The sequence below is a fragment of the Tachysurus vachellii genome, chromosome 18 (genome assembly GCF_030014155.1).
Source record: "Tachysurus vachellii isolate PV-2020 chromosome 18, HZAU_Pvac_v1, whole genome shotgun sequence".
Lineage (NCBI taxonomy): Eukaryota > Metazoa > Chordata > Actinopteri > Siluriformes > Bagridae > Tachysurus > Tachysurus vachellii.
Window position 1 is genome coordinate 8,041,616 of NC_083477.1, and position 134,301 is coordinate 8,175,916.

Genomic DNA, 134,301 nt, shown 5'->3' on the forward strand with positions numbered 1-134,301 from the left:
TTCCCTGGTGCTGATGGAGCTGCAGGCCCCAAGGTAAGATATAAAATATTATTTCTTGGTAAATTTTAGCTGGACAATTCAGACAATTATTGACAGTGTATTCTTCTGTGAAATGGAACTCATCAATCACATTATCGATTATTATAGGGTGGCCCTGGAGAGCGTGGAGGCCCTGGAGTTGTTGGACCTAAGGGTGCCAGTGGTGAGCCTGGCCGCAACGGTGAGCCTGGTATGCCTGGATCAAAGGTAGGAAACAGTTTCTTGAGTTTTTTCTTATATCTTAAAACTAGAAAGATTAGAATGGATACTACCATGGTGATTGCTGGAAAAATTAATTGTTTTCTTCAGGAAGCTGTCCTATATAGTAACATTAATTTTGCCTAGTAAAAAAGGAACATAGCAAATGCTTGATAATTGACACGTGCAACTGCAGCTATTTTAAAAACAGTGTCCATTCTATTAATTCGAATTAATCTCAAGTTAAATCCCCTTAAATTCAAAAACAAAATGTATTTCTTTATCTCTTCCTGACCTTTAAATCTACTTTCTAGGGTATGACTGGTAGCCCTGGCAGCCCTGGACCTGACGGAAAGATGGGATCTGCTGTAAGTAACTACTACTCCATTTTTCATTACCCAGCAGCCATCACTGACAGCAAATATGCATCATTTCACTTCAATTTTATCTACACTACCCACAATTTAATTTAGTTTTAATAACTTATACATCCGTAACTGTACTAATGGTAATATTCCACTGAAATAGCAAAATCATTAATGTAGCTTTTGCTGTACTTGAGTAATAGTTCATGTTTTACATTCAACTTTATAGATGACATAGTAAGTATAGTCTGTTAAATTCTAGTGCTAGAAGCCAAATACACATTTACATTTCAAATACATATACACATATTGTATCTCTCATATATCTGTTTTATTTCTGGCAGGGTCCAGCTGGACAAGATGGACGCCCTGGACCCCCAGGCCCTGTTGGAGGCAGAGGTCAGCCTGGTGTGATGGGATTCCCTGGACCTAAGGGTTCTGCTGTATGTATTTCAACATTTCATCCTATCACCTTAACTGGGATTAATATTATAGCTTAAACAATTTGGTAACTTTTTTTAACTTCTGCAGGGTGAGGCTGGCAAGCCCGGTGAGAGAGGTGTGGCGGGTGCTATCGGTGCCCCTGTAAGTGTCAATGTCTGTTCTTTGCAACATAATAACATTTTAAGAAAAAAAAGCCATTACATTTTATGGCTGTTTTCTCACTCTTATCTTAAATCCTATCTTAAAAGAAAGATCTTATCTTATGTGGTCATGTATGTATATGTAGGGTGCTTCCGGTAAGGACGGTGATGTTGGTGCTCCTGGTGCCCCTGGCCCTGCTGTGAGTATTTATTCATAAATCCCAATATATATCAATTAGCACATGCTCTTAAATCCTCTGGTCTAGTTCAATTTCAAAAACACTTTTGTAAAAACATTTGTTTTTTTTTTTTTGTTTTTTTGCTTTTTTGTCTGTAGGGACCTGCTGGTGAGAGAGGTGAGCAGGGACCTAGTGGTTCACCTGGATTCCAGGTGAGTGCTTACTTCCCTTTACAGAACACATAGTCTCCAAAAGTATAGTGATTCTTACAGTATCATTACTTTGATTTTTGTTTTTCCTTTAACAGGGTCTGCCTGGACCTCAGGGTGCTACTGGTGAGCCTGGAAAGCCCGGTGAGCAGGTAAGACGTTCATTTATATTTACAGCTTTTGCCAGCATTGTCCAGAGTGTCTTAGAAATGTGTTTTTTTAGTCTCCACCAGAAAACATCCTCATGCTAACAGGTCAGGATCATAAAGTACCATTAAGCTAAAGCCTTTTTAGACTAGAAAAAAGTTAAGACAGTGAATTATTATAGCAATTAATGACTATTTGTTGAGAGTTTATACACTGACCTGAATCTTGCCAAAAATCCAAAATTACTGCTTCTTTTAAATTCCTAGTAAACATATTCAGCCTGCATATTGTGTCAACAGTAGATTCTGAATTGATTTTGTTTCTCAAGCGTATAATGAGTTATCCATTATTGCAACCAGCACTGGAGAATTGGAAATAAATAGTAAGCCAGAAACTTCAAAATTGATTTTTGTGATACAAGTATAATCCTTTTTATTACAGGGAGTGCCTGGTGAAGCTGGTGCCCCTGGAATTTCTGGAGCTAGAGTAAGTATTCAGTACTGTAGAAGATATTAACTAATACACAGACCAGACCTAATGACACTCAAAACTTCAGTCCTCAGAATGATTCACATTCTCACACTCTTTTTTCTGCTCAGGGTGATAGAGGATTCCCCGGTGAGCGTGGAGCCCCTGGTCTTGCTGGTCCTGCTGGCCCACGTGGTTCTCCTGGTTCAGCTGGTAACGATGGTGCCAAGGTGAGAGCTAAGTATCCAAATTGATTGTCACGTGAATGAAATGCAATCTCTGGTTAAATGTTAAGTACAGCAATGAGCTGATACAGAGCAGAGAGTTTGTTTAAGCTCATTACTAGTGTTGACCATTTTCTTTCTGTATCTCTTTCTTTAGGGAGAGCCTGGTGCACCTGGTGCTCCTGGTGCTCAAGGTGCTCCTGGTCTTCAGGGTATGCCTGGTGACCGTGGTGCTGCTGGTCTGCCAGGCCTTAAGGGAGACAGAGTAAGTACCACCATGTTTCATGGAGATTTTAGCTTTGACTGGATTAAATGTAAATGTATTACAATAAATGTATTACAATCAATTTCCTCAAGTAATGTTTTGCAATGCAATGGTTTTGTTACTGTCCTTATTATTTTCAGTGTGTAAAAAATCACACTGATTATTACACAAAATTAGTAAACTAATTTTATCGTACTATAAAAGCAACATACGGACTATATCAAGCCATGTTGTCCACTAAATTATATACGAGTATCTAAGATAAGATTTGGTTGCAAACGCTAAATCTTTATGGAGTCTGAGAGGAAATAAAGAAAGCCAAACCTGTCAAAAATGAGCCTGAAACTGAAAACTACAACAAAATATATGGTAATAAAGAAATCAGAGTTGTGATCCCCAAGAAGGTGAGCATATCACATCTGATTAGACATGTTTGGAAGGTATTGGCAAAACATGGCCAAGCCATCTAGCAGCGTTAAAACAGGCATGGGGGCATACTATTCACTATAAAACAGTCCTTGCTCGCAATTGATGCACTGTTGAAAACATTCTACACAGTAAAACTGATAATGGTGTGAGTCGGTAGATTGTATAAAATGTGTGTCTGATTTTTAAACATTTTTGTCTGTACATAATCAATTACAATGTGCAATGTGCAATTACAATATTGCAACAGACAAACACTGATGTCACATTGCCTTTTTACACAGGGTGACCAAGGTGCCAAGGGTACTGATGGTGCCCCTGGTAAGGATGGCATTCGTGGTTTGACTGGACCCATTGGACCTCCTGGACCAGCTGGTGCTCAGGGTGACAAGGTAAGTCCCTTCACTGTCTCTCTTCTGCTATCCATTATTACTCACCACCAAATATCCTGACATATTTGAGGCTAACAGAGTTTTGTCTACCTTTACCAAGGGAGAGCCTGGTGCTGCTGGTCCTCTTGGACCTACTGGTGTCCGTGGACCTCCTGTGAGTAATTTTTTTCTTTTTTTGGATAACATATGCAATATCAGTTCCTTTCAAAAATATACAAATCTTTTTGTAATAATTTGGTTATTATTAATTATGCTATTTCACATCATGAACATGTTTATGGCTAGTGTTTACTGCTAGTGTTTGCCTATTATCTTAGTTCCCATTAGTGACTAGTGTCCACTTCTAGGGAGAGCGTGGTGAGACTGGTGCTCCTGGACCTGCCGGATTTGCTGGACCACCTGTGAGTATATGTAAATTTCAAATCAATCAGACTAATTTATTATTTAGCATAGATGCCTGGACATACCTTATCATTGGCCCAGTTATACCTAATAAATCCATTTTAGACTAATCATGTTGAGCTCTAAGACTCAAATCATTTATTTATGTATGTGCTACTTTTGAACTGGTTGCACTTAAGATGTCTATGTTTCTCATGTAGGGTACTGATGGTCAGGCTGGTGCTAAGGGAGAGTCTGGAGACACTGGTGCCAAGGGAGATGCTGGTGCTCCTGGACCTGCTGGAGCTACAGGTGCACCTGGACCTCAGGTGCAAGCAACATTCAAAGCACATCATAATCTTGTTTGATAACCTTATAAAGCTTTTTTTTTTTTATATAAAAATGTAAAGTTTTCACCCTGTATGTAATACAGCAAACACAATATTTCTCCCTTACAGGGTCCAGTTGGTGCTACTGGTGCTAAAGGTGCCCGTGGTCCTGCTGGTCCTCCTGTAAGTATCACTTTCTTAATTGATACTAAGGCTTCAGTATTTACTTAATTATTGTTTAAAGATCAGAATTTTTGATTATCCAAATTAATCTCTGTTTATTTTGATAAGGGAGCTACTGGTTTCCCTGGTGCTGCTGGAAGACTTGGACCTCCCGGCCCTGCTGTAAGTTCTTTAGTATAGCTATAAAGCAAAATACTCTAATCATCTCTCCAATGTAGCTTCAGTGCAATATCTTGACTACACCTTCAACTGCCATTTCCTTTCCAGGGTAATGCTGGACCACCTGGACCTCCTGGAGTCCCCGGAAAGGAAGGTGCAAAGGGTCTTCGTGGTGAGACTGGACCTTCTGGTCGCACTGGTGAGGTTGGTGCCCCTGGTGCTCCTGGTGCACCTGGTGAGAAAGGACCTCCCGGAGCTGAGGGTCCCACTGTAAGTCTCTCTTACTGTCTCTAAAATACCCTTAGTCTTACAAGATAAATAAGGGACTGTTTTATGTCTAGTGCAGTATTTTTGGTATTTATGTTGTATGTATGTTGTTTAAGAAATAAATTATCTTTAACTAAGCACAGACATTATCAGGTACCAGATTCTCTTCAGCATTGTTTTTACTTAACAGGGCTCTGCTGGTATTCCTGGACCTCAAGGTCTTGCTGGGCAGCGTGGTATTGTTGGTTTCCCTGGACAGAAAGGAGAGCGTGGTTTCTCTGGTCTCCCAGGACCATCAGTGAGTATTCCGATTGTACTCTTAAAACATACCAGAGCACACACAGAAAAATCAGTTTACCCTATCTTATTGTCTATACTAAAAATCCACCATCAGAGTGGATAGGTTCATCAGAGTACTCAGTATGTTGTGGAATTGCAAAGACATTGATACAGCACTTGCTCTTGTCTGGTTCTAGGGAGAGCCTGGTAAGCAGGGACCTGGTGGCCCCTCTGGTGAGCGTGGACCCCCTGGACCCATGGGACCCCCAGGATTGGCTGGACCTCCAGGCGAACCTGGTCGTGAGGTGGGCACCCCTAATTCATGCAGGCATATTATGAATGGGCTAACACCATCTTGACTTTAGTTAGGAATGTGTGTTGATGTTTGTTTCCATCTATAGACCGTGCATAATTAAATGTCCAATATTTCATTATTAGGGAACTCCTGGTAATGAGGGTTCTCCTGGTCGTGATGGCGCTGCTGGTCCCAAGGTGAAGTGCACTATCATTTAGTACCATAACTGTAATACAGTCCTGTTACCACAAAATGATAAGAACATAGATTTTTCCAGACTGTCATTTGCCTTTGTTGCGCAACTTTATCTTTCATAGGGTGACCGTGGTGAGACTGGTGCTGCTGGTGCTCCTGGTGCTCCCGGACCCCCTGGAGCTCCTGGACCTATTGGCCCTGCTGGAAAGACTGGTGATCGTGGAGAGTCTGTAAGTGTTTATAACAACTAATGTCAAGTAAAGATACCTAGTGTGTCACTTGAATCAGTACACAGTGAATCAGTGTCTGACTTCACTCAGCATCATTTGTCAATTTACTCCATTAGGGTCCTGCTGGTCCCGCTGGTGCTGCTGGCCCTTCTGGCCCCCGTGGCCCTGCTGTAAGTTTGTATTTTAGCCATTCTGTTGTTAACACACAGATATCTGAATAACTATGGCTCAGTAGCACAGTTCATAATACTTCAAGGCTTATATATCTCTTTGTGCAGGGACCCGCTGGAGCTCGTGGAGACAAAGGTGAGACTGGAGAGGCTGGAGAAAGAGGCATGAAGGGACACAGAGGATTCACTGGAATGCAGGGACCACCTGGACCTCCCGTAAGTGATGACCCATTTGCGTGATGGAAGATCCAGTACTTTTAATAAATATACCTTCAACGGTGCATAATATCAAAAATGTGAAAATTCAGTGGCTCTGCACAGAAACTGTGTTTTATTTTGGTTTAATTAATGGTTTATTTTTTTACCATAGGGACCACCTGGAGAGTCTGGACCAGCTGGATCTTCTGGCCCTGCTGGACCTAGAGTGAGTTTTTTTTACTTTGCATATGTAGTAGACTGACATTTTATTATACAGATTTTTCCTCATTTTATGACTTCATATAATAATAGGGCCCTGTTGGAGCCTCTGGTACCTCTGGTAAGGATGGCATGAGTGGACTTCCTGGACCCATTGGACCTCCTGGACCCCGTGGTCGCACTGGTGAAATTGGACCAGCTGTGAGCAGCCATTTCTTTTTAACTTTATTTTGAAGTTTTCAGCCAGCATAGAAGATAGCAATTTTACAACATTCTTTCCACCATCCTTTGATTTAGGGACCTCCTGGACCTCCCGGACCCCCTGGACCTCCTGGACCATCCGGTGGTGGATTCGACATTGGCTTCATTGCTGCACCCCAGGAGAAAGCCCCTGATCCTTTCCGTCACTACCGCGCTGATGATGCCAATGTGATGCGTGACCGTGACATGGAGGTTGACACCACCCTCAAGTCCCTGAGCCAGCAGATTGAGAATATCCGCAGCCCCGATGGCACCAAGAAGAACCCTGCCCGCACCTGCCGTGACCTGAAGATGTGCCACCCCGACTGGAAGAGCGGTATGCATAGCTTAGCATTTCTTTTCCAAATAGTGACAGAAATTGTCTTCATTTTTTTTTTCATTTCATCTAATATTGGGTCTGTAGAAAGACTTTCACAGACTTGGTATAATGAAAACAGGCCACAGAGGAATTCAATCAGAAAAAGTATATGTGTAATGAAACACATACTCCTGCTGTTCTTATTTTATTTAACTTGGCATGTCATTTTGTAACCTCTATTCTATAAAATAGGTGAGTACTGGATTGACCCTGACCAGGGCTGCAACCAGGATGCCATCAAGGTTTACTGCAACATGGAGACTGGTGAGACCTGCGTCTACCCATCAGAGGCTGACATTCCCAAGAAGAGCTGGTACACAAGCAAGAACATCAAGGAGAAGAAACATGTCTGGTTTGGAGAGGCTATGACTGATGGCTTCCAGGTGAGAATTCTCTTAATGTGTACATTATTTTTAAAAGTCTTATACAGTACATAGTAATATACAGCAAGTTCTCTAACTTATTTTATCTCTCTTCTTTCCCCTTCAGTTTGAGTATGGCAGTGAGGGCTCCAAGCCTGAGGATGTTAACATCCAACTTACCTTCCTGCGCCTTATGTCCACGGAGGCCTCCCAGAACATTACATATCACTGCAAGAACAGCATTGCCTACATGGACCAGGCCACAGGCAACCTTAAGAAGGCTCTGCTGCTCCAGGGCTCCAATGAGATTGAGATCAGAGCAGAAGGCAACAGCCGCTTCACATACAGCGTCACTGAAGATGGCTGCACGGTAAGTCATTTTCAAAGTCTATATCCATTGCATGACCACATTATTATTTATAACGTGTTCCTGTATATGTCTGGGCTGGATTCACAAAAATATTAGATTTAAATATAAAACCCCAGATTGACAATCCACTTGGAGTACACACAATTAGTATATCATTATGCCACTTTTAAAAATGCATTATATGTATATGAGACCCAGATTAAGTCTAATCTTTATTAAGCCAGACTGAACTGAAAAAAGTAAAAAAAATATATATGTATATGTATATATATACTATTGTTTTCATGGTCCATCACATCACAATGCTTATACGTTTCTGTTCATGTCCTACAGTCGCACACTGGTGCATGGGGCAAGACAGTCATCGACTACAAAACAACGAAAACATCTCGGCTGCCCATTATTGACATCGCTCCTATGGACGTTGGTGCACCTGATCAGGAATTTGGCATTGAAGTTGGCCCAGTCTGCTTCTTGTAAAAAAGAAATCTGGACTTGAAATTGTTTGTGTGTTGTGTGTGTGTTTTTTCTAGCAGTCATCTCTCTAAAAATCTTTTCTATGCATTAAAAAAACCCTAGACTTCGATTTGGCTGTCCGAATGGTCCACTTGCTTAGAACTACGCTTCAGAAGACAGTGGTTATGTGTTATCAAGCTTTTTTTCGGGACCACTATTTTACCACCACCAACACCAAGGACACTTTAGAAGACCGATTTGTTTCACTGGCCACAAGAAAATAATATATACTTGTAAAGTGTAAAATCCCCCTGGAAAAAGGAAAAAACATACAGGTGACTTTTTTACCACTGCAGAAGGACAATGAAAAAGAGAAAACAAATGCTTTGTACCATGTTCAGGTGTTGAATAAATCTGTAAAATGACATTTAAGTGTCTTTGTGTTCTACCCATCAGAATAAGTGATCAACAGGTACAACCATCATTGTTCACAGACAGAAAAGATTTAATATGAGACAGGGGTTCAACTTCGTTTTGATATCTTATGTCTACCTCAGAAAAGAAACCTATATCATTACCCAGTGTTGACTAACACCAGGTTAGGATTTTACACAGAAGTATGCTTAACAAAAGAAAGAAGCAGCTGAAAAAGGTGCTATTTCATGAGGTCCTGTTAGTATGGTGTGTTAGAGCAGTTTCTAAAGTAATGTATTATTTCACTCTTGCTCACAGGACCTTTGGTGCTAAAAATCACATTCTCTTGTTGTCCAGTTATAACACATGCATCTCTTGCTAAAGGACTTTGCTTCGAATTCTGTAACAGAGCCTTTGTTAGGGAAATATAATTAAGCTTTGATGCACATAGTCTTTTCAAGTGTAGAAATAAGCAGGTGGAGTCTTATTTTTCCCAAACACCTTTTGACACTTTTTGGTTGTTGTCCTGATTTCTTTACAATACATCCCCATGTTTACTTTCAGTGCTTCCATTCTACCACTTTTTTTGTCAGGATTTGTTGTTTTTTTAGTTTTTGTTTTGTTTTGTTTTGTTTTTATCTAGGGCTTTTCAAAGATGGCAAGAGATATAGGGATCCCCAAAACCAGTGAGAGAAGCATACACACAATAGGGGGTTAAAACAAGATGATCTGTACCTATTTTGTATATGTATAATAATTTGAGATGTTTTTAATTATTTTGAGTGCTGAAATAAAGCATGTTAAGTGGTCGATCTAATTTTTGTCAGAAGTGGTCTTGACTCATCCCCAAGTGCCCAAATGGACTTTAATGAAGCAAAGCTTGCACCTGTTACAGTTCTTTTGACTGGAAGGAAAGATTAAAGAGAAATAACAGAAACAGAATTGTCTTACAATTGTACCTTTTTTAAAACTCTTAAATTGTGTGGTTCTAATCAAACAGATGCCCAATCAGTCACTGAATTTTGACCAGTTAAGTAGTAGTAATAAGCAGTTAAGTTGTAATGTCTAGCACAGTCTCATGTTCCTCTGTAGAGGTTCACCGCATTACCTGCTTTGAGTCTGGGCTTCTTCTTCTTCTTCTTCTTCTTCTTCTTCTTCTTCTTCTGTTTTGCATAAAACCTGATATAATCCAAATAAATGGGATCAACCGATTCTCCGTTGTCAATCCCATGTGTGGAATCTTCGATATAAATCCATGGAGACAGTTCTTCAAGCTCAAATTATATCCCCACAAAAGAAATAACCGCGTCCTTCCAGCGGAGATAACCCTTATAATCCACCTCGGTTTCCACATTTACCTGCAGCTCATAGTCCTGGTACTGAAGTGATCTGTGCACCAATGTGTACTGGAAGCTTGGTGAAGGAAGCTTGTGTCCTGCTTGATACAAGGAAGCCATTGTATGTCTAGGTATGTGCAGGATTCCGTAGTGGGGGTTCTAGCTGAAATTTGAGCCGTTCTCCTGCTTTGATTTTAGTTTGTATGCTGTAGATTTGCACTATAATATTTCATTTACATTGCCATAAATATATTCAACATCTAGGACATTATTCCAGCCAATATACAGCTGTGCTTATCTCCACAAGACATCCATTTTGTTAGGGCTATATGTGTTTAAGCACACTGTGCTTCTAGTCTTATGGCCTCTGTTTAAGCTGCATGCAGCACTGATGCTCCCAGTGGCTCCTTATTTCCAATCTAAGTGCAATAAATAAGGCACCACAGAAAGGATTTTACACTCTACATACTGTAGTTCTCTAATTGTGTGTTATGGAAGGTGTTTGTAATTTATCCTCGGAATATCGTCGCTTTTTAAAAAAATCTTCAAAAAGAAAAAAAAACGGGTTAGATTGTTGTTAATGAATTCGAATTAAATGTCTTTTCATTTTGTATAATCACCATTTCAACTTTACCTCAGATTTTCCCAACTTCCCAACATTAGGAGCAAAATCAGTTAGTTTCTATGGAGCAATGGATTAATTGAAAAGGTATTACTTGGCAAAGTAGGAAAAGTGAAATATAAGTGTAGTTAATTACAACACTGTATCTACTCGTGAACTTAAATTATAACATTGTCTGTTTAAAAATGTTCGTAAAATAAAACAGAACAAAAAAATAAATAAACAGCTGGTACATTTGCCAAGTGCCTAGTTAACAGATTAACATATTTGGCGAAATGAATGTTTTCATTCATGAATATACTATTAACTTTAGTTTCATTATTGAAAATGACGAAATGTAAATGTAGTATAAAATTCCAAATTAGTTTTTGCTGATTGTCCCACAGGGGGCACGGTGGCTTAGTGGTTAGCACGTTTGCCTCACACTCCAGGGTTGGGGGTTCGATTCCCGCCTTGTGTGTGTGTGTGTGTGTGTGTGTGTGTGTGTGTGTGTGTGTGTGTGTGTGTGTGTGTAGTTTGCATGTTCTCCCCCCCCGTTTCCTCCCCCGGTCCAAAGACATGCACGGTAGGTTGATTGGCACCTCTGGAAAAATTGTCCTGTGTGTGTGTGTGCCCTGCGATGGGTTGGCACTCCATCCTGGGTGTATCCTGCCTTGGTGCCCGATGACGCCTGAGATAGGCATAGGCTCCCGGTTACCCGAGGTAGTTCGGATAAGCGGTAGAAAATGAACGAATGATTTTCCCACATGCCATATTTTCAGGCATTTTTAGACAGACAACGTGCGACATCTAGTGGTGCTAAAGGGTCAGCAATTAAATATATTATTATTGTTCTTCTTCTTGTTGTCTGAATGTGTGACATATTGTTTCAGAGAAAACACTGACTTTTAATTCTTATTTATTCGTAGTAATATAAGGCTACAGTGGGCTCTGGTTTAATAAAATGGAAAGCTGAAGATTGAACCAGGCAGTGTATTTTCCAGTCTTACCGTTAATCAGGGAGCTTATGCCCGCTATAGCCTTGAATGTCTGTTCTTAGCTGACAGGAATGGAACCTGATAGGGTCTTCTGCTGTTGAAGCTTACCCACCTCAAAGTTTGTCATGTTGTGTAATGATTTTTCTGCTCCTTGTGGTTGTAAAGAGTGGTTATTTGTGTTACCGTTGACTTCCTGTCTGATCAAACTAATCTGGCAGTTCTCTCTTGACCTCTCCTCTCATCACCAAAGAATTGTTGTCTACAGATCTTCTTTTCATTGTTTTTTCCCCACACTTTTCTGTGTAACATCTATAGACTGTTGTGCAAACTTTCCAAAATATTTAAACCAGCCAACCAGGCTCCAACAGCCATGCCATAGAACTGAGGTCACATTTTCCTCCTTTTGACATTTGATGTGAACATTAACTGAAGTTCTTGACCTGTAACTGCATGATTTTATGAAATGTAAAGCTACAACATGAATGGTTAAATAGATCAGAATCTATAAATTGTGCCATGGAGAAAGTGGCTGCTTATTTATTTTTAAATTAAAAATAAAATTAAAGTATTTGTTTTCAAAGGTTTTCCACCAGCTGCTTCCAACTGCAAATGAGATTACTTGGATCCAAATATCAGGAAAAATGCACCCCAACCTGGTTAGACCCTAACCAGGTGAAGCTAATTATGGGTTTACAAGACAAGAAACAATGAACACAGAATGGGGCAGAGTAAACAAATCATAAACAAGAACAGAAGCACATGTGAAATTAAACTCCAGGGAGGTCTAGAATCCAGATCTTTTTTACCACACTGAAACCATTTGTCTTCTCTGGCTTGGATACAAGGAAAGTGAGAAAGTGGTTTACCGAGGACACATTGGAAGGGAGATTTTGATCATGTTATATATATATTCAGTCCAGAGGAGATTTGCTGTATGCTGTATGCAGATGACACCACCGTGGTCGGCCAGATCAACAACAACGATGAATCGGCCTACAGGGAAGAGATCCGAAATCTGTCAGCATGGTGTGCCAACAACAACCTGACCCTCATGCCACAAAGACCAAAGACCTCATTGTGGACTTTCGGAAATCCAACAGCAGGAGACATCTACCAGTCAACATCAACAGAACTGAGTTAGAGCAAGTCTCCAGCTTTAAGTTCCTGGGAGTTCACATCTCTGAGGATCTGTCCTGGCACTTCAGCTCTGGTTAAAAAAGCACAACAACGCCTGTACTTCTTGAGAAGTCTCAAGAAATCTCATCTGTACCCGGGGATTTTAATGAGTTTCTACCGCTGCACCATCGAAAGCGTCCTGACCAACTCCATCACCGTATGGTATGGAGGCTCCACTGTGTGTGAGCGTAAAGCCCTGCAAAGGGTGGTCAAAACGCATCAACGCATCACTGGCACCCAACTACCTGCCATTGAACACATTCACCACAGCAGATGTCTGTGCAGAGCTCACAACATTATCAAGGACTCTTCACATCCCAGTCATAAACTGTTTAACCTCCTTCCATCAAGAAGGAGATACAGGAGCTTACGCACCAGAACCAGCAGGTTCAGAGAAAGCTTTTTTCCATCCACCATCACACTACTGAACTCTAAACTACACCGCTAGATCACTACAAAACAAACACAAAACAAAACACTGTATAAAACCTCTGTACAATACATGTACATATTACATAGTTTATCTTTCTTTAACATGTGTCTGTGTGTGTGTGTGTGTGTGTGTGTGTGTGTATATATATATATATATATATATATATATATATATATATATATATATATATATTTATATTATTTCGTATATATATTTTTTATATATAGTAGACTGTATTTTCAGCTTGCTAACTCCTTAAATGCCATAATCCTGTAATCTTGTAACCTTTCACTCTGCACATTCCTCTCCAATGCCATAGCCCAAGAACCATTTCTGTAATTTTGTAATTCTTAATAATGTCCACAAATCTCTGCACTGTTATAGCCTTTATATTTATTCACTGTACGCCTTTATATTTATTTACTGTACTCCTGTATGTTCACACATCTCTGCACTGTTATAGCCTTTATATTTATTCACTGTATATGCTTTCATATATACTTGCTGTAAATATGCTAGATATTTATCTGCACTTTTGCACGACTGCTATATTTTGCACTTCTGGTAGATGCCAAACTGCATTTCGTTGCCGTGTACCTGTACAATGCAATGACAATAAAGTTGTATCTATCTATCTATCTGTAGACTACAGTGAAATGACCAAGTATATTGTTGAGGACTTTGTTGGCAGAGGTCTAGAAGACAGAAGTGGCATTGGCAAGCCCATACAGTATCACAAAATATTTATAATCTGCATAGATGTGTATAAGGCCATTGTTCATTCATTTTCTGCCTTGATACATGTACAATTGTATGTGCTTCTGAGATTGAGTTGAGATTTTTGACAGACTGTGGCAGATTAATCCATCTCTTTTCTCCACAAAGTAGAACTCTGCTTAGGCTGATCATGTGAAAGTTTTACTAGATGTAATCCTTCATTATTTTCGTCTCCTTGCATGTTAGGGAATATACCCAAGATTGTACCAAGATAGCACTGAGTAAAGCACAGAGATCAGGAAATCATGAAGAGGACTAGCCGGTGATGAGATGAGTGTCTGACAATAGCATTAACTCCTTTATCCTTAAACTTAATCTCCTTAATGATCTCCGAGTAGTAGCAAAATGGAAAGTGTTAATTTAGGCCAAGTGGTCAGCCATCCAGGTCTTATCCATGTAGTGGTGGCTTGCAGGATACTACAAAGATTTTCAGGACCAATCTATGACTCAATTTATGAATCCTATCAATCAGGTAGGTTTAAATCATTTTAAGGTGAAAGATTACATCTTACTTTACTCACCAATGAATTTTATGTTATGCATTGCTTTATCCATTTAGCCCCTATGGAAGTCAATTCTCTATTGTTTCCTAACAGCAAAGAGCACAAAAGAAGTAGTTCTAATTATCAGTTAGAAACAGGGCTGCGTTGGGACTAATATCCAAGAAATACTGTAGTATAAAGTCTTTATATTGTTTAGGCTTCACATAGTTCAGGATTCCTGTCTCCTCCTTTCTGGTAGATGCCAAGAAAGGAATATTCAGTGCCCTCAGCTGCTGTGAGATTCTTCTGACAGCCACAGTTAATAGTTGCAGGCTTTGCTTGCTGCTTGTTGCTGTTGGGTAGCAGCAATATCAAGTTGTCTGAAATTCTGTGCTGTTCTGATGTTCCTTCAACTGAATCTATTATAAAACCAAAAGACTCCGAGCATGCAATCTCATAAAGGATGTTGTAGTAGCAACTACTGTAAAAAAAAAAAATGGATGATTGGAAAGATAGATAGACAGACAGACAGACAGACAGACAGACAGACATGAAATGCATATGTACCAGACTTTCACTTTACAGTAATTTGAACATTACAAAGCATGAATTGGCTATATAGGCTAACTCCATTCTAACTTTTCATTTATCTCATCATATATCTAAGTTTTTAGAGGTAAACAAAATACTGAGTGAAAGAAATGTGTTTTTGAAATGTTTACCTAAATGTTGATTTATCTAAATGTTTGCCTAAGAGCAAACTGCTCAAGAGCGAGAAACTATGCCCACAATAATAGCACAAATGACAGATGATGTTTCTTCACTATTTATTTACATAGCATAAAAAAATAACCTTTACATTGTACTTTATTGATTACTATTTTGAATATTTTTAAAAATGTGACTGCTTTCTCTAAATGAGTTTGAATACATGTACAGTAGGCTATGAGAAAATGTGACTGCTTTCTCTAAATGAGTTTGATTACATGTACAGTAGGCTATGAGAAAATGTGACTGCTTTCTCTAAATGAGTTTGATTACATGTACAGTAGGCTATGAGAAAATGTGACTGCTTTCTGTAAATGAGTTTGATTACATGTAGGCTATGAGCAATTCTTTCTAACCTGTGGTGGGCAGATTTAGTATAAATAGCATATGCCAACAAAGGCAACTGTTTTGTACTTAGGGCAAATGGATTGCATAAGTGTGTATCCATCTGTTTGCTCACCAAAATGTGCATACAGTACAGTGATGAATTCTACGGTATGCATACAGATAGAGTCTGATTTAATCAGGTCATCAATTTGGACAGATATAATGTGATTGGTAAAGTGTTTACAAAATTTGAAACTTCTGTTTTATTCCCACCTTAGCACACACACTTGTCCCTTAAGGTACTGTATAGCAACCTATTAACCCAAGCCTACATCCATATCTGCAGGCCTGTTACCAGTGCAGGTTGAATCCATGCATGGGAAAAATCCGGGTCACCATGGTGGCAGTGAGAAGGAGGGGTTGCTATGGAAACTGTATCTGTGAGAGGAGGGGAGTGCAGCAGATTTAAGCTGCTTCTGCATGAACCACCTGCATTTATACATAATCGACTTCTAGGAATATAAGCAGAAATCTTTCTATTTAATGCTACTCATTATGTTACCTTTCACTTTGAGCTTATTTGTCTTTTGCATTGTAGCATGGTTTAAGTAGAGTACCACATTTAATTCTGACAGTTTATTTAAAGATATTGAATATGCACAATTTCTGGAGGATTGTATCTAACCTTTAAGTGCATCTGCTCTAATTCTGGATATTTTATCCATCATATCCCCAGACACCAAAATGATTACACATTAGTTTAACAGTATGAGCAAACAAAATTCATGCAGATGCCTTACTGTACACGCGTGATGTGTTTAGCTCTTTATGGTTTCCCAATTTTGCTGAAGTAAAAAAAAAAAGTATTAATTTAATGCAGTAGGTAACTGGTCATGGGGTTGGTGTTGTGCCAGTGACGTTCCACGAGACTCCACGTGTCATGTCCCTAATCCGCCACGTGGTGTCGCTCTTCTCAATGCGCTTTCCAGAGGAGCTCCACGTCATGACCAAATGGGTCAGTGTGTCTCCTACAGTGATGTAGTGTGGAGTGCTCCAGGGTTTTCATTCATCTTGTCGGATTAATTCACTCCTGACATTAAACCTCACGAACTGAAAACTAAAATTTGCTGTGTATTTTATTGGTAAAGGTTATTAACGCCACTCATCACTTTTTCTTTAATAAACAGTGAACTGATTCACATTGTGGTTCATAAAAAGAATTATTAAAAAATAATAAAATAAAAAAAAATACTTTTTTATGTACTTTAGTATGAATATTTCCTTTTGTGTATCTGCAGAAGATAAAGGCAGATAGGTGACTACATGTTTATCAGCAAAATCAAGCAAATTGTAAATAGCCCCTTGTGATACTCCCTTTCATTTAAAAAACATATAAAAATTAAATAAAAAAAAATCAAAACTTAATATCAAAAGACATATGTATTTTGAAACATTATACAATATTCTATTTTATAATAATACTTGCTTTATACTTGCTTTAGGGTTAATGTTTAATACACGCTTCATACTAAGATTTTCCAGTTCTATCTCTTTCAAGACTAAGACAAAGGATCAAACAATAAAAGGTTTTTCTCATGTTTATTATTTTACATGTTTCTGCACTGCCTGTTGTTCATCACTGAATGTCACTGGATAAATAATGTAATCCTAAAGAGAGTGAACAAACCATATTGTACATGTTTGTTTCTACCAAACTGAAAGTGTGTTTTGGACCTAATTTTAGAGCTAAACATCTCTTGTGCATTCATGAAAAGCTGATGAGTAGATAAACATATCTCTAAATACATATTTTATGTAAGTTCATTAAAGCCAGTATTAATGCATAAATTCTAGCAGATTTATCATAAACTGCATCCAAGGTTTCTAAATATTAGAATTGCTATTTTTTTTATTATAGGAAATGTGCAGAGAGTAGTACTGTATTTCCATGTCAGATATCTACAGCCAGCTTGATCCTAAGTTCTGGTTACTGTTTGTGGATGTCTGTGTGGGTTTCATCTGGGTTCTCTGGTTTCCTCCTTCCGTCCACAAACATGCTGGTAGGAGATTAGCTAAAATAAGGTGTGTGTGTGTGTGTGTGTGTGTGTGTGTGTGTGTGTGTGTGTGTGTGGGAGGGTGTGTGTTTGCATTGTGTGTGTTGTACCCTGTGATTGACTGATTTCTTTCTATTCCCAGAGTGTATTCTTTCCTCACACTCAGTGATCCTTGGATAAACTCCAAACCACTACAACCCTGTACAGCCCTAATTACTGAAGAATGAATGAATATATTTACAGAATGTTTGTTAATAATTAATAATTCTTTCAAAAGCGGTTCAAAACAATTTACATGCCTATGCTTTGGCATAATTATATGGCCACCTTTTATAATAATCTAATATTCTATATTTCCTAGCATTTTTTTTCTGCTTCTTTGATGCAATTTCTTCTAAACGAATTACAATACAGTAAGATATTTTCTTCTCACAAACCATGGGTATACAAACTTTTGCACGGACGTGTATATGCAGTATTCTCATGTTGAGCACAGTTTAACTGCGTGCTTCTTAAAACCCAAAGGAGGAAAATGTGATGGAAGCAGTGATGCCATGCGCGAGAGGAGGGGCGGGGCTGTGAGCTGAGCTGTGCGCGCGAGCCGGGGAGAGACAGCACGGCCGCGTCACTGCTGTTCGCTCGCGGGGAAACCGACAAGCTGAAAAGGGCTCGAGGACACAATGAACTCGCCAGCGGAAGGAGTTTAACGCACCGGATCTTTGATGAACACGAAATACAAGGTAAGTCCGTGTAGTTACGCTTGAATGTGTTTTTGAACTCCTTTCTGCTTTTGATTGAAAAACAGAACCGTTATTTTGGGCGACAGAAGATGCAGGAAGCGACGTAAGCGAGACAAAAGGCTACGAGCAGAACCGTATACTAATGCAGTAACTCGCATGTCAGCTCGTGCACAGCGTGCTTTTTCGGCATATTGTTCTATTTCTTCGTGTTATTTGGCCGCTAGGACTGCGGTTTGGGATGCAGCCTCAGTATTCAGCACTGAACGGGGCCTCGCCGTTCCACACGGTCTGCCGTCCTGTTTTGACAGCATCGATGTTCACCGACACACGCAATTGAATCGCCTACTATTCTCATAAGCTGTCGTTATTGCACCAACCATGAGATTTTTGCACCACATAAGAAACAGAAAGTGTAGCTACAATGCAGTGTTTTATAGAACCGAAGCCTACAACCTAAAGCCTTAGATCAAATTAGTGGCATCAATCACAGAAAGGGTTTATAACAAAGCCTACTGCACCATGCCAGGAAATAGCACCGCATACGGATTGCCCTAGGAAAGCTTATTGTCCATTTACATTTCCAGCATTTAGCAGACACCCTTATATCCAGAGCGGCTTACAATATCTCATTTTTGTACAACTGGGCAATTAAGGGCCTTGCTCGGGGGGCCCAACAGTGTCAGCTTGGTAGAGCTGGGATTGAACTCACAACCTTCGGATTGGTAGCCCAACACCTTAACCACTAGTCTACCCACATGCCCAAAGACTATGAACGCTTTAATCAAGATTACACTTTTACAACAGGGCCTGTATTGTATTTATTAACTACCTTCTGATTTCGATGTAAGTCCCAATTAATGTCATAATAATATTTGTAACTGGCATAGCTACATATGAGAGCAATTACAAAACCTCCTTCAAAAAAAGGATAGAAATGTACATAAAATATAGGCCTATGTGTAGCCTGTCATACTGTACATACTCACTGGTTAATAAAGCAGATTCATAGCAGATTCCAAAATCTATGCCTTCTTTAGGCTGATCGTACAAATTGAACTGATCAAGAGGGATGTGGTTGAATTTTTTTTTTATTTCACAGAAATGAAATTGACAGAAAATGTACAAATGCTAACCCCGCCCCTAGCCTTACCGTTATAGGGGGTAAATCAGCATGATCTATCTATCAGTTTTTTTGGTTATGTTTTGCTAATAAAACCTTTAATGGTTTTATGTAGAACTGTACAGCAGAGGATTTTCTACTAGAAAAGGTTCCAAGCTGAATCCCTTTAGGATACTTGACCCCTCCAAATTACCTTAGCCCTTAATATATATCTTTTCATATGACCATGTTGTATGAAAATTAAATTCACAAGTGGCACATCATATTGTTCATTGATTTATTACATATTTAATTAACACCATTTGTAGTCATTTTGGAAAGTCTATGTCTCGCTCGCCTGTTTCATAATACTGATGTGTCTCTATTTGCTGCTGCTTCTACCACTGATGGGGTTCCACCTCCAGGGGAAAAGGGAGGAGGCTATGCCGTTTCGACTTTTCTTTACCACCATTTGATTAACCATGATGAAGACTGAACCCCCATCTGCAGCCAGCGGCACAACAAGCACCACGCTCGGCGCTCGGAGCGCATCGCCACACAGGAATGCATACGAGGCAGGAATTCAGTCACTTAAACCAGTCAAAGACCCTGATGCTGCAAACGGTGAGGATGGCAAAGAGGGGAAGTCACGACCTATCGGACGGGGTCGCAGGTACGGCTCCAATGTCCATCGCATCAAGAACATGTTCATGCAGATGGGCTCCCCTGGGGACGAAGAAGATCCGTCAAAGATGAAAGACCAGGCAGTGCGCCTCTCCTTGCCAAGAGCCAGCAGTCTTAATGAGAATGTAGACCACAGCGCCCTTCTCAAGCTAGGTGGAACTGTTTCTGAACGTGTGAGTCGCTTTGATGGAAAGCCTGATGGAGGAGGTGCCCGTGGACCTTCGTCTGGCTTCTCTAAACTACAGGAGACACGCAAGATTTTCGAGCAGCGCACCATGCAGGAGAAGCAGGCTGCTACCAACCGCATCCTCCTGAAGAAGGAACGTGCCTCTGGCTTCCAGGACAGTCGTCTGGATGTTGTCGTACGATTCAATGGCAGCACAGAAGCCCTAGACAGACTGGACACAGAAGTTGGGCCTGTCGAGGCAGTGTCTCCCACTGTTAGTCAGCTGAGTGCTGTGTTTGAGAAGGCAGAATTGCGGAACAATCTCCATCGGCCGTCTTCATCTTCACTTACGCCCTCTCGCCCCAAAGTCATTCCAAAAAAGGTGCGAACATTCTCTCAATCAGGAAGCCAAGAAAATGAATTGCTGGCTAATGAACAAGAAGCAGCCCCTAGAAGTCCAAGGAGAACAGGATCCCAAGCTAACGCAACAAGCAACAAGCTATCAGCAGATGAGTCTCTTTTGTCTGCAGAGCCAAATGCAAAGCAGTCAAAAGAATTCCAAGACTCTACTGGAACTAGTACAGAGTCCATACCTGGGGAGCAGGATGCTGCTAGCCAGGAAGCAGGGAGCAGATTGGTGCATGCGGAGGTTCACGCTTCCCTTGAAAATGGGGAGGCTGAAAACAGTCACGAGGCTGTTGAGCAGAGAGATGAGTGCAGGCTGAACCAAGGAGACACCTCCGCTCAAAAGGAGGAGGCGGGAGAGGAAGAGACCCTAAAGGAGGATTATTCAGAAGCTGACCTGATAGACATCAGTGCCTACAGTGGTGTAGGTGAGGACTCTGGTGGGAGTCAGCTGGATGAGGACGAAGAGGCTGATGATGATGAGGCTTATGAACCGGAATCTAGCTGCACAGAGATCCCGGGACTGCCGAATGAGGATGAACCTCCAGCCAGCAGGAAGATCCGTTTCAGCAGTGGGCCGATTAAGGTAAGCACTTTATGAAGTGATGGACATCACAATTAATTGTAAAATAATCAATACAGCAGCTGTTTCCATTGAAATATGTCAGTAACAGAAAACTGGATGATATTTTGTCACGTCACTAGATTTTGCTGCTCAGAATATGCTGCTCAGAAACTGCAAGATGTCTTACCTTATGCAAGATTTTGACAAACCATAGTGCTCTGCTATTTGACAGATCATTTTGAGTATTCTTTGAGGATACACAGTCCATGTTGTTTTTTCTGTAGTGTTCACATTTCAGTTGAACAGAGTACTCCTGTGTAATAATGTTACACATATGTCATTAATACCATGTGTGGCTGACAGTTTTTAATTTAAAGATGGAATGGCAAAGGTTAACTACCAAGGACTGCTATTACTTTTACTATCACATAAATCACTTCAGTAATTGCATAGTTAATTTTAAGCACACATTGGCATGTCAAGCAGGTAGCCATTTCAGCAACGCACAATTCAACCAGTGACAGTCAAGCTGTTTGGCAGTATTTATAGTCTCCTACAGGTTTGCTGAGCAGTCCCAGCTTCATTTTGCATTTCTGTGTTCATCAGAATACATCTTTAACCAAAATGTTCAGCCACTTCCTGTAAGATCTATGTCTGATCTAGTGCCTTCATATGATCACATGCTAGCTTGCTTCTGCAGCCATCACGTGCCACACTCATGAAAATTGTTATGAACCTGGCATGTTTTTATTTAGTTCTCTCCTTTATAAGTCACTCCTTTCATATTCAGGAACACAGGATATGAAAGCAGCATATCAGATTCTGCTATAAAGGGAAGAAATATAAAGTATTTATATCAACTCTTTAATTGACTGGGACTGACTGGTTATGTTCAAGCTTCTCTTTATATCTGTCTGGTTAAAAGTGCCAGGTGATGTTCATGTTTACTCAGTCACTCGTCCTTTCAAGGGGTCATAAGCGTAATAGACCGACCCTTAAGATGGTGTTCTTGGTGCTCTTAAGGACAAGTGACAAGACTCGGGCACATTAAAAACAAAACTGAAACCGAAGTCTAGTGAAATGTGTAAGAAAATTTAGTCTTGTTTAAGAGAACTGGAATTGTCTTAAGAAATCTTTGTGTTTCTGCTCACATTGTGTATGGATTTCTGCTCTCAGTGATGTCACAGTGAAAAAGATGCTTACAAAAAAAGGTTTTGTCCATTTATTCATTCATTCATTCATTCATTCTCTTACACTCAATGGATTATTACCATGAATACTCCATAGCCAACAATCTGAAAAGAGTGTGTACAGTATGTGGTGCTTTGCAATGCCTGTCTCCCTGTATGTAGGCAGAATACACACATTGTGCCAAATTACTGACATAGAGAATATCACTGAAAGGGTGAATAAAAGCCTGTAGTACTTAAACACCCTACACTTATATTGGATGTTAAGCTTTACTAGTACTTCGAAGCATTTCATAAATAATGCCATAGTGACTTGTCTATACAGTATGAAGTAATTTTAAATTATACCCAAACTCTTCAGTGTGTACCATTTAAGCACCAACAATTTCCTTTGTGACTTCTTTTGCCATGCAGACTAATTATAGGCTGCAAGAACCTTCTTCACAGCAAAGGTTTTCTTATCCACGACATTAAGCACTGGAAGGTGAATAAAAGAATTGTGTCTAAAAAGCAGGAAAGGGCAATTTCTCCCAGCCTTAGCTGGTCATTAGATCTTCTTTTCATTTTGTCCTCTGTCATTTCATGTTTGGTTCTTTTCCCTCCTCTCATTGTTCATTGCGTATCTGTAAACTTTGCAGCCATGTACATTACACAGCAGCTGCTTACAGTAGTGATAGAAACAAATGGCATGCTCTGGAGTGAAACAATGAGACAAAATTATATCACTTTGCAATTTTGTATATGGAATTATTATTTACAGTTATTTTATTAGCAATCATCCGTGTAGGGTGTGTGTGTACATGTGTGTACATGTGTGTACATGCCCTGCTTTGTGGCTGGCCTTATTATTAAATACTTCCTGATTCCAGGCAGCTTTGGGCGGCCCCTCTTATCCTTTCAAACACAGGAAGAGGTCCAGCAGTTGCATGGAAGGAGGTGGCTGGCTTCATTGAGATTTTGTGCTAGTCAGAGAACAGTATGGTATTTTCATTGTTCTGTATACCTAATGCTTGTGTTCAGCTTTTAAACTTATACTTGCAGGCTTGGCATTCTTTAAAGTGAACGGACAATGGTGTTATGCATGAACAAGGACTATCAAGGCAATCAAAGAATGAGAATTGAAATTGATTGTCCGTGTCTGTGCAAAACATTCAATTCCAAAGGGCCAATATTGGATAACATAGTCGAAACACAGCAAGCTCCGATTGTCACACAGCTCATGGGAATGTTGATACTGTTACTGTTTTTAGGATATAAAGCAGCCATTAATTTGATTTACCACAGTTGCGCAACTCTATATCTATCAGAGAGACATTAACTCAGGTATTTAAAAAATGCACCGTGGACTTTAAATCTATACCAGTGGCTAAAAATAGTTTCCTTCAAAATTAAGAAATCCTAAGCCGGTATCAGAAATGTCTCAGGGATCAGTTCATTTCTGATTTAGCGCACAATTGATTGTGTATTTACAGCTGACTGCACTTAATGTTAATTATATACTAATTATTTAAAGATATTAAGATCATCTCATTTCTTGTTTAGTAGCTTGAAGCTAAAATGATTTCTGATTTTAAATAGTTGCATGGCTGTATTCCTGGCTCAAAGAAAGAATAACCATCTTACTCGCTTAACATGGAATAAACGTGTACCTCTGTGTTCTCAGCAGCATTTTTGTTTGTGTTTGAAGCCATGTGCCATAAATGTCTTCTGTAAAAAAAAATCTTTTGTCATTTCAGTAGTGATATAAATACAGACCACTTAATACTCGTTACAGAGCAATTTATTGAAGTAAACTACGAATTGAATGTTCATATTCAACTTCACTTTTTTGTGTATTTTTTAGACATTCTGGAGATTAAATAGCAGGCATTAAATTAAAGGGCACAGCATGGAATTATGTAGTGAAACAATGATGATAGAGCTCTTTTTCCTTCTGTTTAGTCAGTCTTAGTAACATGTTTTACAATTCTGAGATTACTTCATGATGTTTCTTGCTCAGCTTTCTCGGTCCTCCGTGAAGAGTCAGAATGAACATTGTTCAGCATTTAACATAATAATCTCCAGATGAATATTAAGCCGGTTTGTGGCCTTGTGAAATACCAACGCCCGCCATGGCGAAATTTGAGGAAGAACTCAGACACGTTTTGAGTGGAAGAAATGAAGAAATGAAGGCCTGAATCTTGCTCCGGTCTCTGTATTCTCTTAGTGGTGTCTCTTTTTGAAGGAGTCAAAATGGATTTTTCCAGAAAGGAAAAAAGTAAATCCACCAAAAAGTAAATGATGTTATCGTCTTTGCATCAAAACCAAAATACATTCATTTGCCTGCACACAGTTTCTGCATGTTACCTTAATTAGCTGATGCGTTTGCTTATCATGTCTGCAACACTATCCTTGCTGATTCAGCAGTTTAAATGGAGGTAGTTTGTTTCATATTAATAGCAGAGACTGGTTTTGTAACCAAGATTTGGTTTGTGCCCTTATTTATTGAACACCCTCAGAGAGTTTATAGAGCTGCCTGGTATGGTTTAATAAACCAAGGTACGCTAAAAGATGCAAATTGATTAGGTATCATGAAAATAAAGGTGAAAATTGCTTCTCTTGTTTATTCAAAAACACATAATTAGATTATTCTTTTAAAGAAACTTGTCATGTTCATGGCAGTTTTTCATTTATTTCCTTCATGTATGTTGGATGCAGATTGTCCTTCACAATGGTTGTTGAAGCTTTGTTTTTCCTCTATCATCATATTGTACTTTACATTTGGTCACAGATAATGCTGCTTCCCACAGACCGAGCAAATTGCTTTGCTCTGTTGTGAAAAGTGGGGATGTTGTCTGGCTTGATGGCTGATTTGAGTAGGAGAATAACTGGCATTTCTTCAAAACAGCAGAAAGAATTCTATAAATCAATTGCAGTAGTCAGTAATAAACAATATTATTCCCATCCTACAGTACTGTATGTTTAAACATAAAAAGTGTTTTTTTTTTAGGTTTGTATTTGGCTTTAATTGCAGATTAAACTAGATTTGTAAAGTTCGTCGCGACAAACTTTGATGTTGGCTTTGACGAGGCAAGTATTCGCAAAGGCCGGTGCTTTTTGGAGGCAAGTGGACATAAGGGTCAGTGTTACTTTTGGAGGCAAGTGGACAGAAAGATAGGGTGCCACAACATTTTTAGGCAAGTGGAGACGAGCATGTGACATCATCCGAATACTCCTGAGGAAGTTCCCCTCATTGGGCTGAGTGTTTTGATATGTCACATGTTCATGTTGTGCTAATTTTTGATTTCCACGTGACATGACGTGACGTCATGTGACGTCATCAGAATACACGTGAGGAAGTTCCCCTCATTGTTCTGAGTGTTTTGATATGTCACATGTCAATGTTGTAAAAAGTTTTTTGATTTTGCGTATATTGGGGGGCGGGGCTGCAGGACAATCGAAAGGCCAGTCGGTACACCAGTTTAAATGTTTGTTCAGAGTATCACCCTAAAGGAGCTGGCCGAGTTTGGTGTAGATAGTTCGAAAGCTTGCCGAGTTATAAACCTCCAAATTTTATAATTCAATTCAAGTTTATTTGTATAGCGCTTTTTACAATGGACATCGTCTCAAAGCAGCTTTACAGAACATAAACATAGGACAGAAGATAAACATAAGGAGTAATATAAAGAATTAATATAACTAGATTTGTAAAGTTCGTTGCGACAAACTTTGATGTTGGCTTTGACGAGGCAAATATTCGCAAAGGCCGGTGCTTTTTTGAGGCAAGTGGACATAAGGGTCAGTGTTACTTTTGGAGGCAAGTGGACAGAAAGATAGGGTGCCAAAACATTTGGAGGCAAGTGGAGACGAGCATGTGACGTCATCCGAATACTCCTGAGGAAGTTCCCCTCATTGGGCTGAGTCTTTTGATATATCACATGCCCATGTTGTGCAACTTTTTTTATTTTCACGTGACATCACGTGACGTCACGTGACGTCATCAGAATACCCGCGAGGCAGTTTCCCCTCATTGTTCTGAGTGTTTTGATATGTCACATGTCAATGTTGTAAAAAGTTTTTTGATTTTGCATATATTGTGGGCGGGGCTGCGGGCACAATCGAAAGGCCAGTCGGTACACCAATTTAAAAGTTTGTTCAGAGTATCACCCTAAAGGAGCTGGCAGAGTTTGGTGTAGATAGTTCGAAAGCTTGCAGAGTTATAAACCTCCAAAGTTTATAATGGGAGTCTATGGGAAAAAAGGCCACTTTGAGGCCCAGTACCGGAAGTACCGGTACTCGGATCGCTTAGAAAAGTAATAGCAACAAACATCAGACCAGGGTCTACAACATATCCGAATTTGGTGCATGTGGCTCGAAAGCCCTAGGCCGCATTAAATTTTATACATTTTTGTCTAAGCTTAAATAGGAAAACAGAATGTTGGCTTCTACAAAGCAACATAATAAAAATTCAAAATATCTATAGTTCACAGTGTGTATGTATGTATATGTGTTTATCCCCAATGAGCAAGTCTGAGGTGACTCAGGCAGCAGTGGCAAGGAAAAACTCCCTTAGATTGGTAAAGGAAGAAACCTTGAGAGGAACCAGACTCAAAGGGGAACCTCATCCTCATATGGGTGACACTAGATGGTGTGATTACAAATATACAGTCAGGCAAGTGTTGTATTGGTGTAGGATCACATGGAGTTCAGATCTCCTCTTAGCTTTGCTCTGTTATAATGGGAGTCTATGGGAATGGGAGAATGGGAGTCTATGGGAAAAAAGGCCACTTTGAGGCCCAGTACCGGAAGTACCGGTACTCGGATCGCTTAGAAAAGCAACAAATAATAGCAACAAACTTCAGACCAGGGTCTACAACCTATCCGAATTTGGTGCTTGTGGCTCGAAAGCCCTAGGCCGCATTAAATTTTATATATTTTTGTCTAAGCTTAAATAGGAAAACAGAATGTTTGCTTCTACAAAGCCAGCATAATAAAGCTGTGACTATTGATTGCATGGCTATTACATGTCTGCATTTTTCTTCCTGTTTTGTTGGGTTGGCTTTTTTGTTCAAGGACTCAGAATCGATCCAGTGTGCTTCAAAAAGTGCAGTTCCAAATAGGAGCAGCCATTTGTAGACAGAATGTCATCATGTGGCCAGCTGTAATTTGTCGTTATGTAAGAAACAATCCTTTGACCATTGCAGCTATACTGAGTCAAACAGTAATGAGTATAATAGGATTACTACAATTGGTCAATTCTCTAAGAGCATGTTGAACAGTACTGAAGTTTGAATGAGTGGAAGGCATTGTTGGAGTGCCAGAAGAAAAAAAACCCAATATTTATTATTCATTCACAGTGCCATAAAATCCACGTTGCCTTAAGATACAGTGAACAGCATTTACCTACATTGTTGCTACAGTGGGATTTTGGTTAATCTGACTATTTTAAACAGGAAGAACATTTCCACAAAAATGTCCTATAATTAGATTGACTTTTTATGACTTTCGTTTGCTTGTGGTGATTCCTGGATAGACACTGAATTATGTTAAGCTCCAACATAGTGTAACTTTGTGAAGGTTATTTTTATGATTCTCTAATAATCTGCATTAATCCATGACTCTTATATTTGAAATTGATAGAGAGTTAGAAAATCATTTTAAACAGCTGCATTAGGCCTTAATACTAACTTAGGCAGAATAAAATCCATTCAAGTGCATTTATGATGCATTTAGCTAATGTGTAGAAAAATTGAGTTCTAAAATAATGTGGAAAAAAATTTTTTAAAATACTGGTGGGTGAAGAGATGTACTCAGATATTGTGGGAGCTATTATTTTTTTCCACCAACGGATACCATTTCGAGTATTTTTGGATATTGCTCAGCCCTACCTATGTTCAGCCTACTTTTTTTCTCAAGAGTGATGGAGTAAAGACATAAAAGGAGGTCACAAAAGAAATAGACCTGCACTCTAAGCAGCAAAACTCAATAACCACCAAACTCTCACATCCTTCTTTTTTCTGCTTCTCGTAAGTCCTGTCTATAAATATCCTACACATTTTTTTTTGGTTCTCTTCCTTATGCCGAGTTCATTGAGGTATCATAAGCAACGCGTTTATTCTTAATTGAGTCTTTTGCAGGAAGTGGATACAGAAATACCATAATGTATCATGTACACATTGAATTATAGAGTAACACAGAGATAAAGCCAGTGTGTAATTAGTTATTAAGGCCATTTAAAATGCTTTCTAACACAAAGGTAGCAGAGTTTTGTTTGTGGATATACAATTGTTTAGCAGCACAGTGCACAATACAGTCAACTCCAGAATTATTGGTACCTTTCATTGAAGTGAGCACATGTCATATATCACATGCAGTAACAGCACATAGGCACTGTAATGTCTAACAAGGTTGTAGATGCTAGTCAAGGGATCGTTTTCCAGCCCGTCATGCAGAACATTTCAAGCTGTTTTTCCTGCACATGTGGATCATCGTCTTAAATTCAGTGACAGGGCCATCGTGAAACGACATGTTACAAGTCATTTTTAGAGTTTTCATTTGAGTTTATTTTGCACATATTTTGTTAGAAATATAATATATCAAGCAAACTTTAACTTTCTGACAGAGGCAGGACTAAAATACCATGAAATTAACAGAATTCATGACATCCATCTTCACAAGAGATCCTGGAACACTATCCTCAACATTACCCAAAAGCTTTAATGATCAGTCACATGGTTTAACAAAGGATGCCAGTTCTTCTTCTTCTTCTTCTTCTTCTTCTTCTTCTTCTTCTTCTTCTTCTTCTTCTTCTTCTTCTTATTATTATTATTATTATTATTATTATTATTATTATTATTATTATTATTATTATTATTATATTCACCCAGAGGACCATTACACTTATGGTAGACACTTATACTTTCAGCCTAAACAAAAAAAGTGTAAATTGTGAAGGTTAGAAAATACGCAAATGTAGAGTTAATTAAAAAACTTTACTATCTAAAACCATTCAATAAATATCTGGATAATGATGGTTTATGACCTTTGGTTGTCTGAGTACTATAAAAATCAAGTAATTGAATAGTTTTTTACTGTAGTGAGAACTATTCTTTATTTCTTTTTGTTGAAGGTCTTAGCCTTGGCAAGTTGGCAAGATGAGCTTGTTTTTGCAAGCAAATCCAAGGAAAAATAGTGTGGTATATAAACCTTAAGAGAGCTTTATAATATTATTTTGTGTTGGAAATGAAACACATGATAATATTGGAGTTACTCTACTCCCAAGGCCACTAACCGTGGACTTAAATGTATGAATCTGTCTGTGTGTGTCTCCTTGACAGTCCCCAGCTTCCCTCACAGTTATATAAGCACATAAAGAGAGTAGTGACGCACAAACCCACTCCAGTCAAAGCAAAGGCCAGTGTAGGATTTGCTATCGCATTGCCATTGGTTGCTGTACTGATGCATTTTGCATCATTTCTGAGAAGTGATAGAATTATTTATTTATTTTTTTCATTTGGTGGAGAAAAAAGCAACGACATAAACATTTTAACAGATTTGTGGTAGAATGAATCTGTTTTGCTGAAGTGCATCTCAAGGCTGTTTAATGAAATATAATAATAAAATTACAATACTGCCAAAAATGTTACCTGCGTTGCACTGCTTTAAATTGGTTGTTGACACAAATGTGGCGATCTGTGTTGTAGTTTGACTTCTTCGTGTGTACACACACTTCACAGGCTGAAGCTGGAAGTAGGCCATGTGACGTAAAACATCTTCCTGTTCCATATCCTTGTCTACAAAGACCTTTACTTTACATTAACAAACATGTCTTAGTACAAGTGAGTAGGAAGTGTGAAAGACTTTTCAGCAGTCACATCACCGTTTTAAACAAAATTTGAATAAATGACCGTTAGATGCAAATTGCACACTTTCTCCGCTGCTTTTTTAGTTTCATAACTCAAGGATGCTAACTTAATTTTTCATAAAAGCATTGTAGACCGGAAACAATAAACTCATTGATCTTTCTGAATGATCTTAATATATTTATGAGGTTTCAATATTGTATAAGTAAGTTATGAATAACAAAACAATAGGTAAACTAACAAAATGAAAGCTTGAAGAGAAAATACCTACTAACAAACTAACAAAATGTTCATCATAAACTGATCAGAATCTAATAACGTAAGCTAAAGCAAACAGCTTGATGCCAAGTGTAAGCTAAAGCCTCGAAGCTAGCTTAGTGATCTGATGAAATGAATCAGCAAATCTGAGGTAGACTATTAAAGCAATTGCAAAACTCTTACAAAATCTTTCACATGACCAAAAAATTAGGAAATTGCTTAAAAGAAGTTGACGTATATGGCGTATATGCGTAACTATTAAATACACAATAACACAAACTGTGAAAGATAATTCTTTGTTGTCTTGCTTTAAAAATGTCAGTGATTGATGATCCAAATCCTACAGTATGTGGAGTATTCTTTTTTTTCTTTATAGACAGCTTGAAAAGGGGACAGTCTGGAAATCACCAAGACCAACAGGGTGGGGCTTTTGACATGTCAGTTATATATGTTTTAAGCAGCTTAACCACTACGTTTCTTTTGTAACATATAGGAAGTGAAATATGATAAAGATGTAGTATACAGTATAAAAGGAACAGACTGTTTCTAGCTGTGATTGATGCTCTTTTTTATTTTTTTTTGAGATAGGAATGTCACTGTGGACCAGTGGCACTTAGAGAGGTCTTTGTGATCGAGTGTTAAGCAGAGACCATAGGACGAACACAAAGCCTCCATTTTATGAAGACCTTAATGAGGTTTTCGTTAATGATTTTAATCTTTTAATGTTTTTGGAGCATTTGTTGTAGAGGATGTTTGTGTCATTTTGTTCAGGTTTTTTCTCGGGCTTTAAAAAATACCACAACGGTGAGTATTTCCACTTCTGGTTATGGTGCGAAAAGGACGTTAGTGTTGTATTGAGTGTAGCAGAGAGGTCATGTTTGAGTGTCCAGCAGGCTCGTTCAGTCCCTTCCATCTCCTCCCCCTTCCTCTTTAGCAGTCTTCTGGTGGCCTGCGGCACACTGCACCCTCTGTTCTCATCTCATGTGCCTTTCTCTCACTCTCTCACTCTCTCTCTCTGACATTCCCTCTGTACTCTTACTCCTTCAGCTCTTTCACAAACAGCCTCTTGCATACGGCCTCCTCTTCCAGACATGCTCTCTATAATCTTCTCTCTCTAAATATATCTCCCTTCTCTGACATATTGCCCCGTTTCTCTCCACTTCCCGCCTCCATGCTGTCTCTCTTTCTCTTAACCGCACTTTCCCCTTAATTCTCCCTAAATCTTCCTTTTTGTTGTTACTCTTGTATCTTTTGCAGTTGTGTTATTTCTCTCATACATACAGCATATAGTGAAAATCTATCTACGTGGTCTAAGGGGAGGAAGAGGGAAAAATTGATGTGAGAAGTCAAGGCACCGGAGGATGTACGTATTATACACATCACCCGGAAAAGACACAAAGGATATACTGTAGGGCTTGTTTCTTTTTTTCCACCATTAGCTCTTTGTCTTCATCTCCCTTTACATTTTTTGTTTTACATAGACATTATATCAGCAGATTGAAGGCTCCACAGCTATAGCTGTCACCGGCTTAGTGATGTTACCTCCTGGCATTCATTCAGCTCCTGTATTAATAATTCATGGTCTTGATGATTATGGACGTGTTTCTTTACATGAACCGGTAATACATGCCCCGAGGTGTGGTTCTGTATTTTCTCAATTAATGAGTTATCTACAGCTTTATGTTAGAGCACAAAAGCAGATATATTGTTCTGGGAGAAGGATGGTGAACCAGAGTACATATAGATGTGTTGTTTATAATTCTTTTTATTATTATTATTATGTGTACTCTTGTACTTTACTATTTGCCATCTACCGTTATTATTGAATAGTAATATTGTATATTATATATAGTAATTTAGTAATATTATTATTACTGTTAAACAAAAAGAGTCAAGATACTGATCCACAATAAGAATGTGAACGAGAGATACTATGTAGAAATAAAGCAATAACCTGGCGTGTAGTTGATAAGAAAGATAATAAACAATGACATGGTGGCGCAGTGCAGCTCTGACGTAAAGCTGTGCTGATGATGCAAAGAATAAACCCTGATATGGTGTGCTGTTACAGCAAACTAATTAACCATTATAATAATGGCATAATGCAGCTCAACACCAAGCGTCCAATCACAGCACATCCTAGTGTTTTGTTGTCTCTATACCACACCTTCATAACATATATGGTGAGGCTTAATGTTATGCAACATCTGTGAACATCTGACTCGCTTGTGTCAGAAAACTTAATGGAACAGTGTAACATTAAACCTAACCCTAAACTAATACAACAACCCATATTTGCCTTTGTGTTGGGCTAAATCATTCGGCATAATCGTTAATTAATGTCCTGTAACAGCATGCAAGGTCAGGTTTAATACTTTACATCATTAGCTCGGTTTTGTGTCAGAGCTACACTGCACCACCATGCCATTGTTTAACATCTTTCTTATTCATTTAACATCTCATCTTTTTCATTTCCCTGCAAGTATACTGTATATAACCATGTACGTGACAAATAAAAATCTTGAACTTGCACATAATTATAAAACATGCAGTTGGAACTACTATCAGAGGGATGGTTACATGTACGCATGTGAAACCAGTCATTTATGTTATAGCAGCTATAAACAGTTGATCTCTCACCAACATACTGAACACTGCCTTACATTTGAACTGTTTTCTCTGTAAAGGAACAGCTTTGCAGTTTCAGTCTCCGTAGAGAAAGGTTCATTGCAGAAATAAACCAAAATAGCTTGCAATTTTTAAAAATGTCTGCCGATTATCTGCAGATTTGTTCCCAGATGCGCTGTGTGACATGCTCACATTGTGCATTCAGCCTTAGGTCCATTCAATTATTTAGAACACGTGTAAAGCTATCATAGAAACTAATTACACGTGTCTTCACTTTGAAATAGACCTGAGCTTCAATTTTACCAAATCGTTTGTTTTTCTGCAAGAATACGCAAACAAGTAGACTCTATTGCAAATTTTGAAAAAGTACGCAGCAAAATCAAGCATTTCTTTGACTGCAACAATCACCAAAAAATACTTTAATTCTTACAGGAGTGAAATTTCATTAGTTCTTACTATATAAGTACTTTATAAGTATAGTATGCACTCATACTATATAAATGCATATACAATATATGTAATTTGTTATGCAGTGAACACTACTGCTGTCTGTAACCGTGCTGTTAGAGAAAATGCCTTCTGACCAATCAGCATTCAGCAGCAGTATTAATGGTATAAGTGGTATTTAATTGTATGTGTTGTATTGTAAGATTTAAATCCAATTAGAACTAACTACTATATACTAAATTAAGCTAATTATAAACTAATTATAAAAGCTGTCTATTGGTTGTTATATATAAAAAGTAATGGTAGCGTTAGCAGAAGGTGGACTGTTGTGTGTATTCATCAAGTCTAACTTCAACTTTACTAGTGTGTAATAGCGGCTCTTACCCCTCTTACCCTCTTAACCCTTTATGCTCTCATCTTCTGGCCTTCCTTACCAGGAAATAAACAATTATATCATGTCTCTAGTAAAACATGATGATCGGCACAGATGCACATATTCATTCATTCATTCATTTTCTACCGCTTATCTGAACTACCTCGGGTCACGGGGAGCCTGTGCCTATCTCAGGCGTCATTGGGCATCAAGGCAGGATACACCCTGGACGGAGTGGCAACCCATCACAGGGCACACACACTCTCATTCACTCACGCAATCACACACTACGGACAATTTTCCAGAGATGCCAATCAACCTACCATGCATGTCTTTGGAGCGGAGGAGGAAACCGGAGTACCCGGAGGAAACCCCCGAGGCACGGGGAGAACATGCAAACTCCACACACACAAGGCGGAGGCGGGAATCGAACCCCCAACCCTGGAGGTGTGAGGCGAATGTGCTAACCACTAAGCCACCGTGCCCCAAACCCCCCCCCCCCCCCTCCACTTTCCCAAACTTGACATACTAAGGAAAGCTTAGTATCATCCTTCATTACATAATGAACTGTGTGCACAGTTAGATTGCATGCAGGAGGTAATTTTAAAAAATGAGTAACAATGACTCATAATAACAGCAAGAAAGAATGTTTAAATAATATTATCACACTAATGTGCTATTGTTTTCAAAGGCAGTGGCAGGTTTGTAGCATAGAGAGACTCCATGAAGATTAACCCAAAACTTGTCACGCGTAATTGTGCTTCAAGTATAATCACAATTAACAGCAGTAAGAGTCATCAAAAAACAGCATGAATGTAAAATAAGAAGTGAAGACATGAGTGTGCATTCTAACTGTGATGTAATGCAAACAAGCTGAAGCTTTAAGTCGGCTCTTTAAGGTAAATGTCTGGATTCGACTCTGAATCTGCCTTTTTTTGTTTTTAACAGAACAAATAGACTCTGGGGCACTCATATAAGAAATTCATCAGTAATCACGATTCCCTGTGTTAACCACATCCAGCAACTGTAATTGATTCCATTTTGCAGTGTAGCACCACTTGTAACAAGACTGTTAAGATTGTTCAGTGTGTTGTGTTTTCGTCCCTTTTCTCCATGCAACTGATGCTGCACGAGGATCCGACTGCAATGCTGCTGCTTAGAAGATGTAGTGTAGTGTATTTGGGAGGTGAATATCACAATGAATTAATGCAGATCTTCTACAAATAGGCAACAAACTGCAAGTTTATGTGGTTTGGAAAGAAACAGGCAGTGAATCATTTGGGTAGAGAAAGAGTGAGATCTTACCGGTGAACTGAACTGAGTGCTCTGTCTCTGGAAGTTCTAACACTAATGTAAAGAAAACCTTTTTGCATGCTCTTAAAATTCTGTTGTCATCAGAAGCAGAGATGTGTGGTGACTACTGAACAGGAAACCATGCCTACTGCCGAAAATGTTTTTGGAAATGATAAAAATATTCTCTTTAATTAGAGATGCCTTTCTGATCTGAAACTAGCTGAAAAAAATGTGCAAATAAATATAAATATTCATTAATAGACTTTCATAATTAAACTATGTGGGGGCTTTATAAATCTATCTGTAGGTAGAAACACACAAAACAGATAAGACGTGCTAATTTACTGTAGGCATTTGATAGACTTTATAGATGCCGTTTTTAAGTCACACCAATTTTGGAGGTGGTATCAAGCTTGCCTGTGTTTTTACACATGCAAACATTTGCTACATGAGGGCCTCGATTGCTCAAGTATTAGACCTCATAGATGCATGTTGTAGGTCTACTGTAGCTCATCTATTTCTTTACAGAATTTGTCAAACCGTTTAGCTTTAATGGAAAGATAACTGATTAAGATTGTGCATGGAAAAAGATTGTTGTACTAAAATAATTAAGCAGGAAGTGAACATTTAAAAAGCCAGCATTACTTCTGTGCCTGATAGAGCCATGCCTGAGATCAGGAGTAGCACATGGCCACACCTTGTGTGAGATTATTCCCAGAACCTGAATCTCAGGGATTAGTGTCACATCCAGACTGATTAGAGCATTACTACTTGCCTCCAATCCATCAGCGCTAATATGGGATTCGTGTATGAATATTATCTTGATTATGCTCCGGTTGTCCATTGACTTGATTAGTTTTGCAGATTTGAGGCACAGGTAAAGTGATTGGGGTGAATAGTTAAGTGACTCTTTTTGCATACAAGGATTTTAGGTTAATACGTTTTTAGCTTGACGTAACAAAATGTGAATGTGTTCAGAACAACCTCCAGCCTGGTGATTACAGAAACAACACGCTACTGATTTATTTATAGTGGGAATATCTGCACTTCGGTGTCCTTCATCTTGAAATGATGTGTGTTATGTTATGATGTGGCATGGTGTGTTTTTATGTGCAGTATTCTGTTATTATATTGATATTGAACTACTTTTCATTTATGGGTTGTATTTGTTAAATCATGTATTTCCAGATCCAGAAATAAACTATTTAAACATTGTTTTTTTAATGTAGTTTTGCTGTAACTCTTCAGCAAACTTTAACAGGTTGTGAGTACGTCTGTCACAGTTTTGCCAGAATTTTGCCTGATTACATTTATTTGAGGTAATCAGGGTTATGTGAGGTGTGCAGTATTTAAGTGTGTATCTGATCAGATTGTGAAGAATCTATCCTGATTATTACTGACTAGTAATAATGCAATGAAATGTTAAATAAGGACGGAATATAAAGTAATCAACAGTGGGGTAGAATTATGTGGTCTGGCACAAAGCAAAGGGTCAAAACTACTCCAAAGGTGATTATTTTCCTATTACTGCATGTCCTGAAGTATTTTATTCCTTAGAGAAATTTGCCTATGATTACACTTGAGCTTGTCACCTAACCGAATTCTCTTTCCTCAAGACCCTTTCTATGCTGGAAACGTAAACATTTTTAGCTCAATGCACTGATACAGACTGAAGTCTTCTTTCATAAGAAGAAAGAGAAATGTGCCCAGAGCCATTTTCTGTAAATTGCCTTGCAGCTGCACTACTATCCGACCATTCTGTTATAAAATATTATTTAACAGGTTCTGACCAATCATGTTCAAGAATTCCACAGCATTGTGGTTTAAAGCAATGCAAAGTAGGTCATGCGGTAATAATAGTAGCCACCTAAGCTACCATAACAGCAGCTATTTAGCAAAGCAAGTGTGGGAGTTCTTATCATGTCAGCTCCATGAGGAAATACTTCACACACAGTATAAAAGCTGTAATTTATTTGTAAGTCATGGTATTGGTTCTGTATTTCTTCCGGTAGCGCAGTGAAGTGCTCGAATAGTTTAGCTAAGCTCAAATAAAATGAAGTGCTTCAATTAAATCTGGTCATTTTGAAACCTTTTAGTTAAGAAAAATAAAGGAGCCGTAAATAAAATTAGTGTCAGAAAATAAAATAACTGAAAAGACTTTATGCTAATCAGTGCTATCACTCATGATAGAATCAAGCAGATTTAATCAAAAATAATCAACAGGGAAATGCCCTGTGAATCGTCCCCCTGGGCTGCTGGAGTTCAGAAATAAATAAAGTCTGCTGAAAGCCATCTGGCTACAACATCCAGAATAAAGACTAATGCTCGATTAGACTATCGCTTTATTAGGTTCTTCTGGAAACTCGTAATCAGTCACTCCACTTTTTGGCCATGCAACCTGTGCCATTCATCTCAAACCTGGAGAAGACAAGCACTGTGATTGCACCGAACCGTAAAACACTTCTGGGTCTCACTTGATCTCTCTTTTTCACACCATCTAACATCAGTGATGCAGTGAGTCAGAGAAGGAGGGCTACAGTGCTCTCTATTCCTTCCTCTTATTTAACATCATCAGGGCTCATGTCAGCTTATGCCATAGGTGCTTCTATGCTTTAATAATTGATGCTTAAAGCAGGAACACACTCTTTGTTGGCATACATAAAGACTCTTTTATTCTATTGTCATTCTGCACTTTACTGTTACTACAGGAAACTCACCTGCATGTTTAGTACACCACTTTCTATTCTGTAACGCTTCCACATGTCACAGCTTGTTAGGAAGTTGGGGCCATAGCACATGATGTGGTCAGCCGTGATTCAGTATCCGTGAAGCAAAACATTACTAGAACTAGAACCTTCTGAGCCACAACACAGAACCTTAACTGTTCCCTCATTGCCCAGTGGTACCCAGTATACGGTTCATGCCATATGTGCGCTCATGTGTGCAGAATATGGCAGTTAGCACTTTCAGTTCAGCTACACGGAGTGTCTCAGAGTGAGCATGTACTAATCTACACCATCACTCTCTGGGTAAACTCAGCTAGATGGTGGGTGGGAAACTACAACAACCAACTTAGGGAAAATAGGGGTTAGTCATGGACGTGAGGACTGATTCTGCAGTTGACTGTCTGCCATTATAAACAAATGTGAGAAATGCTGAATAAAGGCTTAAACTGTCCAAAAATTGTAACAGTCATTTTCATGTTTTCGTATCCAGAGTTATTTGTGTGACTCCGTAGTCTTTATATTTTTTAGCAAACCCAAAAGCCACGGAAAATAAAAACAGTCGATGCTTTTCCTTTTCAGATGTTCTGTCGGCTGTAGCGCCTGGTTCATGCATGCAGGTTATAAAAGTCATTTGCCTATCAGACAGTGTTATACAGCAGCCTTACAAAGTCTAATGAGAATCTTTAGAACGTTAATGACACAGTTTCAACGTTTTTACGCTCTATGGGAGTAGGAGTAAGAGTTGAGATACACCCCGGCCATGTGAGTATATGCTATATGTTAGACCAACATAGTGGTTTCACAATGTTTCCCCTGCTGATCACAATCCACAACTTCCTGTTGTTGTAGCTGGCTTCCTGTTTCTTCTTTGGTCTCTGCCTATATGCTTGTCAGAAAAAGCACGGCTACTTTCAGTTGCAGTGAAGATTTTTTGTATCTCTGGTTTGGATATTAAAAGATGTTTAAAATGTCTATAGATATAAAAACTATAAAAACCTTATTGGCCTTATTGTAGTAATGACCGCTGTACAGCTGTGTGTTCCAGCTTAGAGGTTGTAATGTATTTACAGTAAATCAGAGTCCTATTGGCAGTAATGGTAATGGTGATGGCATGTTCTTAAACTTAATTCTTTAAAAAAAAATCCTTAAATCATTTCACTTGTTCCTAGGGTTTATTCAGCAGAAATCACAGCCTGGGTAGATCAGATGAGCAAATGTTGTGTCTGGGCTATCTGTGGGTTTGTTTTTTTGTTGTTGCCTAGAGGACAAATGACTCAGTAAACTGTTCAGTGTAGCATTTTTTCCCCCCCTGTCCTAGGTTGCTAAAATTTAACAAGCCAGCTAGCTAAGCTAATGTTATTGATGAAACTTTTGGGTCTTTTTATATATATAATAATGTATTCAAATTTTTATTTTATAAATCACTGAGAATAAAACTGGGGTAACGGTGGCTTAGTGGTTAGCACGTTCACCTCGTTCACCTCAATCACGATTCCCATCTCCACCTTGAGTGTGTGGAGTTTGCATGTTCTCCCCGTGCCTCAGGGGTTTCCTCCGGGTACTCCGGTTTACTCCCCCGGTCCAAAGACATGCATGGTAGGTTGATTGGCATCTCTGGAAAATTGTCCGTAGAGACAATTGAGTGCAGTCCGCGTGAGTGAATGAGAGTGTGTGTGTGCCCTGCGATGGGTTGGCACTCCGTCCAGGGTGTATCCTGCCTTGATGCCCAATGACGCCTGGCACAGGCTCCCTGTGACCCGAGAATAGTACGGATATGCGGTAGAAAATGAATGAATGAATGAATGAATGAATGAATGAGAATAAAAATAAGAGTTAAAGTTCTGATAGGACTAGCAGTGTGTGTGAGGCAGCATACTAGCAGGTAACTAGCCAGCTAGCTAACTTAGTTGATGTTAGCGATATTCCACATTGCATGGAGATTTTCACATGAATATCTACCTATCCATGTGTAAACCAGGTTTGGGGCTGTTCTATTCAAACCGAAGTGGGTGGCAATTAAAACTGGCAAGTTATACATGATACATCAGCTAAATATACACTCAGCCCATCTGCATTTGACTGAAACCAAATGACAGGACTAGATAGGCTAGCAAATAAATGTACTTCTTGAAAAAACTGATCCTTCTCCCACCTTCTAGACTATCACTGTTCCCTGTCTTGTCCTGCAGTGCAGTCACATGCATGCATGTATTTTCTTTTGTTTCTAGAAATACAGGAGGCTTGCTGTTCTAGACTGGAGTCAATGGACAAAACCTGCAGTGCTAAGAATAGTTGTCGCAACCTCCTCCAATGCCCGGGGGCTCTCCTGTGAGCACTTTATGGTGTGTGTGTGTGTGTGTGTGTGTGTGTGTGTGTGTGTGTGTGTGTGTGTGTTGTCGCCTTTCTGCACATAAAGGCGATCTCCATAGCAACCAGACACAGGGTGTCAAAATAGGGCCTGGAGTGCCTGGTTTTCTCTGGTCAGGAGAGAGGCGTGAAAGCAGCTGCCTGTTCCAAAATTGGGAATAGCTGCAAGTGATGGAAAATACATACACACATGCGCATATTTGTGTGCATGCCCTTGTACTCATTCAAGTGGTTTTCTTGACTAGACACAGATTACGTTTAGACTACACACATCTGCTGGCTATTAGAATAAGATGTTGATTTTTTTGTGTTTCTGTGCAAGTGTGTGTGGACATGTACTCATTTATTAGTTGTGGACAAAATTAACACAAGGACAGGAGCATCTGTGTGGATCTTCCAAATCAAACAGTAGCTTTTATCTAAAAAAAAATGTTTCACTTTGGTTAGGGTTAGATTTAGGTGTAAGCTTAGCAGCAGTACTGTCAGTCTTGTTAATGAGAGACGAGAAACGCTCTGTGATTCAGATAACCACTCTTTACATCTGTGGTGAGCAGAAAAGCATCTCAGAAGACACAACACAGACAGCTTTACATGAATCTTGAAGAGAATGGTAGCCGGTCACGTCAGGTTTCACTCTTGTCAGACAAGGACAGGAACCTGAGGATAAAGAAGACACAGACTGTCCAAAACTGGACAGCTGAAGAGTGAAAAAAAGCCCAGACAACGTTTTTCCAGTCTTCAGGTGTACATGTGTTCCTGTTAAAATTGTCAGTGAATTTACTGTGGATGCAGCATTTACAGCTGTACTTAAGTGAACACCACGGTAGTGATGTGTGGGTTAGACAGTAGTTTAATAGAAATGTTTCATACTACTATTATTGTTATTCTCTTAATGCATAATGTGTTTTGTGTGTATTGCACTGTTCTGTCATTATCATCCTCCTCCATGTAAGATTTAGAAGTAGCAACTTATTGCTTTCTCAGTATGCTTGTGTCTGTTAGTGGGTGTGATTTTGTATGTTAGATCTAGGCTCTTTTGTTCTTGAGTGTACCTTGTACAGTGTAGTGTGTGGGTGTTTGGGTGCACATGGGTCTGTGTATGAAAGTCTGCTTGTCAACAGCAGGTTAAATGTTTTTAGCGTGCGTCTGTATGTGTGTGTAAGTGTGTGTTTTGGTTAGCTATGTATAGCTGAACTTCGTGTTTATGAAAAACAAACGTAGGCTATTATTCTAACGCATCATTGTCGTCCTCTGCATGCCGACGGGACCTCGGGAATGGCTGAGTCAAGCAGAACTGCAGAAATAACAGTAGCCAGACCAGCTGCTTTTCTACACACACACAAAGACTCAGGAAGCTGAGCTTGGCTGTGTGTGATGTTGATTATATGGTAGAATTTTTTAATTTTCAGCAGTTGTATGTTAGGCAAAGCTGCCACCCCACACACTTCTTGTCTCGTCTCGATGTCTCTTATCTGTTTTGTCCCTGTCTCCTCTCCAGTCTCTTGCTGTCTCATCTCATCCTATCTCATCTTATGTCATCTTCTCTGCCCTTCTTTCCACAGCTTTTCGTCTCGTCTCCTTGTCTCTGTACCTGTCAAATTTCATCTTGTCTCATCTTGAGGTTTCTTTTGTTTTCTCTTGTCTCATCATTAATAGCTCTCTTCTCTCCTCATCTCTCGTCTCATTCTCCCTCTGTTATTAGCCCATCCTTCCTCATTTCCTTTTTTCTGCTTGATTTTCCTTTCCTCTCCTCTTCTCACCTATCTTCTCCACCTGCCATGTTCCTTGAAGATATATTAAAGAGGTTGTGTAAGTGTGTCTCAGGCACATCTGGTGAGAGAGAGAGAGAGAGAGAGAGAGAGAGATACTCTAATACACTCACATTATTAAACACAGATCCCAAACACACGTTCCTCATCAAAATCTGTATAGCAGCTGGAATACAGCAAAATATGGGCTTGTGTTTTATCCAGTAAGATCATGTCCAGAAGCATGAAGTATGTAGCTGTATGTGTAGTTGGACTGACATGCATCATAGAATTTTCTTCATATCTAGTGTGTGAATTTGCGTCTGTGACAATTTGTCAGAAGACGAGCTGGAGATGTGTGTGTGTGTGTGTGTGTGTGAGAGAGAGAGAGAGAGAGAGAGAGAGAGGGAAAGCCTGGGGGTTGCCATGGAGATGGGTCCATGTGACCAGAGCAATGGCATTTATAGTGAGGGGCGATGGCTTTGCCTGCTGCTGTTCTCCACACACACACACACACACACACACATACACACACATAAATAGAGTGTTTTTGGAAGAACAAGAAATGGGTGAACGATGAACCAGACAAAAACAGAATTGAGTGATGGTGGTTTACTTTGGGTGGGATGCGTACTGAGGCGTGTGTTTCGATGATAACGGTGGATGAGTGATGTACATGATTTCAGAATGACAAAGCTACAAGTGAGCAGAGATGAGAGCACAAACAGCTGACAGTTAACATGGCCACATGAGAGCTTAAACAAAGAGGAAGAGAGCGCTTGAGTGAGAAGAGTATGCAAAGGAAGTAAAACATGAAGCAGCAAAATAAGGAAGCAAAATGATGAACAGGAACAGACTGATAATCTGATTAGAAGTGAAAGACACTGACATGCTTTCAGCATAACCTTTCATAAAGTGATTGGATGGATTCTGGATCCAAAACTCACTTACAGATTCATCATCGTTCAAAACTACAAATAAAAAGTTTGTTTTTATATATTAAAAGCAGTAGTGACATTAACTGGGCAAATATGAAGTGCTCAGCATAAAGAGATGCTTAGGAGTGAAGATGTGTTTTCATCTCATCATAAAATACCTGACATAGGGGTGATTTGTAGATACACAGTTAATAACTGATTACTGGGTAAGTGTAAGCTCCAGGGTTGTACGTGTGGTGTTAGCTGTAGTAGCTCAGTGGCTAATGCACTGGGCTGCTAATCAGTTCCTCCAGGATTTTTACAAAGTATATTTTTCAGATTTTTTTTTTTGCTACTTGAAAGCTACTTGAATTTGCAAAATTGCAAGCACAGGATTCCCCCTTTAAACTTCTACCAGTAAAGACATATTTAATTACTTTTAATGAGGGCAGTATTCATGTTTGACACACATGAACCAAGAAGGCTTTGGCTGAATGCGGGTGGTGAAGACGTCAAACAGTGCATCATGATAAAAAACTGTGGTAATTTAGCAAAACTGCAAGCTCCTTCATTTTTGCAATCAGAAAATCTTGAAACCCTCCAGGGACTAATTGAACGGCCATGAGTTTGGAGCCCAGTGCCATCAGATCTCCATGGTGGTCCTTTAGCAAAGCTTTTAAACCTCTAACTGTCTCAAATGGATGCTGTTTTGAATGAAAGTGTCAGCTAAATGAGGTGAATATAAATGTCATCAATACAGAAGTGCATCAATACAGAAAAGGCAAGAATTCCTGTGGAAAAGACAACTGAGGGTCCTACTGTATCGTACATTTAAAAAAAAAAAATAGGTAGCAAATCTTGATTTCGACCTCGACACAAAGTCATAAACTCATTGGCAAACTGTTTGGCTTTGAGCCACACCGTCACACTGCAAGTAAAAATATTATTAGTGTCAGTTTATTTTCTCTTGGTTCATTTCACCACAAGCTGAATACATAAGGAATGTTTATTTTGCTGAATTTTGTCCCTAATTCTGAAAAGATCATCTACTTACGGAAGATCTACGGTTAGCCAATATTTCCACAAACCTGCATGTTCCTGATTCAAAACAGATGATGGGTCATTTGTTCACACTGAATATCCAACTGATAAAGCTGAGTGTGTAGTGCAGCAGGGGGTGAGGGTCGGTCCCAATGAAGTGCGTTAGGTTTAGGCAAACATTAATTCAAATAAAAACATTTGTTTTTCCGAAGGTCAATGGAGGTAAAACTTATTTTCTTTCTCTGCTTGTTAGGTCTATGAATAAAGAAAATAATTCCCCTTCTTGTTTCCAGGCTATTCTTTGCAATATAAATATTAAGAACTACTAATCGTTTAGACAAGAAAGACACATATTGATTTTGATCTCAACACATTTTAGGAGTTGACTGAATGCTCGATGACTCTGAACAGGAATTAGAGCATGTCTTTGTGTAAATCACCACACTCGATGCTCAACGAGCAACATTCAAGCACCATCAGAGATGGATGAGGCGTTTAAACACAAACAGGCATTTTCCTATTAGTAAAAGAAGCCAGTTCTTCTGGCCAGTAGATGAACTCAATTCTCCTGACACCGACTCTTAATTATCTCTCACTTGTGCCCTCCTCTCATTCTTCTCCCATTCTGCCCTCATCCATAAACGTCTCACTGTGTATAACATACTATGGCAGGAATGAGTGCACAGCTCAGGGAGGCACAGCTTTCTTCGAAAAACAAGGGATGTCTTTCTGGTCAGCAGATTAATTTGTGATCTAAGCTTATCTGTGAATTTGATGAATCATTCATTTTGGTTAGAAGTTTGTAGTATATTTTAATCTACAGTAACATACAGTTTGATTTCTTTCCAGCTGAAAGGTTTTGCCATTATTGCCAAAAAACACACACAAACACACACACACACACACACACACACACACACACACACACAGAGGGAGATATACAAACCTTCCATAGGTTCTGTTGAGTGCTTTCAAAAATGCAATGTATCCTGGCATGATGAGGAGAGAGTGAGATTAGATAATTTTATTAGGCATTTCCCTTCATCATCTACATCCCCACATCCACGTCTGTAGGTGCTGGTGTTATCTGAGAAGCCTATGTGCTGACCTGCCTGTTTCCTTTTTATGTCTCAGGGGTGGACAAATCACTAGCCCAGGCGCCCGGGACAAGAAGATTACATGTCCGGGTTTCAGTTTTATATTCTTTCATTTTTAGTCAGCAGAAAAGCAGTTAGGTTTAGTAGGCTAGTTTTTTTCTTTTTCCTTCATTCAGCTACCACAGAAATAAACAATTCTACTTGTTATTGATTTTCATTTGTATTTGTTATTTCAACAAAATGTACCTTGCAGTGCTGACACACCTCAGTGTATGTGCTACCCAGACGAACACTCAGACGAATTAGTGTATATGACAAACACCAGCCAGACACACTTTGTGTGCTGTGCAGAGAAAACACCACAACCCTTTGCTAAACTTTGACTAGAAATTTGCTGACTTTTTTTTGTTTTTTGTTCTTTCTTAATAAAGTATAATGGCTAGGGATGAATTGTTTGCTACACCGGAATATTTACTTTGTTTGTGTCTATATTATTCTATTTCTCTAACTCTTAATATTTATCTCACCTACTCACCAAAACATGGGCCTGGCCACCATGTTAGAACTTTCACTTACCAAACTAAAGGATTTCTCATTTGTCCAGCCCACAGTGATAAAACTCAATATGTGGTTGGTCAGATTCAAGAACAAATATTACATAAATAAAAAATATTTCATTTCTACACAAACACGGGATTTCATTGCTTATACTGTACTTGATTTTAACTTGAAGTTACTAGTGATTATATCATGTAGTATAACTGTAGTATTATAATTACTTGATTAAAACATGCGTGCTAGAATAGCACAGCTGTAACCTGTGTTATAAAACACCAGCGCTGTAGATTCGATTCTCAGCTCAGGTGATCATCTCAGCTCCTGAAGTTTCATTTTATTCAGAGCTTTGAAAAACCACACTGAAATCATGTTATCTGTACAGTACAGATGAATCATATTAATGTTACTCAATTCAATCACAAGGCTCACATGGTAGGATTTTTGTCTTCTCATAGATGCGTCTTACATTATAGGTTATCAGTCATGATTTAAAACCAACTGGATTCCTGGCCTACTCTTTTACCTCTTTTAATTATCTGAAAATCTAAGCTTGTATATCAAATCCTGCTGCTTTCTCTTTGACCTCCAGGTGTTCACCACGTACTCCAACGAGGATTATGACCGGCGCAACGATGATGTCGACCCTATGGCAGCCTCAGCCGAGTACGAGCTGGAGAAGAGAGTGGAGAGGCTGGACCTTTTCCCCGTAGAACTGGAGAAAGGTAACACGTTTAAATCCTCACTTTAGCTCAGGTTTAATGCAGAGACTCTGCTGGGGGGGTTACTAAAATCTAAAGCTATATTTACAGAAGCTTTTAAATAAATCTTATTCGCGCAAAGCTTTCAGCTTAGATTTTATTTATCGTCTAAGATATTTTTATGGAAATCCAGTCCTCTAATTAATAGCAGTTGGACTGAAAAGGCAGTGGCTGAAGCTGTATATCAAACTGATGCGTTAAATGCTTGTGGTAGTTCATGTATCTGTTTAAACAACATTAACGTAATACTCTTCGCTGGCAAAGACAACGACGGCTTGGGGATCAGTATCATCGGAATGGGCGCTGGCGCAGACATGGGTCTGGAGAAACTTGGAATCTTTGTCAAGACGGTGACAGAGGGAGGAGCTGCTCATCGTGACGGAAGGTCAGAAATATATTAAATATCAGACCTGAGACTGACTGCATTTATTTATAGCTTCGGTTATACTTAAAAAAATTATTTTCATCTTCTTCAAGAACAACTCACTACGAATGGGGTTCACCTTTTATAGCATTTACAAACTGAGAACTCAGGTTCAGGGTTTCATCTTTTTTTGCTATACTATATAGTGCCAAATATTCCAGACTGTCCTTGCCTGAAACACATTTCTCTTTTGCATGAATCTTACAAAGCAAAACTAGTTACTCAGAAAAAAGTGAAAAAGGAGAGAATCGTATTTAAAAACTCAAGGGTGGCTCACAGACATTCTGAGAGCTTCTATCTGATTACAAATAGGAATGATTAGATTTAGATCAGTTTTACTCAGGCCTGAAGCTATTCAAAACATGATGAAGGTTTGTAAGGTTTTAGATGTCTTTAAGCGTGTTAGACATGTAGATATTTACCAGTGTATTTTTAAAACTGGTTACATACTCATCATGATCTTTATAGTAACCCTAGGCATCAAAAAAAGTAACCAAAAATGTTTAGATTTTTTTGTGTATGTTACATACAGTCATGTTAAAAAATCAGGACACCCCATGAAAGCCTGTGGGTTTTTTTAATAGTTAAACCTATGGGCATTTTACCTTACAATATTGGACGATTCAAGTAATATATCTAAACAAATAAAACCAAAGAACTTTTTTATAATGATCTGAAATGTAATTTAAAAAAAATCTAATTTCTTGTGAGGAAAAAGTAAGTACACCCCACATCAAATCAGGTGCAAATTCTAAGATCCAATGAGCTCTCTGAGGCTTTCAGAAAGAGGATTGTTGATGCTTATGAGTCTTATAAGGGATATAATAAGATCTCAAAAGAATTTGTAATCAGCCATTCCACTGTCTGAAAATCATTTACAAGTGGAGAACATTTAAAACAACTGCCAACGTGGCCAGGTCAGGATGTCAAAGCAAATTCACCTCAAGGGCAGAGCACAAGATGTTTAAAGATGTCTCCAAAAACCCTAAAATATAATCACCAGACCCACAGCAAGTTCTTGCTAGAGTTAATGTCATGGGAGGTTTGCAAGTATGAAACCTTTGCTGTCTAAGTAAAAAATGAGAGCAAGAATGAAGTCAGAAGAAAGAACACAAAGACAAAAGCCAAGACTTTGGACAGATGAGCCGTAAGTTGAATTATTTGGACTCCATAACAGAGGACATGTTTGCCGTAAACCAATTACAGTATTTTAGCAAAATAACCTCACACCAACAGTGAAACATGAAGGTGGAAGTCTGGCAGGCTCATCATCATAGAATCCACTAAGGTGCTTGAGGAACATGGAACAAATTGAAGCTGAAGCGAAGCTGGACCTTGCAACATGACAGAATACATACTAGTAAATCCACCAAGGACTCACTGAAAAGTAAAAAAAACAGAGATTGGCCAGATCGTCAAAGTCCAGATCTAAATCCTATTGCGATCCTGTGTGGTGATTTGAAACGGACTGTGTTTGCAAGAAACCCCTCAAACATCACACAGCTGAAAGAATTCTACATGGAGGAATGGGGAAACTTACTTACAGTTGATGTCAGAAACCAGGAGATGACTACAACAAACGTCTCATTGAGGTTATTTCAGCCAAAGGGGGAAACACTAGCTATTAGGGCACAGGGCGTACTAACTTTTTCCTCAGTTGAAAAACTCATTTTGTTGATTTCTTTTGTTTAATAAGTGAATATATGCATATGCCCACATAAATATTTTCCTAGGATTGTGCATTGTAAAGGCCACCATGCTATATTCCTCTGAGTGTCCTGTAGCATTAGCCCATAGTAGATCGTAGACAGTAGCATAGCAGTAGACCGTGTATATGATGTTTTGCACTTTCGTTCAAACAGTGGGACAAGCATTAGATCCCACCTCTGTCCCTCACTGGCCATCTGATCTAGCCTCAACAAAGTAAGAATACTTTTACTTAGCTGCACACAACTAGCCACTCTTGATGACAGACGAGGCAGGGAGTAGCAATTCAGAATTTTAATCGCCATGAATTACTCAAAGTGGACTCCTCCCTTTAACGTAATCTCTAAGTGTTTTAGGTTTCCTTCAGTCTCTTACAACATTACAACTCAGTGTGTATTCACAGTTAAAACAGTAACTGCAGATGATGATTCAGCTGAGCAACTGTAAATCTAATCTTCCCAATGATTTATTACTGAAATAGTGAAATTAATAAAGGCGCTTAATGAATAAATGTGCTTGTCATGAAAAAATGAGAAAATGACTTAACAGAATTACTAGGACTGGTCTGTAACACATGTTTCTGAAAGCTTGTCTCGTTTCCCCACCACCAGGATCCAAGTGAACGACCTGATAGTTGAGGTTGATGGCACTAGTCTGGTGGGTGTGACACAGAATTTTGCAGCATCTGTCCTGAGAAACACCACCGGCACTGTCAAGTAAGCAAAAGCATGCCATTGTTACACTTGAAATGTTTGTACTGTCACTGGTGTGCATCTGTGAGAATGTGTGTGTCAGTAGCCAAATCACTAAACATTATAACAACAGTTATAAATGACATAAATTGCCATCCAATTTATTAGGAACACCTTCCCATCATGTGGCAGCCGTGCAGTTCATAAAACTGTTCAAATACAGGTCCAGAGTTTCTGTTCATGTTCATATGTTCATATCAAACATAACTGGGAAACGTGATCTCAGTTATTTTGGCTGTGGCATCGTTTTTGGTGCCAGATGGGCTGATTTGAGTATTTTAAAAACTGCTGATCTTCTGAATTTTTACACAGAAATGTCTCTAGAGTTTACACAAAATGGTGTGGAAAAAAAAGAAAAAAGAGAAATGAAGGTTTAAATAAACAAAAAGGCTCAAATATCTATTCAGAAACAATCACAGAACACACAATTATGCAGAACCTTGAGGCAGACAGCTATACAGCAGCAAAAGACCACATTGTATCAGACTCCTGTAAGAAAGAACAGCAATCTGTAGCTATAGTGACACAGACTCAGTGAATTTGGACAACTGTAGATCAGAAAATCGTCTTTTACGATAATTTCTAATTCTTCCCCACTCTGGTGTTCGAGCAATTTGAGCATTACTGGAAGCTCTGGATCTTCATGATTTAAGCATTATGCTGCTGACACATGATTGCATAACTGCGCGAATGAGCAGGAGTACGGGGGCCATGAGTGTGTACTGAGGCGCTGTAACATATAGTCAGAAGAATCTTTATTAATTGTACCACTAACCAATAGCTGAAATCTGTTCATGTTGCCCTTCAGGTTTGTTATAAGCGTTTTTACATGCTGTTATTGCAAAATATTCATGTTTGTGTGCTAAAGTCCGAACCTACACTGTTCTAAAAAAGGACACTTTATCCACTTCATGTACTGGCTTTATTCATGAAAAGAAACACATTTCATTTGTTTTTGTGAATTTTAGTGGATTGTCCTCACTATGCAATGACACAGAATAAGATACCACATAGTGAGTTTTCTTTGTGCAACTTCATCTTTAAATAGATTCGAAAAGTACATTTCTCCAGCCTACTGTTTTCTTACAGAAATTAGCCAAGCTTGAGGAAATTCAGTCACTCTCACGAGTACACAAAAGAATCTTATCTCAGAAACACAATTTATTGGGCTGCGTATTAGCACTTATGCATATTCTTAAATTAAACTGCCACTTTATTTTATATAGAACATGTACTTTCTGAAAGCTCTTTCACACTCAGACCCTGCGTTATTCTTGAATATAATATAGACTTAATCTAATAAACAATATCAGTCACATTTGCCATAAAAGGCTCTGTATACAAGATATCCAGACAGATAAGAAACAAGTAGAACTGGTACATTTACAGCATTTGGCAGACGCCCTGATCCAGAGGAACATATATAGATTATTATTCTTTTTTTCCAACTGAGCAATTAAGGGTAAGGGATCTTGCTCAGGGGCCCAGCTGTGGCAGCTTGGTGGACCTAGGGTTCAAACTCACAAGCTGTAATCCAGCACCTTATCCACTGAGCCACCACATCCCACATTTGGTAGAATTTACATTTTAAACTCTTGAGTTTGTCTGCTACAAGTGGACTTTTAAGTACTCAAATGTATTAAAAAAAAGAAACAGTTGAATCATTAAAACTTAACGTTATCTCTTTAAAGTTGGCAAAAACAGACATCCAGCTAAACGATTGAAATAACCAAACTTTTTCTAATCACTGCTCAGTACATAGAGTATAACAGGTTCAGGTGCGTTAGTTTCACTCACTCTCTCACTCATTTTCTACCGCTTATCCGAACTACCTCGGGTCACGGGCGTCATCGGGCATCAAGGCAGGATACACCCTGGACGGAGTGCCAACCCATCGCAGGGCACACACACACTCTCATTCACTCACACACTATTGACAATTTTTCCAGAGATGCCAATCAACCTACCATGCATGTCTTTGGACCGGGGGAGGAAACCGGAGTACCCGGAGGAAACCCCTGAGGCACGGGGATACCATGCAAACTCCACTCACACAAGGCGGAGGCGGGAATCGAACCCCCAACCCTGGAGGTGTGAGGCGAACGTGCTAACCACTAAGCCACCGTTACCCCCGCGTTCGTTTCAGAAATGGGAAATTTAATGCTACTGCTAATAAAAATCATTATATACAGTTGTGTACACCCAAATACGTGGCAACAGTTTGGGGAAGAATCACAGCATAATAGTGTAACATGTAACTATAAACAACAAAAGGCACAATTGTGTCATTCATCAACAGATTTAAAAAAAAATAGTAATCAATGCCAGATCTATGTGATATGACACGAATAACACACTAAATAATCCACTTCTGAGTGGCGTATTATTTTCTTTTAAACAGCACAATATTTAGGAAATTGTGTTTTCCTGTACTTACTACAGACAACTTATATAAATGCTTTTTGCTTTTGAAGACCTGAACTATTATAAAGTTTTTTACAAAATGGGCCGAAGGCATCAGAGTGTCTTTACGACTTCTGTTCATACATGAGCCTTTGACAGATATTTAGCTTCTTCCTTTTTGCTTGCTGTTTAAAGTGCACATATAAAAGTGGCCTCAAAAAAATGAGACATGAAAATTTCACTCTTCACCTAAAGACACCTTTACTTTACCCACACTTCCTTGCCAGTCTTGGTAGCTGCTTCTCATTGTCACAGCTGGCATTTCATTTCTATTATATTCAGCATCATGTGCTTTCCTGCCATAACTGTGTCTTTCTCTGTATTTATATTGCTGCTCAGAGCAGACTCCTCACAGCTCATAAGTGCATTGCATAGCAAGGCTGGCGAGATGCCAACTGGAACCGTAGGCTATAGATGCCATTCGGCACGACTGTGGATTAGATTAGATTCATTTCCACTGAATGCTGAAGCAATGCTTTGTCTGGATGAGCCACCCCAGGGCAGCATGAGTACACTTTAGGTTGCTGTCTTTCTACTTTAGTTTAAAGCAATCTAATTAGCTATTTAAAAAAATATCAGGTGGCTGAAATTTCATTGAGGTTTGCAAAACAAACAATTAGTGTATACTGTGGTTATGTTTGGTATATGGTCCTGACAGGTTCACCAAGAAAACAAGCACAATAGTAACCTTGAACAACATTCCGAACAGAAGCAGTCATACTGACCCTTAAGATCTTCTTAAAGTCTGACAGTGTTATTAATTGCATCTATCATACCATGATGACTGGGCACTAAACCTAAAAGATGTCTCATCAAATAGAAAACCAGTGGAACATCACAGCATGTGTCGGGCATTTCAGGTTTATCATCGGCCGTGAGAAGCCGGGTGAGCAGAGCGAGGTAGCTCAGCTGATCCAGCAGACGTTGGAGCAGGAACGCTGGCAGAGGGAGATGATGGAGCAGCGCTATAACCAGTACATGGAGGAGGATGAAGAGGTTAGACCACACACCCATACAGAAACCTTTCACACAACTTTGATTGCTTCTTCATCACAGAGACCGATGGTAATCAGAGCAAATATGATTTACAGCTAATGTTAATATCTGATGTCTTTTTTACCAGAAGCCAACAATGGAATTTGCTCCTAAAGTACTCAAGGCTTTAAAATTTGTAGTTGTTCATAAACATTTCTGTTTTTTTAACCTAAGCTACTACGGGCAATATTTTCAAATGACTGGTAACATCAAACCCATTTCTGCTCTCTGAGATATTCGAAGTGCATCTAAAATTTGAATATGTTATATTCAACCACTAGAATTCTGTGTGAGGTACTTTGTTAAGTACTGTGTTAGTACTTAATCACCGTGTTTTCAGTCTGTGTCAGAGTAACGGCTGTAAGTTAACATCCCTTTCAGAATAGCCCCAAGTGTTGCTATAGTAAAAATCTGTCCTAAAGTGTAGCTTCAGGAATTGTATATCTATAAACTGCTGTTTAATTATAGTTAAAGCTTCAAGCTACTACTTTCGCCCGATCAGGACTGTGTGGGCATGTAAGTGTCAGATTGCATAATGATTGGCAACGGCTTCTCCTTAGCAACATAACAACAGTGAAGCTGAAAAAACAGTTAGAAAGTGATAAAGTGCAGCTTTTTAAGTCACCAGTAACAAATGTCACGGGACATGGATTTGAAAGGATACAGTAAAGAACAAGTACGATAAGATAGAGATTTTTTTACCTGCTTGATTCCTTCATCTTGCTGGTATAACATGGGATTGTACTACAGCAGTGCTGTGACTGTGCTGAAACTGTGTAGTTAGTGCTATTTCAAATCAGCTTTCAGTTTCTATTATTCAACTTCCTTCTGTACAACAGTGAAGCAGAGAGATGATTATATTGTGGTAGCGCAGCCACTCTGCTAATTCACTTCACTCAGTCTTTACCATGAAACTATAGGCCTGGAAGAAGTCGTGTATGTAAAATGCTAGATGCAGTTTTAAGTCTGAATGAGTAAAAAAAAAAGCAGCTTATCTTCCAGGTGAAAAGATCAGCTTCATTATTTTTTTCATTATCAGAAGAAAATCAACATCAGAGGTTATTTCTAATCAATAAAAGCTCTACAAGTGGTGAATAATTTGGCAGAGGCTTAAAGTTGTTTCTGGAGTCTGCTTTCATTAGCGTCAATTTGTTCTGGATATTTGCAGAAAGCAGGTGAGTATTATAGCTCCTGTATTCACACCTATATCCGTCACATCGGGTTTTCCAGCCAGACCTTCCTCTGCTTCTTCTCTACTTGTGATTTGGGTGTAAAGAAAGTGTTAAATAATTCAGCGGCAGAGGATGTGCTGTGATCAGGTTGGATAGGACGTGGGCATGGAATCGAAAGCTGGCTCTGTGTTAACTCCACACAATGTCTCTGAGATGATACAAGATCGTGGTAGTCTCACACTTCCAGAACATTCCGCTCTCCTCCTTCCTCATCCACGATAAACCTTACAAACACCAGTTTTAATGTCCAAAATCTAATGGACGAATGCGACGCACAGATTTGGGGAATTTCACCTAAATAACCAGATTAGAGTCTTTTAACCAGATTAGAGTCCAGTATTAGTTTTGTATTTTATCTTTTACTCTTATTTTATTTTATTTTATCATGAGTAGATACTCATGTAGTGCTGTTAGATCCGTACAACAGTACAGGACACACATATGTCCTCTCGGATCATTTACATTGACATTTGGCAGATGTTTCATGTACAGATGTCTCAGTACTTTTTTCTGTATTAATGTTCTAACCATTTAGGCTCAGGGTCTGTAGGAATTGGTTCCTCCTTTACAGTACACAGTGCTATGAGTCATTGTACATCTGATGTCTCTATTTGTAGCAGAAGTGTAGTGTTTCAAGGCCCAGCAATCACTGAAGGTGGAAGTCAGGGTTTGGGACTACAGCAGCAAAAGCTTTGTATGATCAGCTTACTTCTTCACCTGTCATGGTGAAGCATGACTCTTTTTGCATCACTCTATCCTCTTATGTATGTTCTGCTTTGTAGAGAGATTTATGCCCTGCAACCCTTTTATTAGAGTTGTGTTGAACATTTGTTCCAATCCTGGCGGATACGTAGGAGCCTGCTTTTTAATATGCACACACTCTCACACTCCTCCATTTGGTGCAGCTGGCCTACGTCATATAACCTTTTATCCCTTGACCTAAAACTGAACATGGCAGACATTGTTTATTAAAAAACTAATAATAATAAAACTTAGAATACCTACAAATATATCCTTTCTGGCTCCTTTTACACTTTTCTTACATATCACACTAATGGACTAAAGTCTTTTTAAATCAGGCTTAAATACAGATGTCACAGTTCCTATTGAAGCCCAGCCAATAATGTAGTCTAAATGATTGAAGCTGTTAGATCCTGCTCTAGTGCTCTAGAGTCTGCTCAGGTGTTTGTGTGCACTGGATTTGTTATGTGATATTACATACACCACTTTGGATTAGTTATTGTCATCTTTAAATGTGTTTTATAAGTCAAATTTGACTTGACTACCCAGCACACAACGTGACAGGATGCGTAGTTGCTGCATCTGCTTAGTGGAAGCATCTGCAGTCATTATGTTTCTCCACCCACTTTGCTTTAGATGCGGTGAAATTCAGTCATGGAAACACTGGAATGTCACCAATTATTTATAATATCACCAGGCACATTGTGTGTCAAGACTGACATTTACCCAATTAGAAAGTAATCACGATTTAAGGTTGGCTGTTACTTTAGTTCTCAGTTTGTTTTTTAAAAAAAATAAAACTTACAAATTCTGTGTTGCCTATTACAGAGATTAGTGCTGCACTCTCCGGACAGTGATAAAGCAGGTGAAATGCGTGACCTTATGCCACCTTGTGGCCTTTTGTGGAATTGTCACTGATGTTTAACTGCATCACTCACACCCACAATTTGAATTATGTGTTGCAATGTTTGTCTGAAAGACTAGGAAATATCCCAAGTTTATCAAGACTGCTCTATAATTTGGCCTTGAGCTAAAACTATTGCACATCTGTATTGGATCATGGTGAATTTCCTCCCAGTTGCTGATTGCCATGGATTACCTGTCATTTTTAATGAGATAAATGGATGCAGTACTGAAATTAAGTAGTTTTACTGGGTTAATGAATTGCTCTCTCTCTCTCTCTCTCTCTCTCTCTCTCTCTCTCTCTCTCTCTCTCTCTCTCTCTCTCTCTGTGTGCAGGCGGGTGAGTATGGCACAGATGAGGATGAGGAGATGAGCCCCATGTTCCCTAATGCTATCGAGGTGTTTGACTTGGCTGAGAGCGAGGACATGCTCTCTCCTGTGGAGATGGACCCAGAGAAACTCACTCACAAGTTTAAAGAGGTCAGTGCAGCCCACGGTCATTTGTCTTCCTCTTGTTCTGACCTCACCAAAGATATTCAGGTTACAAGAAGGGAATAAAATGTTATCTTATCTGTCAGTATTTCTCTTTAGGTTAAGAGACTATAATAAATAAAAAAATGCCGTTTAGAAAAGCCATTTTGCACATATCGAGAATTCACTCCTAACCCCCGATGTCTTACATGCATTTGCTTCTGCCTCCAGCTCCAGATAAAGCATGCAGTGACCCAGGCTGAGATCCAGCAGCTGAAAAGGAAGGTAAGAACATCATATGACTTGTTCAGGGTTGCTGTTTTAGATGATAAAAGGTCTTGAGATGACATAGTGAGAGTCTGCTCTTTATTACTCTTTTGCAGCTGGCTCATGCTGAGCAGGAAAAACTGCGTTGGAGGATGGAGAAGGCCCAGCTGGAGCAGACTGTCAGAGAGACGAAGGAGCGCATGGAGAAGCTCGAAGGCTACTGGATGGAGGCTCAGAGCCTGTGCCAGGCAGTGGACGAGCACCTTAAAGAGACACAGGCACAGTACCAGACACTGGAGCGCAAATACAGTAAAGCCAAGCGCCTCATCAAAGAGTATCAGCAGAAGTGAGTGGGCAGAGAGTGGAAGGAGTGCTTTGATGAAAATGTGGGATGTAATGCCAAATGGCAGTGACATACAGTGTAGTTAAACACTTTGTTAGCTTTGTAGCTTTAAGGGAGACGATTAAAGAGTGTTTGATAGATGCAGGTGTAAATAAGAACAGCTTCTCTGATGAGCTTTTTCCTGTTTGTGCAGTCTATTTGTGTTCACACAAGGAAACACAGTGTGATAATGTTAGCACCCAGATAACAGACTAGAAATAATGAAAAATAAAAGATGCTCTAGTCACGGTGAAGCTCTAATAGGTGAATTTTCACTAAATCGGCACCCCATTCACTAAGCACACCCTCAGAGTCTACAGTGGCTTGTGGAATGAAATGATTTTATCCTCACTTCAGCTTGATTACTGAGTTATAATACTCATCAGAGCTCAGACTGATTTGTGAGAATGGTTAAGAGTGCCTTGCTGTATTGTTTTTCTTTGTAATGAGCTCTGATCAAATCCAGATTATCATTCAATTATTCATCACTCCTCTAGCTAACCTTATATACATGTGAAGGTTATTTATCCAAATCGTTGCATTATGTGGCGATGATAATGTATCTAGTTTAACATACATTCTGACTGTTCGACTTTTTATACAGATTGTGTATACATATCAGTCCAGAAGCTATGTGGCTCATCCTGTGTCCAGATCCATCCCCTTTAAAAGAAGTATATTTATATTGCAGCAAAAGTGCTGCAAGCATTTATTCTGATTTGCAAGTATGTCAAAGTATGTTTAATGTATGCTTAATGTAAATCTGTTAGTGCTGCGTGCTTTTTTCTGAGATTGTGAGATATGAGTTTAGGGGTGTTGGAGTGTCACTAACAAGACTGACTGGAAGCTTTTGTAAACACAGACATAGGATTTTCCAAACTGAATTTCTCCAAACGGATTTTCTCAGATACATAACTTGTGCTGATGCCAATTTTTTAGATAATACTTTTAATTGTGCACATATTGCCCAGGTTAGTTGTCCTAGTAAGAAAAAGAAGTTAAAGTTCACTATTGCACTGTTTGCACTTGCACTTGGGGGCCAGAGCCAGCAGAGTGCACTGTGGTGTAAAAGTACTGACGAATGCAATTCTTTAAAAAATGTGTGTGTGTGTGCGTGTGTGTGTGTGTGATGCAGAGAGATTGAGTATCTGAAGAAGGAGACAGCGCAGAGACGTGCACAGGAGGAATCAGAAGCTGACCACAAGGAGGAGACAGACAACCTGCAGGAGAAGGTACAGAGGAAGTGAACAAGCAAAGATTCATTTCCTAAGTGACTGCATTAAATTATAGATTCAGCCCAAGCCAGCATTAAGGGGTTTTATTTTTCAACAACAAATTAGTATTCGAGATTTTCAGCATCCATTAAACATAATAAAATGCATCAGTGTGCATGGCTGTGTGTCACGCACAGAACAGGCGCTTGTTTGCGGTAAAAGACAAATCAATACAAAACATCCGGAAGAGACTTAGCAGTTTATTTACATGTGAGAAAATCTATTGCATTCCACTCGCCCATTCCAGAGCTAAAACACCATAGTGCTGTCACTGTTATACTCCAGCGGGTCAGGATCTGATGCTGCTGATAACACTGATGCTAAACAACAGGAAACAACCTTTACTCAATGTGATTATTTTTTTACATGTGCTTTTTTAAACTGGTCTGTCATCAGAAAAAACAAACAACCCCAAGGTGCGTTCCAAATCACGTACTTGTACGCACTATTCTATGCCATTTTGTTGTGTGGTGCAAGTAGTGTGTTTGCACTGAAACCTCCAACAAAATAGTACACGTCAAGTACAAGGGTAGTGCACTAAATGTGTGGAATGTTGCACACTTCATGCACTCAACTGTCACAGCTTTGCTTATGTAGCAGAAAAGGGGCAGGGCTACCAGATACTGCCACTGGATGAGAAACAAATTTTCAAGATGGCTGACAACACTCCAGTTGACAAGACATGCTACAGATGTCTTTTAAATGAGGCCAAGTTGTGATTTATTTATCAACATTTTAGAAAGGATCTATTCTGCTAAAGCTAGCGGTAATTGACTGGGAAACAGCTTATACTTCCATTTAGTAAAAAAACTCTAGCGTACTGTCTGACACTTTTATACACTTATAAAGATCACACACTAGACAGTAGAGTAATTAATGCATAGTGTAAGAACATAATGTGTAGTTATTTGGGACGCAGCTACAGAAAGCATCCTCTGTTACAAAAAAATAAAATAAAAAGATGCAATGCAGCAGAATGGTTTTTAATGGTTGAACTCGTTGCCTGTCAGTTACGCAGTCTGTATTAACTAGCGACTCTTTTTCATTATTTTTTCATGCTCTTATTGATTTGCCGCTTACTATTTCTCGTAGGTCATGTAAGGTCTGGTAGATGACCTTTAGTTAGGTGTGCATGGGGCAGTGTGATTCTCACCCCACTGGGCATTTTCATCTTCTAGGTTCAGTAATAACACTGTGGCACTAAGCGTAGCTGCGAGAGTGCTGCCTTACCGCTACAACAGCTACAAAGGTGAGCAGATGGGCTTATATACATACGTCCAACAATTTTTTAATTATTGGTCACTCAAAAGAGATAATTAATATTTCTCCGGAATTTCAAATGTACTGTATGTTAAAAATTCAGTGACTATTCAGTGGTCAGTAAGGACAAACCACTGCCAGGTGTGTTCTTATATTAATATCTGCTCACTTATGTGTTGTAGCTGTTATACACTTCTATGTTGTGAGGTGAAGTCCAGCTAAAAAGACTGAAACAGCTAAGATATAACCTTCTGAAATCTCAGCTGCTTTATTGTGAGCTTTACACATTTATAAAAGGCTGTTTTTTGGTGTTGGTTCTTCTTTAGATCACTGACTTAGAAACGAAGGTGGGTGCATTGAAGAGCTCTGAGCCCTCCTAAATCTGCACAGGAACTAGAGAGAAACGAGGGAGCGAGCAGGAGAAAAGTCTTTCAGCCCTGGACGTCCCTCCTTCCTGCATGATTTCCCCTGTGGCATGCAACAATGGACAAGCAAAAGAGTTCAAGAAACATTAAAGGGATGTTACTGGGGGGAAAGGGGCGTGACAGAGAACTCACAAAGTCCTGCCAGACGTGTGGCACAGGCCTGCTCACCTCTACTCTTCATGACAACCCATGTAACGTAGGACGTTTTTTTGCTTTCAAACAGTATTTGATTGTTTTGGGGTTTTTTTTTTTTTTGGTTTTTTTAACGACCCAATAAAAACATTACACATGCTTAGTTTTGGCAACTCAGCACACTTGAGTGACACACGCCACCTGGACCTGGTGCCAAGTGAACTGAAGAAAGGAAAAATCCATGCGAGAGACTTTTGAGTTTCACTTTTTTTTCCATCACCTGTGTGCAGAATGAGATGCTGTGGGTTTGTACAGCAGTGTCAGAACATTTGATGGTGTTTGTATATAATCTTCGATGTATTTAAAAATACCTAAGCAATGAGCTGTAAGGGAACCTGGAACAGACAGGGTGGAGGATGCAGTTTGTGGGAGGGGGTAAAACCAGGGTGCAGATAACAGGTAACAGTAAAATTGAAGGTAAACAGATTTTCCTAGTTCTAGACTGGCGCAGGTGAAGACGTGTACTCATTTCATGCATTTGTTTTTCCAAGCAAAATGGCAAACAGGGTGTGAGACTTGTGTAAGTCGACCTTTCAATGTACCTTCCAAGACTTACATTTCACACTTTGCTTTCCCCTGGACAGTATTACTGGAAGTGTGTTGTGTGATTCAGGCATCTGGGTCGCTGTCTCCTGCATTTCTCAACGCATCAGTCACTATCAGTGTATGAATGACAAAGAGAAGCCTTTGTGTGCTTAATTCTGTCTTTTTATTTTTTAGCTCTGCTCACCAGATATTTCTTGCACAGCCTCAGATGACAGTGCAGTAAATGGCAGCATGTGCTGAATTAATGTGTTAAAATCCAGCATTGATGCTTCATCATCACTTCTTTAGGTTGTTTGTTAATCCAGGCGGAAGATTAGATTTTTTTGATTGTTCAAAAATCCCTAACAAATATCCCAAAGTTTTCTGTAGTCATTTGTCTTAAAGCACATTATTGGGTGACTACAGTGTATTATTCTGTAAAAGGAAATGCATGTAGTTATGAGAGTCAGGAACTGAAAGCCAGATCTGCTGATGGATCCTGAGATTTTTCGGGGTTAAATATTATTTGATTGAAAGTAACCGTCTTATTATTGTAATGGAAACCATACATTTGCAGATTTTTAGCTTTTGCTGATGTCTTATTGGTGTGCAGCTTTTTTTTTTGCTACTTGACCTCAAGCGAATTTTATTATTGTATTCAATCAAATGTTATAAATTGGGGAAACTGGAATTTAGATGAAATACAGCTTTTAGGTAGACACTGGCCTTTAATCTGATTTTGGACCAGCCTCCTCAGACGAGATCACAACTCAGCCGTAGCATTAAAGGATCATTCTGGTATTTTTGAACAAATATTTGTTTTAACAGTAAGGGCATTCTGACCAGGTGGCAAACTCCAGACGTTTTCATGCTTTTTTTTTTTTTTTTTCCTTTTTAAAATTGAAGACATGTCTGGAGAAACATCAACCTGCAATTACTTTGAGCTGTATGCATTTAGTTCAAAACTCCCGGTGTAATCCTTTAAGGACTGGTGTGGAGTCTGCTGGAGATTTTCTCTCTGTTTGCAATAAGAAAGAGGCTCAGCTGTTGCTATATGTTTATTCTCAGTTTCAGTTAAAGGTATTGAAACTTAATTCTGGAAAGACAGTATTAGTTTGAGCAGATTGAAAATGCATCATGCTGTAGTTTCCATGGCTTTCTCATGTATGTAATTTAATTCAATCCATTGCTTCCACTTGCTATGTTTTGTGATGATAAAAAAAAAAAAAAGGTCTCTTACGATGCAGTATTGAAAGCGACGTCTTGGGTTTTATTCAACCTTTTAACAGATATTTTAGCGATACAACAATTATTACTCTGCAACAATATATAATGGGCTTTGTTATTGTCAGTAGAGTATAAATAGAGTTTTTTTTTATGTGTGGAAATAGAATCTCTCATCCTTCACTTGGATCCAATTTGAAGTTTGTGCAAATATGCAAGAAGAATTGTAATAGCACTGCGATAGTCCAGGGTCTGTACGTATCAAGCGTTCCGCTCAGCCAGGTAGAAATGTATTCATCTTTACGACAAGCGGAACTCACCGTTAAGTAAAGCAGCGCTTTTTCTCGTGTGAGGTTTGATACATAAATACAATCCCTGAACTACCTCAGGTCCTTCCCATTTGTTTTTCTAGATTTATTTTTATTTCTTTCCATTTGTTGTTTTTTCCCCTCTCTGCTCTTTTAATATTTTTGCACATAAACATCATTCATTAACTGGAAAAAAGTGTAAATGCATTGTAACGAGTGCTACATGCTACAGTGGGTTTTATTTGATGACAGTCAGCATGATGGAAGCTTGTCTCTGCTTCAGCTGTGCATCTGGGCCATTACAACCTCTGTATGATCCACTCAGGTTGTATACACGCACACACACATACACAATCACACACACATACACACACACACGGACAGACACGCACACAGGACTCCTTTCTTGCGATCACGTTCTAGGAGGACAAGTATTTTACTGGCACGAGGATTCGCTCCGTTCTCGACCGTGTGACTGAATCAGCAGATAAGAATCGTGTCCCTGTTCATTTCCGGTCAACTTTTGCCTTTTGATAAATGTGATTACTGCAACAGGACCTGATCGTGTACCAGAATTCCTGATGGATGAGCCAGGAAAGATCGCAGCGCTATGCGGACGAATCACAGCGGGACAAGCTACATGCTGAGTGATTATCAGAGCACTGAAACACTAGAGAAACAGTCACAACTTACATTCCATTTGACTTGCTTTCTGTGGACATTGTAGCCTTCTATAAGGTTCACTTACTTCTGTGTACAGAGAGGAACTCATTCCTCATGCTGGTGTAAGGGTGTTACTCATTTTAACGTGAACTAAAACTTGACTCCATTCTTTCACTATTGAGTTTTTTTTGTGCTTTGATTTGCAACCATTTAAATGAGAAAAAACAAAGCGTTCCATTTGAAAGGAGCATCATGTTCATCTTGCATAATTTACTGTCATTAACAATAAATGCAAAAAAAAATAATAATAATGAGAGATGAGGACTTTTTTAAGTGTGTATGAAGCATAAAAATCTTGCTGGAGTTTTATATAATTCATTGCAATTTTTTCCATATATATATATATATATATATATATATATATATATATATATATATATATATATATATATATATAAAATCATTTTACATTTAAATTTAGCTATATATATATATATATATATATATATATATATATATATATATATATATATATATATATATAAAATCATTTTACATTTAAATTTAGCTCTAATGAGCAAGCCAGAGGTGATGCAGGGAGGGACTATATCCTAAGACGATGATGAGGAAGAAACCTTAAGACTAGAAAGACTCGAAAAAGGAAGCCATTCTCATCTGGGTAACAGTGGAGAGTGTGATTATGAATCATTTCCCATCTATAACTTTGTACAATTGTGTTTTAAAAAGTCTATCATGTTGAAGTTGTAACATGTTCACTGATGGAGGCTTGAGTGCAAAACCGAGTCAGTTCTGAGTGCAGTCCATTGTCATCTTCAAGGTGGCACCATCAGTTAATAAAATAAATACAGTACAACACCTAAAAGCTATTTCTAAAACACACACACTTTGACTCATGAGCTCATCAGAAGAGGCTTTATTTGAGATTTATTTCAATTTTTTTATTTTATTTTTTTTTGGAGACGGAGGCGGAGCAGCGCCTCCTCCTGACCCGCCTTCCTCTCGCCTCGTTGAACACGTCTGAGTTTCAGAGGAGGGCACTGTAAACACGGACTTCTGTACAAAAACCAAAAAACAACACCCAGAGATTGTAGGTTACCCGCTTTAAAAAACAAACAAATAAAAAAAAAAACAATCAAATCCAACTAAAGCGAACACATGCTGTACAATTCCAGTAAATTGCAAAAGAGACAAAACCAACAAAATAATACAACCAAAGATAATCAATAAAACTATAATATATAGTATAATACACATCCTGTACTATAGCTAGGAACCAAATATAAACTGCGATGCAACGAAACCAAGAAGAAGATATGCTGTACAGTTCTTCCATCGTGAATATTAGACTCTTGATCTGTTTTAAAATGTACACGTACGTTTTTATCCCCCTCAGATATACAAAACAAATATTCTCATTGAACATCCATCTTATTTCTCATACATAAAATAGAGTCTTCATATTTATTTAGCTATTTACATGAATTTATGTACATGGAGGCTTTTCAGACAGGCCTCTGCAAAAGATTCTCAGCAGGAAGAAAATCCTGAGAGTCGCATCCGAGACGAGAAAAAGCAGCCAGCAGCGGTTAGATGTGTTCCCTGCGGCCCGTCTGAGAGCAGGTTTGCTTTATAGCTTATGATGGCTCCGTTTAAGGTTTGGCAAGAGAAGATGAACTGTGTTTGAGATTAATGATCAGATTAATGGCCATGGCATTGAATACACACACAGGATGTGAAGTCCAAAAGAAGATTAAGGTAAGAGCTTAATTCATTAGCAGTTCATCAAGCTAGTTAATCAGTTTCTGCCTTTGCTAGTAATTAAGAGAACTGAGTGTGATTTAAAACTGTACTAGAATCAAAGAGATACATAAATAGAAATATATTGAAATCTTGCACCTAATAGGAAGAGTAAAATCTGCACTTTGATTGTGTGTAATTTCTGTGACAAACACTCAAGATGGCTGAAGGCCTCAGTGTACTTCATACGGAGAAGGTGTTCAGACATCGTCCCCGAACAAACCGTGCTAACTGTGGAGTGACTGGATGTTGTGCAAAGTGCTGACTGTGTCGCACACACATGGTCACTTAATGAGCATGCTTTGTGACACAGCCTGCAACTGAGGCGTTCATACACAACAAGCAATAAGAAACCACAGACATTTATTGTGAGATTGATTATATATTACTCTGCTTTAATACACTGAGGCCTTCACTGATCATGCTGATGAAGGAGCTGGTCTAAAGCGTGTGTGTGTGTGTGTTTGTGTTTAAAACACAGCTGAGGGCTGCAGGGTTACAGTAAGTGCCAAGTGCCTTTGTTGGCTTGCGTAGGAGGGAAAAGAGGACAAAGCAGAGACATATTAAAGTCCATGAGGTCAGATTGTCTCATGTTTTGGGATAGGGGGTTTGTGTGTGAGGTAAAAGAGGTGAAGTCAAGTCCATAAACATCCAGAGGAAATGTAGTGTGATCCCGTCTCATTCGCTTCAGCTCCACTAATGGCAGTGCAAACTGGACAAATCTCACAAGGAAATAGTGAAAATAAAAGAAAAAACAATTAAATATACAGAAAAGAAAATATGAGTAAACCGGTGGAACTGATCAAAGGTGTAGACTGAGTGCAGAAAAAAAAACACTGAAATGTTGCAGATGTAATGTGTAAATAAGCGTTCTGTATAACATTTAACTCTGTCCCAAAGTCCAGACTCGACAAGCAGGAGCTCCTGCTGTAAATCCTGACAGATCTCACTACTCTTCCAGCAGTCCAGCTGTGATGGAGAAGCAGAAAGGTTTGTTATGAGGAGGGAGGAGTCTGAATGGCAGCATGGGAGATGATTAGCCCTGTTACATATCTTTGGGCTCGAGTTTGCAGGACATTTCGAACAGCAGGTTCTGATTATCAATGACCTGCAACTGACGCACGTACGCCTTGGTCTGAAGGTGTGAAGGAGACGGCTCGGCATCCATCACTGCAAGGGAGACAGAGAGAACAGATGCAGTCATTATGACAAATCTGACACATTCCTTTTAAATAATGCGTTCTAATTGTAATTACTTACAACATTTAGTACTCAAGTACATCTGAGTATTAATGAGCCAAAATCTTTAGACAGAAAAATCTGCAAAACTGTTTTGTTTAATTAATCATTAATAATTATATCATTAATGTTTATGTTTCATGCACACTGTTGTTTTATATCACTGATCACTTTACATGATATATAAACAATCCATTTATAAGGCCTGACATGGCACTAAATAAACAGCAAGTAGCTGTAATAAAGACTGTGTGTCAGTTTTGAGGTTGATGTCACATTATAATGCTTACACTTTATAACACCGTTACACAATGTAGGCACTGACAGTGACAACCACAGTATGTATATATGTTCTAAAGCATAGACAGTGTTTAAGAAAGCATAGAGGTGTTTAAGAAAACCTATGACCAATGGCTTGACACTATTTTCTCTAACTTTAACCTAACTTAAGTCTGACATCACCATTACATCACTCTGACTTACTAACAGTGCAATGAGCTACAATGTCAGTTGTCATGAGTCTGGTAATACCAAATACCTGCAGGAACTGTGTGATACATTATCATGTCAACATGAACTAGAATCTCAAAAGAAAAAGTGGAATCCATTCCACAAAGAATTGTTTTGAGAGCAAACAGAGGCCCTACCCAGTGTTAATATAGTGAGTGTATGTGAAATAAGAGAAGATAAGAAATGCCATGCTTTTAATCAAAGCTTTTTCTCCTGCATTGCAGTGTATTTGAGATCTTAAAGATTCCAAGGTTATTTTTGTGGCTTGTGTTCTGACAACTCTAAAAGACAGAATCATACGTACATGTACACATGGTGATTTCTCTGATGCCTCAGGAGAAGAGGACATGGTGCAAGATAATTCAATTGTGCCAAAATACTTAATCCCACCACAAGATGGCCACATTGATATAAAATCTCTTAACCCCTTACACTAACACTCGCAGATCCATTTGACTGCAGGAGTTCAGTATCCGTTGCTAAGACACACTTTGATAAAAAAAAGAGAGAGAGGGAATGTGTTGTGCCTGAGAGAAAAGAAGTGCTATGAATAGCCAAACATTGTCCCCTCTCATCTCTAAAATACTCCTGCAATTCCCCTGTCTATTCACAGCCTGTCAGACTTTTAGTGTCACTTGACCAAATCCAAGCCAAACGGTTATTCCAAAAGACTACGGCTTGTTAAGACTAATAAGCACGAAAGCTCCTTCAAGCCACTCCACAAACAGCCTAAGCTCTTCCCTTCGTTTTTTCTGGACAGCATGTGCACATTACACATGATTACAGCACTATTAACGCCTACATCTGCCACACATTTGAAAGTTTAAACCCATCGAGAGTGACACGGAACTCAGATGTTGCGTGAAATGTCAATGGCCATGATGGAAGGCTTTAAACTACAGTAACTGATGCCTTTTGACATCCGTGCATCAATAATGTCATCAGACGGTGCTGAAAATGTCATAGCAGTTACACTAGTATGCACAGTACCGATCTCACAGAATGACTGGAAATGCACTGCACCGCCCTGCCAGTCTGAGGATTGTCCCCGATCCTGATTAAAGAAGTCACGCTTTCATAATTAGTTGGCGTATTCGTATGATTGTGGTTAATGTTGCCCAATCAAAATACAAGTGAGAATTTCCATTCATTATACTGTTCTTTTTTTTTTATACCCCATCCAGTTGCTTAGTCCAGGGTTTCTCATTACTGTCATAACTGGCTGCAACTCCCCAAAAATGTAATCTCCACCATCTGGATTCCCCCTAATCATACTAACATAAATCACTGTTCCTCTCTAAAAAACACTCTGTGTGAAAACACTTGCAAGTCCATAATTTTATCATAAACAACAAATATCAAACAGGGAACTGCTGATACTGAAGACTAGCTATTGTTGGTTAGCGGTGCCTTTTGTTCCTTTTGGATACAAATTTAAAAGATTTTTGTACATATTAAATGTTTTCATCTTTACAATTTTGCTTTATTGAAATACAGAGGAACAGTGGATCCGGAACTGGTTTCAGTAACACTAGGAACAATTTATTTATTTATTTATTTATTTATTTAACATCTCATACATTTTTCCTTCAGATTTCTGTGAAGAATTTAAACAGTAGCACTTCTACTGCTGACACACCAGAGTCCCTTTACTGACTCAATATCTATCCATTTATGAGTAACAGCAGATATATGGAGCTCAGGAAATAACCTTCCATAAGCAGAACTTACATGACACATGATGCCATGTAAGGTTACATGCAAAGTTAAACTTAGAAATATAAACATAATATAAACTTAGAAAATATAAAATTATAAACATAAAACCTTTAAGAACTATCAAGAGACTAGCCTGAAACGTATTAGGAGAATAAACAAACAGGCTTGCTTACTACACCAGACTGGAAGCAACTGTCTTAATTCAGCAGCAATCCCCTTAACGCAAACCAATAAGTAATCCACTCAAGGGGATGAACTGGGAAAAGCACTCCAATGATTAAGTCAAAGGAACACACTTCAGTCAGAGGGATAAGCTTTCAGCTTCTCAGATATAGAAATATAAAACCTAGAACATATTCTCATTTGGAGTGTTTCATTAATAAAGTACTAAATGTGGGATGTTTCACATTAAATTAAGTTAAGTGTTGTTCCTGCTGCTTCCTGGTCGGGTCGCCAAAGAAGATCATCTGGTCTGCATATTTTGATTTGGCACACGTTTTACACAGGATGCCCTTCCTGACACCACCCTCCCATTTTATCCGGACTTGGGACCAATACAGAGAGTTACCTCTTCAGTGACTGGATTAGCTCCTTGAATGGGAATCAAACCAGTAATTTGTGAGCCTTCATCAAATGCTGCTTACTAACACAGTGGACCTATCTTCTTTTCTTGACTCTCACTGGTGTTTTTCATTAAAGTGAGCAAGTGCAATAACTGCAGCCCTCAAATATGATTTGTGAACATTTTTTATTGTATGTCTCTGATTAACTAGCTGTGTGACCTATAACACTGCACTGAGTCTGAACTCTGAATGAACTCGATCAACCAGGACGTCAGCTATCTGGATTTGGAAGGTGATTTGGAGAAATGACTTACATTAAATTTGTTCAAAACACTTGAGATTTAAGGTTAAAAGATTTGATCTATAAATAGAGAACTGTGAGGCTTCCACCCACCCGATTTTTATTAAAATGCTGTATTTACTCCCATTATCACCATTTTTTAAATATCTGGTCAAAGGCATTTTATATAAGTAAAAAAAAATTGTGGTTAATATTATATAATAATTATATAACATTGATAATGCAATAAATTAGCTGAAAATTCAGAAATATTGTGGGTATCATATTTATAACATATATATAATTGTATAATTGTAAAATGTGAGTAAACATACAAATATGTATATATATCAGTGATTTGTTGCTCCAGAAAGAATAATCTATTACAATGAGTGTATTGATATAAATATAAAGATGTGACAGGTCTTGATGGGGCACAAATCAGCGTATTGTTATTACCAAAAAAAACATCAGGGCATTTTGACCCATTAGAATCCAGACTTGAACAGCTCTGTATAAAGACCTGTGATAAATAGTGCAAGTTTTCAATTAAATAAATAAATTTTAAATTGTGATTCTCAGAATATTTGCATTAAAATATAGAAGCACGCCATTTATATTTTTACTGCCTTTTCGGATATCTGTTTATTTGTTTCCTTCGTGAACACTTAGACAAAACTATGACAAGCTTCATTGAACAAAATGAAAGACTGGGTGTGAAGGTATAAAGTGTGATTACAGTATATCGGGCTGAATTACACTGTGCTTTAGCAGCACGCAAAGAGTTTGCCTGAGGTGATGTAACGGTTGCCATGGTGCATTGGCTATTGTTTGTCTCATTGGTTTGATTTTAAATGAAAATACGTGAGCGGGAAATGAAGGTGTTGGGAGGCACACAGCTGCTGCACACACAAACTGATGCTTTCAGGCTTATCAGGGAGGGGCTACTAAAACCCTACAGTAGTATCACACAATAAACCGTAAATTGTTTTCAGATCAGAACACGAACACACACACACACACACACACACACACACACACACACACACACACACACACACACACACACACACACCAGACCTTGCAATAACACATGCACTAAAAGTAATTGATTCTATTATGGCAGGTGTGTGTGTGTTTTCAAGTGCTGCTTGCTGTTCTGCTGGCCCTCAGGGCTGAGCTGTTCTAAACAGATGGGATGTGGCAGGGTGGAGCAGAGCTCCCCCAAAATTAATCCACTCAGACAGGTGTGTGTCCGTGCACGTGTTGTAGGTGGAGCTGTGTTCTGCTTTTTTTAGTAATCCTTTTTTACATAGTGGTTTCTGTGAGTGTGTGTGTGTGTGTGTGTGAGTGAGAGAGAGAGAGAGAGAGACACAGATACAGCGTTATCCTACCTAGCTGTGTACTCCTGTACCGCCTGATGCTCCTCACCATTTCTGCAACTTTGTGCTGAGAGAAAAAGCAGAGAAAAACATGAAACCTTGAAATGTCACTACAGATCTGATGCCAATACAACAGTGTGTGCACATGCATTGTCACTTACCATCTTCTCAAAATTAACCAATTCCCCATGGAAGGTCTTACAGCTCTCATGAAGGAACGTCAGATCTACACAGAAAAGGGAAGAAAGACAAAAAGACAGTTAATGCATGATAACACAAAGACAAATCACCGCTTGCTTAGACAAGCCCCTGCTCTCCTGCAGAGCATAAGCTTGGGACACACACATATCAAATGAAACAGAGACAGAGTAAAAGTGTGAAGCCTGTAAAGACGCTCAACATGCTATGATCAGCTCTGTCCAAAGCATCACTATACAGAGGTGGAAAAAGCGAAGCCCAGATGAACAGGCTGAGGCAAGCCAATGCATACCACCAGGAGGAAATATCTGAATACAGGTGATTCATTACAGAGTAATATAGAGGCAGACAGAGGGGTTGTTTAGGTCATCCTCAGATAACCTCATCACCCTGCATGACTTCATGAGTCTGGAGCTGGTGAACAGGCATTAAAAATGCAGCACTGAGGCAAAACAAAACCTCAGCGAGTTCCCAAAGGTCTAAAATCTGGAACAACTACTAATAATTTATCAGCCAAAGAAACTAAATGATGAACAGTACAGTAAGACTCTGCAGTTCAGTTTGGTTTTTATCCTCGCCGTTTTCTGACACAACTTGTGTGTCAAAATTCATTCTTATTTTTAATCATATGTGTAAATAGAAGATGATTTCTCCATAAAGTTGATGCTTTAAATTCTACCTTCGCTATGTCATCATCATTCAAAAATGAATGGTAAACCTATAACAGATTGTGAACAAAGATGCTCATAAGTTACTAAATTAGAATCACCTCATAGCATTGGTTCTGTATACAGTACTGTACCGTGTTACACCCCTAAGGAAGAAAGTCGGTGAAAATTCAAAATCAAGACAGTGAAAATGTAAATGTAAAAGATTCATTATCCAAAAGAATCAAAAAATGAGATCATGTGCATTCTTGAAAGGATAATTGTCAAATAATTGAAATGTAAAATTCCACAAACTTTTTATGGGCCAAAGCACAAATACGTGCTTTCCCAAAAAATAGCAATTCAATAGCAGTTATGTAAAAAATCTCAGGTTTCAAGTGTGGGGGGAAAAAAAAACAAAAACAAAACAGGTGCAATATTTAATTATGTACCGTCATAAAATGCAGACTTTAAAGGTTACTTGGAAGTTAAAATAACATTGTGAAAAAATGTGTAGTGGCCAGACATCAAAACAATAATATTTAGATAATAACAGATGCAAGAATGTGTTTTGTCTACAGTGCCTCTGTCAGTGCTGAGCTCATCAGAGTCTGATGGTAAAGTAGAACTGACAGCGTTCTGAAGGAGAGTCAGAAGGAGCTGAAGGGGAAGTGAAACAAATAAGAGAGAGAGCAGCAGTCGGACTGGACAGGGAAGAGGAATAAGCAGGATGGGTTTTGCTAAATGCATGAGGCATGAATGGCATAAATAATAATTATTCTGTTATCCAGAATAATTATTAGTAAAATAATAATTTTACTTTAGTAAAAGTGGACATTGTAAGAAGAATAAGGTGTGTAAGCAGTCAGTGTTAGGCCCAGCAGGGATTGTGCTCTGAGAGTGGCTAGCACAGAGCATAGAGCTGTAAGGTGTTAATTAGCCTAGCTGGGTGATTGTGTTGCCTTTTAATCAGTCAGTGGCACGACCGCCTCAGCAGGACAATGCGTTATAAAAGCACATCTGGACAACAGCTGCTTCTGGGATATATGTATAGATAATGTGTTTGTGCGTTGTGTTTGCACACCGTGTACAACAGTGTTTATGAGGTGTGTCCAGATGTCACTTATGTGAATGTGTTTTCAGAGTCTCACCTTTAAGCAGAAGTGGGGTGAAGGGGATGAGTGGAGCCCTCAGACTGGCTAACAGGTCCCTGTATGACTTGTGGTTCCTGGAGGGATCCTGAATATCCACACACACACACACACACACACACACTATTCAAATATTTATAATACTGAATTATTTGAAATGATGTGTTCCATTTTCAGTTGAAGAGTATCAACCAATTAATTAAGATACTTGCTGCTTGATTTAAAGAAGAATAAAATGCATGTCATATTTTGTTTTCACATGTGTGTGACTGTCAAAAACCTGTCTGAATGTCTACAACATTGCTGCAGTGACTGTCATGCCAGTAGGTGTCATGTTCTGGTGTCTACATACTGTTGGACATGCAGTGGTGTGAAAAAGTGTTTGCCCCATCCTGATTTTTTTATTTTTTACATGTTTTATCACACTTTAATGTTTCAAAACATCAAACAAATTTAAAATTTAAATATTAGTCAAAGATAACAAGTAAACACAACATGCAGTTTTTAAATTAAGGTTTTTATTATTAAGAGAAAACAAAATCCAAACCTACATGACCCTGTGTGAAAAAGTGCTTTCCCCCTAAACCTAATAACTGGTTGAGCCACCCTTAGCAGCAAGAACTGCAATCAAGCGTTTGCAATAACTTGCAATGAGTCTGATACAGCGCTGTGGAGGAATTCTGGTCCACTCATCTTTGCAGAATTTTTGTAATTCAACAACACTGGAGGATTTTCGAGCATGAACCGCCTTTTTAAGTTTAAGGTAATAGGATTCAGTTCAGGGCTTTGACTAGGCCACCCCAAAGTCTTCATTTTGTTTTTAATTAGCTATTCAGAGGTGGACTTGCTGGTGTGTTTTGGATCATTGTCCTGCTGCAGAACCCAAGTTCGCTTCATTTTGAGGTCACAAACAGATTTTGTCATTCAGGATTTTTTGGTAGACAGGAGAATTCATGGTTCCATTTATCACAGCAAGTCTTCCAGGTCATGAAGCAGCAAAACAGCCCTGGGTGCGGCTAGAGAAATTAAACTCAGGTGTGATAAACCACAGTTGTTTGGGGGGGCAAACACTTCTTCACACAGGCCATGTGGGTTTGGATTTTGTTTTCCCTTAATAATAAAAACCTTCATTTTCAAAACTGCATGTTGTATTTCCTTGTGTTATCTTTGGCTAATACTTAAATTTGTTTGATGATCTGAAACATTATAGTGAGACAAACGTGCAAAAAAATAAAAAAAATCAGGAAGGCAAACACTTTTTCACACCACTGTATAGTGAAGCTCATTTGGTTCAAACTGCTGAATTGTCAGATATTGTACAAGATGGTATAAATGGCACCTTCCTTTTTCTTAGCTGCTGTAATCCTAACTTCTTCTAACTGACTTCCCTGTTAGTAGGTGTCTATGGAGATGTTATAAAAACATAAAACCTAAAAAAGGATTCATTTTGTTGTTGTTTATGCATACTAATGCAGAACTGTGTCACAGCCCACTGTGAGAAGGACCAATTGTGGTATTGTGTGTGCATAATGAGAAGGAATGAATCAGAGTATTCAACTGAATTTAAGGCATTCAAATACAAAGGCATCTAATTTCTTAAAAATTACTATGGTTGACAGATTTAACAAGGTATGTGAATTATACGATGGCTTACCGCAGTGCTCTCAAACTGCTGGAACTGCTTCCTGAACTTTCCAGGCAAGCCCTGCCAAAAAAAAAACATGGATGTTTTAGAAACATTCGAGCTATATGTCGACAAAAATTAATTTAAAGGTCACTGCATTGAAATCGCAAGGTGTGGTGGACAAGTGATTCCTTTAAAAAGGTGCTGTTTTGTCAGTACGGTTGCCATGACTACAGCTAACAGGCCTGGGCCAGGAATAACACTTGGCTCTTGGCAAATAAAAGAAAACAAAAAAAAAAACTGTACGTACAAGTGTGTGTGAATGTGTACTGTATGTGTGTATGTGTCTGTTTATTCAAGCAGGAAAGAGTGGGAGAGAGAAGAACAAGATATGAGAGTGTAATGTGATGTTATACAATATATGTGAGAAATAGTCTATGAGAATGTGAGGATTAGAGACAGGAAAAAAATAGGAGAGAAAAATAAAGGGAGAGGAATAAAGGTGGCACTAACCTCCCAGGTAAGGCGCAGACGGCTAACTGCAGGGTTGTCCAGCCCCAAAACTACAGCAAGGAATGACAGCAGGTCCTGCTGCTGTTTACACCTAAAAGAAATCCCAGCAGGCTGTTAGGGCATGCTCTGAAAACCTGAAATCCAATAACGATTATTAGATAATTAGGTGATAATTATAAGAGTTCTTCAGGCTAATTGCCAAGCCTTTCCTTATTCCTTCTGGATGAGCCACTAATAGCAGCCAAAGTGACGACAAACACACATACATACACCAGTTTACTCACAGAGCTGCAATCTTGATGAACTTGCGCAACAGCTGCACCCTCTTAGGCAGTGACTGGCACTGCAGGATCTCTGTAGCGACCCAGTGCTGCACCTCGCTGCACCGCTGCAGTACCAGCTCAAGGTTAAGGGGTCGCCATCGAGCCTCCTCTCCATGGAACACATAACACACAAACTCCACCTGTTTAAACATAAAATCCTAGTTGGCACATGCAGTGATGTTTTTTCCTAATATCTGCACTGAAGGGTGAAGCAGCTGTAGAGAACTGTGTTTGTGTGTGTAGGCTTTGTCTGACCTCATGCACACAGCTGAAGAGCTCCCAGTCAAACACCACCAGCTGGTTGGCCACTTCCTCTGCACTCATGTCATGGAGTTTACTGTCACCCGGGGACCAGTGGATCTCCTCAGGCAGGGGCATCTTATGAACACACACGCACATATGTCTATGAGAACTCTCTACACATGGTAAAACTAGAGTTCGGCGTATGCTTATCTGATTCTTATAAACAAAGCAATTACTCAGAGTTAATCTCTTGATTTGTAAAATCACATCAGATAATGTTTTTCTAATAACTAATCTAAACAACTGGCCAATTTGGGTGAGCCTGGGCCCACCTCAAGGTGTCAAATGTGTAGTAAATTAGAGAATGTTGTTCCTTACTAATTTTTCATTTGGATTCATTTTATTTTTGCATGCAGGTAACGAAGTGCAATGTTTCTCACCAGGCTCTCGAGCTCGGAGGGTTCGCAAGCAAACAGGTGTGTGTTGACACCCAGAGTGGTGAAGACAGCCTCATCACTGGGACGGAATACGGCCTTCTCTGCGTAAAAAGACAAGAGAATGGTTTTCAGCAGGATGTTAATGTTACACATGTGATCTCACCCACACTGATAAGCACACCGAAAAACCAGCGCATCCCACAAACAGTCTGCTGCCTGCAAAGCCGTCACACTGCTGTGTTTCTCCTGGTCTATTCAATGCAAAATAATATGCAATTACGGAATCATGGGGATTCAAATATAAGCATGAATTTACAAGGAACTAGTAAATTACGCATGCACATGTGTGTTTATTTGTCTGCTTGTCTACCTGTATGTTTAAAACTAAAGAAATGGATTATTCTATGCTTCCTACTTCCTGTTTTTCTGTGTTCTGAAGGGTAGACTGCTTCTTGGATTTGGATCTTGTTCAGATCACATAATATGGCTTTTCTAATCCACATCCCTCTTAATACTTGGGACTACCATTCTGAGCTGTTTTTATGACACTTACCTCCGGATGAGGTGACTGCCACCAGTATGAGGTTGCCTGGTTGGGTCGGTTGCTCCTCACTATACTGGAGCTTTTCTCGCACCAGAGCCAAAATCTCTCCAACACGGCAGGACAGACGGCTGCGGATGGTTACGTACGAGTGGTCGGGTGTGTAGACCCTACAAAAAACTACAGAAGAAAATGTCTTCTAGATCAAGCAACCCTGCAAACCTAAGCAAAGCAACGTGGGTTTTGGATTACTTGGAAACAAAACCTTAAACGTGTAAAATCTCACACTTTCAGTATCCGAAGTCATACCAACACTTATTTTACTAACATCATTTTGTATAGTTTTCACTGCTGAAAGGTCAACATTTCACAAATAACGGTTTCTTGATCAATATATTGGTTTGCTGTCTGCTTTCTGGTATGCTCATACATCTTGAAAGGCCTCAGCAGGCCAGTGAGGTCAGCAGCTATTTCCTCTTTAGGATTACTTATTGCCTAATTGCTTAGTAAGTCTGGAAAGGACTTGGCTTGAGTCACACCACTGATAACGTCATATTAACTAATGAAATCCAATAATTTATTAAAACAATAATAAATGGGCGTCCCTCTGACCTCACTTCTGCTATACAGTGCTAATTAGGATCCCTCCATTAGCAAATAACTGCAGTTCTAATTTTGCTGTAACCTTTTTTATGTTCAAGCAGTAAAAGTCCTGCAGTTAATTAAGCAGTCTGAACTCACTTTCATCTGAGCCACGGAAAGCCTCTCGCGGCTGCAGGCAGGCGTCAATGCGTCTAAAGTGTCGAAAGAGAGGACGCACCTGCTTCTTCCGACTCTCCTTGTCCTCCTCTGCCCTAGAAACAGAAAATACAGAGAATGTCATTAACACAAAGCCCTGCCAGAAAGAACACAAACATCAGCATTATGTGCAGTTTACATCAACAGCATAACCTGCAGCTCGTTTGCTAATTGGGAAGACATAAGATATTATCTCCTCCCTTCACTGAATATAAAGTATGGTCCAGTCCCAGCAGTGCTCAAAAGCATCGGATTATTAAATCTCTACACTTTCAGATTGTGGAAAATGCATAGAAATTTGACTCTATTGTGTGAAGGGTCTATTGTGAGAAGGGTCTTCTACTATGTTTCATCATTGCTCAATATAATAATCTGAATTGCAAATCACCTGCATGTGTCTCATGCTGTCTTTGGAAGAAAATACTTATCTCTGGTGTGTCTCCAGACTGACATGTCAATCAACATCTGTCAGAAAGTGAATGAGCAAAAATTCTCAACACTGCAGCTGCTGTATCAATACTTGTTTCCTATGAATATATTCACTCATTCAGAATAAATCATGATAATGGATTTATTCTAATACATAAGGATTAAAAAAAAAACATGTATAGCATGTCTTGAATATAGTCTTATATTACAGCAGTTTGTTCTGCTTTTCAACACTTCACACATTTTTCTATTCTTTTCTTTGCTGCTGAGAGCTGTGTGGAACTTACAGAAAAACGCTTACGCTTAAGGTGCAAAAAGAATGCTTTTATTCATGTATTGTGTTTTGGTTGGCAGTCCTTATTTATTTGCTTTATGTTCACACTTTTATACAGAAAGAAACCGGTCCTTAGTTTTGAGTTTTAGTCACCCACTTGCATACTACATTAAAAAAGAAATAATAATAAAAAAAAAATTTTCAAACATGTCCCTAAATATAAACAAGCAATCTACTAATAGTATATGAATGGTGTGTATAGGGATCTTATTTTTGACTGTGAAGGGTTTAAAGGCTTCATTAAATGGTGAAGGGATTTAACATATCACATAAGGAACCCATTAATTACCAGATGCAACTGAAACATTCCCAATTAGCATCTTCACAGAACCATGTCTATGTGGTTCATAATAGGCTATAGTATGTCTCCTGTTAGAATTTTATAGCTTGCTACTGTTTAATAAAGAAGAGAACCAGACATATAGGAAAGAGAGGGGGGGTCACATCAGATCTTTTTGTAATTTCTTTTTGAACCTTGTGGGGACCCATAAAGCTGGGAGTTAATGAGCAAAATGTGGATTTGGTTTTTAATCAAAATCATGCCGTAACGTGCAGCGCTGGTGTAGCAACATTTTGCCTGCAATTAACTTGCTCAGAAAAGATCAAAAGTGGAGTAACCACCATGGTTACGTCACTCACGGGTTGTGGAGGATCTCAGTCCAGCGCTGGAGCTTTAGAACATCCTCCACCAGCTCGGGGAAGCGACTGAGCTCTTGCACAGCACAAAGGTACAGGTCCTATATGAAGAGGAAATAAGAATAAAAGAACACACCATAGAAAATAAACAAGTGAAGTGGGGAATTGGTTACAATGGTTCTAATGGTTTCTTTTCCTTCAGGAAAACAAAACTGATCTGTGTGTGTGCCAGAGAAAAGTCAGACTAGCAGCCAAAACAATTACGACCTCAGATAGGCTGTGCTGAGTCAGTTTTGTTGCCATGGCTACGCTGATAGAGTCCTGCAAGGAATAACACTTGAAACCTCTGGAGTGTTTTTCTCTCGTATGTGTGAATGGATATGTGTGTGTGTGTGTGTGTGTGTGTGTGTGTGTGTGTGTGTGTGTGTGTGTGTGTGTTGAAATTTGTACCTTGGGGAAGCTGTTAGATCTGTCCCCCTCCTCCTGTAGCAGTTCCCTATATGTGTCCAGGTAGCGGAAGGCCACACTCAACACAGCCTGCTTCCTCTCCGCTCCATCCCAGGTGGGCCAGCCCTCGCCCTGCTTGGGTTCAGCTCCAAACCTGAGCACACTGTTAAGGAGCATCACAACCTTGAACAACTACAATATATTAGAATTATGAAACCTGTTGAATTCTCAATTCTGATTGGTCATAAATCGGTGACTAATCTTCTTTAATGATTATACTAATGTTCTTGTTCTAATACTTTGTTATTTCTGTATATTAAGCTTACAGAGGGACTTTTAATTGTAGACTAAACAAAAGGAAACATCTTCATCAACATGAAAATATGTTGTGAATTCTGGAAAACCGGAAGTGTTCATTCATTTTTGTTAGTTTTTTAGTTTTTTGAGTATTAGCCATTACCAAGGATTAGCAGGATTTTAGCTAGTGGGCCAGTAAGCAGTTAATTAGCAGCACAGCCCAGAGAAAATATGACATTATGAAGCCCATTTACATCTACCTGATAAATTAAAGGTAATTTAATAGCAAGTACTGAGCCACCTAGCTCAGTTAGCAAATGTTACTAATTATGATGGTTAAGATAGAGGATAAAGATGTTGTCTAATTGCATGAATATGCATAAATCCTGGCTTTTCCTCAGGTTAAAAGAGGCCCTTTAATCGAGCTTTTAAATATTAAGCCATTATTCTTAAAGCTTGTACAATGTTCAGATGTACTTTACAGGTAGAATTTGAGATATTAACCAACTATCAAGTAATCAACTAATTTCCAGTTAGTAACAATTGATACCCGCTCAAGTGAAATTGATATCATGTTATATTTCCCTTTTGTAAAGAATGCAGAGAGACATGAACAAAAATGTGATCCTATTTGTCTCTGACCATCTAACAAGCAGACACAAGCATGGAAAAACACAAAGAATAGCGTGTGGCCATCTTGGCAGCATAATTACCACCTCAGAGAAGTGGTGAAGGCAAAGGAACACACCCATCACGTCTACACAAACACACACAGAGACACACACAAGTTTCTTCCCTTATCGCATAGCAGTTTGTTATTAACAGGGTTGTTCAGGAAGTGCAAACTTTTATTTAAACTTGTTATTTGCCAAACAGACAAAGCATCACATAACAGTCAGGTATCTTAGTCATACGCTCAAAATATTTCTATCAAGAGTCTCAAAACAAGGTGTTACCTGTTACCTCTCAGTATAATTAGTCCATAATATATTGATCAGAGTTTTGTTTTTCTGACCTCAAACGTCCATTTAGGCCAATCTGAAGTTGTCCTGATTATCTCCAGTGTTGCTCTTCAGATCTATTTAAAGAATGACTCCCAAACACCCTGTCCACATTTAAACCACTATTCCTGTTCAAAATGGCCAAACAGCCAAGCAGGACATGCGCACAAGCTGCCTTTGATGGCAGTCCAGATATAGTAACTGTATTTAGGGCCTCTTCTTGCCAAAGATCTAAACATCGCTCAGTGGCACCTGGTTCTTAGTGGAGCAAACCAGCTTAGTGTTACAAAGAGCTCAAGGTATGGGCTTTCATCACTCATTCACTCTGCGTGTGTATGTGTATGTGTATGTGTATGTGTATGTTTGTGTGCTTGTCTATGTATGTATGTATGTATGTATGTATGTATGTATGTATGTATGTATGTATGTATGTGTGCTATGTGCTAGACAGAGGTTCTATTTTAAAATTTAATCCAATCGAGAATGGTGAGAGGGATGACAGCCAAGGGGCTTTCCCTTTGTCTTCAGGTTCTGCAGGAAGCAGACATGTTTCTACAACAAAGATTTGATTAGGTCTGGATTTCCAGACCTGGAGAGGGGCTTTGAGGAGGTGAGATAATCAGGGCAGAGAGACGCAGACAAAGGAAGAACTTGATGCAGACATTGGGCGTTAGGAGCAGTGAGGCATACAGACTTCCCAGTTTTATTCTCTGGGAGTCTCAACAGTGCTTTAGCTACTGTAGTTCAGAGGACAGACTCTTCAAACTGAAAATTAGGTCACCCAAAGAGATTGGGGGCAATGACTGTCCTCTATTCACAAGCTCATACACAACCCCAAACAACAACCACTCTCAGGCAAGAGCAGATGTACACCAAGAAAATGTCTGTATATTCCTGGTTTACATTTTTAGTATAAAAGGTAGTATTTTTTTTTATAACACGTGTTAGAGGACTATTAAAGCTCAATATGATGTTGTTATAGTGCAAGTCACAGTATGGTTTTTCTGTGAGTATTATAGGTGAGTATGTAATATAAATAACCCTATATGAGCAACTCCAGTGTTCCTTAGAGTAAAGCAAAAATTTCGTTTAAGTTTTGCAACACTTCTAAATTAAAATGTAAATTATTACTGCACTTTGTGGCATCCTAAATTCACACTCAAAGTCACGCATTTTGCTTTTAGTTTGTTTCTTGGTATTTTTTTGTATTTTTTTAATTGTTCCAATGAAAAATAGCAATTTATAGATACCACTCTTCTGAAATGAATTTAACTTTGATTTACATGTTACATGCTAGGCTTCACAATAACATGTACTATAAGCATGCAGCGTTTATGCCTTGAACGCCTCTACTTTCCTAGCTTCACATGCTTTAGATGTTCTACATCTCAAGTTTCCTCAGACCCGGTGTAAGTATTGTGCAACCTACTATGAGCAGTGAGAAATGTAAAAGTTCTTACAAAGATCCAACTTCGCTCTGACAACATAAATAAACCAAACCTGTTGTTACAAGTCTGGAACAAAAATGCCCTCATTGTACACAAAAGTAAAAAGTTGATATAAACAAACCCTAAGATTTCCTAAGAAATTTTCTATTTTCTTTCTTTCCACGATTCGAAAGACACGCTTCTTAAAAGCACATGACTGATGCTGATATTATGAGAAGGATACTGCTGAAGCAGGACCTGCTGAAACTTGTCGGATGCCAGGAAGATAGGGTGTGTCAACATGAAGTCGTCCAGGAGTATTTCTGCAAAAATTAGAGAGGGAGAGAGAATTAGCCCATTCAAAACACACGTTACAAAAAGCACACGTTACAAAAAAGAAACTGGAGGTTTACACCAAGAACTTCAGGCAAGAATATCATTAATCAAGCGATGGATACACGTCTCCTCGAGGACAGACTTGCTCGACCGGTCATGAACATAAACATCTCGGTGTGAAAAAAGTTATATTTTACCTTCTCAACTGTCACTATGTTTTTGTTCTTTTCAATCCATTGGACAAAGGATGCCTGAGTAAATGCTTTCACATTCCTTTAAAGTAGCTTTAGGCTCTTGCATGTACATAATAACTAAAGCAGCTCTGACTTTTTAGAACTGTCATTGGTTCTCATGAACTCAAAATTAAAAATTTAAAATTAAATCAGATTGACCAAAAAACATAAAGATGTATACAAAGAAATAGCAAAAAAGGATGTCAAATAAAATGTCTAACATGCCTTGGTCTAAGCATTTAAACTTAAGCATTTAATTTTTATTTTATTATGTCTGGACCCCTTAAAACATCCCAAGTACAAGGAGAGTCCAGATCCAGTTATTTCTCTATATTTGAGTCAATAAATGCATTAACTTAAAATTCTTAAAGTTAATAGCATTCATAAATCCTTCATTAGTATTTTTCCACTGCTCAAAATGATGCATCTGTATCTAGGTTACATTAATCTAAAGCATATTAATCATTGATTAAAACTGCATGTGCTGCCACTTTAAAAATGATCCAAAAGAGTAACCTCAAAATGAGCAGAGACCTGAAAAGTAGGCCACATCCTTCACATAGCATGCAAAAAGCTCATGCAAACAACTACGAGAAACACCTCAGGCAATTACCCAAAGAGCAACGCTCAATGAAAATTCAGTAAACGACAAAATCTCTGAGCCCAGCGATGTCAAATCGGGTAAATAACACTGGCTATTTGAGCAGATAACCTGATATCACGTGTTTCTGCTATCTGACTCCACTGCTGCTTTTTCCTTTATGCTTTCTGTTCATGTAGGATTTACTCTGACAGCAAGTTAAAAGCCAGATCAAATCAGTGTTTACTGTCTGTGGTTAGGAAAACAAGGTTGCGACTGACTCTGGAGCAGCCCTCGCTGTAGCTGTGCTAAACACCGGGCCAGATGTGTGGGAGATGATCCTGACTGGTTGAGGCTTGTCTTATCTCCACTAGGGTTGACTGGAAGTTTCTCTGATGTGACGTCAACAGACTTCAGCAGGTGAAGGGGAAACACTGAGCAGTGTAAAGTTACGGTGAAGTGCAAACAGACACAAAGCATCTCTCTGTTAAAAACAAGGATCTACCTAATCTCACATTAACAAGGATGGACAAAAGCTGGGGAGGAAAGAAATTAGTGGCCCGCATAAGTGTAAAAAATAAAAAAAACTGTGTGTGTGTGTGTGTATGTGTACGTGTGATAGGTGTGTCAGTCGGAGCCTGGCCACATCCTCACAGCTGCAAATTTCCCAGGGTTGCTAAGGAAACAAACCTTAAATGGGTTTTGTGTGTGTGTGTGTGTGTGTGTGTGTGTGTGTGTGTGTGTGTGTGTGTGTGTGTGTGTGTGTGTGTGAGAGTGTGTGAGTGTGTGTCTGTCTGTGTCTGTGTGTGTGTTGGTGGTTAAGAAAGAAAGAAAGAAAGAAAGAAAGAAAGAAAGAAAGAAAGAAAGAAAGAAAGAAAGAAAGAAAGAAAGAAAGTGGGCAGTGAATCAAAGTGCTGCACACCACATTAAAGCAAATAGGATGCAAAGTTGCCAGGACTCACTCCAACACAGTAGAAAAGAGAACAGATGAAGGACAGGAACAGAGCAAAGAGAATGATTACTCCATTCTGCCCTTTAGTCCAACTTGAGTGTGTTAATCTTTTCTAGCCCTTACTGATATGACAGAAGTCTGCAAAATGCATATAAAGCGCCCTTCAGCCCGATCGTACAGTTTCCTGTGGGCGTGCTGATAAACTGCCATTGATTCAACAAAACAAGACCAGTCAAGCCTAGATTTTCCTGAACTTCAGTCTGCTCACCAACCAGACAGATCAGAAAGTCGTCTACGTAACCATAGCAACCATTCCGAGACGCATTATTGTTTCTCTTCAGACTGATTCCTACAAATCTCTTTGGCAGAAAAAGGAATGGTTTTACAGGCACATATACTTTTACAGTACTGTGCAGTTCTTCTTCACTGCATCACATCCTAGCTCACTCACTCACTCACTAATATGTGTGAAGGTCAGTTAATATGAAACAGTTAATATGATTAGTTTATGGCTATAAATAAAATGTTTTGATTCACACCCATTCATGACTTGTGCCTAGTATCACAGTCTCTGCAACAGAGGTGTGTTCGGGTTTATTTTTACTATCAAACCCAAGACCACTCCCTACAGAAAGTTTGATCAGTACAACACATGCCTGTAGTATTTTCTTGCTAATGTATTCAGTTCTATTTCCAAAACCTGTACAAAATACTGTTTTACGCCACAGTAACTCTTACTAGGATAAAGCTTCCTGAAAATGAATGGATGAATGTGGTAAATGTCTGTCAGCAAAAAACAATACGTTCTTCTGTTAACAAACGTGGATTTTCTTTGTTCAACAAGCTTCATATCTGACTGTATTAAACACACCCCCTGCTCTACTGCACATCTCCACTCTGAACACATGACCTGAAGCAGAGAATAAACACATTCTGCCTATCTTTTAACTTTCTGTTTTTATCATTGCTTTTTTTATCATGTCATGTCATGTCATAAAAGTTAAAAATATATATACCGTATTTTCAGGACTATAAGCCACAACTTTTTTCTCACGCTTTGAACCTTGCGGCTTAAACACTGACACGGCTAATATATGGCTAAAATATAAAATATTTTTCCAGCTTTCAATTTTTTTCTGTGACGTGCTCAGTTTTTTGGCAGCATGAAGCTTTCATTAGACCAATAAAATTGCCGAACGGGTTAAAGGTAGATTCTCCGATGTTTGAGAAATGCTTTCAGAAAACTGAGTCGGGACCACAAACTAAAAATCAAAACAAAAATTAAAACAAACGTGTAGCCAATGAGCACAAAGGGGCGGGTCTATGAGCACAAAATATGCGGCGGAGAGAGTGTTCAGTGCGCATGTGTGACATTAGCAGGAAGCGGTTTTAACCCTTGTATGTTGTTCGGGTCTGTGGGACCCATATTCATAAAAATCAATAGTTTTGAAAAACTTTGCTTCCTTGTAAATTTGTTGATTTTTTCCCCACTCATAACTTGATTAAATTTAACATTTTATTAAAAAAACAACAAAAAGCGAGTAGCACTTTAATTACAAAATGTGATGTAATAAAGGTGAAGGGCAAATATTAACCATATATGCTGTTTATATTGCTTGTAATTGGGATGAAGTAAACATCTGTAGAGTATTTTAACATAAACTTTTTTATTGTGTTGAATTAAAAACCCAAAAATGCTGGCTGAGTAACAAAAATACGAACAACATACAAGGGTTAACATTGACACGAAGGATAAAAACAAAGAAAGAAAGCGAAGAAAGGCTTACGATAAGGCAAGAAGTAGGACCTGTGTTAATATAGGATCAGCTTTCCAGCACTGGAGAGAACTGAAGGAGCAGGAAGTTGGCCGCATACTCACAGATTGGAGTTTCCCGAGTTGTTGCTGTTACTAGCAAAACGCGGTTGTAGCTACGATAGAAAAGAGGTGTTATTTGGGTAGTAACAGCGTTTAGCTCAGGAGTTATTGACTCGGGAAACTCGAATCTGTGAATATGCGGCCAACTTCCCGCTCCTTCAGTTCTCTCCAGCGCTGGAAAGCTGATCCTATATTAACACGGTCCTACTCAGTTTTCTGAAGCATTTCTTAAACATCGGAGACCCTACCTTTAACCCCGACACCGAAGGAGATGACTTCAGTGGTTTCAGTGCACAGGAGGAGGAAGATAGTGACCAATGACTTTCTTGGTAGGCTACTGTTTACTGCTAATTTTTTATTTTTTGTTACAAGCCATGTTTCGTTAAAGCCTATTTATTTTTGTTACAAGCCGTGTTTCGTTAAAGCCTATTTATTTTTGTTACAAGCCATGTTTCGTTAAAGCCTGTGTAAAGTTAATTTGTTTCAATGTACCTGTAGGCCTGCGGCTTATAGACATGTGCGGCTTATTTATGTTCAAAATAATATTTTTTTAAAAATTCAGTGGGTGCGCTTAATAGTCCGGAAATTACGGTACACAATTTCTAAGGTTTTTTCACACATCGGTTATTCCAGTGTTGGATCTGCACCTGAACACTGTTTGGTCATCATTTTAGGGTTAGACTACAGATATCCTGAGCAACTGTTACACATATACACACATATCATCAAAGAGGATCAGTCAGTGAATAAATGTGAAGTAAATTAATAACTCTTACGTCTGCCTTGAGGACAATCTAGAAACAAATCCCCAGTTTGCTGTAGTATTTCGTAAGGTCTGTGGTGAGCATAATGTATACATCATGCAGTCCTATAAAGAGGAAATAAACCAAAGAAGGGCTAGACACTGTAGTCCAAATTTAAACCTAAACCACACAAGTGTTAACTCAGCATTGGGGATTAACACTGAGTTAACATGTGGACAGAGATGATGCTTCAAAGAACTAAATATAACACTGTAAAGAGAATGAATCCACTTCTATTACTATAAACAGTAACAACTGAAACAAACCACAAGTTGTTCCCAAAAAATAGAAAAATGAAAATGACAAATAAATTAAGCGCATTCAATTCTATTTTATAAATTATGAGTGCTGTCAGTCATGCTTCTGACAATCCCAGTGATCCATGACAGAAATGTAATATCTAACCTGATGAGATGAATACGGTCCGCAACCAAGCAGTATCTAAAATATAAGAAATAAAGCCATTATGCCTCATGAGAAAATCCTTTTCTCTGCCCCCGCACTCTCCATCTCTCTCTTTCATCCATCGCTCTCTCTTTCAGCCCACCAGTGCACATTAAAGTGCAGTTTTAAGTGTAGAAAATCTATTGCCCAGTTTGAAACAAAGCACATCTTCAACACCCACTCCTCACGACACACACACATACACACACGAAAACCAGAGAATATATCCTCACACCTTGGGACATAATAATGCAAAATAACAAATAACAAGATTCCATATACTGGCACTTATTCAATTTGCAACACATTAAAACCGGTTTTCATGCTCTAAAGACTTTATAAAGTTTAAAGAGACCCAAAATACAACCTTGATGTACCTCAGACTCAAGCTGTACTGTCTGAATACAGTATGTGACATGTGTAACATTCAGATGTTTAGGGTTTACTAATCTAAAACTAAGTTTACTGAGCACATGAGTCATAGAAAAATGAGATATAAAACATGTCTGTAGTTTATAATATTTTCTTCACTTGGTCTATTACTATATTGACAACCGTCCACACTTCCTTCATTCCTCCATTCCTTCCTTCCTTTCTCCCTAACTCCCTCCCTTCCTTCAGTCCTTCCTTCCTTCATCTTCTGTAACCACTTTATTCATCCTATATGTTTTGAGTTTATTTATTAATCAGAATTAAAAGGAAGGTGTGAGAGAAATGGGGAAGGAGAGTAAGTGAGAGAGAAAAAAGAGAGAGAGAGAGAGAGAGAGAGAGAGAGAGGGCATGATGAGACAGAACGGCAGTAGAAGAATGAGTTCTCTGTTAATGTTCAGATGTTAATTAACTCATGAATTACATTTCATTACGCTTGATGGTTAGTGACGAGAGGCTCAGGAGCACTCTCATCTTTATCCGGAGCTAAAAACATCAATGCAGGCACATTCCTGATAAATCTGCACCGCTGTTACTACATGCGTTTTTTTATCCCTGCAACACAGCATAAGATACATAAGATGTATATTTACATATTTCTAATGAATTTTATTGAAGCTGCAACAGTAATTGGAAATAATTTCTTATAAAATTCTAATTTAGATTAACATTTAAAATTATTAATTGAAAAATATTTAATCTGAACTTGGTGTTGAACGTTCTTGGTATATTGGTACACCAAAGTATACTGGACAAAGGATAATGGAAGTGGTATTTTCCATATAAGTGGTGGCAGCTGAGAGTGTGGGAGTGTGAGAGAGAGAGGGAGAGGGAGAGAGAGGGAGAGGGAGAGAGAGAGAGAAAGAGAGAGAGATCAGTGCAGTTGAAACGGTGCAGATGATAAGTATTGCATTGTATATAAATTTGTTATTCCTGATTTATTCTACACCAGAGCGCAGCTGTGTCTCTAATCAGAAGCGTGTTCATTTTCTATAACACAGCGCTGTCAACATAAATGACAGGATTATATTAATGCAATTGTCTTAACACACATGAACTTCTACAGTGGACACTCCAGATAAGAAGAGCTGTTTAACAAGGAAAAACGTATTGTTGACATGTTGTGGATTTCTGTTAGGAGACTTTCAGCAACAGTTTTAATGTGTTTATTGTCTTCTGGATAAAATTCCTCTGTCACAGGACAGCTTCAGGTGAAAAAAAAAAAAGAGAGGCTTGTGACTGTTTACAGCCAAAAGTTTATGGACATCTGACCATCACATCCATACAGCATTTGGCAGACATATTTATCCAGAGTGACTTACATTCATCTCATTTATGCAGGTGAGCAATTGAGGGTTCCGGGCCTTTGGCAGGGGCCCAACAGTGGCAGCCTGTTGCTCCTGGGATTTGAACTCACAAGCTTCTGATTATTAGCTAAAATTATAGAATTGTCAATTTTCCCCTTTCTATGGTGTTTGCAATAGAAAAACATTTTCTCTTTGTGAGAGTAAAATGCATTAGTGTGTTAATGTCAGAATGCATTCAAATACTAGACAATTCAAGTAAGTAAACTTTGATAGCTCTACTACATATCACTGTGTTTTTTTTTCTCACCAGAGAAAATGGGAGTGCTTGTGTGTGTGTGGGTGGGTGGGTGGGTGGTGGAGTCAGGGAAAGGAAGAGAGATGCATTGTGAATAAGCTCCAGCTATTCTCACCCCTTCCTCAGCCTGCAGTTCAGAGGGTTCACCGGTTTAGAACGGGAAATCTCAGAGTCACGCTCACACATACCCCATAAAATCATCTAAAATCGTTTTTTTTTCAACTGCGCGGCTGAAATAGATATTTCAGTGCAACATTTCAGGAGAGCTGAACAGAGGAGGCTAAGATTATATAAATTGTGATAGACAAGCCGTTACCATGGAGGCCTTATCGCATCTGAACCCCTGCTGCCCACGCACGTGCTCCTTTCCTTCTCGCTTTCTCTTCGCTTCAACGCTTCCTCACTGACGCTGAAGCATTTGGCAGTAGGCAGAAAGATGCAGAGACGTTGTGGGAGTGTGTGGATGTGTGTGTGAGAGTGAGAGGAAGAAAGGAGAGCGAGAATGGTGAGAATGTGTGTACAGGGTTTCTGTGCGTTCTCGAAAGCTGCCTGTTCATGTTTTTCATATCGGCTTTATCTCGAGCCCTCTGTTTTCTTCCAGTGGGTATAACGAGCCTCTGTCAGCACACACCCCACTTAACAGACACTTCCAAATGTGCAGAATTCAGTCTGACTAACATTCAATAGAGCTAAAGACATTCTAAATTAAGTTATTCTAAATTCCATGCAGAACCCAAGCCAGTTGTGTGAGATGATCTGTTATGCGTTCAGACTACTAAACTGAACTATTTACGCAGTTATTTTATGTGCAGTGAGGGTGGGTCAGCAGCGACGGGAGCACAGGAGCAGTATTATTTATATTCTGATAAATTATATCACAATAAAATTTTATTTATCTCAAATTTATATTTATCTCAGATTCATATTTATCTCAGATTTATCTCGTTTTCACATTAAATTTGGCATAAAACTTTTCAAGCAACTGATTTGATGTTCAGATTTTGTACAGAATTTATTTTATAAGCATTATATTAAATGTGTTTTATTTTATTTTTGTGAGACATTAGATAAGAGTCTCATCAACTCAGCTTTTCACTACTACTTGGACGGTAGTTTATAAACTACCTAAATAAACTACTTAAAACCTAAATATTGTGATACAAAGCGTAACGTAGAAATGTCAAGTACCATGATTGCTTTATTTGTCACCAGTCCATATGCAGCAGATAATGTATTTAAAGCATGAACTGTAAATATTAGGGATTTAATTCAATCTAGATACAGCATTCAGATGAAACATAACACAAAAATTGCATCATTTTTCCATTTTGCTGCTTTCTCAGTATTTTGCAATGTTTCCAGGGCACCCACTTTCTGTTTAAATCTGAATATTAAAAACAGTAAAAATACTTTGAGCACTAAAGACATACAGATTCAGGTAATTAGGTTACTTACAGCCCTAATAAATATCTAGCTAACTTTAAGGAGTTTATATCCATATGCTAAAGTTATATCATTTATCCCGCCCCTAAAATAGCAGAAGCTCTTTTTTGGCCTGACCCAGTTACTAGTGGCCTCTGGAGTGATGGTGGACACGGGCGGCGCTCTGAACATCACACCAGCCTCATATCTGGAGCGCTGGGATAAATGACATAGCACCTCTGCTGTTACATAACACAGGAACAAATGCAACAGTGTGGGAATGTGCCAACAATAATCCCTTATAAAATATACTTATTGTGCATCATACTGTTATCACTAACTGTGTGTTCAATATGCAGTCACAACTTAGTAACAAATGTCCTCCAAATTTCTGAATCATCTCAATCATGAATGTTTGAAGGCATGATTGTTTCATGTATTAGTCTTCATTTACATTTACGGTATTTAGCAGGCAAATTTAACCAGAGTGACTTACATTTTTATTTCAATTTATACAACTGAGCGATTGAGAGTTAAGGGCCTTTCTCAGGGGCCCAGCCCCTTGAACTTACGACCTTTCAATCAGTAGTCCAACACCTTAACCACTAGGCTACGACATCCCTTTACATACCACATCTTCACAAAGGCATTCCCATAAATCTGTGTGGAATCTATATGTAAATGTGGGTGAAATATCATTACATGGTACTGCAGACAGTTTCACAGTGACAGTAACATCAGTGCCACGATCAGAAAACACTGAAAGCTCGAAAATACATAAGAACTTAAACGTGATGGTATGTGCTGTTACATTCAATACTGCTTGTTCAGGGCTGAATGCTTAAATCTGATTAAAGGTGTGTTATTTTCTCGGCTCATACCGTAGTCCCTGCTGTAACATGAATGATGAACTATTAATGCACTTCTTCTAAGATGCTATTGTGTCTATAGTAACAGCTGATACAGTAACATGTGCAGTGGAGGTGCCACATTTGAACAAATTCTTTTGTTTAACAGTACTAAAGATATAACCTTTGTAACTGTGTTGTTTTTAGGAGACATTTACCAAACTTATATGGAATTGGTCTCAGTTGTAACAGTAAAAAATTCCTGCATCCTGTTTCAGAAAGTGTGTGTGTGTTTGTGTGTGTGTGAGAGAGAGATAGAGATGCTAGTGAGGGAATTATTGCGGTTATAACACGGGTGAAAACTTGTCTCTCAGACATTCCACAACTTTAAATCTAATTATTAAACTGTAATAATGTTGTCTGCATCGATGTCCCACCACAAATCACTGTGGTCACTCCGGCCTTTGCTTATATATGAAATGCCCCTCGCTGCGCACTTTACTCAGCAATTTGACAACGACACATCATACATTCATTTACTGAGTGGAACAAACAATGAGAGAAGCTAGCTCCTGTTATCACTTATTATAACATTATATATAACAGCTGTCAACTTGAGTGCAAAACTATTTGTATCAAGCCATCTTTAATTCAATTCAATTCAGTTTTTTTTTTTAAATTTAATTCACTGTATATGTAAAACACTTTTAACAATGGACATTGTCTCTAAGCAGCCTTACAGAACTTTAAACATTTATCCCTAATCAGCAAGCCTGTGGGTGGGGACCTCATCCCCATTTGGGTGACACTGGACAGTAAATAATGTAAATGGAAATAATGTCCTTGTTACAGCAGTTTGTACAACCTTCTTGCCAAAGTCTTCAACTGTTCACTGATGAAGCCCCGATCACAAAACTCACCAACTAACTGCCCGCCTTTGCAAACTTCATGACATCCAAGTAGCTCCATGTACTGAAATCTCATGTATCTTTAGGCTGATTCTAAGTAATGATTATCTCAATATAATATCAGCCAGCCACAATTCTACACAAGCTTTAAAAATGTAGACAGAACTGCCACCGTGATTCTGCTCCATCTAACTAAACTGCTGTACAACAAATACACAACTGAATGTACAGCAATTTTCGATTACAGTATTAAAAAACTGTGAAAAGCTTAGTCTATAGCTATATGCCTGTTGTATAGCACAACCCACACTGTCAGCTCTAGCACATACATATACTGCAGGACTATGCAATCCGGGCCAAAGTTGACCAAATGCACACGTGTTTTCACACGCGTGTTTACATACTGTAGGAGTGTACTTTGAACCTGCAGTGATACTGGAGCCTCAAGGTTAGTATCGATCACGCTTACATAAATAAACGTATATCAGTGTCTGTGGTTAACTAAAAGACCAGTAATAAAATACATCAGAAACTTTCTCAGGGCCTACATCTATGATGGTGTGGTTACTATCAGATCATTTCTGTCTCATATCAGAAGCCAGGATATCACACACTACAGAGTGATTCAATCAGCTGGTGTGTTAGAAGAAGATAAATATAAATCTTTGTAAGTGTGTGTGTGTTCTGCCTTAATCTAATAAGCATTAAACATAATCTACTTCCATACAATATGCCAGCAACCTTCTAATTGTAGTACATGTCCTAGTTTCCTCTTTTACATTCCCCTGAAGTCTCAAGCAAAAAAGTTATGTGCTTAATTTTAGCTTTCTGATGACCAATAACCACAGAGCAGCCTGAAAACTTCAGAATAAAACTTCTACAACTCCATGTTGAATTCTGCCACCATGTTACAGAAAATGAATCAGGGGATGTAGCTCAGTCCATGCTTTCCAAGGATGAGGTCCTGTGTTCAAGCCCAAACATCTCCAAAGCAGGTCTTTACAGTATTGAAAAACAGGGCAAACACAATCCCGGCAGTCTCTGCAGCTGATGGTGAAGCATTTCTCTTAGACCCTTACTATGGGAAGTGGTAAAGTTTCTAGTTCAAATTCCAGGACCATCAATCTGCCACTTCTGGGAACTTGAGCAAGGTTTTTAACCCTCAGCTGCTGGGTTAAGATATAATTGTAAGTCGCTCTGCATAATGGCTACTGTTAAAGGTCATAAATGTAAATAACTGTGTCATTGCAAAGCCATTTTGTAGATCAGAGTTTGCCAACTATTAAAGGCCGCAGTTAAATGGCTCCGGTTTCCTAAATATGAAACATTGCAGCTTGTGTTGCATGTTTTTTTTTTCCCTCAGCACGTCTGTAAACTGTTTACAAGATTCGTTTGTCGTAGACCAGTACCACTGACCTCTTTAAAAAAATGTCAGTCAAATCCATTATATAAGCCAAGCCTCTCAGAAAAAAGAGAGTGTTATTTATTATTCATCATCACTTCTTAAGTGATTGGATAACTGAACACAAGGACATTCTGGCCTGTTAACACCAGTGACTCAGTGCCCGCACATCAGTCCTGACAAACTGATTTATGATAGATGTGCTAATGTGCTCATCACTATCACCTTCTGTTACGGTTTGACACATCTTAAAAGGTTCTTGTTGAGCTTCCTAAGAATCTGTGCATCCATTTACACATGTTTATTCGTAAAAGTTCTTTGCACTAAACGCTACACTGTACATAGCATATATTCTTTAGCTAGTCCACTGGTCGTGAGAACCAGACTAACCAGTTCTCTAAACTGATGGTACAGATGATAGTTACAGCAACATATGGATTCATATTAAGTTAAGTGCATTAATGCAGACCACCGGGCACTAATACATGAGCTGTTACAATGCAAACATATCTATTTCATGTCCTGTTTCCTTTCCCCTTCAGTGAATTGGCTTATGCAAATTTTCCAATGCTTTTCATCTCACTACAGTTAAGAAGTAAACGCAACCAAACCACAATAATTGGCCCCCCATAACATTACTCTAAACCGGGACTCTACACAGTGTGTTACAAAGTAATAAATATAAAAAAAAAATACAAATACTGCAGTTCCTTTTTGCCAATGCATGTTTTCTGAATGGTCTCTCATACATCTGTTCAGTGATGGGCAGGCAACACCACTGCAAAGGCACAAATATCCTTCAAATAATAATGTTAGGAAGATCTTTATAAAGCCTTTCTGACACAAGATATATTCACACATATTTTTTTTTATATGTTCAGACTCCTTTCCGTTCCTGCTAGCCAGATCGCGGTGATCCAGTTGGTTTTTGTATTGCAGATATATGACAGTTCTTAGTCATGGCAATGACGGTGCTCTAATCACATCCCTCTTTCTCGCTCAGCCTGAGGAGGCAGTTCTGCCAGGCTATAGGCTGTTATTAGGGCTGTCATTCGAGGCACTGATCTGCAAGCTTTGGGCCATCTGTGTGTGTATGTGTGTGTGTGTGTGTGTGTGTGTGTGTATGTATATGCTAAATGTAGCCAACAGGGTGGCAAAAAAGAGAGCAACCACTGCTATCACTTCAAACTTTTTTTTTTACCAAGGCAGGGCTTTGATTTGTCTTCACTGCAATTCTGTTACTGTGTGTGTGTGTGTGTGTGTGTGTGTGTGTGTTTGTGAGACTTTGAAAGTATCCTCCTTTTAGTTATGTTATGTTGATTCTGCATAAGTTCCCTCTTATCCCTCTTTGATATCTACACAGTCCTTGGGCTTCACTCCCTGCTTATCGTCCCTTCCCTTGCTTTCTATTCACCCTTCCTCTTCTTCATCCTCCCTTTTAAAGAGTGCTGGTTGCCATGTGAACGACTGCTATACCTAAAGGGAAGCTTATTTGTAAAGGAGCATGCAAACATATAGCAGAACATACAGCGCTTAAACATCCCGGATAATAAATATGAGTCAGAAATGCAGAAATGCCTCCTACGTACGCACTAGAATGCATGAAGCAGACTAAGTGCATGCACACACACACACACACACACACACATATATATATATATATATACATACACACAAAACAACAGCAGTAAAACATGAGGCAACACAAATTTACATTGCGCATGGACAGAGCAGCAGCCCTGAGGGCCCCCATACCATCTCAGGTGCGTGGGTATGAAAAGAGCGAGTGGGCACAAGAGAGAGGGGAGAGAGAGAGAGAGAGAGAGAGAGCTTTCCAATGGGAGGCCAATGAGTGGGCAGTCATTTCTTCCTAATCTCTCACTCTTTTTACAAGAAAAACAGTGTTTCTCCCACGCAGACCAATGCCACCACTTTCTCATGTACCACTTGTGTTTCTCCCTTTCTCCTGCCATCTAAAGCTCTCTAATAGCTCCTTCAGGAGGTTCAGGAGGGACAGTGTAAAAAGAAATCAGAGAAATATCAGTGTCAGGGATGTCACTTTTTCTTTTTACACTGTCCCTGGTTTGTGTTCAGGTTACAGTTTGTGTGCGTTTTCGTTTGTTCTCCCTGCTCCCGCACGGGTTTACTCGATCTTCTGCCGCCCAAAAATGCAAGCTGGTGGAGGAGTCTGTGTGAGTGCATGGACCAGAATAAGTGCTTACTTAAGAAGAAATGATCAATAGCAGATAAAAAAAACTGACCCATAAATCTGTATAAGCTATTATGAATTAAATGAAACAAGTCTTGCCGTATAACGACACCACCCTGTCCTGGAATTCTTTTCCCTAACAGAACGGCTTGTCCTGTTTTTATACAACAATGATTTATCACCTCACACTATTTTTAATAGATTAATGAATGTTTAATCTTTAATGTGTTCCTGCTAACAGGTAGAAAGGGTCATTTCTTTATTAGAGTCTCTGTTTACTCTCTAGAAGTGAATAAAACAAACACAGCTAGTCATGATACTGATTACACCTGTGTCCTAAACACGCTCCTGATACAGAAACGGCTCACCTTTACAAAGCCCTGACACATGAACTTCCTTCCAGAAATGCTTCCTTACACAATTCTCCAACAACTTTAGGCATCAGAGTCGGAGGTGGGGATGTGCACAATATGAAATGAAAAGCGGTCTGGGGTTTAGTGCAATATCCATTTTCATGTGGCACCGAATTCAAAGCTACATTTCCATCTGCTGTCATAAAAACACTTTAATCGACTCTATAAGCTTCACAGCCACAGGAAAAAAAAAATCTGTTTTTAATTCCTCTGCATAAAGTAAAACATCTCCGGTGTTTACCACCAAGCTAGTGAAAAAACCCCACAGATTTACAATTTAAAATGAAGTTCCTTTGCAAACTGGTGAATGTAGAACATAGAAAAGATCACCCTCACTGAAATACTATGACTTTAGATAATACATGACCAACCAAGCACAATGTCACGAATCAACATATCCTTACAGTAAAGCTGAGTGCTATTTTATACATATACACAGAATACATCTAGCATGTGTGTTTGTTAGCTGTGTTTTCTAAACGCTTATGTGTGGGTGTGTACATGTTAATTGCTGCTGTCAGAGACGGCGAGGACGTAGGGCTCATTCTCGCCCGGGTGAAAGCAACAAAATGGATTCTGTGTCACGACAGCTGACGGCAGCAGATACTGTGGAATACATAGAGGGTAACAGGATAAGGTGTTTGTGCATGTCAACTAAATAACACCCTAGAGATATTCAAGTCATTACAGTTCACACAGGTAATAATATTTAATCCTCCATTGTTGTTTAGGCCGCTCTGTGCGGACATGCCTCAGCCAGGACACACCCCTTACCACACAGGAGGTGTGAAAGAAAACAAACTGATGCATAGCGGGAACAGCGGGGGAAAATCCATGTGCCAGTTTGTACTGAACGTTAATGTGTGAGATTTGTTCGCCTGTCAGTGCTGCTAGGACTTTTTTCCCTCCAAACTTTCATTTTCAAGCCCTGTCCTGACATGCTGGGAAATGCCCTGTCCTTTTGTATCATTACTGTAAGGCAAAAAGTAAACATTACTGAAGAACAATGAATTAGTCAATCTCACTCAAGCTCAGAAACTTTGATGTTGTCCCTTCAAAAGGGACTCAATCGACTCCTGGCTTGGTTAAATAAAAGTGATTAACGCTACATTGATACGTACAGCAACTTGCTGTGACAAAGCGACTGGAGACTATTTATTTTCAATCAGAGCAGGCAACTTCCGACAGACTGTTGGTGACTAGATGTGGGTGGGTTCATTGACGCAACAAAATAGAGAAAAGTTGAACTTTATGTGAATAAGGATTGACGGTGCAACAACTACTGATAGAGAGCAAGTGATCCGTGGCTCACATCTCCCTCAAGAATGGGTCAATTTTGCGGCAAGAAAATGCTAGTTGTGCTGCCCAATGATAAACATTGTTACTATGGCAACCAGTATTAGGATATCCTCCTGATGACTCCATAGTACAGAGACTGGTGATTTTATATGTGAACGTAGCTTGAGAGTTATCAGGCTGGAAGGTGAGAGCTGTAAAGTTGCATAATGAAAAAATCCAACTTGTTTTTTTACCTTAACATTGGACTATTTTACGTGGTATCCTACGTCCTACTACATCTACACTAAATTTCTCAATATTATGACAATAAACACTGCTGGAAAATGTTGACTGTGAAAAGAAGGTATTTTGCTCTTTTGGTTTTAACAGGGGGGGGCACGGTGGCTTAGTGGTTAGCACGTTCGCCTCACACCTCAGGGTTGGGGGTTCGATTCCCGCCTCCGCCTTGTGTGTGTGGAGTTTGCATGTTCTCCCCGCGCCTCAGGGGTTTCCTCCGGGTACTCCGGTTTCCTCCCCCGGTCCAAAGACATGCATGGTAGGTTGATTGGCATCTCTGGAAAATTGTCCGTAGTGTGTGATTGCGTGAGTGAATGAGAGTGTGTGTGTGTGTGCCCTGTGATGGGTTGGCACTCCGTCCAGGGTGTATCCTGCCTTGATGCCCGATGACTCCTGAGATAGGCACAGGCTCCCCGTGACCCGAGGTAGTTCGGATAAGCGGTAGAAAATGAGTGAGAGATGAGTGAGGGTTTTAACAGGGATACCTGACTGTTATATACCTTATGTGTGAGATGTTAGAGTGGTTTGCCAATGCAGGTGTGAAACAAACTTCAAACCCAAGCATTGCTGTTAATATCATGAGAACAGGAGCTGGAACGTGTCAGCAGTTCCTGGATACAGCAGTCACATGTTATAACATAAACCTCATGGCAAAATCCTGTAATAGAGAGACAGGTGCAAAAATGTCATTTATCTTTGTACGATTAAAAATCTAGCCTAGTGATTGGACAATTTAAAGACTTGCCAGTGTCTTAGAGGTAAGTTACGTTATCTTCATGATGTAAGATCATTACAACAAAACACCCCAACCAATAATCAAACATTCACTGCTCCAGAGACATTAGGTCAGACTGAGAGATTCAGTCTCAGAACCTGGCATTAAGTAGCCTAATCCAGGATTAGCAGCATTTATTCAAATGTTCTTAAACCTCTGGAATGACAGACAATACAACAAATAATCGGCAGACGCATCCAGAGAGGGAGCAAACAGTCTGTTCAAAAGTCAACCCTAAAATGTGGACAGTATAATAATACAAAAAACAATATATTCTAAATCCCATTCATCTTTAACATGAATTTATTATGACAACAAGAAAATATTTATACACAATTATTTTGTCCTTTTTTCATCATTAACTCAACTGTAATGAAGTGTAATCTTTTACCACATACCTGTGTTCAAATTCCATCTCGATAAGTAATCATATTTTTATCATCTTGAAGGTTTTTTCAGTTAAACAATATCGCAATTCAAATAAATAAAATAATTTAGAATGGTAATAAAAATTAGAAAGTGATCTACTGCCCTTGCAACACACGGACGCATCCAAACAGACAGCTGAGCAGCAACAGATTAGCGATGGAAAAAAATCAGAGGAGTTTCACATGACATTAGAGAAGCGATTTGTAATCAACACTCAAGCCAACTACAGGGGGTTCAACAACAAAGAACTTCTCTGATATGGCTTTACATCATGTGCTTAACATGCAGCATACAGAAACAGGGTAGCTACTAGAAAAGTCCCTGCTAGAAACCTGGTGCCATCTGGAGTCACATTTTTTGAAAAGATGACAAAAAAGATCAAAAACGACAGTGCCAATGTGCAAAGCGCAACTAAATAATAAATAATAAAAATAATAAAAATGTGCTGCTATGGATGCCCAGCTGTATTCTGTTATCAAGGAAGTACAAAGCCTTGTTAGACAGAGCGTAGTCATTTTCAAATACAAGATACGCATTTCAGTATATCAGAAATGTACAGAATATTTGCAGCTCACATTCACCATCTCCTAGCTACAGACAATTCAGCCCTCTGGTTTGCTACATAAAAACATAAAAAAGAATTCCAGCATTCATTTAAAAGGGTCATGCATCTTGGTCTGGGCCAGAATTTTTCATTTCGTGTGTATTACTAGTTTAATGCTTTAAAATAAAAACTTAATTGATTGTAATTTATGCAACGGTAAACTAGATAATAGAAAATTTGGTACAGTATTCAGGAGTATACCAATGGCATAGAGCTAGAGATTTACATTCCTAGCAAGTATCTTGACGTGACCTGACAAACATGTTGACAGCACTTGCATAAGAGCCCAGGTCAAAGCATGCATTCAGAGGGTCACAGCGACCCCCAGAGAATGTGCTTATTGGAAAATTCCAACACATGATCGCTCTATTTTGAGTTGCCGGCTTTTTTAAGTCCAGTAATCCCACGTCAGTTTCAACAGTTATCATTTGGAAAATAGTTTTATCCAGTGCATGCTGCATGCCTAAGTAAAACACATGCACTCACTCCATAACAGAGCCAGCCTTTTTTTTTCCTTTATTGTGTCACATCTACATATGTATGTATAAGTAAGTGTAATAATACGGTGTAGCACAGGAAACTACTTATTGTTCCTCAGACATGCAGCCCCTTTCCCACATACAGGCCCACATGCATGGCCATCGTTCTCAGGGTCCCACTGTTTCCATGGTTACATCTTCATAACACTTCACTGCACATGTGCGATTGGTGCTGCAGCACCACAACTGATGAGGATCAACACAAGCAAATAATCACTGACATAGCTCAAATATGTGTGTAATGAACATGTGTACATAATTAGATGAATTGTTGTTAGGTGCAGTTAAGCTTCACTGGCACACAGACAGCTTTAACGGGAACATCAACCTGGAAAGCACCTCAGAGGAAAAATCGCCCGCATAACAAGCGAAATTCCCTCCTCCACCATATACAAATCAGTTTGCAGACAGGAAAGCCCCAGCTAAAAACAGAATTCTGCCTGCAATTCCTACTCAAAACATTCAAAATGATAATTTCTCATTCAAAGCAAATACGTGGTACTTTAGGAGAGCATTCCCATTGCTGTGACAGATAAACTGCATTTACTGTAAATTGATGCTAATTAAAATGTGATTTTCACAACCTTGTCCATGACTAAACTCTTGTGATGCAGCCAGTAACATGACCTGGGTATCAAAATAAATAAATAACACCACGCCACATGTCACCTTATTTTCCTCTTAGTCTTGTAGTTACTCAGTTAGCATAATTTAGTCCAAATTAATGTTTGAAAAGGTAACTGAGCAACGTGGACGTAATGCAATGATATACGTAAAGACGCACAGATCTGACACTGAGTCCCGGTGTCAGGACTGGTGTTGGCCTGATACGCTGGGTTGTTATTGAGTTTAATTTACAAAATCTGTGAACATATATATGTGAAACACATTACACCTCTGATATCCCACGTAGTATCTTCTAGGATCACATCAGTATTTAGTGCCAATGGATAGTGAAGGTATTGATTTGAAAATGAAAATAAGTGTTATTGGTGCATAGTAGTTTTCCAGTGGGGTTTGCATGTAAACTCCAGTGTTATTATGTAACCCAGTAGTGCTGCAGTGAGGAATTAGAATTTGCTCTAAACGATCTAAAACCCTCAGGATGTAGTGTGACACTTATCATCATCTGGTCAGATGTTATTCTGGGTTATACCTTTGGTCTGTCTTAGCAAACAGGTCAAATGACACAACCGCATGTTAATCTAGCACGTCACATGCTATTTACAACAATTAGTATATCACTTGCTTGTGCGCAGTTGTGCAATAGTTTGGTTTTATGTTTTTGGTTTTTTTTAAATGTTACTTGTACAAAAAAAAACAAAAAAACAAGAACAAGGCAAGTTTAGAGAATCTTGAAATACCGGGGATTTTGCTACGTTACCACCGTTGCGGTTCTCGCTGTAGCGGTGAGAATGGACAAGGAGCTTTATTGATGATTCATGTGCGGTACCTGTGCAGTTGCCGTAACGTTTCCCCGCCACGCTGTCCAGCAGCGCGAGAGCCAGGTTCTCCGGTGTGTCGGCGGGCAGCGGGGTCCAGCCGGTGTCCAGGCTAGCCTCGGAGCTCTGCTCGTCACTGGAGAGAGACGGGCTCCGGATATCAGTAGCGGCGGCTGACGGCCAGCACGGTGCCTCCTCGGTCTCGGGGCTGAAGACGTCTCCGCGTGCAGGGCCGCCCTCGGGCGAGCTCTCTCTAAAGAACGGCACGACGCGAGAGAGGCTGGCGCGTCGCCGAGCCGCGCTGGTGCCTGCCGCCGCTTTCTCTCCTCCGAAACCACCGGCCCGAGTCAGCGCGTTCGTTTGCTTCTTAAGGAACTTTTCAAGAGGCTTCATTCCGGCCGGCATTTTGATAAAGGTAGCACGTATAAGAGCCCTGCGTCGATCCTGACCGATAATAAATACAGCAATACGGGCGGCGAGAATAAAACCGTGCGCGTTTACATTGTAGCGCAGTTTGTTACAGTGAAACAAACAAAAAAAACCCCACAAATGCTGTTCACACTCCCTGTTGCGATTGGGTCAAGAAAACGAAGCCATCAGTAAATTTGCTTGTGGAAGAATCAAGTCTCAGTCCGCACACTGAAGGAGACCCACGAGTCTGAGGGCCAGTTGCTCCCTCCCTGTCTTGTCCTCTGCAGTCGTGCAGGTCGTGTAGGAGAGGCGGGTAATTCTCACTCACTGCATATAAACACAAGACATGTCAGGTTCAAGCATAGCTGCAAATATCTTGAGTTCTCAGTTGAATGGAGATGAAGCGTGGGCTACAAACACGGCGCCGTGTCTTTTCCTGTCAGGATACAGAACGGTGACACAAATAGTCGCGCTGTGGCTGCGGGTGAACGGACTGTATACCGCCTTCACCGAACAGCTTCCCCTTGCACTAGGACTGATTAAACAAAGCCCCCATGCACATTCCGCCCTTTGCTTTTTCTCCTCTCAGTCCTCTTCGGTGTGAAGACGGTGAACGGTGCTTTCTCTCGTGCCTACATGCAGTATACACACCCAACGGGGGTGTGTGTGAGTGTGTGCGCGCGTGTGTGAGTGTGTGTGTGTGTGTGTGTGTGTGTGTGTGTTGTAAGGCGACAGCAGCTCCGTTTCGTTCCTCCTACACCTCCTCCTCCTTTGCGGTTGTACGGAGGAGCTTCTGTTTGCTTGGACTCTCCCCCAACCGTCAAACTATGAACACGTGATTCACCACGTGACCAAGAGCGCGCAGAACAGGTAAAACACGCTGCTTAAATACCCCGACGATCTATTTTCATAATAAGCTTATTATTATTATTATTATTATTATTATTATTATTATTATTATAACCCATACATTAAGAAGCTTCTGTGGTTTTGTGAATTCAAATGAGAAACAATTAACAATGAAAAATAAATGGTATATAATCAAGCACATAGTATTCTAAAGAAAAAATAGCCACCTATAGGTCCAAAATGTTGGTGGACACCTGACCATGACACCCAAATGATTTTTGAGCATCTTATTGTACACTGAGCCTTTCCTTTGCTGTTATCTTCTAGAAAGGCTTTTCACTTAGGAGTGTGGCTATGGGATTTGCCCATACAGTTAATTGAGCATTGGTGAGGTCAGGTACTGGTGTGGGGTGAGGAGGTCTGAGGTACAGTCCACACTCCAAACGTGTTCAGTGGAAATGAGGTAAGGGCTCTGTGCAAGCCATTCAAGCCATTCAACTCTAACCTGTCTTCATAGAACAAGTCTTCATAGACCTTGCTTTGTGCACAGGGTCATTGTCATGCTGGATTCGGTTTGGATCTGGCCCCTGAGCTCCAGTGAAGGAAAACTGCAAAATGCTAAAGTATATAACGGCATCCTATAAAATCGTTAACTTCTAACTTTGCAGGAATAATTTGATGAAAGCCTGCATATGGGTGTGATGGTAAGGTGTGCAGAAACATTTGGTATAAAATAATGTGTATTTTTTTTTAGTTAATTACGTATTTATAAATTGATCATACATGGTCATACTGAGTTAAGACTCTGTATTTTCTGTGAAATCCAAATGTTCTAAATGGGAAAAAAATGTTAACAAGCCAAATGAATATGATTCCATCTTTAAATCTAAAATCTGTCTTCTAAGTCTCATGTAATAGTTAAGTGCTAAATGAAAGCTCAGTTCAATCCATAAAGCAGATGCAAGAAGATGCACTGCTCTTGCACAATGGCAGTGCTATGATCTATTGATACTTAGAGATTTTAAGGTAACTGTAAGGGGGACAATATCAGTTATATATACACAAACCTAAATTATCACAAAATTACTTACACTCCACTCACACATATTAAGCTTTTGAGCATAAGCTTTGTGATAAGTTGTTTATGTTGCCATGGAGATACTGTTATAATCGTACAAGTTATAATCACTGTAGTTATAATTATGATATTGTTATTCTTCTTCTTTCTGCTGCTTGTATGTCTGCATATTTGATTTGCCAATGGTTTTACGATATATGTTTCTTAACACTTAACTGTTACACTTATCTAACACTTACTTAACACTGCCAACTACATGTGGTCTTTGAGGACAACAACCTCCTCATCAATACACATTTGTCAGACTATATATATATATATAATCACACCCTCCAGTGTCACCCAAATGAGGATGATGTTCACTTTTGAGTCTGGTTCCTTTCAAGGTTTCTTCCTAATCTATCTAAGGGAGTTTTCTTGGCACAGTCACCTCAGTCACTTTAGGCTTGCACTTTGAGGATAAACACAAACACATTAAAATATAAGTCTAATATTAATATTGAATTTTTGTATTATATTAATCTTTATATTAATGTCCACTGTTAAAAGTGCTATACAAATAAATTTGAATTTGAATTTGAAAACTTATATTGTTAGTTAGCAACGCTATTGCAAATGCCAGGTCTTTTAGTTATCACAAAGAAATTAAAACCTTTAAATTTCCATTAAGCATGAATAGGAAATTGTTTCCAAAAACTGATAGTGTTAGACAGAGTACAGTTGAAACAATTTTTTGGTTAACAGTTTATTCGATTCAACATTTGTTTTACACATTCTGTTTGATACTGATTACGAGTATAAGATTCTCATAACTTCCAAAGAAGCACAATGCAGAACACTGTATGTTGTACCAGTTTATTTTATATTTGTAGAAAAATTATTAATGTAACTAAACAATACATAAAATTGTTTAGTATATATTTCAGTGATTAAGTGGTTTTAGGTCTGTTCACATAGGAATTGAATAATAGAATATTGAATATTATAAAAATATTATTTAGCTATAAATAATATTTCAACATGTTAACACACTGTGGTACTTTCCATAGACTATATAATGACAAATGATGACAACAATAAATGTTTAGTTGTACAATCAAGTTCAAGATTAAGTTTTTTTTAAGTTTTTAAAAAACATAAAAATGACTTTTACTGATGCTTTCATTGCTGATTTGTGCACAATAAATCTTCACACATTAGAATTGACATTTGATGAAAATGTGTCACAACTGTCTTCCTGTTACATGCGTACTTAGGACTCGTATTCTGTATAATCAGAAGAGCTGTTAATTATTGAGAGACAATGTCATGATTCAGAATATCTTCTGTGTACATTTTCATCGCACACAGATAGGCTCTTATAATAAGATCTCTACTCTTGAGAGGTTTCTGTGAAACCTGTCATTATTCGCAGCTGGCCCAGTTGGAGGATGCCAAAATGAATTAATAATGATGTGATTTCGTCACTGGATCTACTGCCTGATGCATGGTCAAACATTCAGCTGCATAATAACTAGCAGCCTGGTGGGTAACCTGATAATTGGTGTTAGGTTGCTAGCTCAACTCAGGTCATCATTCTAGGCTTCCTCTGAAACTGATCCAGAGTAAAACCCCTAATTAAAGTCACAGACATTATGTGTGATGGACATTTTGTATTTCTCTAAGTACTCCAAAACTCAGAAAAGTTTTTGGGTCAATAAAAGTAACAGCCATATTTTACATTTACATTTACAGCATTTGGCAGACACCCTTATCCAGAGCAACGTACAAAAGTGCTTAAGTCTCAATCATTGGATAAATTAACTCTGGTTCACTAGGTTACATACTTACTTAAGATATCATGAGTCTAAAACTCTGTTCAAAGTTTTTTTTTTTTTAAACATACATACATACAACAAACAGGGAAGGAAGTGCTAGTTTTTTATGATTTTATGATGGTCTGAGTCAAATGGAGATTAACAACTTTCATTTAAATCCATTATTAATTTAGTTATGTAATAACTTTGGGGGGAAAGATCACAAGATACTCCATCTCCCTTCCTTTACTGACTATCCTTAACATCCATTTCTTATTACTCTTTGTTTTGCACACAACCTCCCTGTCTCCTCAACCACCTGTTCAGTAGGGATCAAGCCTGAAGGTCCAACATCCAGTTCTTCCGGATTTCTTTTCTTCAGTCAATACCTATATGTCTGTTGGAGTGGTTGCAGTTTTTATTTAATTTTTAAATCTAATTTTCAAAGAAGTTGTTCAATTTAAGTAAACAATTTTAATTATTGGCAAATTGCCGGGGAATAAGAGGAACAAAACCCTTTGGTTGTGATGTAATAATTTTTCTAGAGTTGATAAGTTGTGTTCATGTTGAAAAATGTTTTTGTGACAAATCCATTACGTGACATTTGTCATGCTGGTGATCTGAGTAAAAATCTGGCAAAACAAGTTAAAACTGAAGTCACATATGTCATCTGTACTAATACAGGAAGTGTGTAATTTCCTGTCAGAACCTTTAAAAGCAGTTCAAATCTATTGCATTTTTCGATGGAAAATGTAGACATTCCAAATGTAAAGAAGTATTAGTGTTTCTTTACATTTATAGAATTTAGCAGACACCGTTATCCAGAACATTGATCTCATTTATACAGTACAATGGCAGCTTGATGGCCTTGGGATTCGAACTTTCAACCATCCAATCAATTATATATTTCCATTCAGAAATTCACTATAACTCCTGTTAAACGTGGAAAGACTTTTATGTTTTTCACACAATATCTTTATTAATTACATTTTTCTCTTTACTTTTTCCATTTCTGAGCGCAAAGCATGTCCAGATTCCATCACAGACTTTTCCTCTGATGCTGCAAGAGCACTGTAAGAACACCAGTAGTAAATTATGTTGTGAGATTTATTTGGACTGTCATCAACACTGATGAACTAATTGCCCAAACCATTTTAAAAAGCCACTGCTAAGTCTTATGTTATGTTACATATTAAAGCCTCTTTCTCTGAGAATTCCCCTCCGTCACCATGGAAATAATGCTGACACGTTTACGTAGAAAGGTGTTGCACAGCGCCCCGAGTCTGCAGACGGTCGCTGGTTACTGTTCTAAAATAAGCCTGTGCTGTGGTTTCATTCTTGACACATTCGTCCACACGTATACTCCCTCTTGCTCTCACCACATGATCTATTCTAATCATATGTTCCATTTTTTTCTTCAATATTTTCTTAGAAATCTTTGAAAAAAAATGCCTGCCATTCACAGTATATGAAGGTTACTCAGACAATTCTCTCTCATATGTCATGTGACAAGTTAGGTCATATTAAGGTTGTTGGAAGTTGTAACTGTAGTGTTACAATTACAACAGAGTCCTATTATAATGTGTTATATGTTTAATTCCAGGCATCAGAAGAACAAAATCAGGTATTTAGCAAATAATAATTTTTTTGTTTTGTGGTTTGAATTTATTGAATATATTTGTGATATATAGGACTTGCACATTTTAAAGATAAGATCTATAAACACATACATTTTAAAAATTTATAACAGAAGACCATTATAACACCTTTTTTTTGCCCTTATCCAGAGCAACTTACATTTTTATCTCATATTATTCTGTGGGGGGGGGCACGGTGGCTTAGTGGTTAGCACGTTCGCCTCACACCTCCAGGGCCGGGGTTCGATTCCCGCCTCCACCTTGTGTGTGTGGAGTTTGCATGTTCTCCCCGTGCCTCGGGGGTTTCCTCCGGGTACTCCGGTTTCCTCCCCCCGGTCCAAAGACATGCAGGATAGGTTGATTGGCATCTCTGGAAAAATTGTCCCTAGTGTGTGATTGCGTGAGTGAATGAGAGTGTGTGTGTGCCCTGCGATGGGTTGGCACTCCGTCCAGGGTGTATCCTGCCTTGATGCCCGATGACGCCTGAGATAGGCACAGGTTCCCCGTGACCCGAGGTAGTTCGGATAAGCGGTAGAAAATTATTGATTGATTGATTGATTATTCTGTGGGTTAACGAGCTTGTGCAGAGGCCCAGCACAACAGCTTGGTGAAACGGGGATTTGAGTTCACATTCTGATCAGTAGTCCAACAAAAAAAAACTCTAAATAAACAAACTCTTACTAGCTGACTAGTTACTGCAGCATAAAATTGGTGAGCGTGAGAAAACGCTGTTGCTGCTTATTCCATTTGTTCATTATTATATTAATGTGTAAATTGTACAAATGTCAACTCTACTGAAACATGTTACGAATGGCTGTTAGTTTTGACTCCTTCTGATGGACCCTTTAGAGTTCTCACCGTGTAGCCTATAAGAGGGAATAGGACCTTTACTTCAAAATGGACTTTCTAGTCTGATTATTTCTAGTCTATGTTAAAGTTTTTTTTTCTTGTTTAATGTTTGCTCGTTTGTGTAGAGAAATTCTACTAATCCTCAGTTTCAGAATTGTTTGCCAAATACTGTGTGGTCTAAGAAACGTGGAGTGATGTACTGTGTTATTTACCTGACATTTCACAGTCATATTGCATATTAGGGATGTTCTAGTGGGCTGTCTTCAGTCGGATAACCGCTCTATGTTTAATTAGTAACACCCATTACACCATCCACACTCAGGTCTGTCTCACTCTGGAAACTCCACTTGACATTTTATAGAAAGGGCATTTGAGTTATGACACTGTAGGTGTTATTATTGGTACTTGAATTAAACAGTGCTTTTGGGGTTTTATCTCAAACATGGGTATCCTGACGTCAAAGCGCTAGCACCAGAGAGCAGCTGTCAGTACAACAGTTTAATCTTTAGGCTCTCTAGTGCTGAAAATGTTTATTATTATTATTCTAGCAACTGTATTTTTTCTCTAAAAACATTTTCTTACCAATGAGAATGGTTTTACTTTGGAAATAAATTGATTGTAGTTGGTCTTAATGATGTCCCACTACCCATGAGTAATGACTGAGTAATTAATTCCATTTTAGCGGTGACTGTTGTGTAGATCTCATTCAAAAGGAAAACAAGTCAGAGCTGCTTTACACATCACTGAGCCATTCTCTTGACAAATGCGTAACATTATCTCAGCCTGTACTGAATGTGACTCCAGATGATGTGTATGTATGGCTACAGAGACACCCCAACACCACCAACCCACACACACACAAACACACACAGATGACGCACAACCTTGCCATGGCCCTGGAGTGACATGCTGGATTATGCATCTGTACTGATTCACTGCAAGAACACACACACACACACACACATCCCCTGCTGTCACAATGCTGTGCCTTTTTTTGCCATGCCAGTCACCAAAGGCACTCACAGTCAAGTACACAATACATTTAGACATATGACATATATTAGAATGTGGAACTAATGAAACAAACAAATTGGATTTTGGTAAAAATATATTTGAAGAATAACTGGTTGGAAAGTGATTTCTTAATTTAGTGTGATAAATTCATTTGATTTCAAAAAGATATTTGATCTCTTATAAGACAAAAGAAAGAAAAAATCCATTTATTATTTAAGAAAGAAAGCTTTTCCCAATTCTGTGAAAACATCAAAAGTGAATTTCCATTCTAAACATGTCTCGTATATTCTTCTAACATAGACATGTATATAAAAGCTTTCCACATTGCTATAGTGCACAGAGTCTTGTAGTCACTTAGATTTATTTTTAGTTATACTCAGGCATTCTGGACTGAACATGAAATGATCAAAAGAAAAGCGAAAGACTGAATGTGCATTTTGAGAACAGAATTTGTGTCCACACCCCATGGTTCTGAAGCACAAAGGTATTGGGCAAATATAATGGAAGTAAAACAGTGCTTTATCTGCTCATCTCTGTACTTTTCCTCTGTTTGTCTTCTGGCCTTTTTGTTGTGGTGCAGTCTTTGTTCTGTTGTAGGTTTTTCGAGGCTTTCTTTCACATCTCTTGTCATTAAATGTTAACAAGTACAGCTGTACTCTGAATACACTACATATCCCAGCCATTTATTTTGGAAAATGTTAAAAGTAACTGCTTCTGTTATGTGGATGACAAAAGCTGCAAGAATATTCAGTTACAGAGACAAAATATGTTTCAAGATGTTTTCTGCTCACCACAGTTGTAAAGAGTGGTTATTTGAGTTACCGTAGCCTTCCTGTCTGCTTAAACTAATCTTTCAGTTCCCCGATACTTTTTTGTTTTTTCACACATTTCACACGTTGTTTTTGTTTTTAAAAGCTACGTACTGTTGTGTATAAAATCCAGAAGATCAGCAGTTTATGCAATACTCAAATACTTGTGCGTGTTCCTAATAAATTGCCACACAGTAAGGTATTTTTTAGGACTATGTTAATTAGAAAATGAACAATTTCATCTTTAAAGGGAATATATATATATATATATATATATATATATATATATATATATATATATATATATATATATATATATATATACCCTTTATATTATAAAAGGGTGCATAAAGTGTCCTGCCCACACATCGGTCTAACCCATATTCAACCACTCTTGTCTGATCAATCCAGAAGACACTCTTTTATACACCAAGACAGAGAATAATGACTGTTGGTTTCAGCATCAGCGTTCTGTTTTCATTTAGTTCATGTGTGTGTGTATGTGTGTGGAGGGCTGTTCTGCTCATAAGGAGATTACCTTTAACACTTCAAACAGCCTCAGCGTACAGCTCTGTGATGTGTGGAGCTCTCACCCCATCTCTATCTCCACCCACATGCACAGCACAAGCCAAACACATTATACTCACAGCTCAGAGAAATCCTCAAAAACATTGCTCCCTATAGCTCAGAATAATTGTCTACCACCATGTGTTCTATCCATAGATAATATTTTCACAAAAGTGCTTAAAGTAGATTATGTTTCATGTCATCCTGGGGCGTATCAAATAATTCAGCTCAGCATCATTTGAGAAGTGTCATCACTAATTGGTTGGCTGATGGATGTCTTAATATAGACCGTATTAGGGAAAGACTTGAACCATATAAGATCTGTTCATTTACAGACAGACTTTTCTACAGACAGACAAATCAGACAAAACACAATTCGTCTGCAGCGCGCAGAGGATAATCATAGATAAATGAATGTGCAGTGAATGAAATATAATAGAGTGGAAAATAGTGGGAAACTCATTCAGGCTCTTCTTTTTTTAAAAAACATTTTTTACATTTTAGCTTTATAGATGTTCTTGATCTTTACATATAATAAAACTATGAAGAAAAAAAATTAAATGTGTTTTGAATCATTTAATCTGCATTACTAGAGAAAATATGATTACATCAAAAGACAACAGATATACATTATATACAGATATCCTATACCACTTAGTCAGAAGATGCTAATGTGTTTTCTATAACACATATGGCTTTGTATATTCTGCCAGAATTATATTAATGCATTATTCAAATACATCATTGTTTCTATAGTAACAATCTACACAGAGACTTGTTTGGCAGATGCTCCAATTGCTCTAATGAATTTTAAATGTGAAATCATTGTTATATTGAAGCTTTCTCTAAAGAGATGTTTATTTTGCTTTTTCAGAAGGAGTCTCCAGTGTCATGACACCTTGAAGTCTTTTTTTCATGATAAATGATTTCTGATCCATATACAAAATGTAAAGACCAAGAACACGAGGAACACAATTTTTAAAAATCATTTTATTAGTTTAAGAAAATGTGTTACGCAACATCTATATAACGAATGTGAAAAAGCACAATCCCTAAAATGTTACAACTGGTGGTGCCAACTTCTGCCAGAATGTCTGGAGATCAGTCTTTTACATTGCTGTGGAGGAATTTTGGCCCGCTCTTTTTTGCAGGATTGCTTTCATTAAGCCACATTGATGGGCTTTCAAGCATGAACTGCCTGTTTAAGGGCCTGCCACAGCATCTCAATTGTGTTCAAGTCAGAACTTTGACTAGGCAACTCTAAAAGCGTGTTGCTGTGTAAGTCAATTACACTTGAGCTTCAGAAATTTCTGGTAGACAGCAGAATTATGGCAAGTCCCCCAAGCAACAACATTGTTTCCCCACTGTATCACAATACCACCACCAGCATGTTTCACTGTTGGTATTATGTTATTATACTGGAATGCTGTTTTAGCTTTATGATAGATGGAAGACTTATAAGCCCACAGAACATTGTCCTAAATGGTGAGGAACATCACTGTGTTCTCCAAAAAAGCATGTATGTTCTTCTTGGTTAGGTGTGGTTTTTGCCCTCCAATGCTTTCCCATGGATACCATTTTTCCCAGTCTCTTTCTAATGATGGAATCCAATTAAGTGACAAGAAAATATTGACATTTCAGAAAGATTTTTTTACCACTGTCTATAGAAAATGTTTCATTCTACATTTAACTACCTAAATTGTTAGTCTCGGTTATTAGCCAGCATTGATATTTTACAGCTGCACTGAAAAAGGGTTATATGGTCATATTATATGGTCATTTTCCTATGTGAACAATTATAGTTTTAGCTTGTAGGGAACAGTTCAAATCAAACATGTTACACAAAAAATGTGAAATGTAAGTGACTCTGTGAAAGAGAAATGTCTGATTGAAGGCTCCTGAGGGTTTTTATGCAGATTACAGGCTTTTGGCACACGTTTTGGATGTCACTGAACATGAGAACATCTGTGTTCGTGCAGCACACATGGTTTATCCTGATCATTTGTCTCCTTTGGTGGTGGGTTTCAAACAACAACCATGAATCACAGGCGAGTCTAATGACTGTCAAATGCACACACACACACACACACACATACACACAGAAACACATAGAAACTCAAAGAACACATACACATGCTAAGAGTCTGGGGGATGGGATGGGGCAACACGGTGATATCATCCTTGGTGGCAGGCTGCTTTGTTTGATCAGTGTTGCCTTGTGACAACGCTGGAGGGGTCAGAACCACCTCGCCACTGTGCCTCCCTGCAGGGTAACAATAACAGAGCGAGGGGAGCCAGTTAAATATGCAAGATCCAGCATCGTCACTCATTAGAAATGCAGCGTTGATAGAGACGCTGAAAGAAAGCTGCCTAATTGGACTTCTTGAGCTTTTAAATGAGAGTCTGAACCAGACCCAAAACCATTCAGTATTCAGGGCTTTGGACTGACTGATCTGAATCTTCATTTATTCTACAGAAATACTGAAGAAGCAATTTATTATAGTTGGTTCAAGATTGGTCTTGAAGTTGGGTTTTTTTAAAAAAAAAAGATGATCTTCTCAAGCATTAAAAATGTTCCATTTAATTTCTTGGTTGGAATGTTCAATTAACAATATTTGGGTTTAGTCCAAAACTAAATGTGATTACTTTGTTACTATTTATTTTACAATTTATGGCTTGTGCCTGGTGAGCTGGCTCCTTGATTTACATCTTAGAGGCAGAAAAGACGGCATGATCATAAACACGGATAGAGTTGCCTGAGGCATGAATGCTTCAAAAGACTCACAATGACAGCTTCATAAGCAATTGTCTCCAGGATTATATGAAAAACAAAAACTGATCCTGTATCTGATAGACGTGATGCGTTTGACCCCAGGTCATGTAGAGTCATATATTACACAAAGCACTCAGGCAAACCTGCACAGCTAACATGCTTCACATATCACTGTATGCAGTCACACAGATTAGAGTGCGTGTGAGAGCACATCTCGTCTGCTTGTACACATGGATTCTAGGAGGGTTTCAATCTCCTAGGTCATTTTGAAATGTCTAGTAGTTGCAACGCAAGGTAAGTAGAATGTTAGACACACATCGAAGTGTATATTGAAACATTACCATCAATACCAATACCACACTTCCATCAACAAGAGACTCATGGAAGATATTTTTTGCAAAATGCCCACTTGTCATCTTGTTCAAAAGTCCATAGAGACAAGGTTTAGAGGTAGGTATAGAGAAAATTAAGTAAGCTCAATTTAAAACTGAGTCGCAATACAAGATAAATGACAAAGAGGCGAGAGCCTCTGTAGAAAAGAAAAAGAAAAGACACTGCTGAAAAAAAAAAGGGATGACAGAACTGAGAACATGATGCCAAAGAAACCAGCATGAAAAAGTGCCAGCCCAAGAGTGGTTGAGACAGGAACACAGTTCTGGATGCACTGTAAGTGTGAAATCTCCTTTAGCCAGACAGGAAATTGAAGAATTAAGTGTGACAGGAGTTTTTTTTTTTTTATTATTACATAACAAACTTGGATCGCATTTCAAACTCCCTCACTAAGCATTGCTACAGGCCTGTCAGTCAAAATGCTTCACAAGTGCATTGCACCTAAAGTGAGAACAGTGCATGATGTACACACACGTCGCAAAGAAGCTCAGCCAGAACAACCACGGCAGCATCGGCGTCACCTCCAGCTGCTACATTCATGAATATTCATGGCCGTGCTCAAGCTTTTTTTCTGCCTGATTGGTCAAGGAGATCATTTTCACACCGCTTGACCATTGTGCCACTTCCCAGTAGGTCTCTCTGTAAGTCGGATGAATATTCATTATGGTATTCTGCTTTTTTTTGAATAGACATTTGTGTTGCTGAAGAAAGATGCTTGGCCCCAGAGGCCCATTCTGTCAAAAACAAAAAAGCAGAGGATATGTAACTCAGCAAGAGGGCTGAAGTTATGGTTCTGGCAATGATGAGGCCATTTCGGCTATTCTTCAAAGGTTACTGCAGAAATCTTATTCTCTGCTGTGCTTGCCTGCATAGCTTATGGTGCATGACACAGAGGAACTGACAATGTCAAAACTTCTAGAGGAACTCTAATTGTGGCAAATCGGACCGCCAAGCAGATCAAGCACATGCCTGTCAATCATGTTGCTTGTCCATTCAGGAACCCCCTCTTCCTGTAGAGTTCTAGCCTAGGCACTACACATACATGTTTATTGGCATGGCTTTGAAGAGAAGGTTGGTAGAAAGATCTACAGAGTTTTTAGAAATTTGCAATGTTCCATCAGCTTCACCTGACTTCTTCCAGCACTACAATGCTGTAGGTGCTGATTATAGACATATCAGCAGCACCTCCAAGTGGCCAGTTATAGTTTCTCACATTAAAAGCCATGTAAAATTTTATGTAAATTAAAGATGATAAACAATAAATGACCATTGATGTGGAGAACATGAAAAATGACCACTAATCACTAGCTTATACTTATATACGTGGCTCAATGCTTACAGCTGTGTTACTAATCAGGATTTTGGAAGAATGCTGTAATGTTTGTGCTAAAGAATTCTTCTTAGAAATATCTGAGAGTTATCATTAATGATGCAAATAGTGTTTAAGAATACTTTTACACAATTCTGAGCTTTTTCTCACAAACTGACATTGACTTTTTTTTTTTTTTTTGGGGTGGGGGCAGTGGTGGTGTCATTCACAGGACCACCTTCTCATAAGACTGGTCCATCAGCTCATAACCATCTTCTCCCCAAGCCAGAACAGCAGCTCATAACCATCTTCATCAAGCTGGAGTACGCAAACTGCGTGCCTAATTATTATGAAAAATGTTGCCATCTGCTCAATGTTGGCATGACCATGATAATATAACAATCAAAAGAAAACCTTGTCTAACACTCCTGGTGCCAGAAACACTGGCAATGCTTAGTGAAGCCAGGCTCCGTCTGCTGATCACTTTTCTTTCCAAAAGAGTGCACACACACACACTCACACACATACACAACGACAAACACACAGCATTACACATGGGTTTTGTTTAATAGTTCTTCTGACAAAATTGCTCCACAAAAAAAAATAAAATAAAAATAAAAAATAAAAAAAAAAATCAAACACTTTTGAACATTTAAACATGTACAAGCCCGTCACAGTGTTGGCAGGTCTAGTCGATGGGAGCAGATATGTCAAACCAATGCAATTTTTTAAGGCATAGAAAGTAACATCACAAATCATCTTATACACAACATCTAAACAACACTGATAACGTAAGAAGAGAACTTCAGTTATACTTGCAGGCTATCAGGAGCAGATGATAAAGGGAACCATTTTAAAGGAGAAATCCATCACACAGTCCTGTGGAGGTGCTTGGAACACAACCCTTAGTGGTGTTTGGAACACAGCCCCTGGAGCTCACCTAGAATTACTTTCACAAAGAAATGCAGCTATGTGCTCATGCATGCCTGTACAGTGCTCCTAAAAGGAAAAGACCTCTTGTAATTACCACATCTAGAAAATAAAAAGCTGATGATATGATTGATAATTGCAAGTTAATTACCAGTTAATCATTAGACAACAAATAAAGGCTAGGAATCCCTGCTGACTTTGTTCAAGGTGACAATATTTCACTAGTAACTAAAGTTTAAGGTATTACTGCTTAAACCACAGGCTTCAATAATACATTTATTCTATATACACATACACTAGAAAGCCATCACCAAGCAGTAGCACTGTCAAGTATGTCAGTTTCAGGCAAAGTGAATAGTTCTAGGCTTCTGTGGGTTTTCCCCCCAGAACATTACAGCACAAAGTGCACCATTAAGTGGTTGAGCGATCGTCACGCAGAACACACTCTACCGAGTCAAATCATCTCAACCTGAAACTGTTATTACAGTATTGTATTTAACACAGAACAAAGTCAAAAGATACAGAGATCAGGCATATGCCATTGATGTGGGGAAGAGTGAAAAGATCACACTTCGATACACACAAGAGACTAGCACCTTTAAAGAAACTATACTGCTTGAGCATTTGCAAATCAGCACTGTCTGGGTTAAGTTTAAGTAAGTAGGGTTGAGTTTTTTTTTTTATGCATTAGAAACTATGAGCACACCGCTAATAAAAAAAAAAAAAAGGAAAGAAAAAGAAAGAAAAAACCCCACATGAACTCCAATAATACCTGCTATTAGAACAGTCATATAATTAATATATATATATAGTCACTGCCTATCTGTCAGCCCTTAAAGGTGCACCATCAAAGATTTCTGCTTAAATGTCGAGCAGAGAAAAGGAGTCTCTTTTCAGTCGTCAGCATTGACAGACAAAATTTTTGGTCAATTAGTTAATCCACCGGTTTGGATCACACCATGCTGCAGCTCAACACGTCCTGCCCTCAATGACCAGTCTGGAAACTGCACTATAGCTGAAACATATTGCCTTAATTTAGATACTAAAACATTTACACAGATATGGAGGTGGGGGAAGAGGAAGAAGGAAAAAAATAAAAATAAAAAATACAATACAATACAGGGATGCATAGACTGCCAGGCCAAAGAAAGTGCCCTCTAATGCTGAATGTGAATATAAAACTGAAGACGCTACATGCATATATTTAAATTCTATGGTAAATGAGAGTCCTAACATGTTACTCTATGATGGTGACCTGCTTTCATGTTCCATTCTTCAACACACAAAATGGGTTAAAATTTCACCAGATAATTATCATATAGGTCTATTTTGCAACAAATATGTATTGCATTACTTGCAGACAGTGAGCTAAATAGCCTTGGGCAGGTTTTTTTTTTCCTCAAACACGTTCAACATGCTGCACTAAATGAAATGTTTGCAGTCGCTTCATCTGCCTTTCCCATCCAAAAAAAAAAAAAAAAAAACGGCCTTGATTATGAATAAAAAACATTTATTTATGATGATTATGATCGTGAGTAATAGCAGCGAAACCCCTTTCTGTGTCGGCTTGTCGTATATATTTTACAGTACATTTCCTTCAGCAACTAACTCATGCCTCGAAAGTGAAGAAGCACACAGCAAACAGATCAGGTGATGAAAAATATGATCGAGACATGACTTACAAAGAGCCTTGAATGAAGGTGAATGCAGACATGCTTGAAATGAATAAAATCAAAACTCTACACGTTTTTTTCTTTTTTTTTTAAAAAAAAAAAAAAAAAAAAAAAAAAAAAAACACGGTAATGTAACGCATCGAAGATTAAATTCATCCACAAGTGGTGCTGGTCCTGGTTACTTCTTTCAGCAGCAGTTAGGAGCGCACTTCCTCACTGGGCTTCCTGCTCTGGTCCTGTAACACAATTCGATCATTTTATTTTTCATACAGCAAGAATAGACATTTATCCGTAATAACCAAGCCAGAGGTGACTTGACAGTAATTGATTTTTTTTAACAGGTAATTCTGAAGCTGACTGCTAATAATGGCCCAATATTAAACAGAGGGTTTTGGTCTGTCATCCATTTCTAATAGAGTGTTACTTATTAAATTAGAACAAGACTAATAACCCTCTTATGGCAACATTGTAAAAGCCTTAACATAACATTACATAACTAATGCTAACATTCTATTTCTATTTACAGTAACTTACTACACTCTTAATGATATATAGGGTCATCAGGCTGAATACATTTCAGATGAATAAGACTCAGATCTATTCTTAAGGAGAGATGTGTTGTAGGTAAGAATCAGTAAGACTCACCTCTGGTGGTGGAGGTTTGACTGTGACTGGCTGTGAGGTGCGGCGTGGTGGAGAAGGTTTGGGTTGAGCTTGCTGCTGTACTGTGTCAAAATACGTCACTCCACCATACACCTGTGACTGTGCCTGAATAGAATACAGGTATTAATGTGTTAATGAACTCGAGATATATAATCATTATATGAAAAAAGAAAAAATGGTCACCTGTGCATTAGGGTATATGGGGGGTAGTGTAGCTCCAGCAGGGTAAGGGTAGTTGGTGTTGCTAAAGGTCATGACTCCAGGTGGAGGGAAGAAGGGTGGGGCAAGCAGTTGCTGCGGGGGTGGCTGTCCAGGAGACAGAGAAACGGGTGGAGGAGCAGCGTAAAGCGCAGCATTTGGAATCGGTCCTCCTGACTGGTGCGGATGCAAACCTGTAAGAAATAAATGATTGATCAGTTAACACCGATTTCAATTTTCTATTAAGAGACACAAAACAAGAAACGTGAAATTGACCATACTGAGATGAAAGGCTATGACATACCTTTTTGGACGTCATACAGTTATCAACAATAGAAAAGACGTGGTACAGTACTGCAACTAGGGCAAGAGAAAGACACCCATGTGGGTGCAGTTGGCTTACTTGGGTGTGTAGGGTGGGGCAGGTGCATCTCTGGTTGTACCAGAAGCCCCTGTGGTGGCATGGTAGCAGGACTGTCACCATGTGCGTAGATTGGTCCCTGAAATGACACTGCATAACAGAAACAAGGATGTAAGTGTCTAGATAATCAACCATTAAGAAAAAACAATTCAACATTAAGTCAGACTAGAATAACAGTAAATCCATCTTGAGACAGAACTGACCTAAAACATTCCTGAACTCTAAAACGCTAAGTATTTAACGAATGCTAAGTAAATATATTTTAAATATAAATTTAAATATAAAGTGAACAAAAATGCTTAAGTAGACATTTGTGTTTTTCTATTGTGTACAAGATTCAGCCACAATGCCCTCAGTAGGTCTTGTATACGCACTGGGTTCGTAATAGTGGCCCTCCATGAGCCCTATGTGCATTGGCGCTGGTTCAGGCACTGGTCTCTGCCTCTGAGAAGAATACCGCTTAGCCCGGCCACCACCAACACCCTGCCACGGACATAAAATAAGCGGTTAATACACATTTCTTTACCACTGCAGTGCTCAAACTATTTACAGTTTGTAGTACTGAAAGTCAGTATTATTCTTTAGGCATTTCTAATATCTAGTAGGTACTCACCATGTCCTCCATATTGCCATACTGGGGAGGTCCACCTCCTATATGTATAGAACTAGGGATGCCTGTGGGACAAAGAAAGTTGTCTCAAATGCAACACAGAGCCTGGTTTCAACACATCAAGTTTGCAAATCAAATATACAAAGACAGACTAAGGAGAACACAAATAACAGCATAGGGGAATTATTATTATTTATTTTTCCCCTTTCGGGTGCTCTCTGTTCGGGGTTGCCACAGCCAATCACATGGTCTGACACAGGTTTTACGCCGGATGCCCTTCCTGATTGCAACGCTCCCATTTTATCCGGGCTTGGCACCGACACAGAGTTAACTCTTCAGTGGCTGGGTTAACTCCCGGCCCGGGAATCGGGCCGTGGCAATGAGAGCGCGGAATCCTGCCTATGGGGAATTAATTAAATCTCTAAAATAAAGGGGAAAAAATTAACAAAAGAAGAGCAAGTGACCGTACCTCTCATCTCAGGCTGGAGGTATGAGGGCGGACTCTGGGTCCAGCTTTGACCAGCCAGATTGAGGCGAGCCAGGTCCTGATCCAGCCTTGATAGGCCACTCTGTGTGCCTGACTCTCCCTGACCCTGCCATGATTCACTCTTGGCAGCAGTGGGGATAACCTGTGGGGTGAGCACTGCCTCTTCCAGAGAGGCCTGTTTGCTAAGGTCCGAGGGCCTGGCTCGGCTCCTGCGTGCCAGAGAGTAGGATTTTTTCTCCACTGGCTTCTCAGGAGGCGGGGACACCTCCCTTACTGTGCCAGGTGTGCTTGACTGTTCCTCCATTGTTCCACTTTCCTCCTTTTGCTGTGATGAAGAGGTTGTCTCCTGCTCAGATTTGTAATAATGGGCAGTATAAGTGGTGGCTACAGTTGGAATCTCGCCTTCCTCTTCTTCATCCTCTCGTGCGCTGCGCTGGGTGTGGTGAGGGGGTCCATGACAAGCTCTGCCCCTGAGCCTGGGAGCCTTCTCACTCTCAGAAGCCTGGAGTCGTGTGGTGGCTTTAGTATGACTTCTGATGTCAGGTCGACGGCTGCTCTGGAAGGTGCGTGCAGGGGGCTGGGTGGAGGGCCTATTCTGGAGACGAGGAGGAGCAGGAACACCTGACTGGGGAGTTATTGTCATAGGCGGGGCACCACGGGCACCAGGAGCTGCACCATGCCATGATGAGCGGGGGGGCTTCTCACCATCCCTGTAACGCTTGAACTCTTGGTTTATTGGACCAAGATGCCTATAAAAGAATAATTATTTAAAGAAAAAAAAAAAAAACAGAAGCAAGGTAATGTCTCACTGTGTGTATATAGCTTTTAACAAGAGAACTGAGCAACACCTTTTTAGAGAAATTGTCTTAAAAGCATGGGGATACTGTGAAAGCTTCCACCTGAACAGAAAGCACCACCTACAGAGAACATCAAACCAAACTGTCTTTCAAATGCTTACCTGGGCTTCCGCAGCTTGAACGGTCTAGTATCACTGCAGCCGTTACCATTGCGAATGTCGTAACCGTAAATAGCAATCAGCTCCTCACGTGATTTAGGGGCCTGCTCCTCCTCCCGGAACTTATCATGTTCCCAACGACCCTCATCTTTCCACAGCTTCCGATGTCTGCCCTTAGGCCTGTTGATAGAAATAGGGAACAGAACAAAACGAAAAGAAGGAGGAAGACAAAAAGGAGGAAAAAGTAAAATAACGTGATCAGTGCAACCCATCAATGTCCTTTTTAGTCTTTCACTATATAGTAGGCATGTAATGGGTTATTCATTGTTCTGTAGTGCAGAAATTTGAGCACCATGAAAAGACAGAATACATACTTTAGACAGACTCTAAAGATAAACAAAAATATATTGCCTTATATAGCAAACTATCGTTTTTTCCCCCTCCAGTATTTTACCTCTCTTCATCTTGAGCCTGGCCTCTCACATCATGCTCAAAAAACAGTCCCTTTCGGGGGATGTATGCTGGATTCTTTCTGTCCTCGTCATCATCCAACTTCTGTCCAGCTTTACCAGCTAACTTGTTCTCAGGATCCTCTGTGCTCTCCTGAGAAGAGTGCAGTTTACAACATTAGAGTTATTTCCCTCAAAAATAGCCTAAAATCAACAAAAGCCTTAATAATGCAATAAAGGAACCAAATCTATTGTATCTATTAAAAACTGACTAGAAAACAGATTCTTAAAGCACTATTCATTTCCGATTAGGACAACATCCATTTTGCTTTTTGTTCCATACCTGACCATCTCCACTCTGCCTCTCTCCTGCCAAGTTGCCCTTCTCATCACTCTTCACTTCTTTTATTTCTTTCTCCTCCTCTTCCTCCTCCTCTTCCTCCTCCACTTCTCCTTCTTCTTCACCCACCTCTCCCACAACTTCAGTGGGAGCATCAGTGGTGGCTGCTGCTGCTGCTGCTTTCTGCTCTGTGGCTTGGCGTGCAGCATCTTCATCACTGCAGTGCTCAACCTCCTCCTCCTCTTCCTCTCCTCCCTGAGACAAATACTAGTGTTAATCTACTCTTAGCATTGCATTCCTCACGTCACAGATTAAATTTAGTATTGTAATCTTAAAAAGTTTTCAATGATGCTTCAAATTTGCAGTATACATCTAAGATCCAAGTACACAAAAATTCTCCAAATAATCTAAAACAGAAAGGAAAATGGACACAAGAGGATTTAGTTTTCGTAAAAAAAAAAAAATAGCCAGTCATTGGAATGTGAGCTCCTAACAGCATTTTAACATAAGAGTATGAAGAGCTCCTACACAAAAATGCACAAATGTTGGCAGCTCTCTGCATTATCCCATTTGTGGGATAAATGATTACAAAATACTGCAAATCTGCATGTTGATCAATTTAAGACAACTACATAATCAACAAAACTGCACTACACTTAAAGCAATTTAACCTCCATTTGTGAAACATCTTTGCTAAACAAAAGCAAAAGCCTGTTCATAGTTACATTGCTGTAGGAGACAAAGTTATAAAATACAGCACACGATACGCCCACATAAGCAATAGCACCTGCTATTAGGATGTAGTTTTTTCAAGGTTAAATTTATGATTGAATATGAATATTACCTTTACTAGCAGTCATTTATATATACACACACACAGACACACACACTCAAGTCCACTAACAGATTTACAAATACATAGATAATATTGTTATAATAACTCACGCAAACAAAATATTTTATCATCAGACCATAACCTATTTATATCATCATGATCCCAGGCTCAGGGGCAACCGCCTGGCACATCTGCCAAGTGCTGTAGATTTCATATAAATGTAAATATTTTATGTGAGAGTCATTAACGGCATTGAACTGTTTACTTATACAGATAAGGTGTTTCATTCATCCGTGAACGAAACGTCAACCTCTGAACGAAACATGGTGACATCATGAATTCTCAAACACAGCAAAACATCAGCAGCTTGAATATTGAGATCATAAACTAAAAGCTACAGAAGTAGTACATGTGAATAGACACAGGTGGTATAATTTTTGTGCTTTGCTTTTCGGGTTCTTTTAAGCATTCAACCCGCTTGATTAAAAACATTACAAAGCTGTTTATTAAATTAAACCCTAGCATCAAGAGCATCAGATGAGCAGTGCAGGGCTACTCTATGATGACAGATCTCAACAGCCCTTGGTCTGTGTTGCCATGGTGACTCACCTCCGAGTGCGAGCCGTTCTCCTCCGGATCCGCACTGTCATAGTCAGAAAGGACAGCTGGAGGAACAAAAGATTCAGCATCAGATAGCTAGATGCACCGCTAACACCACATTATATACACACACACTCCACTGCCTGGTTATTAGATAACCCTGTCTTGTACATTCTTTTGCTGGTATACAATCAGCCACCTTTACCTAAACCATCATAGTTATGAACATTATAGATCCACCAGATATTATTTGGATGTAAGAGTGTAATCACCACACATGGTAACATGACATCATGTCTGGGTCACTGCTGTTCCATGAATGTTCCATCACCCCAAAAATATATCACTGACGTAATAACTATAAAGTGAATACAAGGTCTGTAACACCTTATTAAAAGGTGTTAAATAATTTAATAAAAAAGGCTGGACTTTTGAAACAAACAAACAACAGAAATCCACTCACCTTCACCGACACCATCTTCACTTTCCTACAGGGGGTTGGAAACCACAGTTAGACACAGGCTCCACGCTGACAAACCACCAGCAAACATTCAACACAATCGATTGCAAGCTTTCAAGAACCAAGCTTTCAAAAATCAGTCTTGTATAAATCACCCTCACTACATCGTGTTTTTAAATCTTTCTCTAATCAATGGACAAAATGATACAAGTAATAATAAAGAAGAAACAAATCAACCATAGAGTGAGATACTGATATCAGGGCCACGGCAGACAGAAATGAACAAGGATCAGAACAAATACTTTCACAAAAGACTCACAATAGGGTGTATTGTATGCATTTTATGCTGTGAACGTGTGTGATGTGAAGTGTGTGCATTCTAGTCAACAGATTAAGAAGACAGATGCATTAAAAAGCAAACATTTTTAATAGTTTAACTCTTAAGGATTAATAGTCCATTCAATGATGTCCAAAAAAAAAGTATCGAAGGTCTAACTATAAGGGCTTCAAGTGAGGTCAATTCATATCTGATGTAAATGAAGAGAACACTTTAGTCCTATACTGTAAACAAGAGAAAATGTGTGTCGTCTAGCTTCAAAATACGACTCCATAACTCTTCAAATTCTCTGTGGGATTTTTACAAAACTGAAAGGTTTAACGCTGTAACTCGTGTTGAAAAAAGAACTGTTAAACTCCATCTAACACTCATTTCCATCGCCTTGCTAAAGCTTTAGCACAGAACAAACAGCTAGAATGATGAGGACTTTACTGATGACTGAGGTGGTGGCGGCTAAAGTGCCTTAATGAGACCAGAAGGAAATGTTTCCAACGAGCCAAAATTGCTCTATTCGTTGGTTAACGTTTTAACCCGAACAACTCGTACAAGGAAGCTGATAGGATTATTCTCCGTCTGTATAGAAGTAGTCTGACTTGCTAGCAGTTTCGTGGCTAAAGTGGTAGCAAGCTGAGACACTCACACACTCAGATTCGACGTCGTTTTTCTTGACAACGCGTCCGACTGGAGATTCCCCCGGCTCGGGGATTCTAGGGCGAGTCTTCCCGCTAGGGGAAGCTGATCTCCCTCTCTCCGACCCGGACGCAGATTCGTCCTCATCTTCGCTGTCCTGAGACGCGCGCCTCCTTCGTCGTCGCCGGTCCGCCATCTTAGCACACAAGGAAGGGAAACCGGAAGTACGTGAGGAAGTGTGGGTGGTAATAAAGTCGTAATTTCCTCCCACCGCCACGTCATTTGAGGGGATTTTCACGCAGCCTACATAGCTGTTATAAAGCCATAATAACGTCTGTAAGTTCAACACGAAGATTTTATGAGAAACTTCATTCAGAACAAAAGATATTGTATTGTAATTAACATATTTGCTCCGAGACCTTTGTGGGGTTTTTTTCTATCTAAAGTGCCCGAAAGTCAAAGAGAAAAAATAGCGTCAAAATAATATCGTCTTTATATCTCTGTATTGTAGAAATGAAGTTTCAGCGTTTAGACCGCGGTTTGGTGATGAGTGAAAGCAGGTGGGCGCCAGTCCCTCAAAAACCCACCACTACTCAGGACCAAGTGGTTTTTACCCCCTTGAGCAGATCTGGTGTGTAATAAAGGGCTAAAGGGCTTTTGTGTGTGAATAAATTTGCAAATATATTGATCCCCACCCCGATAATGGACCATTATAATCATGACACCCTAAAGGAGTTCAGTTCCAGGCTACAAGGCACCATAAATTAAACCATCTGATAAAATGATCAAAATAAATAAATGTGTCAAAAGATATCATTTAACAGCTTATTTTGTAAACACTACATACCAGCTATATCTACTTTAAATGATTAAGATCTGAAACACAAATATAACTTGAAGGTACTTTAATACCTTAAATGTTTTTGTTTTTTTAGGTGCATTAGATCTTTTTTCCATTAACTCCGTCAACACTATGTTACAAGATGTTACACTATATTGTCAACTATTCACAATGAACAGAAAGGCAAAAACACAGATTAAATAACATTCTCTGTTAAACTGCATTCGATTATGATTTGAGGTTTGGTCCGTACCGCAACTGTAAAGTTTAACTTGCGTGGGAAAACACCAAAGCAACCAGAATACAGCAACGTCACATTTTGCAGTGCAACAATGAGTATGAACTTTTGACATCTCGGCTTTCATTCATCTTGCAGCTTGTGTGTCATTCAGGGTGCCAAATGAGCTTATGTGAGGATCAGTCTTTTGAAGATTGATGGTGACTTCAGGGCAATCAACTACGTAGTATTTTGAAAAGATGATTCTGTAGCACAGAATATACCACAGGACAGTCAAACTGATTCAGCCTCTTAACATGTGTGAGATCACTCGAGCAGGACTGCTTCACTTCCGGCAGGTCCGATGGGGCGTCTTCTTCTTAGACACTTCTTGTCGGCTTCGGCTTCGCTCATCTAACCATGGTATTTCAAAATTTCTGTAAATGGCACACATACATTTAGGGGATGTGGTTTAAACTGACTATAATAACACCAAACATGGTAAATTTTATCAATGGCTTTACAAAACTTACTGTTGTGTGAGGTTAGGTAGAGGCCTGCCAAATGCAACCACTGGCAGGAAAGGCGTGATCATTACAGAATCCACTACAAGAACAAAAACATGTCAGTTAATGGTCACCAACCATTTTTTTACCATCATAATGAGCCGTAGCAATGCAAGTGACATACCATCCTCAGCTTCAGGATAAAAGGACAGCAGCTCTGGCTCACTCTCCTGAATCACCTTCTGCTTGTTCATCCTCTGCTGGAGGCGCTGGAACATCCGCTGCTCCCGAATACGCTGAATATCCCACCTGAAAGACAAAAGGCATTTAAAAAAAATGAAAGGAAATCATGCAAGTTTAAAAAGTGCCTCAAAGAAGTTATCAACTACCTTTTTCGTCTCTTCTCATCCAGCTCTAGTTTTGAATGTCTCTTCAGAAAAACGTTGTCATCCAAACTCTGATTGGAAAAATTGTAATTAGTATTATATTTTTTGGGTTCAAGACTGCACTAATATTTAATTGTTTCAGTTGGATTCAGGACACAAATCCAAAAAATACATGTAAAATTCAGCTCTCCTGCTGAATCACAAATTTTGAAGCAATTAAATTTGTAAGCAACAACTAATACCAATGAACAATAATTGGAGATCCAGCAATTAGTTGTGAATTTATAATTTATTTGTGTGGTAAATACTTTTTTAATCTGTCTTTTACCTCTATTTCATTTGCCTTTTCGTCGTCCAGTGGTTCCACAATACTCTCTCGCCAGGAAGGGACTAAAATTGGGATAAAAGGAACACATGCGTTACAAAATATTTTTTTCTGTTATACTTTTACTTGACTGCAGTTTTTGGGCATCATTGCAATTACATGTTAGGCAGGACATGGATGGACTATGGATGATAACGGACTAAGGATTACATGGCTAAATAATAACCTGCAAAAAATAATCAAACAAGTGGCGAAAACGTATGTCATTTGTGTTAACTATGATTAAAGTGTGCTCACCAGCAACCGTGTCCTCCTTAACAGGAGACTGATCTCGCCATAGTGAAGGTGGAGTCTGGTGCCAGCAGCAGAGATACATCTCAGTGGTCGCCATGTAAGGCAGCTCTTCTGATTCGTCCAGGGATGAACCTGGTGACCTTACTTCAGGCTCCAACTCTTCCTGGGACTCCTCCTCCAAAGCTTGGCTTTCTTTTGGAGGGGGTGTTTTTGGATGCCCACGTCTAGACCTTGACGTCCTGGATTCTTGAAAAAGGAATCTCCTAACGAGATTAAAGCATAAACCACATATTTTAGACAATTATATAGAACCGTATATTTTTATATTTTTAGTTAATACTTTTTTATACAAAAGTTGAAAGTATTCACAAGATGTAAAATCAATACCGTTTCAGGTTCCTGCCACTTTTTTCAATATTCGATTGTCGCGGGGTATGACACTGACCCTCAGACTGCCCTGTGCTTTCTGATGGGACAGCATCTAGAAACTCCCTGCGACGAGGAGTGGGACGACCATCAACGCCATCTTTCTTCACCATCTGTAACCGCCGCTCCATACGCTCAATCCGTGCCGCCAACTAAACAAAAATAATTGCATGATGGGCAAAATGCCATTAGTACTTCCATACTCATATAAGGTCATAAATTATAAAGTTTCTCACTTAATTAACTAACTATGGTTGTGTGTTTATAGTATATCATAGTTGGAGGAAACAAATATAATCTAAACATATTTAAATTAGCCTGGCCTTAAACCAGGGCATCTGTTTTTTAAAATCCAAATATTTTGGGGTTTTTCAGTCAGAGACAAATTACATTTTGGGAAAAAATTCTAATTGTGTAAGAAGGTCAATAAAATTCTGCATCTTAATACCATCTCCTTTTCAGCTTTGAGATCATCTATCTCCCTGTTCTTGTTCTGCAGTTGCTGTTGTTGCTGTTCTATCAGTTCTAGCTGCAGCAGCAGGATCTGACGAATGCAGCCAGACTGGTTGGTGGTGTGGCCTGTGCCCTTCATCACATTCCGCCGTTTTCCATCAGAACCATGCTCTGGTGAGGGGACCCCTGCCACTGCCACGCCTCCTCCTGCCTTCCTAGGCTGCTTGCTGCCATTGGATGCCACTGGATCCATCTTGCCCATGTGGTTATGACTGGTGTGTCCAAATAGCGACTTACTTTTGCCAGGGGTACCCTCAGCCCCCATCTGCTTGGTCAGCGGAAGAGTCAAAGCCCCCAGGTTCACCCAGTTCTCTTCCTGTCCCCTCCTTGCTGCCGATGACAGAACAGGTCTGCCTGCACTGCTCTGGCTGGTAGAAAGGGTTTTGCTGTGAAAATGCTGCTCAGTGCTATTGTAAATGTTGCTCAGGATTCCAGGAACTCGCACAAAACCCTCAGCAGCCTCCTTCTTTATGCTGGTCTGAAATTCTTGTTTTTTAGCTTGGTCACCGTTGTCCGTGTCCAGCTTGGTTCCTCCACTCTTGAACACAGCGGTTCGCATAGTCATGGCGAGTCAAAGGCACTCACCAAAACCCACCACTCTGATTAAAGGGGGTATAGTGACTGTTTACCATGTGCCCAGCCCACCCTGTCCACGTCCATCCTGATGCCTGCAGCAAAAGTAAAAGTAGATGTATGAGCATGATATATTTACTTTGTACAAGACCAATGTGTATGTGTAACTAAGACAAACTCAAGGTATACAGGTGGCTGGAACTTGTGTCCTTCAGTTTTACTGAAACATTTAACATCTATCAGAACATGTTCGGTAAGAAATTCTCCAGAAATACATTCTTTCTGTTTATCTTTTCATGTTTACAAGTTAGCACGCTTTCTAGCACGTTAGCTTTGATTTACAAAACAATGCAGGTGTTTAACGTTAGCTAGCTGCTAACAGGTTTATATGTAAATGTGGATAAGTATTTCATACAAACCAAAGGGTTTTACACGTCTGTAGGTCTTATGTCTCTAATGCTCTCAAACAGCAAGGCACTAATTACTCGGAACATCAACACAGCGTCATGTTAGCTTGCTTGCAGCTACTATGCAGCCCTGTCCACCATTTTAGTCTCAGCAAAAACAATGACAGTCACTTAAAGCAGCGTTCTGACTGCATGGATACGCAATGACGCCATTTTAAACCCAATAACACACGACATGAGTTTTCAGCATATATACTGACTTACTACTTGTCACTCATTTCCATTAAGAGTGAATTTTTAAACCCTCATCCCCGCCCAAACGTAGCTTCCCACCAACTACTCACCCGAGCTTCTCAAGCGCTTATAAAATACAAAAAGCGCGCATGCGTTGAAGTCATCGAGTGCGAAATGTGATTGGACGCCGAACCTGAACCTATATTTGGGTCGCGACATCACGTAGCGCCACCTAGCAGCTAACAGGAAATACAATTTGAAATGAAGATTGAAATCCTAAAAACAAATTGTCAATGCAATTTCAATTATTAAGCGCATTATTTTAATCTGTGCAGAAATATTTTGCTTATTTATTGGATCTATGTAGCTGCATATTGATGAATGTTCCTCTGAAGAAACAACCTTTTATTCATTCATTCATTCATCTTCTACCGCTTATCCGAAATACCTCGGGTCACGGGGAGCGTCATCTCAGGCGTCATCGGGCATCAAGGCAGGATACACCCTGGACGGAGTGCCAACCCATCGCAGGGCACACACACACTCTCATTCACTCACGCAATTAAGCTTTTATTTATGATTATTATTTATAATTTTATAAATTATTATTATTATTATTATTATTACTATGCCCTGCGATGGGTTGGCACTCCGTCCAGGGTGTATCCTGCCTTGATGCCCAATGACGCCTGAGATAGGCACAGGCTCCCCGTGACCCGAGGTAGTTCGGATAAGCGGTAGAAGATGAATGAATGAATTATTATTACTATTATTATTATTATTATTATTGCATTTTACCTTTGACTAAAGAAACAAATAGGTGGTTAAGGTACACGTTGTGTCATTCACTAAAATGTCCACTAGAGGGAACTATTGGCAAACTTTTGAATTGAATTGGCAGAGATTTTAGTTTACAATTTAGTATAGCTACACACACTAGGACAGCAAGTCAGCTAAGGCATTGAAATGTTTTTATTATAATATGAAATGGCAGAATTTACCTTAACACTTGTTTTATTATTATTATTATTATTATTATTATTATTATTATTATTATTATTATTATTATTGTTGTTGTTGTTGCTGTTGTATTTTTAAAATCCTAAGGCAAATCAGAAGAGGGCTTACAAATATTCACAACAGACCTACATAAGCAACTCTGGCATTTCATTCAGTCATTTCATTCATTCAATTCATTTACTCATTCCTTCTGCTTTTCCTGTTGTTGTGGTGGCAGAAGGTAAATAAGTGCACTTGGATTTCTCTATCCACAACTACAGATTCCAGCTGCCTCTTTTGATCCCCAGACAGCTATGAGATCAAATCTCTCCAGTGGTCCTGGGTGATGCACCAGACTAACACACTGGTGCATGGTCGTGATGCACCACTCCTTCTGCTGTTCCTCTTTCTCCTATTTACCTTCCATGATGAAGGAAGCATTCAGGTCGAGCTGATCAACATCAACTGCAAAAATACAGACAGAGCCAGTCCAACTGGTATAAACACCCTCTTTACCAAATTGGTTATTAAAATACTGCTATTAATGTTGCTATGAGGAAATGTGTTGTTTAGTTGTCTCCTTAGAGTATCTGCTATACCTTATATACTATACTAAAATTATTATTCGAGCTTTAGTGGATGGAGGAGTGATTTCACTCATGATTTTTTCCTTATGCTTTATTTGAGAGTTATTATTTTTTGCCCAAAAAAGTCCCATAATATCAGTTGAGTTGTGGTAGGCGGTCACTTACATGGAGTTTAAAAGGATATTTTTTACATGCATAACTGTGTTTACATGCATAACTGCAAGCACTGGCTTGTGCTTTTGGCCAAAACATCACCGCCATCCTCAGTGAGCGTGCATTAGTTCAGTCACGTGGCAGAGCCTAGTGAGTGCGCGCGCAGACGCAGAACAGCGTGACGCTACTTTTCAGGCTCGGACACGCGCACAGCTGTTTTCATAGCTCACATGGCGCACGAGGAGCTGCGACAAAAGCAAAGAGGACGAACAAAAAACGGGCGACAGTTGATGTTTTATCTCCTATCGCTGCATGCATTTGCATAGTAGCATAGCAGTTATATTGACGGTGGTTTCTTTTGTCTTCGTTGAAGACATTTTGTCGCATTGTTCGAGAAAGTGATACTGTACAACGTGTTTGTTTAACCATTTGTTTATGTATTTGGGGAAATGAAATGGAAACGCAAGCACTCAAAAGAAATGCGTTTAAGTTACCTTAGAAAGAGCCTAATGACAACCTGGTGTAGGGTGCAAAACCCGAGATTAGACGGTGTTTAAATGGAGCCTCGTTGCATAGTAGGTTGTGATGTTATATGGCTGATTACAGAGACAAATTGCTGTCTGTATTTGTGTATTGTAAAATACCAATTCTGCTGTTTTTGAGATTCATAATGGAGAAGGTGACGTTAAAACGTTGCATAGTTCCATTTATCCCACGTATCTATCCCACTTATCCCTACACTTTAGAACACAGGAGCACAATGTACTGTGAAGTGGAGTGTAGAGAACATTAGACTCATTAATGATCACTCCAGGCTCGTGGAGTTTCCTTGCCTCCTCACGAGGACTGGCACGTGCGGTGTGTCATCTAATGGAATAGGTCATAGCTGAGTTTGCATAATTTCCGATGAAACATCACAGACCTGGTGTGTGGGAGCATGTATTTATATCTTGGCTGAAGATATAAACAAGTCGAGTCAAGAAGCTTTTATTGTCATATCAACTATATATAGCTGTTGCAGTACAGAGTGAAACGAGACAAGGATCATGGTGCTACAAAGTTACCTGTAATTAAAAAAGAGGGTTGTGGATATGGCATTAATTAGCTGCGTTAATAAACATGTTAGTGGAAGGTCCTCACACGGATAGTAGGAGAAATATGTGTGTATAGATACAGAGTACACCACACATGATGATGAAGATTATCATTGTTCATTTCTGTTTCTTTCTGTACGAAGTGGGAAATGTTACAAGTGTAGTCTATGTATTAAAGCGATTCAGATGCTATGCTGCATTACAGTAGGAATTTCCCAGAAAAGCAGGCTAAGTCCTGTATTTTGTGTCTATTTCCCCTAAAGACTGATGCACGTCTTGCTGGGTGTAATCATATAATGTGTCTGAAAATGTGAGGAGACATATAGCACTTACTCTTAATGTACCCCTTAATGTACACACACACACATACACACACACAGAAAACAGCTTGTGTGTTATCTCAGAATGATTTAAATTAGACTTTTTCAAATACACATTTCAGTGCAAGTTATATGTTGTATCTAACGGTATATGTGAAATACAAACATGAATCTTGAATATGCTCACATAAATAAGGATGCCTGTGCTTTTGAAGAATCTCTTTCTAGGGAAAAAACATAAACACCTGTAGTGTGACTGCAGTGGATTTAATATTAACTGCTGATGAGTTAATATTAACCAAGCTAATGACATGGTTCAACAAACATTTGTGTTCAGAAAATGCAGAACATTCCCAGGAATGATTAAACTGATTGTGTACCCTGTCAGCCAACCTGTGTTAAGGTTTTCTGCAAATGTCAATAACAAGCACATAAAATACTTCTTGATAATGAAATTCATGTGGTTGATGATCTGTTTAAATTCAGTTCAGTTTTATTTGTGCTTTTACCATAAATTATTACAAAGCCTTTTTTTTTTTTTTTTTTTACAAATCTACCATATCTAGATAAAATCATCCACAGAAGAAAAGGACAAACTTGTAAGAAGAACTTATAAGTCACATGTGCTGATCAACACTGCTGATCTCTTGGGATTTGCTGATACAATAGTCTCTAGAGTTTGCATAGAATGATGCAAATGTCAAAAACATTGATGTGTTTTTAAACACAAATAACAAATAACAATGAATGTTATTTTCTGGTATTAAGTAGACAATTCTGAAAGCTTACATTTCTGACAATTTAGTGCTTATTTTTTCTGTTTTGTTTGTGGTCTCAGGCAATTGACATTTTGCTGCAAGGCTAGCTTTTTTTGAACAAGGACAGTTCCTGGACATGTGCTAATGCCAAAAAGAGGACAACAGCAGTGAACACAGTGAGGCAGTCTTAGCAGACACTGCTATTTAGGGCATATGGGGCATATTTAGGACGTTATTTTAGGAAGAAAGCCTACATCATATTAAGATAAGCTGAATGTAACTGATTGTACCCTGTACTGGTTGTAACTCTCAAGCAACAATGAGAGTATATTTACAACCCAAACTTTACAGACAGCATTCATAACTGCAAAAGTATATTTAAATTGAATAAAATTACATAGACTAAAAGTAAAAAGCTTGAATTGAACAATACTTGTGGACAATACTTTTGTAGATTTTTATAGTCTATGTTTCAATCTACTTCTGTATTCACAAGATTTTATTTTAGGAAAAGCCAGAATGAAACCTGAATGAAAGAGCCTCTAGCTTCTATTGCCACTAGCCTGAATTATACGACCTGAAAAATTTGCACAGATTTAGCCTTACTGGAAACAAGGCTATATAAGGAAATTATGTTGATCCCTTAGAAGGCTAAGTAAAAACAGAGATATTATAATTTTGCATGAATAACAACTTAAATATTCTGCAATACCCTGGCAGTATCATAGCTTCTTACTACTTCGTGCATCACAGAATCTTACTACTCAATGTCTAAAATACTGGACATGTCAGAAAAATACTTTACAGTGCTACAAATCATTATGCCATCTATTGCTTAATTTGTCAACTTCCCTCTAGTCCAACATTCAATCAAAAGAGGCCATTCTTAGCACAGGGGTGATACTGAGATACTGTTTATTGTAGTATAGTAGTGCATTCAGTCCAGCCATCCACATTACTGTTGACATAAACTGTCCAGTAATAAAGAGTAAAGGACTATTAACACAAACAGGGCAAGCAAAAAAAAAAATAGCTCCAGTCTTTAACTCTACACTTTTATGGCATAGAGAAACCAGATATCTTCAAAATGGCAAGCAAAACTGCAATACATAATAGGTTAGAGAAGAGTTAATGTACTTCTATAATACGTTTACGTGCCAATTTTACTGTGTAGCAGTGCCACACTCACTGCCATAATTGTGCCACTGCTGTACTAAATCGCACATAATTTATAATGTCCATAACCTGAACACAGTCATACCTAACGATTTTTCTCTCTCTCTGTTGAGATATATATGCCACTTTGGAGCTCCCAGTGTTCCGAATTGCTAGCCCGATCATTTCTTCTTAAGGAGCGACTTCGTCAATCCTGATGTTCTACTGCTGGCTAGAGTCTCGTCGCCCGGTTGTCACCCTGCCAGGGATTGATCTGCATGGTCAGCCAGTGTCTCATGGGATTGTTGTGAATGAAGCCATCCGGAGACTGTCATGCCCTC

The 134,301-nt window shown here is 39.0% G+C and overlaps 5 protein-coding genes across 8 annotated transcripts in view; 2 read left to right on the forward strand and 3 right to left on the reverse strand.

Moving 5' to 3' along the window:
• Window positions 1–9,439, forward strand: part of col1a1a (collagen, type I, alpha 1a) — an 18,160-nt gene extending 8,721 nt beyond the window's left edge. Inside the window, exons 22-51 of the mRNA XM_060892738.1 lie at window positions 1–33; window positions 148–246; window positions 552–605; window positions 947–1,045; window positions 1,134–1,187; window positions 1,333–1,386; window positions 1,524–1,577; window positions 1,673–1,726; window positions 2,163–2,207; window positions 2,321–2,419; window positions 2,571–2,678; window positions 3,389–3,496; window positions 3,597–3,650; window positions 3,844–3,897; window positions 4,099–4,206; window positions 4,336–4,389; window positions 4,498–4,551; window positions 4,657–4,818; window positions 5,006–5,113; window positions 5,292–5,399; window positions 5,533–5,586; window positions 5,707–5,814; window positions 5,931–5,984; window positions 6,093–6,200; window positions 6,355–6,408; window positions 6,495–6,602; window positions 6,699–6,978; window positions 7,213–7,403; window positions 7,510–7,752; window positions 8,086–9,439. The exon at window positions 1–33 is cut by the window's left edge and continues 21 nt beyond it. Of these exons, the coding sequence (XP_060748721.1) occupies window positions 1–33; window positions 148–246; window positions 552–605; window positions 947–1,045; window positions 1,134–1,187; window positions 1,333–1,386; window positions 1,524–1,577; window positions 1,673–1,726; window positions 2,163–2,207; window positions 2,321–2,419; window positions 2,571–2,678; window positions 3,389–3,496; window positions 3,597–3,650; window positions 3,844–3,897; window positions 4,099–4,206; window positions 4,336–4,389; window positions 4,498–4,551; window positions 4,657–4,818; window positions 5,006–5,113; window positions 5,292–5,399; window positions 5,533–5,586; window positions 5,707–5,814; window positions 5,931–5,984; window positions 6,093–6,200; window positions 6,355–6,408; window positions 6,495–6,602; window positions 6,699–6,978; window positions 7,213–7,403; window positions 7,510–7,752; window positions 8,086–8,232 (2,910 nt within the window). The 3' untranslated portion in view covers window positions 8,233–9,439. The remainder of the gene's footprint in view (window positions 34–147; window positions 247–551; window positions 606–946; window positions 1,046–1,133; window positions 1,188–1,332; window positions 1,387–1,523; window positions 1,578–1,672; window positions 1,727–2,162; window positions 2,208–2,320; window positions 2,420–2,570; window positions 2,679–3,388; window positions 3,497–3,596; window positions 3,651–3,843; window positions 3,898–4,098; window positions 4,207–4,335; window positions 4,390–4,497; window positions 4,552–4,656; window positions 4,819–5,005; window positions 5,114–5,291; window positions 5,400–5,532; window positions 5,587–5,706; window positions 5,815–5,930; window positions 5,985–6,092; window positions 6,201–6,354; window positions 6,409–6,494; window positions 6,603–6,698; window positions 6,979–7,212; window positions 7,404–7,509; window positions 7,753–8,085) is intronic.
• An 8,738-nt stretch (window positions 9,440–18,177) lies between these two features.
• Window positions 18,178–62,893, forward strand: ppp1r9ba (protein phosphatase 1, regulatory subunit 9Ba). Of its 3 annotated transcripts, XR_009649875.1 has the most exons (12): window positions 18,178–18,315; window positions 19,840–21,255; window positions 46,308–46,440; window positions 46,741–46,861; window positions 49,219–49,323; window positions 52,683–52,818; window positions 56,070–56,213; window positions 56,436–56,489; window positions 56,588–56,817; window positions 57,989–58,085; window positions 59,306–59,372; window positions 59,568–62,893. XR_009649875.1 is itself a non-coding variant. In XM_060891955.1 (11 exons), exons 2-11 carry the CDS (start codon window positions 19,897–19,899, stop codon window positions 59,312–59,314), a joined length of 2,388 nt encoding a protein of 795 aa, XP_060747938.1. In that variant the 5' UTR covers window positions 18,178–18,315; window positions 19,840–19,896; the 3' UTR covers window positions 59,315–62,893. The 3 variants fall into 3 exon arrangements, 2 of the variants coding, with proteins under 2 accessions (XP_060747938.1, XP_060747937.1); XM_060891955.1 differs by having other exon boundaries at window positions 59,306–62,893; XM_060891954.1 differs by lacking the exon at window positions 59,306–59,372 and having other exon boundaries at window positions 59,714–62,893.
• Window positions 62,894–63,643: 750 nt separating this feature from the next.
• rapgefl1 (Rap guanine nucleotide exchange factor (GEF)-like 1) lies at window positions 63,644–102,359 on the reverse strand. The gene is made up of 15 exons (XM_060892138.1): window positions 101,114–102,359; window positions 81,526–81,604; window positions 78,560–78,710; window positions 78,113–78,210; window positions 76,654–76,766; window positions 75,925–76,092; window positions 75,375–75,472; window positions 74,947–75,069; window positions 74,653–74,831; window positions 74,369–74,459; window positions 73,886–73,936; window positions 72,232–72,319; window positions 70,397–70,461; window positions 70,248–70,302; window positions 63,644–65,712 (listed from the first exon to the last, which is right to left on the reverse strand). Exons 1-15 carry the CDS (start codon window positions 101,505–101,507, stop codon window positions 65,588–65,590), a joined length of 1,878 nt encoding a protein of 625 aa, XP_060748121.1. The 5' UTR covers window positions 101,508–102,359; the 3' UTR covers window positions 63,644–65,587.
• A 14,648-nt stretch (window positions 102,360–117,007) lies between these two features.
• casc3 (casc3 exon junction complex subunit) lies at window positions 117,008–124,398 on the reverse strand. Its single transcript, XM_060891956.1, has 13 exons — window positions 124,183–124,398; window positions 123,209–123,233; window positions 122,755–122,810; window positions 121,314–121,565; window positions 120,976–121,124; window positions 120,525–120,701; window positions 119,549–120,315; window positions 119,083–119,144; window positions 118,844–118,952; window positions 118,452–118,559; window positions 118,034–118,242; window positions 117,833–117,955; window positions 117,008–117,423 (listed from the first exon to the last, which is right to left on the reverse strand). The coding sequence occupies exons 1-13, from the start codon at window positions 124,366–124,368 to the stop codon at window positions 117,385–117,387; spliced, it is 2,262 nt and encodes a 753-aa protein (XP_060747939.1). The 5' UTR covers window positions 124,369–124,398; the 3' UTR covers window positions 117,008–117,384.
• A 664-nt stretch (window positions 124,399–125,062) lies between these two features.
• Window positions 125,063–129,118, reverse strand: msl1a (MSL complex subunit 1a). 2 transcript variants are annotated; one of them, XM_060891957.1, is made up of 9 exons: window positions 129,005–129,118; window positions 127,616–128,348; window positions 127,129–127,319; window positions 126,745–127,004; window positions 126,451–126,512; window positions 126,126–126,193; window positions 125,921–126,045; window positions 125,764–125,836; window positions 125,063–125,667 (listed from the first exon to the last, which is right to left on the reverse strand). In XM_060891957.1, exons 2-9 carry the CDS (start codon window positions 128,243–128,245, stop codon window positions 125,577–125,579), a joined length of 1,500 nt encoding a protein of 499 aa, XP_060747940.1. In that variant the 5' UTR covers window positions 128,246–128,348; window positions 129,005–129,118; the 3' UTR covers window positions 125,063–125,576. The 2 variants fall into 2 exon arrangements, with proteins under 2 accessions (XP_060747940.1, XP_060747942.1); XM_060891959.1 differs by lacking the exon at window positions 129,005–129,118 and adding an exon at window positions 128,673–128,813.
• Window positions 129,119–134,301: the final 5,183 nt, after the last annotated feature.

Excerpts from the sequence above, each read along its gene's own strand:
- ppp1r9ba (XM_060891954.1), top strand. The coding sequence starts at position 19,897 with ATGATGAAGACTGAACCCCCATCTGCAGCCAGCGGCACAACAAGCACC. Across the intron at positions 46,441-46,740 it reads CCCCGTAGAACTGGAGAAAG|ACAACGACGGCTTGGGGATC; the intron begins GTAACACGTTTA and ends TCGCTGGCAAAG. Across the intron at positions 56,818-57,988 it reads ATCAAAGAGTATCAGCAGAA|AGAGATTGAGTATCTGAAGA; the intron begins GTGAGTGGGCAG and ends TGTGTGATGCAG.
- rapgefl1 (XM_060892138.1), bottom strand. The coding sequence starts at position 101,507 with ATGCCGGCCGGAATGAAGCCTCTTGAAAAGTTCCTTAAGAAGCAAACG. Across the intron at positions 76,767-78,112 it reads ACTGAGATCCTCCACAACCC|GGCAGAGGAGGACAAGGAGA; the intron begins GTGAGTGACGTA and ends TTCTGTTTCTAG. Across the intron at positions 76,093-76,653 it reads TTTCCGTGGCTCAGATGAAA|TTTTTTGTAGGGTCTACACA; the intron begins GTGAGTTCAGAC and ends TTTCTTCTGTAG.
- casc3 (XM_060891956.1), bottom strand. The coding sequence starts at position 124,368 with ATGGCGGACCGGCGACGACGAAGGAGGCGCGCGTCTCAGGACAGCGAA. Across the intron at positions 121,125-121,313 it reads GGCAGAGTGGAGATGGTCAG|GAGAGCACAGAGGATCCTGA; the intron begins GTATGGAACAAA and ends CACTCTTCTCAG. Across the intron at positions 120,316-120,524 it reads TTCAAGCTGCGGAAGCCCAG|GCATCTTGGTCCAATAAACC; the intron begins GTAAGCATTTGA and ends ATTCTTTTATAG.
- msl1a (XM_060891957.1), bottom strand. The coding sequence starts at position 128,245 with ATGACTATGCGAACCGCTGTGTTCAAGAGTGGAGGAACCAAGCTGGAC. Across the intron at positions 126,513-126,744 it reads TAAGGAGGACACGGTTGCTG|TCCCTTCCTGGCGAGAGAGT; the intron begins GTGAGCACACTT and ends TCCCAATTTTAG. Across the intron at positions 126,046-126,125 it reads GATGAGAAGAGACGAAAAAG|GTGGGATATTCAGCGTATTC; the intron begins GTAGTTGATAAC and ends TTTGTCTTTCAG.